Genomic DNA, 144,179 nt, shown 5'->3' with positions numbered 1-144,179 from the left:
GTTGAGCCTGTGCCTCGCAAGCTGTTGTGAGAAGTCAAACTGATTTTTTTATTTTTTATTTTATTTTTCTGGAAGTTGATCTCACAGAGCCCAAGTGAAACAGGAGCTGTGACCAGTGACTTTGAGAGATATGCCAAGTGTCGATGGTGAAGATGTGGCAGGTCGGTTACTCACAAGGCACATTTTGTACATTTGATTGTCTGGTTTTCGCATGATTTGTAAAGACTCGCACCGCTGGTGTGAGGACGCACGAGGCACATGGCTTTAGTCCAACCTCCCCACACACAGGCATCAAACACGCAACTGAATGCACCTCAACAATGAGAAGAAAAGGACTGTACACACTGAGATAGCATTTATACAGTAGCACTGGGCAAATATACATAAAATAAATTAGAATAAATTATCTCTCTCTCAAAAAAGCTAAAGGAAACTTTTCTTGTTAAGCGCAGGGAGTAGTTAATGAAAGACAGCAAAAAGCTTTGGACTGAAGACCAAAAAAAAAGTGTCATGGCTATCTGATTTGGCTCAGCGATCAGTGTTTGCAGGAAACGTTTAAATCAAAGACAAAAACCTGACAATCTGAAACACACTTACAGGCTGATGTTGAGTTAAAACTGCTTTGGAGAATGTTTAAAGAAAACCAAGTTTGCTTGTTCGGTGTTGAGTATGACATCAATCAAGATTAACTGGCATCAAGTGAGTGAGTTCTTGGCATCGTGTCCTCATTCAAAAAAAAGTTTTTAGCACAACGCAAGTGTCACAGAATTAACTACTCCCTGAAGAAAAAAAATGAATGAAGAAAAAATCTGACAGTGTCTTCAAAAATCTATATCATGAATCTGCAACAGACTGAGAAAATACAGCAAATGAGTCCTTTTAACTTCATATTTAAAGTCCTTAAAGACTTCATTGACGGAACAGTGGTTGCATTGCTGTAAAATGTGTCACTAAAGTAGCAGGTGTCAAGTGAGGATGTGTAGCGCTTGCCCTGCCCCCAGATGCGTCTCTCGAGCTACTAAAAATGGTTCTTAAACTGTACAGAAGCTGTTCCTACTAAGTGAAGCTGAATGTACCACTGACAGAGATATAATGCGTATTAGCACATCAGGTGCACCTGGAGTGAAATAAAATAAAAATGCATCTCTTTAACGTAACCCAAAAATGTTTCTGTAACAAAGAAGTTTGCAAAGCGGCATGTTCAGGGGAAGTCTGACTGCAAATACTGCTCATTATTGACAGCTGAAAACTTAAAGACGGTTACTGTGTCCACTGGCTTGAATATTGCTCACCCTTTAAAATACTCCCAAAGCGATGGAGCAAAGGGTAAAAACTCAGATTGTCAACCCAGCCAGAGAAATACAACCTGGAATCCTTTTTTTGGGGGGGAATGATGATTTTTTTTTCCCCAAAGCTTCTCCGCTGTCTGATTGTTTCCGTTTCCCTGATCGTAATCCCATGAGTGAGATTTGTTTGACTTTGTTTGTGCTCATTTGGTTTCGACACGCATCACAAACAGAAATCGTAATCACCGTCACTATGTCAGGTCTTGAAATATTTTCTAGTACACCTAAATTCAAGTATACATGCGTTACAAAAACAGTGTCTGAATCTCCACAGTTTTTGTCGTCACCTCCAGCTTGAGTGGTACTCAGGCGTGTAACGATACCGTTCTGCAAGTGTTCCTTCAGCATGAAAGTTCTTCGGTTTGGTGTGCTCTCTGATGTTTGTCTGCACACTTTTCAAGCAAGCTGCACTCAACGCTGCACTCCGTTTAGTCCAGTAGCTAAAGCATGCTAACACGGTTAGCCTTGAAATGAGCCAAGCACTGTGGCAATATTATTATGCAGGATTAATGTTGTGTTAACTCTCACTACATGTTGAGTTTGTGTTGCACAGCCAATCAACTGATGTCTTCTCAAATTCAATAGCTCTGTCAAATGAAATTGCACTGTTTCCTTTCATGATTTGTTTAAATGAATGACGATCAATCAATCTGTCTACAACACCAAGTTTCTGTGTACCGTTACGCCCCTCGTGGTACTCGAGATGCAGATGATGTCAGTGAAAGACAGGTTTTTATAGCATCCTATATCTACAAATTTGAATCTGAGCTGACCGACATCGCAGTGATAAATTGCCACAATGTCAAAACAACCTTTTTTTTTTTTTTTTAAATTAGCCGATGTGGAACACTAAAAGGATGAGAAGTTATTTTGGGAGGATAAACAAAAATGTGCCTTGAGTCCTCAAGGTTGAAAGTCAGTATCTTTAGCACACAGAAATGTCCACGTCCACAGTCTGTCACCATCATAGTGGCCTAATCTTAAATGTAATCATTTTTTTAATGATTTACTTGATGCAAAAGACTATGCGCTGTGGCAGGAGAGAATAAGGCATTCCCTGGACTGATGGAGGTCCTTCAAGACTTTAAACACCAAATAAAAGAGCTGTTTACTGTACAAAATAGGTAATCTTACAAATATTTCGAAAATATCTCTTCAAACAGAATGGCTTCTTCTCGGAGAGGCAAAAAACAAACAAACAAACAAAAGCAAGAAAAAAATTGATCAGTCTCCGTCCAGCGGTGACCAGTGTCTTCTTCATCTCATCGTTTTCTACTAGAAAACAAAAATCCAAACCCGTGTTCCATCTTACAGTGCCGTCCAGTCCAGTCCCTCATTTCCTGTTCGGAACGTAAGGGGCTGAGGTGAGGGCCAGGAAGAAGTCCCTTCATCTGTGCTCCCCTCTCAGATGGGGAATGACAGCCTCTCTTGGAAACAAAAAGCCAAACAGGGCCATGGTAAGGCGCATCCAAAAAGGCCGGTTTTGTCTGTGGTGCCTCATAAACTGCAAGGGGACAGACAAAAGAAAAGAAAAGACATGTTGTCAGCCTCAACAAGGTGTATAAAAGCTTCCTGTCATATCAGAATCACAACACTCGACAGTTGTGAAAGTCAATACACACACACACACTGATTTCAATTGAAAAGGTTTCTGAGGTAAAGCATTGTGAACTGTGGTAAACCCTGTGAGATGAAACCATATGACCGACTAGACTGGATGTTTCCACAACATTAGCTTGTGTCGAGAAAACCTGGCTGTCACACGCATACCAAAGTGCCTTCAATCCCCACCCCCCCAGGAAGTTTCATTCTCCTAACAGAAAATATTTATAATGATTTACTTGGTTTCAAGCGAAAAAGTTGATTGAAATATTAAAAGGTTTTAGCTCCCAGAATCTGACAATCATCCCAGCAGCATTACTTCATCTGCCTTTCAAAGATTTTAGTTGTCCCTCTAATTAAAGATTGCACTGCTGACTTCAATACAAGGAGCTCTAAGTGAAATGCTTTCAAAGAAAGCGTGGCTGCAGCTCAGCACAGCTCTCCTTTAATAGCGCAGTCAGCAAAAAAAATAAAAATGGAAGCAAATTATCAAAACAAAGCAAAGCAAAAATGAAACCGTTCCCTCATATTAAGCAACCGTCTCATTTTCTGTTGGGGTGCTCGTGCCTTGTGGGCTACAGACAGATGAAGGGGTTCTTGCTGCATCCTGAAATCTCCTGTCTCCACCTCCTCGTCTCTAATCCTGCACCGCTCCCTCTGGCATCCTGAACAGGCGCGCTCAGACCTTGCAGCCTGTTGCATAAGCATTCTTGTTGGGCAAACCCCCCACCCCCCCTGCACTCTCTTCACCAAGGTCTCTACCAGGCTAGCAATCAGAGCCAGCCACAGGCTATTTGATGCAGAACTAGCAGACTGAGCTGAACCAGCACTGCTAAATGTAACCCTAATTGTCCTTAATTGCCTTAATTTTACACTGCTGAGCTTATTTAAACACTACCCTTGTGTTTCACATGAAGCTCATCTTTATGCATTCACTCTCGTTGGTAGTGAGGAGTATTGTGTGTTTTGTTCGCCACTTTTAGGGACAATATCTGCGCTCACCTCCCCCGTTTCTTCAGTGTAACAAAGGGTTAATTTTTACCCCCTAAGTGACGCCTGAGCATTTAAGCAGCCAGCCACCAAAGTAGTCAAAATTGATGGACAAGACTCAAACCACAAACACAGCGTGTCTCACACTAACAAAAAACCCACACATTGGCCCACACTGGCAACTTCTGCTTGGAGAAGCAAGTGAAAAAGTCTAACAATAGCAGCAGAGATGGTACAGACAAGTGATTGGATATCATACAGGAGCACTTGTGATTATTCCCCCTTTGGAATATTCCTACAACAGCAGTATCTGATCCTGTATGATGAAACCATCTCCAGCGCAGACAGCAGACAGAAAAAGAAAAAAAAAGTCTCTTATCTCTCTGTCACAGAGTTACACACGCAAACCAAAACACACGGAGAAAACACACACGCCGAGGCAGGCAGCGGGACAACTGAGGTATTGTGGGTAGCCGTCATGTTACTGGCTGTGTCTATAAGTGTGTGAGTCAGACTCTATTTTTAGATGAGCATATAAACAGCCGACCGAGTCTACCCAGACACAGACTCGCTTCTAACTCCCATTTGTGACGGTCTCACCTGTCCTTTCTCAAACCTTACACCAAACTCAAAACCGTATACAGCTTTTCTTTTCATCAGAATGCTTCTCCAAATGCATTACCCACACCTTGCTGGCAAAGCAAATCCTCATGGCAGCAGATAAGAAACTTGCCTGTCCCAGTTTATTTGTACTTATTAACTAAGCCCATGAGCAGTCCACTAACTGCTTTGCAAATATTGATGCACAATTAAGTGCTTATCTTGAACTACATGACATGTGTTCACAGATGAGCTTTCCAACTTGAGCCTTGTGTTTGGGAATTTTTTTCCAGTATAAAGAACTTATTAGGAAATAAACCCTAAAGAGTCCTAGTTTCAGGTAACCTTACAAGCAACAAAGTTGATTCTCTTTTAGACAATAAAGAAATTTAGTCACTCCCGCATGAGGTTTCAGTGTTTCAGAAGACAGAGATGCCTCTGACCATAGACTAACAATAAACAAAAACACTGAAATGGGTTGTTTATATAGATATCTATTTATAATCTCCTTCTTGGTTTTGTTCCTTTCGTGAAGTTGCTAAATCACGGCTTAATAGTCATTTAAGAGTTTTCGTTTTCTCGAGAAAGTGTCTGAATGACTGTTCGGGCTATTTTTAGCCGATGTGGGCTGCAGTAATTTAAGCTGGCAAAACTTCTCCCTTTTACCCAAAGAGCGAGCCACAAATTGGCACAACTTAGCTGTAATTAGTGTCTCTAATCAAGGACACATGTATAAAATTTAAAAAAAAAAAAAAAAAGGTAACACAATATAGTCTGAGTTTTAGCAGCTGTTTAGAACTGCTGTTCCCTGCTGTCGCTAGATCTCACTGGCACGCACAAACTGTGGTTCAACAACCTAATTGAGCATTTAGATATTATTCACTTCTTCTTTTGTGTAATGTAAGTTAAATGATGTTCAGAGAGTCTCTACAAGTTATGCCTGGAAATGGATTTGAGTTGCCGGTGTTTGAAGGTAAGGGTTGCTATGGATCTGCTTCGCCACTCGGGAGCGAGGCTTACCAGTTCAACGTGATCCTGTTGGAACTTGTCTCCAATTTCCCGTAGTTTACGACCAACTTGCACCTCAACACTCAGCTCCTCGGGTCTCTCTGCCACGCTGTCAATGTCTTCCCCTCTGTCCTCTTCCTCCTCCTCTTCAATATCTCCCCGGTCTTCCATGGGCTCAAAGTGAACAGGAAAATGCAAACGCAATCCGGCGTAGCCTAAAAGGAAAACATCAAGCTTCTTAGCACTTCAGTTGTTGCTAGGTTTTTTAAAAATGGTGAGAAGTTGTGGTCAGTGTTACTGCCAAGATCCCTACATAAGTAATATAAGCAGTTTTTGATTTGAGTAGGTAGTAGTTTCAGTTCAGTAAAACTGCTAATGTTTTGCTTATGAAGTTAAACTAGGCAGTTAAAAAAAACGGGAAAAAAAGAAACCTTTTGAAACCGAGGTTTACTATCTTGTTTACTATTAGTGGCCTCAAACACAGTTGTGTCTGACTCGCCTACGCAAATATACAATATAAATATGATGCTATAATAGTCTGTAAAACTAAAACAGGTTTTTATCAGATCGTCTCATGACTGGGCAAATTACAAAGTACATGAAGTACAAGTGAAGAGTTCATAATCAAGAAAAGTGAGCAAGAGTGACGGCAGGTGGAAAACACCTTATTAAATCAACAAGATCCTCAGTGATCCGCCGCCTCTTTCTGGGTCGTGTCACTGAGTTTACTCACTGCCTGACAACACGTTTTCCTACAGTCGTGCCACTTGAAGAAAAACAATTTTTTTTAATGTTATCATGTGTGCAGAACGCTGTGACATTTCGCCCTAACAGAACAACGCAATATCTTTAAGAAACACTGTGTGGAGCGATGGCATAAAGCCAAGTGCATGACATCCATTACATTGAATGACAAGGTAATAACAGTCAGTGGTGTTTATGCATTGATGACTTTAAGGCGGAACAATAGGCACCTCTCAAGCACTGATACCGAGTCAACAAGCAAACAACATTCTACTTCAGCGTCTGTTTAATTCACTTATCATGATGTCATACTGATTTGATTAGATGTTGGAAAAAACTATTGGATTAAAACTGAGGCACATATTAACACTGGTATGTCGCTTTACGTGCTTTACAATTATTGTTGTCTATTTTTATCTTTTAAAGAAATGATCATTTAAGATCCAAAGTAAAACAAAACTGGATCTTCTGTAATAACCACTGATCAAATTCAGATTCATTTTTTTCTTCGCATTATGTCACAAGCATATGCCTAATACTGTACTGAAGACAGTTACATAGAGAGTTAGTCTTATGAATATTATAGCACAAAGGGATCTCACAGAACTGATTTCTAGGCTTATCTGTTTTGCAGTGGTATTTTTAAATAGCATTTTGTTTGTCTCATGCTCCAAGATTTGCATCTCCTCATACAGCACCCCTGACGAGAAACCCAAGAGATAAAATAAACTGCTTGTAGTCCAAAGTTAAACCGCATTGTTTCTAAAGCTACAAGCCCGCATAACCTTCAACAGGCTCACCCCCTCCTTACCGTGAAACGGTAGGCAAGGCTGCCGTTGTAAGCTGCAGGGCAGCGTGTTGACGCTGTTGTTGCTGTGGCTCTGCGACGTGGACATGGCGGCGGTGACGGCGGCGAGGGCCTGTCCGGCTGCGATCTGTGCGACTCGGTCTTCGTGTTTGACACCCCTAAAGGGAGTTCCCCACAGTTGCGAGATGGGCTGTGACATATCCTCCTCCTCATCATCCATCCGACGCCTCAGCGGTAAACTTCCTGCAGAGAAAGAAGAAAGGTACATCAAACTTTTCGAATGAGATCAACCGGCATTTGTGCGCACAAGTGTTTTGCTAGTGTAAATACAAAATGTTTCAGCAGGATTAGGTTTGATTCTTGGCTATGTTTACGAGCCATGGCGTGCAGGTAATTTGGGTGTGATTTGTTTTAAAACAAAAACAAAAATTGCCAAATGTCCCACTGCTGTCAGTGGCAACTTTGCCCTCTGGCAGATGGGCATGCATTGCACCCTATCTGTATTAAATGGAAATAAATCATTAGTCATTATAATCTGCATTAAGAGGCTTATGTTGCACGTGGTAATACTGAAAACAAACAAGCAGCGATGGCTCCGTCAGAAGAAAAGACCGATCTGTAAACGTATGTGTAAAAGAAAAATAAACATACAACCGCCAACTGTATAACCTTGTTTTTATTGCAGTGATGATTAATAAGAGGAAACAAATGTATGGAAACACCCTATATAGGGGGACCCAGTGGGCGGCTAAAGACGTTACACCAGAGCTGCTACCCTCCTGCAGCACATTTTGCCAAGCTGTTCCTCACAATATGCCAAATTGTAATTGAGTGCCAAAAGATCCACAGCAGAGGCTTCCCCCCACCCCTCTCCATCAGAATTACTTTAATCTGAAGAGTGTGCCTCACAGAAGAGCACTGTCAGGGAATTCAATTCTACTCCTCCATATTAAGACCTTTACTTCATGTTCCAGCTCACTCAACCACTGGATAGCCGCCTGTCCACACCGTTAACCTGCGCTGCACAGAGGGCAGAGTGTGAGGGGAGACCACAGTGAAACCACTGTTCAGGGTAGACTGTTTTGCGCCACATACAGTGAGTGAGATAACGAGTTTCACTCCATCCTCAAATATGCCTCCTGAACACATACGCTCACGCTCTCTTCCTTGTTGGCAACACGCCAGTCTGAACTACTGTTATATCATTTTGTCAAGGGTGGCTGTCTTTTCCCTTTGTTGTGTAAGTGGAGACAAACAGGCTGAGTTGTCGTATGCAAAAAGTTGAAACTGGATACACTGGTATTGTGTTTACTGAGCGAGGCGGCCGCAGCCATATAGCTCTCTTTGCATGATGTCATATCACATGGAGTCAAACAAGGAAACTGCATCTTTAACTGCAGTGGAAAAACACCGTCACTTTGTCTCATCCGATTGTTTACTGGCAGAGGAAAACAGAATTATTGACCAACAACACCCCCCCCCCCCCCCCCCCAAAAAAAAGGAAAAAAAAACATTTAATAGGGAAATTTGTCAATTCACTTGTGCTTTAATACAGCTACAAACTGCTCAACTCTGTGCCAACATCTCCTCCAGACCAGTTAAGCAGTACATTAATTAATGTTATGCAAGCAGCAAGTTTCACTGAGCTCAAATGTGCGCTTGTGTATCAACTGCATTGCAAGCCCTGTCTTGAATTTCCACTGGCAGTCATCATGAGGGCTGGCAGCATTACCATACTGTCAGACACATAAAAAAATAAAAACAAAACCCCAAACATAGACAGGGAAATACACAGACTAGAGGCAGACCCACACAAACACACACACAAACACACACTGCCTGGGGGCTGCAGGGAGGCCTGGCAGCCACCACAGTGCTGGTCAAAAGTCTCAAAGCTCCAGTAGAAAGTGGCTCCCTCTGCTGCACCATCTGTGCACGGGCTCTGCTCAATGCAAAGCTGGGACTTGGGGAGCACGAACACTGAACTCGACTGCTATGCGACCTGCTGCTTTCATGCAACTAGGAGTGCTGGATGCATGGTCTGGTTAAAATAAAACCTATTAAAATGGGAAAAAAAATAGGAAAAGAGTAGTCTGGTGTTTATTATTTTTTTATTTAATGACCTACTTTTTTCATTTTTTGCAGTTTTTCTGGTGATCTACGTTTGGTTTTGTCATGTGGAAGTTAACACCTGGGGTGCAAGTGCGATAAAACTGCACAAAAATAATCGACTTTAACCGACATTTACGTCAAGGAGGTTCAGCTCGACCACAAGGACTCGACAGAGGACCGCCGGCAATCTACTGCGATTTATCCACATCAGAAGGACCATATTCCGGGCAGCTCAGAGCGTAAACACGCCGAGCTCGAGCGCTTGCGTGTTTACGCATCTAGAAAACTCGCAACCATCGCATCTCCTACCTTAAGAAGCTTGACAAAACATCACGCACAAAACGACCATTGACAAACGCAGATAAAGTTGACTTTAGATCAATGCATTTTTGTTATGTAAATCAGTTAGAGACAACTTACTTTAGTCTTTGGTCTTACTTTACTTTAGTGTTAAAAAAAAAAAAAATAAATAAAACCGAAAACGCACGACAGCTAACTAGTTGTATTAAAGAATAAACCAGGACCGCGTTTATTTGTATTCCTACTATTGCTCCAATTATCCGGCGCTGACACGTCCTCCCGAGAAATAAAACCATTTAAAACAAACTTGAAAAGCGTCTAAAAAGACGCCAGTCACGTTGCCTTACACACAAAACCACTTACTTTTAGCGTCCGCAGTCATTCGCCGGTAATAAACCTTCGCTAAATTACATGTAATATGCGAACAATAACGCCTGTCGCTTGTCAAACACCGGGAGCAACCAGGAGCCCGGGACGTGGGGAAAGCACGCGCGAGAGGTGACAAATTCAACCCGTCACTGTCCCCTCTTCACCGAGTCCGTTAAAGAAAACAAGACAAGGAAGTCTGGCTAGCATAGAGAGACGGACAGAAACACATGTAGAAGCGCTCACTGCCACACGCCAGCCACCTGACAGGTCCGCTCCTCCCGTCGCTGCCCGGGCATGCCCGAGCTGCCCGCACATTTGTTGATAAACTCCCACAAACAGGCGGCACGCGACAGCTCAGCGCGCGCAGATAGACTCGTTCTCCAAATCAGAACAACCGGGCGTTACACTCACCGCCAATATACGCGTTTTCCGTTGTGATCGGTGGTATCTTGACAATTTGCTGTTATCTTGTTTCCTACAGATTGCTGTGATGAGCCTCGGTACCTTCCTCGCATTACAACTACTCATGAATGTTTGCTGACTAGAGTGAGGGGTTGTTTTTTTCTGTGTCAAAAAAAAAAAAAAAAAAAAAAAAAAGACGGGGAGAAGGGGCGGATCCGTCCCCCGGACCCGCCCCTTCTTAATAATGTGAAAGGACCAGAGTCAGCCTGTTTATGCAAACATAATACATCGAGAGGATATGCTTTAGATATCACTTTTTAGCGTGTGAGTAGTGGTAAAGAAGCATTACATTTTAATCAAGTCCAAGTAGTAACGGCAGCCTTTGAAAATATTCAAGTAAATTATTTATTTATTTTTTGTTGTTTGGTTTTCGATGTTATACCTGATACGGATTAGTGCATTTCTGACATAAACTCATATTATAAGCTATACGCAAAATCTCAGGAGGAAAAGGCACATGAATGAAGCCTTTTGAGTTACTTCAGTAATTATAAAAAAAAGCTATTTAGGTGCAAAGCTAATTTACATTTAGTTGTTTTTTTTTCTTTTGTTGCATGGTTTGTCGAAATGAATAATAATAATAATAATAACATAATAATAACCACAATAAAAGGTGACTGGCCCTTTAAGAGAACAGCCCCCTTGCTGAACACAAGCTGGTGACTAGCTGCAAACCAATCAGCGGGTTTGTTTTGGTCACGCCTTCTCCTCCGTGTATCTTGACACGTGGAGGGCAAAAAAAAGAAAAAAAAACCGCAAACCGAAATCCGACATGTGACTGCTTTCAGCGCTCTGCTCAGCTGATTGGGAGCTGCTGCTATAGAGTGGATGTACCCACCCAATTGCTGGGGTCCATATGACGATGAGCTGTGTACTGTCAAGGCAACAAACAGACTCGCAGATGGCACGTATGGATCTCAGTGAAATACAAAAATACAGTAGTATCAAATGTATGTCAGCCTCATATGATCTATCACATTGGAGTAGTTTTGTATTGAAATGTGTCATTTTTAAAGAGACACAAGTGTCTGCTTTATACCTTCTGCATATATCATAGTTACTTGTAACATGTTGATTTTACAGAATAGTCTGCATGATGACTTCTTTTGTACTTTTTACAACAGGATTCAAATGCCTCTAATGCCTTCCTTCCTTGACAACAATGGATTGAAATAACCATAGAGCCCTTTTCAGTCCATCCCCTGAAGGCACCCGTAGTGTCCTCCACTGATGAATGCACAGTGACACTGGTATAAACAGCAACAAGGACTGTTGACCCCCATTGCAGGGTGGGGGCATGCCTACGCATGGCATCACTCAAAAGATGAAGAGGGGAGAGAAAAAAAAGTACAGTGAAAACCAGTCTGCTAAAAGGGGTTGCTGAGTGCAAAACAGCTAAGCAAGAAAACCGAGACTTTTTGATCATCTTGTGAGTCAGATTTCCCCCCAAGAGACCATTTCTGGATGACAACAGATGCTGTGGCTTTTGCGTACAGTCCTGGTCAGCCTGTGCACAATGTTATGTTTTCACACTGTCCTGCCCCTTTGTTGTGCAGCTGCTAACGTGTGAATTTCTCAACTATTCACAAAATTCCCATGCAGACTTGCTGAGAAGAACGAGCAAACAACCGCGCCTCCGCCTTGTTTAAGCTGCAGTTTGACAACTCCCAACCCCCCACTCACACCAACTCCCTTTCACAAATCCTTGCAGTGAAAGGGACCCCACCCAAAATTTAAAGAAAAAAAAAAGAGCGAGATAAGATGGTGGTTGTTTTTGCTCTCTCTCTCTCTCCCTGTCTCTGAGTCCATGTTTTTTAACCTCAGTAAATCCCATCAGTTGTCAATCAGTGAACATTCAAGCAGACTGCAATGGCATAGATGATGATAACATCTGAACCATTTCTCTCCAAATCCCATCTCCTGACAGTTGTGAATTAAATCTGTACAAGGTCTTACAATACCAACCACATTGAGTTGTACAATTTAAATTGCATTAAAGTTTATTTCAGCGGCACAGAATAGTCTTTATGAATTCAATGACCCAACAAGGTCATGAAAATGAAAATAATTACTTATGAATGCTTAATTAGGGCACTGAAAAGTAAAAAAGTCACATCTCTCTCTCTCTCTCTCTTTTTTTACAGTTTGATGTGGGTGCAAAAATTTAGTATTTGAAAAACAAAGAAATCCAATCGCCCATAAGCACTTCATCACTCAGAAAAAAAAAATTACCCTCACGTTATCAACAACTAATTAGTGTTTCCAAACAATAGCTCCAAGATCTGTGCATTTCAGTCACAGTCAAATCTTTCTGCCAGAGGACTCTTGGGTATACGACAGCTTTTCATCAGTTAAACTGTGGTTTGGTTGGAGTCTTGTTGTTCTTTTGAACACAGAGCTGTTAACCACATTTGTTTTGCAAATCAGATTTTTTTTCTCTCTCCCTCTGTTTTGGCAGAGAACGTAACATGACGCGCTGTCAGTGCGACAGATTCAGAAACACAAACCTTGTGTATTGTGCAATCTCATCTACTGTTTTAAGTCATTTGCTTCTATTTTGCTTTCAAGTGCTCCGCATGAGACCCTTTTGAAGTGGGAAAACAGCCTTTGTGTCTGAGCTGAACTCAGAACTTGTCATCTAAACTCAAACTTCCACTGCCTCTAATGTGTCAGCTGCGGTGGCAGACGACGTGTCCCAGCCCATTTTTGTCAGAGCAATTTCTCCCTGCGAGGCAGTCAAAAATTCTCCACAGTGAGTTATTTCTGACTACGTGCTGCCAGCCGAGGTGATAAGACCGCTGAATGTTGAAATTTTTCAAAGTTCGCTGCATAATGATACAATTTGCTTTGTGGCTTTTTCGCTAATGGTACCTGGCATACAGACACTTTGTCTTCGATCTTCAATCCTTTCTGCGCCCAAACAACTCCATCATTGTTTGTGCTTGTACCAGTATGCACTTTCACATCCCAATTTCACGCTTTCGATCCCCTTGCTATTCAATTATCTGCTTAAACCCCTGTTTTTCACATAAATTGATTGTGAAACAAGCGAAAGAGATGCCAAGGTTTTTTTTGCATGTTATTGGAAAGCTTCACCCCCCCCACTCCGCCCTCATATTCCCTCCGCCTATTCTGTCAACACCTCTTGATTTTAACCGCAGGTACAGCAGGGGCCCAGTGAATGAATGCTGCTCTCTCAGGGTTCATCCAAAGGTAACACATTTGAAGCCCAGAACCGCCCGAGGGAAAAACACTTCCCTGACGATTATGTGGATTTTGACACGACTTTCATGTCCTGGAGTAAATGTAATCCTATACATAAGGACTACCTGGGAAGGCTTGAGGGTGAAAATGAACTGTTGCATTGTGTCTTTCAATTTGTCGTCCCGTACTCCAGCTGCAATGGCAAGTTTGTGGTTAATGAACACTTAATGATTACTGAGTGGCAGCAGCAGTCGCAGCTCAGGTGGTAAACAAACCATTTGTCAGGCAGAGTGGCAGAGCGATGACACCTGTGCAACATCCAAAACAATTCTTGCATCCAATTTGCAGGTGTCCCTGCACTAGTGCTCGGTAGCAGATTATTGCTGTCACGCTATTGTTGTGTGGTGTACTTATTGCTACCCACAATTTTTTTTAATGTTTTAATTCAACGGTGAACAAATTATGACACTCGTCAAAACACCTAGAAGTAGGTACCCCCAAAAAGTTGATTCTGTTCACTGGATGTAGCGTTTTCAGTGAGAGAAACATTTTGTCACTTATCCAAGGGACATCTTCATTCTCAGCTGACTGCAGGTTTCGCCAACCTTATAAACCACACATTTGCCTATTGACTGAAATTGAAAAACAATGGGCTGTGAGGTTAGTTTCTGTGATGTCGGAAACCTCAGCGTTTCTCCCACTGAAAACGCTACATCCAGATGAACTGAATTAAGGTTTTCGGATTTCCTTACTTCTATGATAGAGCATGCATCAAGACATTAGATGTAAGAAGTCAAAAAAAACTGGACTTATTATGTCTTGACCAATCAAGTGGAGGTCTAGCTGTGAACTAGATGTCTAGATATAGACATCATCTTTCCATCCACATGACCCAAAAAACTGTTATAAAACTACACCAGCTGGGGTGTGAGGTTTCTTTAGCAGTAAAAAGCTGCTAACTGAGTTTTGATTTACATGCAACTTTAAAGTGTCATGTATAGAAATGTAGGAAGTGTGTAACCTATTTTTGGACCTTGAAAAGATAACTTGTTGTATTTTGCAGGAGAATGAAGTGCATGCGCTTGCTGCTCTCCGCTTTAATTCTTGGAACTCTGTGCGCACTCAAGAGGCAATAATGGGATTTTGGGAAGTCCATGTCAGATGTGATGAGCTGCTTCCCGCAGCCCCCTGCGCAGAGGAGTTCAGGGGGTGGGGGAGATAACAAAGTGGTGAAAGAGATGTGTGAGCTGTTTTTTTTATAAGGTGGGGCACTCCGAGCTTTTCTGCAAGGCATTAATCTTGTTACCTCATTGGCATGCTTGACAAAAGTTCAGGTGTCACTGTACAAGCTGTACAGCGGCATTTGCTTCTGCAGCTCTTCGTCCCTGCTTTTATATGGATCCTCTTCAGAGATGTCCCACAGTTTTCTAAATACTTCACTGGCTGCTAAAGTGCTGGTAGGTAGGTGCTGTGCAGCGGATTAAAAAAAAGAAAGCAACGATAAATCATTGAAGGAAGGAGACATGGATGGAAATAGAGTTGGAGTTGGTCTTGTTTCTACGGTAACTGTCGACGGGGAGGTACCAGGGATGAAAGTGGAGAGAAAACAAACCTCCCCGCTCCGATGGCAACAGCACAGCAATTGGTTCGCGTTTCCTGCGAGGACAGGAAGAAAAAAAACATAACAAGGTCCCCTAGTAGCCCAGGAGACACAGTTCGATGTTGCATCAGAAAAGCAAGAGGCAGGGCAAAAAAGATGAACATGCGCTCGCAAACATGCACGCTCAACTTGTACACGCACACACACACTTTGCTCTCACACATAATCACATGCTCCACTTCACCCTGCAGCTGCCCCTCCCGCTACATATCTCCCACTCTCCCGCCAAAACATCTACAGCACGTGAAACCTGCCTAGAAACCGAGGGGAAACTTCCGCCTTGCCCTGATTGGCTGAGCTCCCTAGCAACCGCGTATGTCTAACCAGCCAGTCAGGCGCATTGTGAGAGGCACACTGACCCAATGAAACAGATTATTCAGAGGCGCGGGGCAGGCACAGTGACCTGGTAACAGTCAGGAGAAGAAGTCAGGGAGACGCTGGAGGGAGAGAAGAAAAGCTCTCTGCGATTGGCTCATAGATTTCCTCTTTGCTCCGATTGGTTTGCTGCTCTCCTCTTTGCAGTCATTCATACATTTTCTCTGCCTGCCTCAGCATTAGCACCCCTTTTCCCTCCGCCCTCAGCCAGTTCGTTCAACTTCCAGAGTGGCCACCCTGCCCTCAAGGAAATCCACTGCCGAAGGTCAATGCAAAGATTGTGCTGCTCAAATGGGATTGGTTCAGACAGGCAGGAGCAGAATGACATCCTAGTAACAAGTCTACCTCATCATGTCAGTGCCAGATTAAAGCTTGTGATCAACAACTTGTTAAACAACACAAGTGCTCTTGCTGTTGCCGCCGCTGATGAGCTTGTTATTGTCTTGCTTGTAATGGACATGGGCCAGTGAAAGGCATAATTAGCTTTTCACTTAATAATGCAGAATTTGACAGGGCTGTTCTCCAGGCAAGTAGCAAGACACAAATTAGCAAGTGGTTAGTTTGTTTTGAAAAACGAAGCTTTTGAAGGCATTCTGGACGAGGACTGCGAAAATCTTTTTAAACATTCCAAACTGCTTGTTCCAATGGTGTGGGGAATTAATGTCAATACCCTGCAGGATCAGGAGTTCACATTGAATAGTTAATGAGTTGGGGGAGAGCACGATTCAAATAGTTCTGCGAATTGAGCATGCCATGCATACAGCCTAATTTAACATAACTGCAGGCAAAAATTCACTCAGGCAGCAACATTATACCACCATGATTAGTAAAAACAACATTACCATCCAGCTTCGAAATAGCTCATAGCTCCATAACAAATTAGTTGACTGGGGTTGGAAGATAAACTAAATATATAATTGAAAAATTGTTCTTTGCTTGCAACAATAAATGCGTCACTGTGTTACTTATTCTACAGTGAATGTTTCACTTAAATTGCTGTTCAGAGCTAAAATGTTCTTTACCAATGGCACAATGCACTGAACCTACCAGAAAGGTTTTCAGTTCATAACAATGTAAAGTATCACTGCCTACATAAGTTTCAGAAGTCAAGATCCATCCACCCATCCATCGCTTATAAATAAACAGTTGTGGGAGGGTGGGGATAAAACCTATCCTAGCTATCACAGGGTAAGAGGTGCGGTAAACCGCTACTGGTCACCAGCCTGCGTCTCTACTTAGAGGTGAAGGTCAAATTTTTAGTGCAACTAAATGTTTTGTGAAGCTATAGCTTAAACTGTGTCAACACAAAAGCCCTGCTGTAAAAGCTTTCTTCGCACTTAGGGGAAATAAACATTCTGAGATTAGCGAAAAGCTAAGCTTATCACAAAGACAAACTCCTGCAAGAAATGCAGGAGCTTACATCTTACACGTGTCACTGTGCAGCTGGTGCACAGTGTTAACAGTTTGGAGACATTGAAAAGAATGGGTATAAATAGGATTGGAAAGCAGTGGTGGAAATATCAGTATTTTTTAACTTGCAGAAAGTAAGGCGAGAAAGACAATTTGGAAGTTTTTTATGGCATCCCGATGAAGTGTGTCAAAATTTAATTTTACCTTCTTTTTGGTTATGGTGTCCTTGATCCCATTAGAAGCCCAAACCACCAGTGGCCAATGTATGGTCAGTCATAATTATATACTTTGTTAGGTACACCTAATAATCAGTTGATCATTAACACAAATATCTAATCTAATGCTGGGTACCCAAAAAGATTTGGCATGTATGGTTAAGATCACTTGCTGAAGTTCAAACCAAGCATCAGAATGGGAAAGAAACCTGACTTAAGTGACATGGTTGTTGGTGACAGATGAGCCAGCAGAACATCATAAACTGCTGATCAACTAGGAGAAAAAGAGGAAGAGGAGGGGGAGAGGAGATTGGTCGCAAAAGAGAAAATACCAAATAACCTTCGTTCTCTTGCAGAAATGCCTTGTTGATATCAGAGGTCAGAGAAGAATAGCCAGAAAATCATTGTATGCAGAAGAGCATCTCTCAGTGCACAACATATGAAACCTTGAAGCAGTTGGGCTACAGCAGCAGAAGATCACACCAGGCTCCACATCTGTCAGCAACATAGAAGGTCAGTGAGAGAAGGATGTTAGCCAAGCTAATGTCTATTAAGGATAACAAACTTGTCACCCCCCACATGAGACGGTGGAGGCCCTGAACAGCTCCCTCAGCAGTAGACTGTTAGAGCCACAGTGTACGACTGAGCGCTATCACAGGTCCATCATCCCAACAACAGTTAGACAGTATAATACCTACACAGGATAAATAGTTTTTAAAAATACATGTTTATTAGTATCACTCCCACTGTACCATGTGTGCAAATAAAAAAGAAAAAAATCCTGGTGTATTTTACTTTATATAGTAACCACCTGTACATAGTATAGTTTTTGAGCTTTTTTGCACACTGTTGTTCTTTTTTTTCTTCTATTTTTATGTTTCTAATATGTCTCTGATTCGCATTTTCTCCCTGTCAAGTAAATTTAGTCAGAGTGGGATTAAATAAAGCCTATGTCTATGTCTAAGAACGAGAACTCGAGACTACAGTTCTCATGGTCTCACCAAAAATGGACAAGATTGAAAAAATGTTGCCTGCTCTGATTAGCTTCAATTCCCGTTAAAACCTTTGGATGGTAGGGTCAGATTCTGGCTTCATCAACATAAAAGCATGGATCTATCCTGCCTTGTATCAAAGGTTCAGGCTGGAGGCGGTGGTGTATTGGTGTGGGAGATATTTTCTTGGCACACTTTGGGCTCCTTAGCACCAAATGAGCATCGTTTAAGCACTGCAGCCTACCTGAGTATTGTTGCGGACCAAGTAAATCCCTGTGTGTCCACAGTGTACCCATTTTCTGATGGCTGCTTTCAGCAAGATAACGAATAATGTCACAAAGCTTAGATAATCTCAAACTGTGTTTTTGAACATGACAATGAGCTCATTGTATTCAAATGGCCTCCATAGTCACCAGATCTTAGTCCAAGAACATCTTTGGGATGTAGTGGAAGAGTGGACTCACATCATGGATGTGCAGCTGACACATGTGCAGCAGCTGTGTGATGCTATGATGTCAATATGAACAAAAATCTGTGAGGATGTTTTGAGCACCTTGTTGAATTAATGCCATTAAGCTCTAAAGGCAAAATGGGTTCTAACCCATAGCAAGTTGCACCTAAATATACATATTAGTAAGTTTATGTACCTCTACAATCATGTAATCTAACATGGTTACATTTTATTTGGACACAAGTTTTGTGCTGTTTGAAACTGCCATAAAGCAGATTAAAAAAGATGTTTCATCTTGTTTGTTGTTTGTCTAATAGCAACTCTTGCTGCTATGTGTGTTATGTGTTCATTCATTTATTAATTTATTAATTAATTTATTTATTTTTTTTGGGGGGGGGGGGGGTTTGAAGGTCATGTATAGTGAATAAAATCACACGCTGAAAATTCTAGCGCTAAATGAAATGGTGGCAGAAATGTAATGCGCTGTGTAGAAGATAGGAAGTGATTTCGGAAACAACTGGGGAAGTCACTGTTTTTTCCACTCCAGCTTTTGTACAGATAAAACCAATAGATATAACTAGGGTGTGATTTGTGATAAAAACAAAGGCTGGGACTGGGGGTCGGGACAGTCCCAGTGCAACTACTTTTCAGCAAGAAGAGATGAGTTGCAGAACTTGCCACTGTGGGAAATTCTGATGTACACAATCAGGCATGTTGTTGACAACATGCAGGAGTATTTCTAGTGTTTTTGGTGAGACTCCGGTAGAATATGACATTCTGAATCCTTTCCATTTCTCTTTTATTTAGTTAGCAGTAGTTTTCACTATGAAACAACTGTGTCTTTCGGCTTAATGAAAAGTTGAAACAGAACATAATCCAGGTTCCCTCTGCGCAGTTTCATCACTATTGTATCTCTACCTCTATTGGAATCAAATCAGCTTCTTATTTTATTGTTGTTTCCACTGTAGACTGTTACAAGCCTACCACCAACCTACCAATTTTGCAGAGGTGGAAAGATGTAGATAGACCGATATCTAAACCTTCCATTTATTTCAAAAATTCTTTAAAGAGTAGTTTCAAACAGTTAAATGATAATTTGCAAATGAATGTTTTATTAGAAGAGTTTCAATCAGGATACAGTGTATCATAGCACAAAACAACATCTCTGTACTTGTGTCCTGTACCTGTCAGATCTTAGCACAGCATTTGATATTGCTGACCACAGTATTTTACTACAGATAGTAGAACACACTGCTGGTATTAAATGAACTGGCACTGTTAGATAGATTCCAGTCTATGTATATAAATATGGATCCTTCCTACACACAAAAGTAAGTCTCTGAGTTCCACAGGGTTATGTTCAGGGACCAATAATTTTTTACATTATACATGCTTCCCTCAGGCAATACTATTAAAAACATTGCATATATATTCAATGCGATACAGATGAAGCCAGTATTATCTAACCAGATGACACACACTAATTAGTTAAATTACAGGAATTTCTAAAGACACTTCTAAATTCAGAAAAAAATAGATCATTGTAATTGAAACACAGTGTCTAACCAGATATTTACGTTAGATGACATTACTCTAATCTCCAGTAACACCATGAGTAACTTTGGAGTCATTTTTGATCAGGATATGTCCTTCAGTGTGAATATTGAACAAATGTATAGGATTGCAGTCTAGCATTTGTGCAATTTGTTTGGATTGCAAAGACAGATTTGACTGATTCTGGCGCTCTCCAAGAGCGTGTCTTTTGTCCTGTCTCTCTCTGCCCTTATCTCACTGCCCTCACCCCCAACCAGTCACAGCAGAGGGCTATCCCTCCCCGAGCCTGGTTCTGCTAAAGGTTTCTTCCTATTAAAAGGGAATTTTTCTGTCCCAATATTGCCAAGTGCTTTCTCACAGGGCCTTATGTGATTGTTGGGCTTCACTTCCAATATAAAGCACCTTGATGTGGCCACTATTGTGATTGTTACTGTGCTATATAAATAATTGAACGGAATTAAATTTTCAATTCTGCATGATATTTAGTCAAGGAAAAGTTTGAAGAGTTTCCTGATAAACTAGGATTATGTTGCACCACCTCTCCTGCTCTTTGCATTGTTTTTACAAATTCATTTAAGCTAGCATACTTTCTGTCCTGTATGATATAAGCTGACTGAGCCCCCAGAGATCTTGCTATCCCGAGGAAATATAAGATCTTATGGTGCTTAGCAATCAGAGAGTTTTTCATAGGGGAATATTCCTTTGTGAAATCTTAAATGTGAGGTCATGCACGTACCTGAAAGCTTAGCTGAGTCTTTAAGAAGTGTAAAGATTGAGATTAAAGGAAAACTAGCAAAGCAAACCAGTTGTTAAAGTCTTTACTTCCTGCCGAGAATTGTAATTTTTAAGTTGCTAAAAGTTGGCAATCTTAGTTTTCTCAGTTTTTGCGAAGGCCTTGTTAATGTCAGAGGGAATGACTTCAAAACAAATAATGCTTAAGGGTCTTTCCAAATGGTCTTGCTCATTGATGACTCACCCAGTTTAAAAGCTTTCATTTTAAAGAACCATAAATCCTCCCTGTCAATAATAAACTCCATCTTCAACTCAGGCACTCCTTATAGGCAAATAGGTGTCATAATTTTTAGATTTTATGTTTGGCATTACGTCACCCCTCAAAGCTACAGGGATTTACATATGCTTCAGTTTCTGCCAGGGATCAGCGGTACGCCATGCTCATCCGTGAAATGACCTATTCAACTTTTTTGTTTGGCCTGCAGAGGATCTTCTCTGCTGTCTCTGTGAAGCTAATTGGATACAGCAGAGCACCAAGCCATGTTTCACAGCCATGGGGAATCAGTCCAGGAAATAAAACATAAAGGTATTGTCTCCTTGAAAGCAGTGTGCATTCAGCATTTTAAGCACATCACTGTCTCCGGAAAGGACTGGCAGAGAGAGCCGGAAAAAATGAAAGATGTCGGACAGGTCTGTGAATAGACAGTGAAATTCGGTCTTTTTTCTTCCAAACACAGCCACACAAATGCACTGGATTCCACAGGATGTAGTATTTTCATGCAAATAATTACTTTAGGAGGAAATGGAAAGTAAGGGATAAATATGTCTATTCATATTAAAATAATTCTGTGATGTTTGGCCATATAATTCTTTCAAACACTGTTAGTACTTCATCCTATCATCTTGAGACGCTAACTGCACGGTTATTATTATGGTATAATTAAAAGCTGAGCATGCTGGAAGAGAATTTTTAATTATACAAATGTTGGGAACTTTGTAACTTTAATTGGTTCTCATTTATTTATTCAGCTCTGACCTACATAGAAACTTTCCCAAAGATCATTTATCAACCAAATCAATTATCACGTCTTGGATCAGGAGACATAAAAGACCCGCTAGACTTTCAGAGTTACAGCAAGTGAAATCAATGAAGCAGCCGCTCCTTACTTTGAAATCTATCACACTTGTGCAGCGTCCTGGGCAGCCGTGGTGTATCTCAGGGGGGTCAGCAGCACTGAAGGATTTCCACTGTGCTGCTAAAGACTGCCTGGAGGTGTGACAGCCGCCCTCTGATCTGTCAGCGCCTCTGAAGATCTAACGACAGTCTTTGCGCCCCTCACATTAAGTTGCAGCACTTAAACAAGCCACACAGACACACAGCCTGCCAGCGATTTCCACCATCTTCCTGAAAATAAAGAGCTAGGGAATACCTCCAAAGGAAATGAGGCAGTCCCAAGCATGTTTTGAATAATTTTAAGCTTGTCTTAATTAGACATTCATTATCCAATGGCACCACCATGCTTCACACCTCAAATGTTAGAATACACTGAATGCCATTTTGTACCCCTCAGCAGCAGCTTTGCTGAAATTTGTCAGTCAGTGTTAAGAAATGATCCAGTTACCACGCAGGAATTTTATGCTCGCAAAATTCTATTTTCTGGTCAATTTAGGAGAAGGCTGCATGACTGAGCTGCGAATTAATTTTACTGTCTTTGCACTGGCTTCCTTCCTCATTTCCCAAAGGCTTTGGGTGACTGAACCTGCTACACACAGCACATGGGCAGCAGATGTTACATTTGTACCAGGTTTGTATTGATATCATTATAGCACTTGCGTCATGCCAGCACACGAGGCTCTATTTCAGACAGACAGTTTTGGGAACGCACCTGTGGCCAAGGACGACCACCACATTCCTGTTGCTCGCAACCAGTGAAGAATAATGGGGCTGTTGTTAATTCACTGAGTGCATCCACATGTGTTGGGGAATGGGGGCGGGATGGGATAAAGGCAATAATTCGCAAGACTACCCAGCAAACATGGTTGACCTGACGTCATCTCCCTGGTCAAAACTGGATGCAATAGAACCGCACAATGTGATGGAGTTTTGTTGATGTTTCTACTTGGAATAAAGATCTAATTAGACCACAGTTCTCCTCTCCACATGCATATAATGGTACAGGTTGTACCAAAAAAAAAAAATGCACGTCATATCTCTATACGATAGTTAGACTCGTCCAATACTTTTGTGAGCATGTGTGGAGTTACTGCAGCCACTGCAGTTGTTATGCTACCTATCAGCAACCATGTAGAACTCTTTAATTCCCTCTTTCTAACAGTACGCAATCCAATCATTACCGGTGAATGGCAGATGAATTAAATGGCCTGGCCTGGCCTGTATTTGTATAGCGCTTTACTAGACCCTAAGGACCCCAAAGCGCTTTACACATCCAGTCATCCACCCACACATTCACACACTGGTGATGGCAAGCTACATTGTAGCCACAGCCACCTTGGTGCGCACTGACAGAGGCGAGGCTGCCGGACACTGGCGCCACCACCACCAGTAGGCAACGGGTGAAGTGTCTTGCCCAAGGACTCAACGACCGAGACTGTCCAAGCCGGAGCTCAAACCGGCAACCTTCCGATTACAAGGCAAACTCCCAACTCTTGAGCCACGATCGCCCTTATTAAAGCACTTTGAAATCACTTTAGAGCCATTTAGGTTTATCGACACCTAAATTCAGTGTCATTTGTTGCATGGTGAACTTAACATTTTAAACTGTTATAAGAATCGCCTCTGTCACTGATGTCAGCGTCATAAGCCTGGGGATGTCACCTCTTGAGTGTAAAAGTAGTTAGCTTAGTAAAAAAAATGAACAGTGTTAGGTTAGCTGCACATTCAAAACTGTGTAAAGGTGTGAACACTTATCTGTCACTATGTGTGAACAGATTAGTGACCTTCTCACTCTATGACACCTTGGGTGAGTTGCAGCACGTTCCTCCCTGAGCTGAAGAAGATGGATGGATTCAGGGTATGTGTTGCTTTCAAGAAATCGTGCCTCAAATAGTGGCGCCAGAGAAAATATACGGTTATCCAACGGGATTTCTCCCCTGAGACATTTCACAGCAATCCACCATTGGTACACACTTATAAAAGTTTAAGATCAGTGCCTAAAAATTAAGAGAAGATGTAATGCTGGGAGCATAAAATATGACAACTTAATGAGCAGAGCAGCAAGCCATATGAAATATTTAAAGATGTTTCCATGGCAGGGGTTTTTAATTGTGAGAGAATTCTGTTCTGTCTAGTTAATAATAGAGTTACTAGGTAGGCATGTGAATAGCAGCGACGGCTGGAGATAATGTCTTTCTGCTTAGAGCATTTTCATACGGATCATACAGCCACCATCCAGAGCTGTGACAGTCATGCATTAAACTGAGGAGTTCACAAAGGCGAATGTGTCTCTGCTGACTTGAGAGAGGATGTGCAGATTTTGGCATAGTGAATATGAGCTGCAGCTCGCTGGTCCATACATAGCCGGCAGTCACAGTCAGTCTCCTCATCTTCCCCCAGTAACCGTCCCAAGGGAAGCAGGAACTGACGTGCCGTTAAAGAGACTTTGAAGAGAGGCAACTGTCAGCATAATTGCTTCTGCTTTGTAGCAGTGCAGAAAGGAAGTGCAGATCTGGGTGGGATGAGGACAGAGTGTACAGCTGTGGAAATACATCTCTATGCAGAATGTAAAAGAAGGGATAGGTCGGGCTGTCACTAAGGCAAAAAACTGTTAAGGAATGTGCAGTTTTTTCCCCCCAGAAACATAACAAGAAAAACAAAATTGCGACTGTGACTGCTGATGTTTTACACTGAACTATCAGAGTAGATGCAATTAGCAGGAATATATTTAAAATATTTTAAGGAGTCACATTATAAATACTAATATTTGAGTACAGTAGCTGTATAAGTAGTGAAGTATAAGTTCATCTTTGACTTTAGTGATAATAACACACACGAGGGGGGGAACCAAGCGTGAAGAAACCTTCAGTGATCTCATGTGCTCGGCCATTGCTAAAATGACTCCGCAGAGGAGAAGACCTCATTTCCTGTGTGGCTGCAGTAAAAAGGGACTTTTGGGGACTTTTTCCTTTCTGCCTTAAAGTTGTTATTAAGATTAAAATTAGATCCCAAAACAGCAAGATTTATGTTCGTTTTCTATGAGATTGAATGTTTCTTTAAAGCAGACTCGGTTTCAGCATATAAAAGGTCTGAAAAAAATGTCAAAGCTGTGACATCGATACATGTTACAAATACATTTGCCTAAAAGCCTTTTTGTTCGATAAGCGCACACTCAAACACTTAGTTGCACAGTTCACAGCAATTTTCCACAGAAGCATTCACACTGAAATCTTCCTTGAATGATTCTTGTTATTGTCTATGAATAAGCGCGTGCCCCACCCTGGTAGCACAACTGGTGCAGGATCAAAAGACTCATGTAAACAACCCATGAAAAGGGTTATGTTACGGATGACACCATCACTTAATTACAGTGTCTTTTACACAAAGCAGATCTTGCTTGTAACTTCCTTCGATATACAGCCATGGCTCCAGATGATTCCTGCTTTTACTGGGATCCAGTTTATTTAATAGTGAACCCAATAACACTGTTGAAAAAAAGCAGTTTTACCCATGTAGTAAGCTGCTGTTTGTATTTTTGTAAATGTATTACTCTGCCTCAATATACAGTGGGGCAAAAAAGTATTTAGTCAGCCACCGATTGTGCAAGTTCCCCCACTTAAAATGATGACAGAGGTCAGTAATTTGCACCAGAGGTACACTTCAACTGTGAGAGACAGAATGTGGAAAAAAAAAATCCATGAATCCACATGGTAGGATTTGTAAAGAATTTATTCGTAAATCAGGGTGGAAAATAAGTATTTGGTCAATAACAAAAATACAACTCAATACTTTGTAACATAACCTTTGTTGGCAATAACAGAGGTCAAACGTTTACTATAGGTCTCTACCAGGTTTGCACACACAGTAGCTGGTATTTTGGCCCATTCCTCCATGCAGATCTTCTCGAGAGCAGTGATGTTTTGGGGCTGTCGCCGAGCAACACGGACTTTCAACTCCCGCCACAGATTTTCTATGGGGTTGAGGTCTGGAGACTGGCTAGGCCACTCCAGGACATTCAAATGCTTCTTACGGAGCCACTCCTTTGTTGCCCGGGCGGTGTGTTTTGGATCATTGTCATGTTGGAAGACCCAGCCTCGTTTCATCTTCAAAGTTCTCACTGATGGAAGGAGGTTTTGGCTCAAAATCTCACGATACATGGCCCCATTCATTCTGTCCTTAACACGGATCAGTCGTCCTGTCCCCTTGGCAGAAAAACAGCCCCATAGCATGATGTTTCCACCCCCATGCTTCACAGTAGGTATGGTGTTCTTGGGATGCAACTCAGTATTCTTCTTCCTCCAAACACGACGAGTTGAGTTTATACCAAAAAGTTCTACTTTGGTTTCATCTGACCACATGACATTCTCCCAATCCTCTGCTGTATCATCCATGTGCTCTCTGGCAAACTTCAGACGGGCCTGGACATGCACTGGCTTCAGCAGCGGAACACGTCTGGCACTGCGGGATTTGATTCCCTGCCGTTGTAGTGTGTTACTGATGGTGACCTTTGTTACTTTGGTCCCAGCTCTCTGCAGGTCATTCACCAGGTCCCCCCGTGTGGTTCTGGGATCTTTGCTCACCGTTCTCATGATCATTTTGACCCCACGGGATGAGATCTTGCGTGGAGCCCCAGATCGAGGGAGATTATCAGTGGTCTTGTATGTCTTCCATTTTCTGATGATTGCTCCCACAGTTGATTTTTTCACACCAAGCTGCTTGCCTATTGTAGATTCACTCTTCCCAGTCTGGTGCAGGTCTACAATACTTTTCCTGGTGTCCTTCGAAAGCTCTTTGGTCTTGGCCATGGCGGGGTTTGGAGTCTGACTGTTTGAGGCTGTGGACAGGTGTCTTTTATACAGATGATGAGTTCAAACAGGTGCCATTCATACAGGTAACGAGTGGGGGACAGAAAAGCGTCTTACAGGAGACGTTACAGGTCTGTGAGAGCCAGAGATTTTCCTTGTTTGAGGTGACCAAATACTTATTTTCCACCCTGATTTACGAATAAATTCTTTACAAATCCTACCATGTGAATTCATGGATTTCTTTTTCACATTCTGTCTCTCACAGTTGAAGTGTACCTCTGGTGCAAATTACTGACCTCTGTCATCATTTTAAGTGGGGGAACTTGCACAATCGGTGGCTGACTAAATACTTTTTTGCCCCACTGTAATTCAATTCAATTCAATTTTATTTATATAGCGCCAAATCACAACAATAGTCGCCTCCAGGCGCTTTATATTGTAAGGTAAACCCTACAATAAAACACAGAGAAATAAAACCAACAATCAAATGACCCCCTATGAGCAAGCACTTTGGCGACAGTGGGAAGGAAAAACTCACTTTTAACAGGAAGAAACCTCCAGCAGAACCAGGCTCAGGGAGGAGCGGCCATCTGCTGCGACAGTTCTCACATCCAGCTAGTGTCCCTCGCTACTCAGAAGCCATTTAACTTAAAAATTGTGAACCTATAAAGTATTTGCCTCCTTCCTGATTTTGATTTTTTTTTTTTTGTTATAATATGATAAAAAAAATATATATATATATACTGCATTCTGTATTTAATCAGTTTATTTTTTGTCTAATATTTGTTTGAAGATTTGAAACATGTAAGTGCTACAAATATGCCCAAAAAAATATATGGAAAAAATCTGGATGGGAGCAGTAGGTCCCATGTAATGCATGACCTTTGACATTATTTCTGCTGTTTTTCATTCATAGCACTTTTTTTCATTAATGCTTGAATGTTTTCAGTCCTTGAGATTTTAGGGTTTCTTTTTCCAAAAGTGTACCTTGTTTTCTTTCCAGACTAAATTACTGCCATAACATTCACATGCTGACTTCATTTTCCTGAGAAACCCTACAGTTCATGGATGTTTTTAGAGCCATCGCTTTGAAGTTCTCACCTGATTTAGACGAGGAAGTTCATGTTTGCTCGGGATTAAGTGAAGGGAGAGGCATGTGGGTTGGCAGAAATAGCTTCAAACACTTTCACCCATTTTTAGGTGGGTGGATGAGACTTTAGGGTCACCGCAAAGAAAAACAATGACATCAGACCCTACCCCTCCCCCACCCCACCATCACCACCACCACCCACACACTTCGCACTGGTCAGCCACGGCTTCTGTGATGAATGGGACATGGCCACCTAAAATGATGTCACCCCCTAAGCCGCTCTTTCGTTGTGTCCCTCTGGGACCCCTCTGGGACTCTCCAGGAGCATCTGCACCTGTGGTTCATAAACACCCACACACATATCAAGGGGAAGTTTCACAGAAAAGGCCACAACTCAGATGTTAATGTTGGGTGGCATCATGAATGGAAAGGGCCCAGACCAGTGCATCACAGCATTCCTTTTACATTAAGTCAGAGTTTTCAGGGGAACTCCACTTCAGGAATGTCAGTGACCTTAGTGGCTAAAAAAAACTTTGTCAATGAGTTTGAGACCTTTAAACATGATGACAGCCTTACAATTGTTTTTGCTCAAACTGATACTGTTTTGAACTGCTATTAATAACCTAATATTTCATAACTTAGAAAATAAGGACCAAAATCTGTACTTATACATACAAACACACAAAGGGCATGTTAGGAAACTCACTTCTTTGCTTTCTTGCCAGGAGTTTCATGGAAAGACTGGTTCCCTCTGATAACCCCATGGGACATTTGGGGCTGTTTTTACTTTGCCGGCAGAAACACTACAATAAGTCTGAGGACATTGTGATTAGACCCGAGTTTCTGCTGTGTCATAGGTTGCATGATAACAACAGAGCTGGAAAGGAGATGTATGACTTCAGGCTATGGGGTTGAAAGCACCCATTTATGTGCTCTTTTTATACAAAGGCACACTAAGCTTAGACACAGGCTTCCTCTGGCAGACTACAGCTCACAGCACTACTGATGAAAACCTCCAAAACCCCGAAGAACAAATCCTTTGTAGCTGCCTGCATATTCGCTTTGGTTGTTTTGGTCTTTTACTTTCTTGTATTCCTATTTAAGCCTCATCATTTTCTCTCTGCATTGCTTCCTTGTGTGTAGATAATTGCTTGTTTTTAAAATCATTTTGCTTTGCTGTTTTCAATAAAGGTTGAACTTCAGATGCCCATGTTTTAGTCCATTTTAGAGCTATCTACAGTTTACATGACTAAAGTCTTTTTCAAATCTCTGTTATGACTGTTTTTCACCACCTCGTGTTACAATACCTACATTCATTTTAGATTCAGATTTATACATTCTTTTTCCCCCCACCTTTATATGTTTGCTATTTCACTGAGTTTCTTCTTTAGTGTAACTTTTAAAATGACTGCAACACAGTCATTTATCAACTTTGAGGATAAATAAAGTATTTCCTATTTTTTTATTCTGGTTCCTTTTTTCATTCTGTTTGTTTTCCTCTTATTCTTATCAGTGTACACTTACATCACTCAAAGTTCCTTTTTTAGCACTTTCTTAAAATTTTTTATTAGGTAGGAAAACATTTAAAGCATTTATAATTTCTCCTTTAGCACATGCTAAAGTTGCTAATTGAGTAGCTATAAGTTTTAGACAGCACAACATGACAGCTTGGCTTTTTATTTCACAGGGGTAAGAGATGGACATCACCCACTGGTTTGCAACTTTTAAAGTTTTTATTATACCTTTATGAAACCAGAAAGTGGTATTTAGGGACAAGTAGGTAAAGTGCTAAGTCAAACTAGCTAGTTAGCATATTGCAACTCAGTATAATGACAGATACTTGCTAATTAATGCTAAGTTAATACAAATAAAATGCTAAAATTTAGTAGAACTTACCAAAACCGAGGCACAGACTTCATGGACAGGCTGTAGGAACATGAGCTATAACACCACAAGGTATGGAAGCTTGTTTCTGCCACCGGAGATTTAAAAAAACAAACAAGAAAAAAAAAAAAAAAAACACCATCAGAACAAAGGCAAAATTTAGAATTATTATCTCAAAATGTTAACTGTTTTGCAGAAACATCTGACTAAGTCATAATTTAAAGTTTTAGGACAGTAACCCATAATCTTGAGTAAAAAATAAATAAATCTGTGGTGGAAATAAGTTATGGATCCATAGAAAAGGGATCCAGTTCATGTAAATTAGCTAAGATGACATTCGGAAAAGCTGTTTTTGGTACTTGGGAGCTGGGTGTATTTTTTAGCCCTGAACACTGCCGCGTCACTTTAAAGGTGATCTGTGTGGGTTTTTTTTTTTTTTTTTATCATAATAGCCATATATGTCTTAATTCTTTGCTTTTTAACCATATATTAGTTTTTAGATGAGTAACAAACACTTTACAAAACCATAGCTGCTAGGGATATGCAAGAGACTGGTTATGTATTCAAAACGTCCCTGAAGCCTTTGCTCCATGTTCCTCAGTTTTGCCTGAATCCTGTCATATTGTTAGAGTTACAAATTTAAAAAAAAATACCTGGAAGTACAACCAAAACTGACTGGGAAGAATTTATTGGAAAATCAATAGGCATGTGTACTTCCTCCAGTACCATCCATATTTATGACATCTTTGATGTCTGTTTTCACATGTCTTCAAGTTAACTCTATATTTATTTATTAGAAGTATATGTATTTCCAACTGATGATATGATTACGTCATGTGTCCAGTCAGCAATGTTCTGAGATAATAAAAAAGTAATAGCTTGCTTAGTTTCTAAAGGGTCATCAAGGGGAATCAAAAAGCCAAAAAAAAAAAAAAAAGAACAACAAAAGAGGAAGAGAATTTAAAAGCTACACTGTTTGAAGCTGTGCACATCAGTAACTGATTAACTAAAGCCAGTAGCCTTATTAGACAGTGGCACAAATTTTCTGTCTTCACTTACTTGAACTGATTACCTAGAAAGTTCCCCCAGAAGCGTTGTACCTGTGCTGTGACTTATTAGCATAAAGTACAGGAAACCTGAGAGTGCTTATGTGACTCCTCAGGTGCTCCAGAATATCTATGCATCTTAATCAGCGCTCCTGCTATCCATCCAGCGTGGGGAAACTCTGCTGAAAACAGCTCAGGGGTGATAGAAACAAGCCCACTCCTTACAGACATTGATGCGTGTCTAATGAGTCCATCAGCCTGACAGTGCTACATCCCGGGGGACCCTCCGTTCATGATTACCACTGTGTCACATACCAATGTTCCTAGATTGAAAATGCCATCTGTCATTACATCTGACTATGTTTACCAAACAGGGGCGCGAGGTAATTCATGTGCAAGTGCACCTGTTTGTTGTTTTGGCAAATTAAAACAACCTCTCGTCACATGTCGCACCACTCTCATTTCCTCTATATTCTCCAAAAGTCAAATCCTGTAATTTTATAGACCCAAAGGAGTGCATAAATGTCACAAGCCACCAGACTATGAATGATTAACCAGTTTTACCTCAGGAGCACATGCTGTACATTAGTTTGAAAAAAAAAAAGTATCTGCATGCTGTTAGTCATCAGCACAATTTTCACACATAGCATGAGGCAATCATGCTGAAAATGATGTATATGTCAGAATTGAAACAGGATCCCTGGGGAGACACGGTGATGTGGAACCACTCATATAATATAAAAGGCTGTTGCACACCACACATCAAAAACCTCTTCATTTCACTTAATGCTGAAAGGTTTTAGCACTTTAGATTCCGTCAACACTCGAAAAAAGCAATTTCCTTTCGCTCTGAATACGGTAAATATTTTCACAGTGTCTCCTTTGCTATGAATCCTCCCCCCCAAGTCTGAAGAGGGAAAGCTTTTCTGGAAAGCTGAGACAACGGCAGCCACATAAAGAACGCTTTGCACATCGCCGTTCAGTAATTTACTTTTATCTCCCACCACGTACAGGTGCACTTCTCCTGGTGAGGTGAAAAAAAGCAAAACGAGGTCAAAAGAGGTGAGAAAGAGTATGTGCAAGAGTGGGTGGCTGTGTTTGATTTGGCGAACTGGATTTAACGTAGCACACTTAAGCTCTTTGAAAACATAATCGTCAACTTTTTGCTGCATAGGAAGTGAAGCCTGCAAACCTGCTATTACACATTAATTACCATGTCATTATCATGTCATATGATGATGTCAGTGTTGATGATGTAACAAATTTTATAATAAATGTTACATAAAAAGTCACAGCTGAAATGGTCAAGCAGCTATAAGGTAAGTCTTCCTTATTGTGTTGTTATTTACACACAAAAACTTGCTCACATGGCATTTAAATGTGAACATCTAAAAAGGAAGTGGGACTAAAAGCTTCAGAATTGAGAAACACATCATGAATTTCCACAGCTATACAGTGTGAGAAACAAAGTGGCGTGTGCTAGACTTCAGCAGTGTTTAGCTGCCATGCTGCCTTGTTATCGCTCATGTTCATATTCCACTCTCAACCGTGGACAGTTTTTGTCTTTCTGCAGTTTGTAACATGTGCTCCTGTTTCTGGTCGACTTCCTCTAGGTGTTAAGGGAAGCCTTCTGTGCCCCGTGATTCAAGTGTGTGACATACAAAAAGCAATCATATGATAAGACAGACGCTTATGGTTTCAGAAAGCTTTTTTTGCCCAGATACAGCCTGAGTGTGTGTGTGTGTGTGTGTGTGTGGCAGTGTAGGTGGGGGGTGGGAACTTGTTTACAGCTCACACACGCTGCTTAGAGTCCTCTCGACAGGGGAAGAAAGACGGCGTAGCAGAACTTGGCAGAGTGAAAGTGCAGTGCACTAGCGGTGAGTTTTCAGGGATAAAAATACTGCTGGTGAGCAGCCTCGAGCTCAGCGGTAAGACTAGAGGAGCAGCAGCCTCTGGGCTTTGAAGCATCACTTATCTATGGCAATCGGCCCAGTGTGCTCAGGCAGGTTCACCAAATCTCCATAAAAATGCAAATTGCCTGTAAGTCTTCAGATTAAACTTTCTGGAAGTAAAGTTGAGGGTTTTTTTTGTTTTGCTTTGCTTTTTTGTAGCACTGAATACAGCGATCACGCGTTACACCGGATGATAGATATTGATGTTTTGTTTTTCACGGGCATCTTGTTTTAGAATAAAACTCTCCCGCAGTGCACTTTATTTTTCTTCTTCTTTTTTTCTTTCTTTTTTTTGCAACCAGCACAGGGCTTTGGAGAGGATAAAACCACTTAAGCCATAGCTGCTCACTATAATACACCACATATTACATTTCTGGAGAAAAATGAGGGTTGTGTGAAGCCAGGGAAACCTTAAATGAGCAGATCCTAAGGGTGAGGAGCTCAGTGAAGGACCCATTGCCAACCAGCCCTGCAGCCTGGCAGCTCTGTGCTTGATTGGTCTCGGTGGGAAACCGGGATAGAGCGAGGGCAGAAATCTTCATCTTCATGCACGTGCATGCACACAGTCGGCATAGACATGCGAGTCTGTACCCATGCTGGCAGATGCACACATTAAAAGTGATGTGTAGGTTTTAACAACATAAACCACCACTCATATACAATCTGGCATCTTAAAAAAAAATCCCAAAGAGTGGGGAAAGAAAAAAAAGACAGGCATGTCCATATCAAAATCCAGACACACACACTCCCACATATTAAAACACATGACACCCACGTTCAAACACATGACACCCACACACATTAAGAGTCTCACACATCACAGCTACAAGCACAGCATGGGGGGTGGGTTCACATTGCCTCTTTTGCTCTGTGCCTATTCAAAAGCTAATTCTCCTGCACTGGGATTCAAAGAGCCTGGCCAGCCACCTGCACCGAGGATGGGGAGGGGAGGGGAGGGGAGGGAGGAGGCCAGGAGTGGAAGGAAAGCAGTAGGAGGAGGAGGCGGCAGTGGAAGAATGACATCACCTTTCCTGAAATGTCACCATTATCTCAAGCCTCAGCTTTAGCTGTCTACAGAGGTGACATCATCCTATTGGTGCCCCTCCCCCCTCTGTTCTCTCCATAGCTGTGTGGGGAGGGAGTGTGTTCATTTGCGTGCATGTCCAAGAAGCATTGTCGAGAGAGAGAAAGAGAGAGAGGAAAACATGAGAGGATGTTTGTCTGCGCTCCTTCTTTCACGCTTCATACCGACAAAAAAAGTAAAAACGCTCATCGCTGACAATTTAATGACTCTTTTCCTCGTCTGCTGTTGATGATATCACACTTACTTATGCTTGAAAAAAAAGAGTTCAGTTTCAGGAGATATGTTGCTTTTATTGTACATACAATGCGAGTGTACAAGAACAAGGGGAGTGACTGAATTTAGCATCAAATGCACAAGGACAGTGACTTAGCCATCATTGTGGTTTGCTTTGATTTCATTGCTAAGAGAAGAAACAACCTTACCCGTGCATATTCCAGGAAGTTAATGAGTATTTTCTTCAAACTACCTCTGGTAGTTCTGCAGGGAAGGATGATTTTAAGAAATTTAATTTTGCATGTTGAGTTCAAGCAGTCAGAAGGTTATCAAGTTGAAAGAATTTAAGTGCAAAGGTGGTCTGAAAAATCTGTTTTTATATTTTTGAAATTGCATCACCTTGACTTTAAGAAAACTAGACATTGCACTCACCAGACACTTTATTGGGTACACCTTGCTGAAAGTGGGTTGGAACCCTTTTTCCTTCAGAACTGCCACAGTTCTTCATGGCACAGATTCAACAAGGTACTGGAAACATTCCCCAGAGATTTTGGTCCACATTGGCACAATAGCATCATACAGTTACTGCAGATTTGTCAGCTGCACGTCCATGATGTGAATCTCCTCTTCCACCACATCTCATAGGCACTCAGTGAAATCTGGCGACTGTGGAGGCCATTTGAGTACAGTGGCAAACACTGATGATCTGAGCTTTATGACATGGTGTGTTATCCTACTGGAAGCAGCCATCAGAAGATGATTACACATAAAGAGATAGGTATGAACACCAATGATACTCAGGTAGGCTGTGGCATCAGTTGGTACCAAGCTCACTCAGAGACCATTCTCTGTAAACCCTAGAGATGGTTGCGTGGGAAAATCCCAGCAGATGGTCAGTTTCTAAAATAGTCAGACCAGTCCAAGTGGCACCAACAACCAAAAACATGCAGAACTACCTTTTCTCTCCATTGTCATGTTCAGTTTGAACTAAAGAGTTCTCTTGACAAGAAAGTCTGTCTACATGCCTAAATACACCGACTTGGCCGAGAGAGTATATTCACTTTTAAGTTGAGAAAAGATTAGCTGAGTGTTCACTGACAAGACTCCTAAAGACTATTGAGATTCATTTGAATCTGTCTCCCTCCCCTCACCCCAATTTGAGGCTGGTTCACCTGGAGGTTTTTCTTCTGTTAAAAGGGAGTTTTTCTTTCCCACCTCCTTCCCATATAAAGGGCCTTGAGGCCCTTAAATACAATTGAATCGAAATTGAATTAAATGTATATATTTAACTTCATAACTATATTACTCTCACCCATTAGGATGCGGGACCTGCCTTGGTCATATCTCTTGGTTTACCAGTGCAAGGATTGACCTCTGTCATGGTATTACACCATTCGATGCCCTCGGCAGCTGCCGCTACTAAAACACACCAAAGCATGCCAGTCATGCCATCACTCCCCTTTATACATGTCCCAACACTCCCTGAATATGCCCCCTCTGGATGACATCCCACAAATGCCTTTAGACCTCGTCAAAGCTGCAGCGAGGTGACAGGTAAATATGTCAAGTCGGTTCTCGTGTGCAGTTGAATCCGACTTTTTCATTGCTCTTTACAGCTCTTTTATTTGGCACCGAAGAAAGGTGGAGGAGGGTGGTGATTTTACATGCAACCAAAGGTTTTTTTACACCCAGAATAATTTAATATTTAATCCCTTCTAACACGTGTGTGTGACCAGGAATTATAGCAGTGAGTCATCTCACTAACATATTATGAGTCACAAAATCAGTGCCCCATTCATTCTGGCTGGACTCGGAGCAGTTCGGGTTTTATAGCTCAATGAAAGCAGTGATTAATATACACGTGTTGGAAACTTTGTGCTAATGCACGGATTTACATTAGTAATGGAACCAATGACTCCTTAAACGCTCTGCAGTAGGGCAGCTAAGCCAGTTGGTCAGGGGTTAAAAACTGAATAAAAAAGAGAGCGGCTAATTGCATTCATCAGATGGACTGAAACATGACTTCCAAATGAATGCTAGTGTTGCTACCTATCTGCTGGATGTGTTAACGGCATTAATGTGTCAATGTTTTTTTTTTCAGAGTAAAGTGCAACACTTTTGCATTTAAGCACGACGTCTTGGTCACACTGCCAGACTTACCAAAAACACTTATGTTTGTGGCTTGTTCGCTTGAAATACTTTTTTTTTTTTTTTTTTTTTGTAGAACAAGCCACATAAAATCCAACTAATCCTTATTTATGAGTCTGTGTGAAAATAAAAATAGTCTTTTTTGTGTGTTATCAGCCCATTCTAAGCCATATTTCTTCCTAGCCTAGCCTATCTTTAACACCCTGCTGTTTTTGGATGTTTTTATTATGGGGAACCTATAGCTATTTAACCTATTTAATCACCACTATGACCCTTACTCTCCTCCCCTGTAGGCTCTTAATTGTATATCATTTTTAAACAACAGGTCTCCATTCAGCACACTACTTTAAGGACATGCATGGGAGTGTTCTTGTGCAGTTTAACTTGTTTGCTAAAGCTGTTATGGAGGGGCCCCCCACTGCTTCTCACCTTTATTGTAATGCGGGGCCAGCTTTATAATCCAATCCTGGCCCAGGCCACTTCACACCTCAGTGAGAACTGTGACCCCATGCTGAGTTTGGATGGGATTCAATGACCAGTTCTGTACAGGGCACACATACTCCCACACACACATAAACACCCAGGACCTACACACCTGCTACCCAAATCAAACAACACCCCCTTTTTCTTTTTCTCCTCTGCTGTTCTCTTTGTCTTGCAGATGTTCACTCCATGAGTCAAAAGGTGAGCAAATAGAGAAATAGGGAGAAGCCAAAGCTGACCATTACTCAGAGCGGTGACATCAGGGGTCACAAGTGGTGGAATATGGGCTTGATGACCATCAAGGGAAAGATAAATATCTCAGACGTTATTAAACAGACAGAAGGTAGATTTAGTGTTTCTGCAAAGGGCCAGAAAGGGGGAGACCTGTAACATCAAAGCATTCTTTCTTAACCATATATATGCACAGCAAGCATTCAGGGTGGGGTCTGTGGTCATTAGAATGGGATGCTTGAACAGGAGTGGGAGTCATTAGAGCATTTATAACAGTTCATCTTTCATAAAAGAGCAGGCTCTAAAAATAGGGGCAAGTCAAACAAGTTCAGCCTGTGGAGAAATATTTGCTCTCCGGGCAGTCAGATGTTCTGGGCAAAAGTGTGAACGCTTTTAAATATAACTGCCTGTACTTCAGGAATCCTGTAATGTGTGTTATGAAACCCCGTGTGGATGGAAAAGTAACTGTAAGTAAAAAATAACACAACCGAGACTGCTGTGCTTCCCTTGTGTAGACCTCCAGTGTTGTCCAAAAACTCTATAAGACATTTCAGCGAGCATTGCTGATGTCCCCTCTTATGGCAATGCTTTTGCTCCCTATACAGCATTTTGAAAGCTGGCTGTGAGTAAAACTGGCTCAAAAAGTTGCTTCTCAAACACATTTTTAAATATCAACATTGTCACCAGCGTGAACGCTGAATGAACTTTCTTTAGGTTTCATTATATTTGACACAACGCTCATCCAATGGCGTGTCCAGCGGGGTGGCCTGGGGGGGCACAGGCCACCCCCCAAACCAGACTGGCCACCCCAGGTGCCACCCCAAAGGCAAAACAATAAAATTCAATCAAATATCAAATGTCCGATTATGTTTTCACGGTGACGCTCAGATATCCGAGTGTAAGTGAATGCAGCATCGCTTCTGCGCTATGCGCATCACGTTAGCAAAGGTAGGAGAGCCAAGCGCGAAAGATGGCGCTGCAGGAAACAATTTTTCGGTGAAAGAAAATGAGGACAGAATAAATGTCCCGGTAAGTAATATCAAGTTTGTTGAGTTTAGTAAACTTCGGTGAAATTAGAATACCAAGGAAAAAAATAACACTTAAAGAATTATTGCAGCTGTGGAATATTTCAGACAGTATGCTACTGAGGGCAGCTAACATAAGAGTTATGCGTTATAAGATATAATCTAAGTCGTAACATTGCTGTATGGAGCTGCAGATTTGGTTGCAGGTTAACATAGCTGGACTGGCCATCGGGCATACCGGGCATATCCCCAGTGACTTATTTTTTATTTTTTTTGTAATGGCATGAACAATGAGAGGTGGTGGATTGGCCAGATGCAGGTCGATGTGTAGAAATAACTCCGTTGTTTGGTGGTGACTATGACGGGGCTTCCACAGAGGCAACAGGTGGATGAGGGAAGGGGAGGCAGGAGGAGAGACCCGAAGCAGCCACCAGTCCGAGTGTCAGGTGAACTGAACTTCAGGTAAGAAGTTATGAGCTGCAGTCTATCTGGGTCAGATATAAACCAAGTTTAGGTGGAGTTTATTTTCATGTTGCTGACTTTTTACTGTCAGTTGCAATAACTCGTACTGCGTTCTAGCCAGTTTGACGGAGTTTTTATACAGCTGGGTGGGTGCTATGATGTTACTGATAGTGAACTTTATTTTATTCATAAGGTTAGTAGAGTTGCCAACGGCTCCTTAAAAAAATGGAATGGTCCCTCATTCAGAGAAAATATTACACGTTTCGTATTGAGCTGAGAAGAGACGCAGTTTGTCCCGGACTTTAGCTAGAATGGAAAAAAGACACAAAGCTGGATTTATTCTGTCTTTATGCTGCACAGCTGCCTCTTCTCTCATTCTCTCCCCCTCCTGTTGCTACTTCAATCATTAAACTGATCAATGATCAGCTGATCGGCTTTTCTCTCTTGTTTATCGCCCACTTTGCGCCAGAAAGAGGAAACCAGCAGATGTTGCGCTAAACAACAGCAGCACGTTTAAGCTTGATCGGCTGTTGTTAGAATGTATTTAATATTAATTTCTAGTATCAGCTGATGTTTGCTGGAGCCACAGCTGTAAAGCTGCTGGTCATGATGTCTGTTTAGATATGTGGTGAGAGGGAAACATGAAGATGAAACCAGGAGATGTCCTTACTGAACCATCAGAGCTGAACAGGTGATGGAGAAACAGGTTTACCTTTTAGGTGACATGAATGAGTTGAAGGGAAGTTATGAACTGTTTCTGAGAGACAAATAACACCAGGATCCTTTTTTATGTAGCAGACAGCTGGTAACTGTGCAGGGGCGGGTCTAGCAAAGTTTTGCCAGGGGGCCAGGTAGGGCATTAACAGGGAAAGGTGGGCACAAAGAAATACTTTTCTTTCTTATTCTCATTTAAAATACCTAGTTTTTATTAAATAATTATCTAAATCTTACAACCAAAGTTTTTATCTGACGTAAAATGTATAGAAATCATACATATACCAACAAGACTGTACATCACTGTCACAACAGGGTTTGTTTTCAGTCAAAGTCTTTATGGCTTTACTACCTGGTGGGCCGGTCTGTAGTAAAAATGCCCAATTTTTTTGTCCCAGTCCAGCCCTGCAGGTTAATACTGGCAGTGTCACCATGCCAGCTGACTGTATTTTATCATCAGCCAGTGTTGTTCTTTATCAATATTACCAAAGTTTACGATAAGGCAGCATAGAAAGTATTTACTTGCTTTCAGGTTTCATTCAAATGTTAGTCTTTTCAGTTGTTTCCCCACTTTTTTCCTGTTTCAAAATCAAACACCAGTTTGTGAGAAGATTATCTTCTTTTTTTAACAGGCAGATAAAGTTTTGCATTGGCATTGGCTAATTTGTCAATTGTTTGTTACAAATGTTCGTATTTTAATTTTCAAAAATGTTTTTGCCCAAAACATATGTGCACTATATGTCAGTAAAAATACTATGCAAATATTGTTGTCCTTGACTGCTGAGTAAGCACTGACAAAGCACTGATTGTATCTCTTGTACTTTATCAACGCAGTATCTAAAAACTTTGCACCGTAGTGGTTAAAATCTCATTCTAATAAGAGTTAAAAGTGCATTTGGTTATTAGGTTTATAGGATTATTGAATTATGGTTAAGGGTTGGTAGAATTTTTTTTTAAAACATTATCTGCCAATTAAATCTGCCACCCTTCTCCAAATCTGTGCCCCTACCTGGCCCCCCCAACAAAAATTTTCTAGACACGCCACTGCGCTCATCCTCACTGCTGCATATTTATCAAACATATATATTTTATCACTTGCCAGTGACATCTTTTATTCACCAAGCCCTCCCCCTTTTTTCTTCTTTGCTGTAGCATCCAGTCCTGTTTTTCTGTGCCTGAGGGTTTGGAATAGCTATGTGGAACAGTGACAGCTGTAAGGGAGTTCAAGTCTGGGGCAGAACGGGACCAAACCACACCCACTATCCAGCAGACTGGAACAGAGTCAAGGGCAAGAATCTCCAACAGGTGCCCATTAAGCTCAGATTTGTATGTATTCAGACAGTAGCAGCCACCGGTGGGCAGACAGGCAGTGGTAAGAGTCAGCAGTTACAATGGTTTGCGATCATTAACTCTGACTTTTTAAGATTCCCCGACTCCTGCCATGAAATCATTACCATCAAAGCTCCCGCTTCCTTTATTTGTGCCCTTGCTGGGTTGCCACCTCTCTGCATGGAACTGTGCCAGTATTTGGAAACAGAGAGCACACAGCTGGCTTTCTGACATGCAGAATAGCTTTTGCACAACTCCCTTGGGAGTCAGAGGTGTGAGGGGGAGAGTATCGTATATGTTTTGACAGTGCGCAGCAAAGGAGCTAATAATATGATTCCCTGTCCTAGTCAGTGTTTCTCTGTAAACATGTAATGTGATATTAGAATTACAAACCTTGTGCTATTTTTTTTTATTATGTATTAAAAAGCTGTATTTTGTTATACTGTAATGACAACTGAATAGGAAGTTAACCTTCATTATATATGTATGACATGTATGCGTACATATTTTTTATGCAGTGTCAACAAGCAGGAAGTTACTTTCAAAAACACATCACTCATGTATCTAAGTTAACTGGCCATTTCATTAGACATAACTGATCAACTGTTCATTAACTCAAATATCCACTCAGCCAATTATATTTAAAGCAAATCAATGTATTTAGGCATGTAGAAACGATTGAGGCAACTTGCTGAAGTTCAAATGGAGCATCACAATGAGGAAGAAAGGAGATTTAAGTGATTTTGAAGGTGGAGTGGTTGTTGGTGCCAGGTGGGCTGGTCTGAGTATTTCAGAAACTGCTGATCTGCTGGGATTTTCCACACAACCATCTCTAGAGTTTACAGAGGATGGTCTGAACAAGGGAAAATATCCAGTGAGAGGAAGTTCCCTGAGAGAAAATGCCTTGCTGATGTCAAAAGGCCAGAGGAGAATGGCCAGACTGCTTCTACAGAAGTTTAGTGCAATTGCCTTTAGCTACAACAATGGTGTGATCACTAGCCAAGCCATGCAGAAGACACACAAAGCATTGAACTTTGAAGGAGATACGCTACAGCAGCAAAAGATCACATCAGGTGGGACTCCTGTCAGCTAAGAACAGCAAACTGAGGCTACATCATATCTGGACAAAGACGGAAAAACATTGCCTGGTCTGAAGAGTTTTTATTTCTGTGTTAACACTCAGATAGAAGGGTCAGAAAGTAGCATAAAAAAGATGAAAGCACAGATTTAAAAACTGCCTTTTTTTCTACGGTACAGTGTGCTGCTTGTGTAATAGTGTGGGGCATATTTAACCACACCCTACCTGAATATAATTGCCAACCATGTCCACCCCTTTATGACCACAGTGTACCCAAGTGCAAAAGTAAAATGGCCGGTGAGTATATTTATTTAAATATAAATTGTATTTGCACTAATTTGTACAAGGATGGAACAATGTAACCATTTATAGATCGAGCAACCTTATAACGCCCGTCCCTAGATTGAATTACCTTTCCAAAGAAAATTATAGGTAAGTGGTAAACACTGTTGGCTCATTTGCCTCATTGCGGCTGGTTGGCTGGGACCTCTATGTGGAGCTTGCACGTGCTCTGGTTTCCTCCAGCAGTCCAACTGGGAGGAAATTAGTTAAATGGTGATTCTAAATTAGCCCTGTGTACCCTGGATAGGGGCCGGGATAGGCTCCAAACCCACCGCTATCCTGCTAAGAAAAGTGATGCTTTGGACTGTATGTATGCATTAACTAAATAAAGGGTTTAAAGGAGATAAACATCCTTCAAACCTGCATTATCCTAAAGACTGGCCTTCTGCTTATAATCAACGAAATCTAAAACCTCAACAGGAAAGTTCAGTGTAGATGAGTCCACTTTTTTATAACATGAGCTATATAAGGAAAAAATAATAGCTGATCTAAGGTCGCATGAGACAACTGCATTCAGGACTTGAGTTATATCTGCTTATACAAATAGTTGGAGGTTGCAGGTTGGCGCTTAACGTCAGCCCGATATTTTTGAGCGTACAGCGCCCTCTGGTGTTCAGAAGATTTAGCTACAACATAACACCAGTGAAGGTGACTTAACGTAGAGGAAAAAGTTTGTTAGACGGGAGAGAATAAATATAAGAATATTTCAGGACAGGGTTTGTGCAGATTTGATTTTAAAGAACTCGGTTTCTCTTTTTTGTATTATATTCCAAAAACCATTCCTGGGTCGTAAACAGTTCAAAACTGTTGGGGTTGGTGTTTATTTATCCCGGATCATGAAAGACTCCTGAAATAAGGAAGTGGACTCACCTTAGATCAGCACGCCAGAGGTGAGGGAGTGGCTACCTGCCCCTTCTGCTCGACTAACAGTGCGAGAGGCGAACTGACGTGCCCAGGGCTCTCCGGGAGGAATTGTACTCTCCATAAAGCTTTTATTCTCAGGGAAGTTCAATCAGAATCAGGTAAGACTCAAAGATTAACACGTGTTTATGTTTCTGTGAGCACAGGGGTTTCCAGATACTGCTGAACAAACCATTATGATTAATCCGAGTGTTTGCCATAGGCCCAAATGTACTGTACAAGTTAATAAAAGACTGATTGACCAACATTTATACGATCTCACAAGCATGCAAATCCAGAATTTGTTTTATTCATTTTCATTCTTTAAACTATCCACAAACGTGAGTTTTACAATATTTTCTTTGACTGATAGGAAAGAGAAAAAAATGTGAGGCTTGTGCAAGTGTGTTTTCAGGATAAGCAGCTGAGTGTCACGGCAGATTGTGGAGTCCTAGCTGCTGTTTTTTCACATAGAAAGAAAACTTTGTTCATTATCAAAGCATGTCTGTGCAGGTGAGGAGGCAGCCCGCCGCATTCCAGTGCCTGGGGTCATGACGTTGCAATATGCAGACCCTCAGCACAAATGTGTTTAGCGAGTAAGCCTGCCTGAGTGCCTGCCTGCACTGTGTTTCCACCAGGAACAGAGGTTACACAATAACTGCTGTAGTTTTATCATCTCTACAGGAGAGCAATTAACTTTTTTTTTACTGTCAGATATCAAGAGTAAGATTTGTTTCTAATATATATACACACACATAGTAAAAAAGGTAGGTAAGATAGGTAACATAATGACCGGTGAGAGTTTTCCGATACCAATTCCCAGAAACACCATGTGATGAGACTTGTCCAAGGAATGGATGTTACTGTCAAGTGTGCATGTCATGACAGATTTTGGGAAACACAGTGTCTTCCATATACACAGCTGTCTGGCTGCTGCTGCTGCTTTAGAAAGAAACCCGAGAGGCTGTCAGAGGACGTGCAAAATAGAAAGCCTAACTAATATCAATACTAGATTTTTTTATTTTATAACTTTTCACTTAGGCCCAAATAAATGTCAGTAAAAGTGAAGGATTCAGTCATTTGACTGAAAAACAAAATAACCCTATCAGAGAGTTGCAGAAATTTCAGGAGCGGGCAAATCAACAGCCTGGTACATTCTTAAAAAACAATGAATGCACTGGCCACCTCAGCAACACCAAAAGGCCTGCAAGTCCACAGAAGATGACTAATGTGTGTGATGACAGGATTATTTCCATGGTTAAGACAAACAACTTCACAACATCTAAAGAAGACAAGAACACACTCAGGGAGATAGGTGTATCATTGTCAGTATCTACCATGGAGGCGTCTGCATGAATGTAAATATAGAGAGTTTGCAACAAGGTGCAAACCGACAAGTTATTCAAGGCAGTGAAATGGGATATTCTGCAACGGGCAAGTCAGTCAACCGAGCATGCTTTTCATTTATTAAAAGAAAAGATGACAAGCATCTCTCAGCAGTAATTTAAAACATATGGTCATATCTTTAAATACATGTTTGCTTTAATGCAGGAGTCATTTAGATGGATGCTGAATAGGAAAGTTTACAGCTAAAAGGAGAGGTTGAATGTAGTGAACAAACTTTAAATTACTGCAAATTATACACTTGAAAACTTGAACTTTGTTCAAGAAAGGCAGTGACTAAACTCAAGATCGTGAAATAAAAGCATCAAATATTTCATATGAGGATTGATATCTGGGTGCTGCTCCCTGAGCCTGGTTCTGCTGAACGGTTCTTCCTGTTAAAAGGGAGTTTTTCCTCCCCACTGTCACTAACTGCTCGCTCAGACAGGCTTTTTTGATTGCTGTTTCCCCCCCCCTGTTTTTTTCAGGGTCTTTACTTTGCAGTATAACGTGCCTTGAGTTAACTGTCCCTGTGATTGGTGCAAAATAAATAACACTGAACCGAACAGCAACTACTGATATAATACTTACTAATGAACAATTAATTAAGGACTAAAAACCTACCATTATTTTTTCACAATTATATAAAACAGATCACTTCACAAGCTTGAACAAAGATGTTTAATCCTTAAAACAATGAAGAGAGACTGTTTTTATTTCAAGCAACTAACTGATTAATGAACTTGGAGTTGCAGCTTAAGTGTAACTGGTCTCACTCTGATGGGAGCTTTCCAAATAGAGTAAAGTTTTATATGCAAGCTTAAACTTAGCAAAAAGCCAGGTCATGGAAAAAAGTAAGTTTTCACATAATAAATAAAGGATAAAAAATAATCAAAAGAACCTTACAGTGTGTTAGACATTCCCCAGCTGCGTGTTGGTGGCCATTATTTCTCTGAGACCTACTGCATTGCAGAATCAGTTTAGCGTTTCTGTACACCCTCCCCTGTCCTCTAGGTGCAGCCTTGTTTAAAGTTTCTGCCTTGCCACTCATTTTCTTGTGGAATTTCCTTCTCATTTATCAGCATCCATACGCCCTCCTCAGTTGATGCTGTTTTCATTAGATCCCAGCAGAATAATAGCGGAGACATACAGCAGTAACTCCTCTAGATAATTGTCTGCGGTAATGAATATTTCCACTTATTGTCCCGCTGAGGCCTCTGTTGTGGATGAGTGTTGAAAGAGTTAGTTCACTCCAGCTCGCTCTCAGTTTGTGTTAAAAAAAAAAAACTCCCTGGAGAGAACAGTCGTTACCATAACAACTCAAGTGCCAGCATGACAGTGTGTGAGTGGCAACAACGCGTGTGCCTGGCAAGTGTCACTTTTGTTCACTTATGAACCAAAAAACTAAAAAAAACAGTGTTTTTACAGACAATCAGAAGAAAAGACTTCATGGTTGTCTGTGATTTTGTGATTTTACTTGGGGATTTTTAAAAAGTGTGTGTTTGTGTGTGTGTGTGTTGACTTTTTTTGAGAGCTCATTCTGCCTGACATTACTGTCCTTCTCTAGAATTGGATGGCTCTTTTCCTATAATCAAGAGAGCTCACTGCCATTAAAACACAGGACCTTACTTTGAGGTATCTGAACGTTATTTCTAAATGTATTAATTCATCATTGATATATTAATCTAATCTATCTGATTGTAAAATGAGCAAAGAAAGGCAACAAATCTAACCTGCCATTTTGTGGGAAATTATTTTTGTTAATGATTGAATTGAGACTTGTTTTCTTCATTACTTTCATCACAATAATTCAAAAACCTAAAAAAAGCATAGTTTTTTTTACCATCAGTCTGAAAGTCAGAAGGAAGTAATCTGCAGTTACGTAAGAGGAACTGAAATCATTAAAAAGCGATAAATTGGTCTATCTGAGTGACACAAGTGCTCAGTTGACTATATTTGTGTGTTGTCAGGTTTTTGTTTCTTTTTATTAATTGTGACTCACCGCCAACAAACAAAAGGTTTTTGTTAACGCTCGCCTCTTTCCAGAAATAGTTTGCTTGGCTTTTAAAGCCAGTCTTTATACTTGGTAAGAAGCCCAGTTTAAACAGGGACCTGTCCATGTCTGTGCCTCGTTGTTCCTGATTTGTGTGTTGAAGTGTTAAAAACTAAATCTAGTCTCACACGCTTGCCCAACAGCGTGTTTAAGACCTTACGACAACCAGTGGTCTTGTTTCGATGATTTTTTTTTCTGTCTTGTTGTTGCTGTTGTTGTGGTTGTTGTTGACCCTATGACGTCAAACCCTTCATGGTATACTGTGTAATAAGCCTTATGCAAATATTTTGTCACAAAGGATTTTGCAATGGTGTTTGGCCATTTGTAGCAGTATGTAAGGTTTAGGTTTACTGACAGCAATCAGTGGAATCCACATGTTCAGTCCATGGATGCTTTTTCTTGGAAGTAATTTTAAACTTCACTCTGTCTCCTGGAACCCCTCTTTCAGGCTGCCCACACCCAGGTGATGGTGTAACATGCTGCCTTTGCTTCACACTCCTCTTCTCTTTTTCTTTTCTACACATACACATACACACGCACACACACACATACACTCTTACACACAAACACACCCACTCAGCCCTGCTGGGGAATTCATGGCCTCAGGCTAACAAACACAGTCGAAAAGCAGCAGAAAGCCCTGAAAGAATTAACGCTGCTCGGCTCCCTCACGGACTAACAGCGTGGAGTTTCATTTGTACGGAAACACCTCATGACAGACAGAAGACACTTTTCCGATCGACAGTATTGTGAGGTACGCATGTTGCAGCTAGTTTCTTTTGCTCTGTTTGCTGAGCCTTCAGTTTCTGATTGGTCAGGCAGAATAAGACGGTAAGAGCTTCTGTGCATTTATTTATTTAGTTTTTGTTCACACGGTAATTCCTGCCTTTATCTGTGTCACGTAACCTGTTTGGTCACAGGGTGTACAGCACCCTTGCTTTTCAGAACAGTGAGCAAATTATCGTCTAATTCCAAAAGTGTTTTTATAGCTGTTATTTTATCACAGCCATAAGAACTGTTAAAATCTCAGATCACCAAATGGTCAGTGCAGAATCTCCTGTTGCTCGAATGCATTTAAAAATATTCCTATCTGCTCTTGGAGGATAGATAAATATTCCTACATGAAAAAGAAAGGATTTTATTTTATTTTTATCATTGCATGTGGTTTTAACAAACCATAATTTTAATTCAGGACAGCACAGCGGTGCAGTGTTTGGGACTGATGCCTCACACCAAGAAGGTCTCAGATTTGAATCCGCCGACCGGCTGGTACTTTTCTGTGTGCAGTTTACCTGTTCCTCTTGCTCTCTCAAGGTACACTGTGGATTTCTTCCAGTCCCAAAATGCTTGTTAGGTCAATTGGCGATCCTAGATTAAGGGGGAATATGAGCATGACTGGTTGTCTGTCTTGGTGTGTTAGTCATGTGACAGCTGAAAAAAGCTGCAGTGGCTTCAAAACCATTAAAATTGGTTTAAGAAAAAAACACTAAAAAATGAATTAAGATTTAGTTAAATGTTATGTATATAGTCTATGCCAATCTCGTGAGCAAATCATAGTATGAGACTTAAAGCCCTTACTAGATTTAAACAAACATATATAAAACATTAACAATTATTATGAAGGAGGGGTCTTTATTGATTTTTAGTATTTTGGATTTAGAATGACAGGTCTGTATGCTCAACGTAATGCTGAACCAGGAGGCAGTTAGCATATCTTATCAGTTTTGGTGGTAGGCAGATTTTGAGTCATTGTACCAAACAGAGCATCACTGGTGCTGGGTTTTTGGGTCTGAATCTGACACCTTTGAGTCTGTGCCACCATCTATTCAGCTGAGATGTGTGCTATGCTAAATGTGCTGCAGAAAATGCACATTATAGAGTCTGGCCTGCTGTGTCAGACAACTGCAATATTTCCAAATTACTACAAGTATTTGTGATGTAAAAGGTTTTTACATCTGAAATCAAAAGACAACTTATACGGCAAAACTGATAGTTTTGTGACAGGCCAATATATAGCTCTAAAGGTAAGCTAACTGCCTGCTAGCTATAGCATACTGGACATAAATGAGAAGAAACAGAATTCCTAGAATTTCAAATGACTAAGTTATCCTTTAATAAAACTCAAAGAAGCCAGTTTCTTATACTTAAAAACGACTCAACAGTCGCTCCATTACTGAAGTACTATGTCAGACCTCCTTTTGCCTTCAGAATTGCCTTAATTCTTCATGGTATAGATTCAGCAAAATTCTGGAAATGTTCTTCAGAGATTTTGGTCCATGTTGACAGAATAGCATCACACAGCAGCTACATATATTATTTTTTTGTCTAAAGAGTATACCAATGTATGCATACCAAGCTTATGCATAACCTTGGTATTCATACCAACAGTTGTGTTAAAAACATTGCTACATTCCCCCGGTGAGCTAGTAGTCTCTGCAGTTGGACCGCAAATGGCATTTAACACCAAATTAATAGAAAGTTTAACTACAAAGTTTATAATGACCATAAACACGAGATTAAAAATGTATGTTTGAACAAAGCAACATGAATTATGTTATTCTTTTGCCTGACAGATTTTCTGTGTAGGTTCTCAGTGATCCAGGTCATGGTTAGCCTAAGGACCTTGGAAAGAAAGCAACTGGACCTCTAACTTTCGTGACAGTGTTTCACCTGTCTTACTTTGATATACTCTTTGAACTCTTATCCAAAAGACGGCTCATTCAGCTCTGAAACCAAATGGTCAGGAGCTCCAGGTATTTAAACCCTTAAGAGGGTCCAAGCTCCATAAGAGGGTTGTTGACCCACTATGAATCATGTGCGTCATCACATGAGGCAATGTATGAAAAAACATGTGGGTTATTACCACCAGAGGTTTCACATGAAATCGCTCTGAGACCTCGCCTTACTCTATCACGCGACCTATTGAGGTCACCTGACACAAGATGTGAGTTGGGGTTTTAAGCTTCTGGGAAGTCATTTTAAAACTGCATTGTAGGTGGCTGAGAGGTGTCGTAAGCAACCTCCTCTTTTCAGTCATGGTCGTTCATGGTGGGTTGTGGTGTGTTCCCCACAAGGGGAGCTAGGATGTTGGCAAGGAGCTTGGAAATGTTGTAGGTGGTTGAGTTTATACTGCTAACTAACTTTATACTTCTAAAAATGTCCTCTTAAGGGACTCTCCACTATTTTGGTTTTAGAACTTCCACAGCATGTCTTTTATCCTGTCTTCCTTCTCTCACCCCAACCGGTCGCGCCAGATGGCCACTCCTCCCTGAGCCTGGTTCTTCTGGAGGTTTCTTCCTGTTAAAAGGGAGTTTTTCCTTCCCACTGTCGCCAAAGTGCTTGCTCATAGGGGGTCATATGATTGTTGGATTTTTCTCTGTATGTGTCTACTTTAGAATATAAAGCGCATTGAGGCGACTGTTGTTGTGATTTGGTGCTGTATAAATGGAATTGAATTGAATTCAATTGAATTGAACTGAGGCAGCCTCTTGGATGAAAGGTCAAATGTCTCCACAAAGTCGAAGAAATCCAGTCACTTGGATGAACTGGTAGTTAACAGGTGGCAAAAGGAATGCTGTTAATAGAGAAACAGCGTTTAGTAGCAAAATATTATGGAGATGAAAATGCAAAGAATTCAATATTTCATTGTACATTTTTGTTGCATGTTTGTGAATGGCTGCTCTCAAAACGGTTTGAGAGCAGCGATTAGTTTTACTCCAAAACCTTGCAGGTCCTCACTTGAAATCTGGTTGAGAAAGAATGTAATCTGGATATCTCAGAAAAAATGATATGAATCATAGCAGCCACATGGCAAAAGATCACAGCTTCAAAGTGAAGCATCGCACGACTGTAGTAGTATAATGAAGCAACTCACAGAACAGTGTGTCCTTTTCTTTTGAAGAAATTATTATCACTCAGTTCTTCCAGTTAAACCTTTTGTTTACCCAGATGTCCCATCTAAAATAAAAAAGCACCATGCATATAAAGTATCGTTTTTCTTTTCTCTGTTTAAAGGATGATTTTGATGTGATGATGCCAACCCAGCTTTGACAATGTATGAGGTGATGTCCGGTGACACCCTGTCCTGGAAGGTGCCCAGTCCACGACAAAATGAAACAGAGGCTGGCCCTGAAGAACAATTCTCTGGGGATGGTGGACCTGTCAAAATCCTTAAAGTGTGCTTCAGCACCAACAACAACCTGGGCAAGAATTTCAAGCTGGTGAAATGTGACAACTCCTGGCAAATTAGGGTGAGAATGTAGCCCAGAAAATATGGGGAAGAGAATTTCATTGTCAAAAAAGATGAAAAGGGAAGTGCCAAATCGTGTTTCCGCCACTTAATGTTATAATTTTATCGCTATTACATATTTAAACGAGTTTAAACCAGAAATTTCAATAAATTGAAGGATGACCAAAAATCTTTTCAAAAAGTATTTTTTAAACTTCTTTTTTTCTCCTTCAGGCTATCATTCGTTCAATTCTGGTCAGCGGGCGTTTAGGGCCAAACGTTCAACACGCAGGATGCTATGGCCTCATGCTAAAGCACCTGAAGTCAGAAGAACTTCACTGGCTCCATCCAGACCTGACTGTCGGAGAGGTGGAGAAGCGCTATGAGAGCAATCATCTGGAAGCCGAGTGGAGGTACTGATGGACTATTAGGATATTAATCTTGTAATTAACATATGTACTTTTTGTAAGCTTTATTGTATTGAGTTTTATTTGTAAGCTGATATCTATATTTTCCTTTCGAGCACAGATATGACCTTCGTATCAGATACATTCCTGTGAATTTTGTGGAAAAATTCAAAGATGACAGATCGACCTTTGTGTATTTTTACCAACAGGTAACTGTATTTGTTATCCTGTCATAAAAGCTTCCTGCCTCTATTGTACTTGTTGTTGTTTAACTGATATCCTGTGCATCATTTTAGCAAATCTCGTGTAGAGTGTGTTACTTTAGTTGCTTAAGCCTAGCCAAATTTGCTGCTGCCTTTGCAAGTCGCTTTGCAACCTAACTCTACTAAAGAAGCCTGTTGTCATTGATGACAGATTGGGTTGGTGCTGCAAAGTCAAGTAAAAATCACTCTAGGTGGAAATGGTTTTCTTTTGATTTAAAGAGTCCTGACTGACTTTGTTTGAAGTTCTATTTAGAATTTTATTGTTGGTATTCGCATAAAACTCAAATTTTTGACATGTTATTATAGGTGCGTAGTGATTACATGCAGTATCATGCCAGTAAAGTCAGTGACGGGATGGCATTGCAGCTTGGTTGTTTGGAGATCAGGTGAGTCACTGCATTCCTTACCTCGCTGTGAGTGTGAGGTGACTGAACTGGGTGTATTTACTGTACACTTTCCAATTGTCTCCCTCTTGCAGGCTCTTTCATAACTTAACCCGTGTTGCTGTGCTTTGTATTTAATAGAATGATCAAAAGCTATAGAATACTTAAACTGCTATTTTTATTAATCATTTTGTATCTTTATTCTCACTCTGTTTTCACAGGCGGTTCTACAAAGACATGAATGCAAAAGGTCTTGAAAAGAAATCTAACTTTGAGCTGCTAGAGTAAGTTTTTACTTTCTGTACACTACAAAGAGTTATCGCTCTAATATTACATTAAGGGCTTTTAGATCCAGTTTAACTGGTGTTGTTTAATTACGTTACCCTAAAAGTGACACTTCATGGGTTGTGAACCCTCAGCTTCAAAACATGATTAAAAATGCCTTGAATTAAACTAAAAGACCATTTTTTAAATATTAAATCAGAATCAGAATACCTCATTAATCCCTAGGGAAATTATGTAATACTAAGCAAAAGACAAAGAAAAAACGTCACAGCATGAAGGAAAATCAGGACCAATTCAAACAGGCTGCATACCGGTTGATGCAAGCTCAATATAAAATTTAAATGACATGATGATGATTTAAAAAGCCGATACATTATTATATATTACATTTATTTATTTCTTTGAGACACCCTAAATATGTGTAGCTATTTATTGTTCCTTACCAAAAAGCTTTAACCGAAATTTTTATTTATATTTATTGGCCATTATAAATGCCAGTACCAACAGTTTGACAAACAGCTAACATCAGCAATAGATTGCCTTTCAAGCTCTAGAGTATGTTTTTAATTCTGAATATTCTTCTAAGGTTTTTTGTTTGTTTTACCAATTTAGAAAAGAAGTTGGCCTGGACCTTTTCTTTCCACAGCAACTGATTAACAGCATGAAGGTAAATTTCTCTAAACGTGACTTAGTGTGTCCTACCTAAACAGGCACCCACAATTTATGAGACTTCCTTTGCAAATTAATATTGAGTCACTATTGTGCAAAAGTGCAAGTTTTACCATTTTCAAATCTCTGTGGCTGTGATCCAGCCTAGGCCCCTGCGGAAGATGATTCAGCAAACATTTCAGCAATTTGCAACACTCAAGGAGGATGACTGCATGATCAAGTTTTTTGAGACGCTTAAAGATTTCGTCAGCTACGATGAAGAGGCCTTCCCTTGTGAACTCGTGGTGAGCAGGAACATGATGTTCATCTGGAGCAATGAATCATGTCTTATTCATAAATAACAAAATAGACCTCGTTAAGCTTGTCCAGAACTCCAAGATCTGTAGATTTACTGTTTGAGGTATTAATGTTTCAAATGTTTTTATTTGTGAATAGCAAGGCTGGAGTCTGTCTGTGGAGCTGGTCGTCGGTGGGAGAGGAATTCGCCAACGCACACAGAAGGATTCAGCTGTAAGCGTGATTAAGATTTTGTTAATCTTGCACACAGGTTTAACTTCATAATTTAATCATTGCATTCATTCCTTTTGTGTGGCAGGCTGTGTTTTTAGCTGACTTCAAACAAATTAAGAAAGTACAATGCATATCGCAGAACGATGGCAAGGCTCTCCTAAATCTTGACATAGAGGGCGCGAAGCAAGTAAGTGTAATATTCCTCCCTATAGTTTGAAATATTAGGGAATGTCACTCAATAGCTTCCTTTGTTAGGTACACCTCGTTGGTATTTGATTGGACTGTCTTTTCTCTTCAGCACTCCCTCGAGTCTTTGTGGCACAGATTTGGGAAGGTGCTGGAAACATTGCTCAGAGATTTTGATCCATATTAACATCACAAAGTTAATGCAGATTTGTCGGGTGCACATTCATGATGTGAATCTCGCATTTCACTGCTCTAGTGGATTAAGATCTGAGGCCATTTAGTACAGTGAACTCATTGCTATGTTTAAGAAAGCAGTGAGCTTTGTGACATGTTGTGTTTCATCAGAAGATGGGTACACTGTGGTCAGAAAGGCATGGGCATGGTTAGCAAATGTGTTGGGTGTTGAAACTATGTTCAGCTGGTGCTAGATCAACATGTACCAAGAAAAGTTTCCCCCACACAATTACAGCATCACCAGCAGCATGAACAAGGCAGGATACATTTATGCTTTTATGTGTTTTAGACCGAATTCTGACCCCCACTAAGCAAATGTTGCAGCAACATTAAAGATTCATTAAACAAGTATTTTTTCCTATCTTATGTTGTCCAGTTTTGGTGAGCTTGTGTGAATTGTAGCCTCAGCACATAGTGTGGTCTCCTGCTGTTGTAGCCCATCTGCTTTAAGGTTCGATGTCTTGTGCATTCAACACCTACTTGTGCCGTTCTATCAACTCGAACTCTGGTGATTTCCTTCTGACTTCTAGCGTCAACCAGGCATTTTCGTCCAGAGAACTGCTGCTCATTGGATATTTTCTCTGTTTGGACCACTCTCTGTAAAGTTCAGTGTGTAAAATACTCAGACCAGCACACTGAGCACCAACAGCCATGTTGGTTGGCTGATGAGTTATTGGTATTTTCTAAACTGGCCATTCAGTCTATGTATTTTTGTGACATGCCATTGTGTCCTCATTGATAGCGTCTGACCATCAATGTGGCCACGGTCGCTACGGCTGAGAACATGATTGATCTTATTGACGGGTACTGCCGCTTGGAAAACAACACAGATGAAAGTGTTATCCACCGACCAAATAGAGGTGTGTAAGATTTATCTATTAAATAAAGGGCAACATATTGTTTTTAAAGATTGACCATTGTCTTAAAAGCTGTTTGAAATATATTCTTAAAAGTCAATCTGGATTCTCATTACTACTTCCTATCCTAGATGCCAATGCAAGAACCTCCCTACCTGAAATTCCTACTGGGTAAGTGGCTGTTTTACTGACTTATGCAGTCAGTGCTCTAATTTGAACATTTCTGACTTTGGCTTTCCCCCATTTTGTCTTTTCCTTGGAGCAGCAGAGAGACGAGCTCGCTCAGACACAGTATGGGTGAGCTCAGAATTTTAACAACCTATGCTGTACACTTTTTAATAGTTAAAAACCAAATTCCTTTTAATAGTGACGTTATTATGAAGACAATAAAAATGAGATCTTTTGCATTTTTAGGTTCAGATATCTACTGTGAGATTGATGAAAGGCCAAAATCAGGTTCGGAAAAGTCTATATTCAATTCTGTTACAGGATCATACCTGTGAAAACTCACTTTTTAATGTTCACTGTTACTGTTGCTCTGCAGTTGTGAAATACGGCATCGACCGAAATGACATTGTTCTCGGCCGAATCCTCGGCGAGGGTTTTTTTGGGGAAGTCTACGACGGAGTATACAAAAAAGCTGTAAGTTTAAAGGGTTTAAGCGCGGTGTGTTACAGAGCATCTATAAAATACATGATTGCATTAGAAATAAATGGCAGCACGCAAAGTGAATGTGCAGTAACATGTGTTTAATTGGACAGAATGGTGAAAGAGTTAATGTGGCAGTGAAAACCTGCAAAGACTGTTCACCTGACGTGATGGAAAAATTCATGAGTGAAGCAGGTACGCAGAGAAAAAGATTTCTAAAACAGCTGCTACGTTCACCACAACTGTGCCAGCAGTAACTGACAGAGTTGTCCTGATAAGTTGTGATGTTTGTGTTTGTCAGTAATCATGAAGAACCTCGACCATCCCCACATCGTCAGACTGATTGGAATCATAGAGGAGAATCCCGTGTGGATTGTCATGGAGCTTTATCAGTATGGGGAGGTTAGTCCTCATTTCCTGATTGGTTATAGAAAATATGCATTTAATATATGTTCTTTTTTCTTTTTAAACTAGTGTAGCTTCTGGATGCCACAGCAGATGTCGCACATGTGAATTCCTGACTGATTAAACGCATTATTGACTTTCTTGCAGCTGGGACACTACCTGGTTCAAAACAAAGAAAAGCTGACAAATACAACCTTAGTGCTGTTCAGCCTGCAGATCTGCAAAGCTCTCGTCTACCTCGGAGGGGTTAACATGGTACACAGGTACATTTTTTTCTCTTCTTAATTAAAAAATGAATGCTTTTATTCAACAGAAAGGTTACAGTGTTATAAGCTCTGCCTCCTTTGAGCATAAATGATCATGGTCTGACATAAAAGTAGCACCAGCTTAGGCGGGTATTTCAGATATCCTTGTCCCCAGCATCACTTTCCAGTTCCTCCTGGGGAATCCCGAGGAGTTTCCAGTCCAGGAGGGATTATATATCTCGACTCTCGACAGTCGAGATATATAATCCCTCCTGTGGCTTCTGGGTCTACTCGAGGGTCTGCTTCTAAAATGTAATCCACACTTTCAGCTTAAGAATTACAGCCATTTTTACACATAGTCCTCCATTTCCAGAGGTTCAAGTAGTGACAAGCAGTTTGATGGCCAGGTGAGGCATGCTTCTTTGTTAATTCATGGCAAACAAAGCGGACATAATATCTCAAGTTGATTCAAAGAGTTGGATTTGTATTGTTGGGTTTTCTCCCTCAAGGCATCCTACTCAGTCGCCTTTTGATTGAAAGTGGGTGCCACGCAGGCAACACAGTTGGTCTGCAACTATTTGCAATCGGTCCACCAGCTAAAAAATTGAATGCAGCCTTTTTTCCTAGTTGCAAGGAGAGGAGCCTACCGTCGTATTTTAACTCTAGTGTGACTGAGTGATGAAGTCGTCACATTTTGGAAAAACTTTTTATTTAATCTTAAAACATTGAAATGAGGAAAGTTGTACTGAAACAGCAGAACACCATGTTCCATTGAGTTGTGTCTGCAGACTGTTTAAGTGCACAATTTCAGGTTTTAACATGCATTATTTACATTTCCCCTGAATCTTGCCTACATTATCCACCTGTACCAACATAAATATCAACCTTTCCTCCAATCCTGTCCGCTCACAGAGACATAGCAGTTCGGAATATATTAGTCGCCAGTCCGGACTGTGTGAAGCTTGGAGACTTTGGTCTATCGAGGTACATAGAGGATGAAGAATACTACAAAGGTAAAAGAGACACTCATGAACTAACACAAATGTTTCATGCAATAAACATAAAATATCAGCTAGATTTATAAAATACTTTAACTGTAAACGCTTCTGTTATGTTTTTCCTACATTTTGATCTTGTTCACATTATTGTTTTAAGTCATGTACGTAATAATTTTGACCACAATTTTAGATTAAAGGATCTACACAGTTAAACCACAGTCTGTTATGTCTCCTTGTCAATAGAAAAATAAAAGAATATTTAAAACAAATACACAAATTAATCAACTTATTTGGAAAAATCTTTAAAAACCATGGCTTTGACTATCTTGACTATAATGCAGTGTGCTAATTTCTTTGCAGCATCTGTGACCCGATTACCAATCAAGTGGATGGCCCCAGAATCCATTAATTTCAGGCGTTTTACCTCAGCTAGTGATGTGTGGATGTTTGGTGAGCTTGTTACGCATTTACCTTCAACAGCACGGTGACATTTTGAGGGTTTGGTGCACAAGAGACTAAGAAACACTCACACATAGAAAAAGGTCAGGTTACTGGTTAATAATCAACCGAAACAAGGGCTACACAGTTTTATGACGAGGCAGGGATTATTTAAGATGATATGGCTCTACATTACAGATAACGTGCACACAAACACACATAACAGTGGACTGTTATTCTTCCTTTCTTTGTTTTGCTTTTTTAGCTCAAACACTGATGGTTTACATGGGGGAATTTTAAGCCTCAGAAGGCTCAATATCCCAACCTAACAGCCTTTCATGTGTATTTACTCCTAGTGCTTTTACAAAAGTACTGAAACACTGGCATCCTCTGACCTTTGAGGCCTAAGAGAGTGAGGAATTACCTTTATGATGCCTGACTATTTGATATCATCCCCTAAGGTAAATCAGTTTTTCTAAAACATAAACAAACACAAGGCCCAGGCCTTGTGACCCTGAATAAGCCTGACAAAGACTCCAATCTGGCCCACTGGACGACTTTGGAAAATGTGAAGCTGATAAATTTTAGCCTTTTCCTTCCTACTGATAAAGACCATGACCATTCACACTAAACCAATGCAAATAAGTAATAGAGTTCCTGCTTTTTCATTATATGCTATAAAATTTATGATTTTTACAGCTCGTCCCCGGAAAAAAAAAAGATATATCCTGTTAATTGATTTTAAAAAAGTTACGTTTTCCAATTCCAGGTCAGTCTGTGCAGTTTTCTGTAATTTTCACATTTATCTCTTACAATTTAAGCCCAAAGCAGCCATATAATGACTAAAAACTGATAGGTGCTGTTGAAATTGCACTTCTTTTTCATGATTAAATATATTAGAGATTAAATGTGTAGTTAAATATCTTTACAATGACAGAAAAGGGAGTTTCTCTCATCCGGCCCACTTAAGATCAAACTGGGCTGTATGTGGCCAACAATGTAAAATGAATTTGTTCTGCACTGTGTGTTTTCATGCACTGAATTCAACCATACTTATGATTTCCATTATGAATTTTTAAGCATGAACTAAACACTATTATTGACCCAGATCTGTAATATTTTCTCACAAAATACATCTTATTTAGTTCATGTATTTCTTTTTGCAACAGTGACTGATACAACTGTGGACATAAAGTGGACTGAAGGCTGATATAGCTAAAATAAAGCTATAGGATATGCATTAAAAACATGAGATATATTACCATACCATAATTTATTTATATATCACTTTATTATAGCACTATATTAGGTAGATTCTGACCCAACAGCTGCTTCCTGTCGGAGAGCCATGGATTGTTTTTAAGTACAAGAATGAAATATTCTATTTTACACGGCTTATTGTAAAATAAAGCAAAATAAAGCTTTTTGAGCTTCATCTGGTGGAAAAATAACTTTTTTGAAAACTGCAATTAATGAAAATAATCAAAAACATGAATAATGAATAGTTATAATTATTACTAACTCCATTACCAAGCACCACAATGACTGCTTCAGGTGGCATTTGTTTGTCTTTGTTTGCTATTGTCAATGCGTTTAATTTCATCCTTATTGCCTGATATTTTCTATTTGTAGTCTATTACACAATCTGAAAATGAATAATGAACTGGAGGGTGAACATTCCCAAGCTTATTTTTGTTTCTGTGTTGTTTTCTAGCTGTGTGTATGTGGGAGATAATGAGTGGTGGACAGCAGCCGTTTTTCTGGCTTGAGAACAGAGCTGTGATCAACCAGCTGGAGCAAGGCATCAGACTGCCCAAACCAGATAACTGCCCTCCTGCCCTCTACTCACTCATGACCCGCTGCTGGTCCTACGACCCCAGTGAAAGACCCAGTTTCACTGAGTTGGTTATGAAGATCAGGTAATTCTTTATGCATTATTAAAAGAAGTGATTATGAAGAATACAAATGGATTGAGATCCTTTAATTAAGGCTTGGTCAGTGGGCCCAATCTTTCTCAGTTGAAGTTTGTGATTATCTGCATAAGCAGATATTGGCCTCATAGTGCTATGTTAAAAAAAAGGTTTATTTTACTCATTTCTAGTTTCATATTTCTATTCTTGACTCCACTAGAGAAGTTTTTTTTTTTTTTTAATTTTATATTCTTGTAGCCCATCACTTTAGCCATTAACTGAAGCAATCATTGGCTTCTGATTGGCTACAAGTTTGTAGTAGTCTGAATCTTGAGCAATTGGCTCATAGGGATTACATGATGATGACATCATGATTAATATGAGAATATATCCTGTCTATATACATGTGATGGAAAATAAGGAAAACCATCAACCCTTTACTGTGTAGTTAGGTTCATAATCTGTTAGACAAAGACACCATCATACTTCTGAATTTTCAACAACAGTAAAACTGTTAAAATCCAAAGTTGTTGGATTTTAAATCAGACATAATTATTTCCATGGGTAAAAAAACAACTTTACATCATCTAACCAAGTCAAGAACACTGTTAGGGACGTGGGTGTATCACTGTCCCAGTCAAGAGACGTAGACCTCAGTGGAAATAGACAAGGTGCAAACCACTGGTTACACACATCTGTTTCCATGACTAGAACCACATCATAATCCAAAGCCTCACAACAGCTGTCAAACATGGTGGAGACAATGTTCTGGCATGGGCATCTGTGGTGGCCAGTGGAGCTCAGTCACTAGTGTTTATTAATGATATGACTGTCGATAGAAGAAGCAGGATGAACTGTGAAGTGTACAGACCTCAGATTCAGCCAAATGCTGCAAAACTAATCAGTAGGCAAATGGATTATGACCCAAAGCATATGTTGGGTCTGTGTTTCCACAGGCCCCACTAGTTTAGAGACTTATTCCTCATGAAGAACACAAGACAAAACAGAACATCTTCAACCGGTCTTTAACTCGCTAACGAGGAAAGGCTTTGGTCAGAACCAGGCTATGGAGCTTAATGCTCCTCACCTATCTCTAGCCCAAGTCCTTCAAAGAGTAGCTTCCCTCGCAGCTATTTATTCCCATGATAGTTACAGTTTACACAATACAACACAACACAAGCACCTCCCACCGTAAAACCCCCCCAATGGTTCTAAGATAAGGCACTGTGTGTGTGTGTGTGTGTGTGTGTGTGTGTGTGACCTCCTGCTCACCAGAAGGATCATAAAAGCAGGAAGCTTACAACACAAGAAACAGATCTTCCAGATAGAATGTATCTACAATAAAACCTCAGAGTGGCTGGAGAGGTGGTCAGGATCAGAGGAATCTCTTTGATCCTACTGCTTGAACTAAGACTTTACAAATTTAAGAAACACAGTGACAACATTCAACAATTTGACTTAACAGCATACTACAAAAACAACCCAAGTATTTCTCAAAACAAAAAGATTGGATATATTTTGTCTGTGGCCAAGTCAGTCAAAAGAGCATATTTTCAGTTACTGGAGATAAAAGTGAATACATAGCATCTCAAAGTAGGTTAAATAGCATTTTTTGATGTCCATGGGTTCTAAACTTCAGGCACTGACTGCAAAGGATTTTTACACAGCCCTTAAAAACATTATCTTTAACTTAGATAAAACAGTCCGATTATTTTTGAGTCTCTGAAAATAGAGGACACCGGATGAAATTGGCCGTAATTCTCAAAAGGGTCATGTAAAATCTGTGTAAAACTCTTTGAGTTAAAAGCTGAAAGTCTAGACTTAAATGCCAACTTGATGGTTTGATGTAAAACAATAACTGGGGTGGTGCATAAAAGGAAAATGACAAAAAATGTATCTTTGTCTCGCAAATTATGGACTTAGTTCTAATAATTCACTGGGTTTTCAGAGCTGGCTTGACACAAATAAAGTTGCTACATTATTTAGTGACTAACTGAAACTACACGTTAAGTTTTTGTGAACGCATTACAAAGGCATGATGTAAAATGTGTCTCAAATTTAACAGTGATGTCCACAAGATGGAGAAGGAGCAGGAAGCGGAGAGAGAGAGAGACAGAGTGCGTTCCACCAAATTTTTCGAGTCCAAGTTCAACATTGACCCCCCGCCTAAGGTATAAATTATTTTTAAGTTTACCTACTGCTCAGTCTTAAAATTTGGTTGTAACAAATGACATTTTTATAATCTTTTACATTTCCTGAAGCCTTCAAGAATGAAACCAGCCCGGTTTGGGAACACACTCAGTATTGGTCTGCACATTCAGGTACTTTTAAGCAACCTCTAGACACATCCTTTGAGGTAGCTTTAATTTTTTTCCATATATAAGTGTGTGTCTGTTTGTATCTGTGCAGCTCAATGAGGCTCTGTGTGCCAGCTCACCTGACCTAGCCAGCCCATGTGACTATCAGTCTCCTGTCGACTCCAGCAACACTCTCGCACTACCTGCCAAGTCGCCCCGGCGCCGCAGCATGGGGGTAAGAGACACTAAGCACTTCCTTTAAAGGTTTAGCTGCACAACCTACTAAAGCACTGTATTATACTGTGTCGAACGAGGATACTCATGCGATTGTTTTAGTAACATTGTAATTACACTTCTCCATCGTTGTACTTGTAGGAGAACGAGTTTTTCAGAGTGGAACGCAACACCGAGGAAGACGCCCAGCTCCTGTGGCAGAGGGAGAAACACCAGATACATGAAACGCTCCGCAAGCAGAAAGAGCAGATGATGGAGGATAAAAAGTGGCTGAAAAAGGAGGAGAGACTGCTGGTGGGGAACAGAGCATCCTTTACTTTTGTCAAACCCCTCTCTGTGTCTCTGTCCTCCTCTGGGTCCGAATGCAGTGTAGCTGTGAAGGCTACATGGAATGAGGCACCATTAAATAATACCAACCTACTTGTCCATCCAAAAAGCCCCACTAGTCTTAAATTGAATGTGCCCTTGATAACAGTTCCAAAGAGAGGGTCTATATCTCTGTTGTATGAAATGAACCTGCCTGTTTCTTTTCAGGACCCCATGGGACTAGAAGATACTGCCAATCCAGAGGTAGGTGTGCTCCTGTACAGAGTGTAATTTTAATTACAGGCAGTTTAGTGAATCAGTTTAGTTACAATGGAGACATAATTTTTTTCAGATACCTAAAATACAAACAAAGTAAATTAAATGTAAAGTAAAGTAAATGTTTGGGGTTTTTTTTTTTTACATTGTTGTCAGTCCAGTTGTGACTGTTTGTGATCACTGAAAAATGAGCTTCGTCATAGGTCACACTTCCTGCAGGGATCAGTATAAACCACTATTAGTCAACTTAGTTTAAATCTTTTATTAGATATTTTATTAAATAGACTTCAGGTGCATAAGTTTCTATCTATCATGCCATTGTCTGATGTACGGTGGCCCTGTGAGGCCAAACGGACTGTAAGAAAACACCAGCAATAAGAAAAGTGCTGCAAAACCACACAAAACACCCACGGAAATAGGAAAAACGGAAACGAAAAAACAGATTTCCAAAAGCACAAGGGAAGGTTTTCTGGGGAGACAATAACCCGACAGACCAGTTGCAGAAACCAAAATATGCTAGTGTGTTTTAATCTCATGATTAATGTATGGATTTTTAGGCTAATAATTAGGCTAACACACTTACCGCTCACCTTTTCTTTGCGATAGATCCTCCACTTCTTTTAAGAGTCTCCCAGCACAAATCTTAGCATAGTTTGGTTCCTGCAACTGGTCCGTCGGGTTATTGTCTCCCCAGAAAACCTTCCCTTGTGCGTTTGGAAATCAGTTTTTGCCTATTTATGTTTTCGTGTTTTCTATTTCTGTTTTCTTTTTCCTATTTCTGCTTTTTCTATTTCCGTTGTGTTTTGTGTGCTTTTGCAGCGTTTTTCTTATTGCTGGTGTTTTGCAGTCCATTCTGTTAGGTATGCTGGATTACACAGATGGATTACGTGGCAGAAACACACACGGACGCAAAAAAGTTTGTGATGCAAGCTTTATATACACGAGTGGGGGGAATATTTACAAGGGAAGGGGCTATATACAGTGATGGATAAAAATGTGCCAGGAGATAAACACCGAGGAGATGAGACGGATAACACATTTGGCCTCACAGGGCCACTGTACTAAACTACTATACTACAACTAAAGCTTTACTACATATTTGTCTCACCAAAACTACTATAAAGGTCCAGAGCCGCATAAAATAAACACATGATATACGTTATTACATTTTTAATTATTATATATTTAATATTAATAAAATATTTATATATAAAGTGTTATTATAACCCTAGAAAATAATGTATGTTTGTGTCATTTGACTGTTATTTTCTTTGATGAGGCATCCACATGATATATCCTGCAAAGCCTTTCCCCTTTTTCTTAATTTGAAATATACATTTATGACAGGAAGTGTGTTATTTAAGAGTATTGTCACTTTAATTAAGCATTTAAAGTTTAACAGTATTAAAAGGCTAATTTATCAAGTCTAGATGATGTGCAGTGTTTAACAAATTAATTAGATGACCTGTCATAAAGAAAACATGCAAATATTTTAGAAATCTGTCAAAAAATTGTTAAAGCTGAAAGTGACATTCTATGTGCAAGTTTGAGGCAGCATACTGGACTTCCCTGAGGAGTCAAATTAATCAGGCATAACATTCAACCACTAAAATGAATTTTCCTGTTCATGAATAACTGACATCTTAATCAAAGAATAATAATGTCCCTTTAGAAACGAGCACCTCCCTGCTTTTTATGAAACAGTACATTTAAAAATTAATGGATAACGAGAATCATTTAATTTTAGCATTAAAAATATCAATTTGATTAAACACCTTGTTCACACTGGTGTAATAATCAATACAGAAACACAAAAAATGATTTTGGTAATTACCAATACCGTTAATTTAGGGCAGCAGGGGCATAAACCTAATACTGGGTTTTTAAGCGCTTTTCTCTGCTTAAACTAACCAGCTGATTGGTCTCATATAACTATCAGCAGCATCAATTATTATGATTACTTTTGTGCGTTGTTGTCAATACATAATGCGAGCTGTTGATTAGAAAGTGTAGAATTGTAAAAATTCCTCATCTCGTCCTCATGAGATCCTTCTTTTGTTCTTTTAGCCGGCTAACATCGAGATTGGTAAGCACTCAAAGCAATTCACAGATTCACATCTAAAATGATCTAAAGATGTTCCTTCGCTCCTTATGTATTTGATCTGCTATTTCTCCTCATCTGTCATATTTTTCATCTTTCTGCCATACAGCAGTGCCTGAGAAGCCGCCACGACTCACAGCAAAGGTAAGCAGATTTAGTTTTCTTAAAATTATTTTTAGGCCATAGAAAAACATCATTTAATTTAATAGCTTTGATTTTTGGATGAAAAATTATTCATAATTTGTCCTTTTTTTTGAACGGGCATCGATGCCACTGTTTTATCTAAGTAAGTGTCTTGTGATGTTATTTAGTATTTCAGTTCTTAAAACCTATTTACTCCTTTTTCAGCCTGCGCCCACAGCTGAGCTTGACCGCACAGATGACAAAGTATATCACTGCGTAATGGACTTGGTCAAAGTAGTCGTCCAGCTCAAGAATGACATCGCTGGGCTGCAGCCAGAGCAATGCATTACCCATATCAAGGTACACTGAGACAAATGAACTGCTTTGCACTTCAGTGTTACAGTTTGTTGCTGCTTTAATGCCACATTTTGAAATGCAAAGACAAAGCTCCTGAGTCATTTCTGTATTGATTTCTGCCCACAGTCTGTTGGGATGGCATTAAGAGATTTAATTAGCAGTGTGGATGAGATACTGCCCACGTTACACGGGTCTGTGAGGACTGAGGTACAGTATGACAGCATTATTTTATTATTTCATTTCCTTTCTGTGCATTTTTATCCCTTTAAACACAAACAAAGCAAAAACTATACAACTATCCCTTTAAATCCCGAACCATGAAAAAATTGCCAGAAAATTCAATTTTCTTTTTAAAAATAGTGTTCGGTGAACCTCCTGACATAACAAAGAACATTAAATATGATTTTAAATATATGCATTTTGATTTATATAATATTTGCTACAAAACATTTTTTTCAGTTTATTTCTTGAAACTTTTTACTTTAAAAAAATCGCACTGATGTAGAAGTCACAAAAACTCATCAAATATGATACACTTGCCTTTAAAGTTTACATTTTTGGAGGGGGACACCCAGAATCCATATTTTTGCATCACAAAAGTACTGACGCAACGCCAGATTTCCTCAGCCGAAGAGCTGGCAAAACATAAAACTCAGTCATCAAAGCGCCAATCTAAACGACTGATCCATTGGTCTTCTGTAATATCGCAGATCGAAGGCACCCAGAAGCTGCTGAACCATGACATGGGGGAGCTGATCAGCAAAATGCGGTTGGCTCAGCAGAATGCCATAACCTCTCTAAAGGAGGAGTGTAAGAAACAGATGCTGGCTGCCGCACACACTCTGGCTATGGACAGCAAGAACATGTTGGATGCTGTGGATCAAGCAAGAGTCAGGGCCAATTTAGCAAAGCCGGCTCCCCCCTAAAAGACATTAGATTTTTTTTTTTCAGTTTCACATCAAACTAAATAGGGACTTCTTTTTTTTTTCTTAATATGTGAAAGTCAAAAATAACATTTGTGCATTGTAAAGCATGCATTTTTAGTTGGATCACATCGATCAATCAGTGAAATGAATCCTGCAGCATCACCGGTACTTTGGATAGCCACTGTCACGTTAATGAGAGTTTAGTTTAAATGTGATGCTACATATGGATGCATGTGTATTTTTAGGTAATGCAATAATACAGAAATGTGTCATTTTCCTTTTGCGGTCCCCTTGCATCATGTTTAGGATGTCAGTTATGCTAAATTTTAAATGATAACTGTACCTGTGTGTGATTGGTGAAGTGTTGACTCAGATATTTGCTTTGAAAGTTGTATTTGTAAATATAAAATGTGTTGCATGGGAAATGTTTCATGCAAAAAAGAAAACACATGTGAACAGTTTACTTTTGTCAGTAGTGAAATGTAAATATAGCATCAATGGCGTTTTGTTGTCGTCTTTGGTTGGCTGTATCGCACAAAGTCATGGGAATTAAAATCCACCGACCAGTGAAGGAAGCTCCCAAAAATCATATCCACGACAGATCGACCTGGTTTCACTTAAATCCAACCAAGATTGTAGGATAAGTAGCGAATTTTGTGAACGCTGAAAACTGCCTTTAAAATGACAAACACGACGTGGAGCTTAAGCACAGTTTGGCTGAAGAGTCATTAGGTGATCAAATTACTGCAAATTCTGAGCCATACTCTAGAAGGATGAGTGATTCTAGTGAACTGTAGAGGGAGGAGTGGATGTGTGCCTTGGCTGGATGAGATAAAAATGACCATATTAAAAGGTTAGTTGGCCATTTAAGTGGCATGACTCACACTAAACCAATGAACTAAAGAGCACAGTATTATCCTCACAAAGACCCAGCAATTCATTGTTGTCCTCTGTTAGGGACATGAGTCTGAGACCTCTGCATCAACTACAATTTATGCATCTGAGTCATACTGTAGTGTCAAGAGGACATACTGGGATTTCTATTGGTGGCACATATGTCGGGGTTGGGTTAACAGAGCGCATGGACTTTCTTTTCAAAATGATGGGCATTGCAGCTCCAGATTTATTTAAGGGAGATTAAATGATACGATATATACACACACATATAATTCTTTGATTTAGTTGGATTTCATAATTTTAACACTTTCAAAACAGAACTTTCATTCCCAGTCCTTTGTAGTGGACAGTAGGACTTACCAACTTCCATTTATAAGTGAGACGAAGAGAATTTTACCCAGAATTGTAGACAGGGTCTCAGGCGCATAGCTGTCTGGGGATGAAGTGTAGGAGGGCCAGGTATTAAAGCAGAAAGGTGAAAGTTCAAAGCACCTACCAGCATTCGAGAAGCGTCACTGTCCAGTTTTACATCGCCACAGACTGAGGTTGCCAACCAAAGAAGAATCAACAGATATATTTCAAGACAAAGATTAAACTATTTGGCCACAAAAGCAAGAGGTATTTTTGGAGGCATCAAGGTGAGGCTTTTCAAACCTAACGACACTGCATCAACTGTCAAGCATGGTGGTGGTAGTATCATGCTCTGTAGCTGTTTTGTTGCCAGTGGTACTGGTGTGTTGCACAAAATGGATAGCCAAATGAAGGGGGATTACCTCAAAATTCATTAATCCGCTAGACCAGTGGTTCTTAACCTGGGTTCGATTGAACCCTAGGGGTTCGGTGAGTCAGTCTCAGGGGTTCGGCAGAGCCTCCGCCGTGACATGCATGGCTCATTTTGTGCACCAGTAAAAAACATATCTATGTCTTGAATTTCAAAAAAAATATCATATTTTATTTTTCACTAAAGAGGGGTTCAGTTAATGCGCATATGAAACTGGTGGGGTTCGGTACCTCCAACAAGGTTAAGAACCACTGCGCTAGACGGTTAAACTTGGACACAGTTGAGTGTTTCAGCAAGACTGGTTGTGGAATAGGTAATGCAGGCTAACACTGAGCTTCTGGAATAGCTTTCCCAAAGCCCCAACCTCATCAACTGAAAATTTGTGGATTATGCTTAGAAGCCGCGTCTATGCAAGGAAACCAACCAATTCAAATGGCTTCTGTCGGTTCTGCAAGGAAGAGTGTTCAAGTATTCAGTCACAATTACGCCAGAAACTTGTTGATGGCTATCAAAAGTGTCTGATGTGCAACTCTCTAAGGGACATTTCACCAATTATTAGTGGAAGTGCATATATATTTAAACCTGTATGTATATTTTTGACTGTGGATTAGAGAAAACATGAAATAAATTCAAAGATCTGCACCCAATTCTTGTTTTTTAAAGTCATGAAAGATGTATGCTGTATAACCCCCCCACCCATCCCGGAAGAAGAACAATTAAAAAAAAAAAAAATCATTAGAAGCCAGCATTACCTTGAAATTCATGCCCATGATGACTGTATGTAAACTTCTAAATACCACTGTATAATTATCTACATAATGAGGTCATCTTAAAGCACAAGGAGATAGGAACATTTACATATATTTCAAGTCTTTACTGATGATCATTAAGTGTAGTTTCAGAGTCAGTTCTTTTATAAAAGAATACAAAAAATACTGTATAAGAAATTGTTTTTTTTTTTCAAAGGTCAGTAAACAGCGTGCAGACAAATTTTCAAATTTGTTTCATGGGTTTTTATTGTATAGTACGCTCAATCAAAAATACTACAATTGTTGCAGCATCGCCAGAAGGAAAAAACCTGTGCTGATGCATTTTTTGTCTAAACCAAATCACCCCAACGTGTATCCAACATAGTCTATAATAATGGGTGTTCATCCCACCATACACAAAGAGAACAGTGTCATCAACAACTTCTAATCTGATAAAAAGCAACCCAGATGGCATTGTTTACATATTTAATTCTCCCTATTTTTTTAAACGTTCACTGGTTTACCAGTATCATGGCACCTTGAACGGATTGTGATAAATTTACATGCATTTGTTGGCTCCAGTGGATGATAATAAATCTTGCAACGCAGACTAAGTTCTTCATTTTTCAGTTCATGACTGGAAACCTTAAAAAGTAGCAAATGAATTCAAAACTTCATGAAGCAGTTTTGAGCATCACTACTGACCAATGGTGGCAAATTAAATGGAAAATGATTATATTTAGTCATTTGTCCAAGATCCCCTTTGGAGCAGCCAGTCCAGTTACCCCTGCTAAAATCAGACTAGGGATGCACTGAGGAGTATATCACATTTGAATGCCCATTTCTTGAAGGATTATTCACCACCATCCAGAATATGTGGTGAAAGAAAACTTTGCTTAGAATCAAAGAGAACAGATTCATGACAAATATTGTTAAAATACAATTCAAATGTAGAATAGGCTCTAGTACTTAGTTTACAGGTGACAGCCTTCAGTGGCGTTAAGGTCAGGAAGGTGAATTTGTACATGTGGTTTAGCAGTCCACACTCTTGTATTGCTAATGTTTGCTGATGCATTTTCTGGACATATCAATGGTCAGACAAAAAGACAGACAGATAACCATGAAGTAAAGAGCATGAAAATAAGACGAATTTAAAACAAGCTTGTTTTCTTAATGTTTTAATCTCCATCCTTGAGCCTTTTACAACAAGCTAACATTGGGATGATAAACTGAGTTTGATTCAGAGTTTGACTTCTGCTAAGACAGTAAGATGACAAACAGCTTTCACTGATCCCCCTGCTATCAGTGAATGCAATGTTATTAAGTTGTTGAGTTTTAAGCTGCAATCCCTGAAACTATAGGAAAGAAAAATATGATCACTGTGACACCCTACTAAGACAGCCGTTGGCACTATATATTTAACTAGCATGTTATGCTAACATGCTAAAAAGTGATTAACATTTGCACATTAAAATACCAACATTAGCACAGTTTTCAACAGCCATGTTAACTTTAGTGAATGTTAACATGCAAATGTTTGCATTCAGGTCAAAAACAACCTGAGAAATGTTACAGATGATGCTGAAGGAGTAAACCTGAGGCTGACAAAGTGCATCTGAGATGAAACTTGAGCCAAGACTTTATAGCTAACAGTAGGTTACTGAGTCTGATCTTCCCTTAAAAATGTAGATTGTAGTTGATTTTTATCCAACTGGGAATAAGAATCTGAAAATAGCAGAGTTGTCTCCACTATTCATAAGTTATATTTGGTGACGTGTAAAGAGCACAACGGCCTTTTGAGGACACCTGGGTTGCACCGAGTTACACAAAGTTGAGTCAGATTACCCGACTTGAAGAAGAGTTCAGCCACACTTTAAAGTATCTTTCAAGAGGAGGTGACTGTGAATTCAACCCTTTCCCAGAAGCCTTAAATCATGCCGGCTAGCCACGGTGGCAAGAACAGACCAATTGTCCCAAGCAGGCAGACAATAATGAACATCCACAGGAAGATACGGTCAATCACCATAGCAACATACTTCCAGTCCTCTTTCACCTGTGCAGAAAGAAGTAACAGAGAAGGTGGGGAGAACAAGAACAGAAATAATATCATGAATTTAAATAATAATTCACATCATGGGTGGTATTGTTTGCTATGAAAAATATGGTTCATAAGAAAAACTACTCATCACACAAGCTATGTCATATATTCATGCACATTTCTGCACACTTTTGCTGACCTGTTCCTTCTATTTTCTTCAGTCAATGCGATTTGCTACAACCTGTCTGTAACCAATCAAACTTTTAAACAGTTCTTTCTTAGCTGCTCCCAACAGTAATTTCAGTGTGATGTTAGGCATATAATGGGATTATATGCATTACTGCTCCATGTATCTGCCCTTGAAGTTTAATATCTGTCTCCAGAAAAGCTCTCTTCAGTCACTCAGCTGCCAAAGCCAGTTTTTATACCTCTTCAGTAACTTCCTATATATGACAATAAAAAGAAAAGTTGTATTTTTTTTTATTTAAAAGTTACTTTTCTAGGGCAGAATGGTGCCTCACAGCAAGAAGATCCTGAGTTTGAAATAATAATTTCCCCTACGGATCAATAAAGTATTCTGATTCTGATTGAGGCTGAGGGCCTTCTGTGTGGAGTTTGCATGCTCTGCTGTGTTTGTGTGGGTTCTCTCCGGGTACTCCAGTTGCCTCCCACAGTCCAAAGATATGCAGTAAGTGGGATTATGTTCACTCTATTATTCAAATTTGCCCAGAAGTGCGATCTTATCCCTGTGTCAGATGGTGACATATCCAAGGTGTGCCCCGCCTCTTGCACTATACTAGCTGGGATAGGTTTGAAGGATAAGAAAAAGTATGCTAAATTTCTTATGCTTGCTATTTTGTCCATGAATACTCTGCAGGCTTTCTGCCCTCCTGTCTGGTTTTTCAAATGCAGTAAGAGGCGCAATATTGATAAAAATCTGAATAATATTTTTTAACAACCAAAGGGAAGATGTTCAAGTTGTTTTGGCAGGACAAAGTCTTACTGAGAGACTACGGACTGAGACACTAAAAGACTGAGTTATCAAACTTCAGTATATACTGCTTATTTTGGTTCTTATTGTCAGGTGTCATGGTAAACTGAGAGCTTAAGAATTTTTTATTTTTTTTTACATGTTCTGGGTATCAGTATACAGTTAGGTCGGACGACACAAATGCAGCTTTGCTTTTGCAAACCATCTCAGTGGATTTTAAATCAAAGAATCAAGATGAGATCAAGGTGCACACTTTAACTTATGGGGTTTTACAAAAGTATTGCCCTAACCTTTTAGGAATTATCTACATTTTTATTCACAGTACCCCAGTTGCAGTGGCTCAAAAATAAATGGACAAACTCATAATTAAAAATATAAAGATTATTTTCATTCTTGGATGATTCTCATCTGGAGACTCTCTGTTAGGCCTCTACTGAATCTTGTGAAAAACCTGAAGTTAAAACTGAGATTTTATTTTCAAAATAAGTTGTGTTTCTCTTTTAATACAAAGAAGCGGCTCGTTGCTGCAACATTCTTGCCTGTGCTGGATTATGGTGATATTCTATATATGAATGCTTCTGCTCAATGTCTTCGAATGGTTGATTCTGTGTATCATGCTTCTCTGAGGTTCATCACTAACCGTAAATTTCTGACTCACCACTGTGAGTTAAACTCTCAGGTAGGATGGCCTGCTTTGGTAAGTCGGAGGAACTCTCATTTATACAGTTTTATATATAAGGCGATACTTGGGTTGCTGCCTTCTTATATATGTTCCCTGCTTCTAATGAAACATGCTGGTCGGTATTCTCTTCGTCCGCATGGCTACTTGTTGCTTTCTGTTCCATTTGCCCGAACTGAACTTTGTAAAAGAGCTTTTGTCCATTTAGCACCCTCGGCTTGGAACAAACTGCAGAAGGAATGGAAAATGACTGAATTCATTTCATTAAGTGCTTTTAAATCTAAACTACGAATCCTTGAGGCCAAGTCCATAACATGCAACTGTTTCAATTAGACTGATTGTCATTTTAACTGACTTTTTTATTTTTATTTGAATTTTATTGAATTTTATTTTCTTTTATTTGTATTCTTTCACTTATTGTTGCATGTGTGTTGTTGCTGCCTGTGTTTGAGTAATTTCTGTAACTGTGAGACATCTGCTGCTGCCTATCTTGGCCAGGTCTCCCTTGAAAGAGAGGTTTTTAATCTCAATGGGATCTTCCTGGTTAAATAAAGGTTAATAAATAAAATAAATACTGCAGCCACCTTCAGTAGCTGCTTGTTTGTGAGTCATTCAGTTTTATCTTCAGCTACAGGCTCTACTGCAGTGACTCCAAAAGTGTAGGATGGGTCCCCCTGTGGGCTGTGAAGGTATTGCAGGCCTTAGTATTAAAAGAAATTGCGTTTGAAATAGAACTATGTACAGTTACGTATTTATATAAATGCATTTATTTATGTAAAAAGTGAACTTCTGTACAGAGCAAATGGAAACATCTGTATCAAACCAATTTAACAAACATGCAAAGGACTATCGCTGATATTAAGAGCTGGGTCTCCAGCTATGGCCCGGAAACTAAGCAGCATTGTTCAGTGAAAGAATCCTGAAGGATGGCCATAAAGTCCATAAGGTCACGGGTGCACTCTAAATCCTGGTTTGCCATTTTTCAACATTCACAGGATTGTGAATTGTTGCATGTACCATCGACAGGCCATGCCCTAACACTGCTCACTAACCACCCTGCTTACTAAACTCAGTTCCATGCAACTTCTTTCTCTTTCCTAAAATGAAATTCAAGATGGAGCCTATTTTTTACACACGAACAATATTCAGCACTCACTGAACAGCAGGCGGTCAGGACAAAATTTCCAGGGTGCATTTCAAACAAGTGTATGGCAGCCAAATTTAACTCACGTATGATTTTTAATTTATATAGAATAGTAGGAATTGTGATTGCGCCTTGCACAGGTATTATCTAATCAACATGCCCAGAGTATGATTTTGTATCAAAACTGAGATAAATGTAAATTGGAATACCATCAGTAATACAAATGACCAAAATGCCATTCTGCTTTTATATTAGATGCATTATTTCCTTGATACTCACACTGAAGTCAGCATCCTCAGCCCTCAGGTGGTCTGCAATGTAGTGCACCCCTTCTAATGCACGCATGACACTTGGTGAAAGCAGGAAAGCTGACTGTGACACTTTATTGTCAACTTTAGCCGGCCGAGGAGTGGAATTGCCTCTGGTTCCAGTTAAGTGCCTGTTCCCCCCTGCCACCACCTCTTGTCGGCTCTGGCTGTTCTGTGGGGTTTTTTGTTGTGGTGGAGGAGTTGACCCTGGAGGTCTGGGAGAAGGAGGACGGAAGGAGAAATAGGATGTCAGTGTTCCCAGCTCCAAGTCCTCATAACAGCTTCTCTCGGGGTCTTCCAATGTGGTCCCATCTCTTAACCAGTTAGCTGAGGTGCTAATACAGTTGCCCGATTTATACCCGGCTATTCGGAGCTGGCGCCGCTCTGCCACCGCTTCCTGTTGAAGGAGCAGCAGCCTGCGACGGCGGCCATCCGGTGCGGGCCGTCTCATGAACAACCAACGTGGAATCAAGTCCAGGAACACAGAGTGAACCCAGTGGGGCATCTTGTGAGTGCTGGGAGAGCGGTGGTGGACGTTGAGGACAAAGACAGTGATAACGATGGACAGGGTGACAAAAATCATGGTGAAGAGGAGATACTCGCCGATGAGAGGGATAACGAGGGATGTGGACGGTATGATCTCTGTGATGAGTAGCAGGAAGACAGTGAGGGATAACAACACGGAGATACACAGGGTGATCTTCTCACCGCAGTCTGACGGTAGATAGAAAACCAAAACCGTGAGGCATGAGATAAGCAGACAGGGGATGATGAGGTTGATTGTGTAAAATAAGGGAAGACGTCGGATGATGAAGAAGTAGGTGATGTCTGGGTAAATCTCATGGCAGCAGTCATATTTCTTTGTATTATACGTTCCCACGGCATTGATGATGGCCCATTCGCCGCTCTCCCAGTAGTTGCTGAGATCCACAGTATTTTCAATCTGCTCCAAGTCAATTTTGGCTTTGTCGTAAGTCCAGGAGCCAAATTTCATTTTACAGTTTTGTTGATCGAAGGGGAAGAAGGTGACATCAATGCTGCAAGAGCTCTTGTAAATAGCAGGAGGCACCCAGCGAATTTTGCCCGTGTAGAATAGGTGAGCTTTTGTCATGTGGGTCACAGCAAATTCGCCATCAGCACTGCAGAAGGAGAAGTTTGTCATATAAGTCATGGAAACACACAAAAGACCTCATCTTAGAGTGAAGGCTACATCAGATAAGAAATCATAACCTTCACTGTGATCAATTCTATTCCCCTTCTTCTTTCCTGAGATTTTATTTCCTTTTTTTTTTTCATTTTGGAAACTATGTAGTGAAAAACTGTCTGCAATCTCCCCTCCATTCACCACTTTAATGGCAACACTAGCTTCAGCAGAAGACGTAATCATACGTCCTTATCATTTAATCAGTCTCACCTCTTTTAATTTCACATACGGACTGTGATTACACGAGCGCGCTGGAGCAGAAACCTATCATCAGCGTGCTCGGTTTAATCTCCAGGAGGTGAATTTAGGTGACGGGAGAGGTTTCTCAAAAGTGGTTTTTGCAATCAGTTTCCCACTGGAGCGATAGACATGTAAAGGCTGCCTTCAGTTCGATGAAACGAAATGCACTCCACCAATTTTTACTAACAGACGTGCAAAATTTAAAATGGAGTATCTTTTTCATTTTGCTAAATGAAACAGATAATAAAGAGCTGTGTTTACATCAGCGTGTAAACTATACCGCACATATCTCAGAAGGTACAAATAAAACCAGCCACCCAATCAGGACTGGAAGAAACATGAGAAAGCGGAGCAAACCATTGTTTTCACAGACCACTAGATGGTGCCATCTTCTTACACATACTGTTAAGGCAACAGGCGTGAGTTTGGACTCCTTTGTCATGCTACAATAAGAGCATAGCTGTTAGACAGCCCTAAATCTGCCATTACAATCCTCTGAAGCATTTTGGCAAACCTTGAAGTGTTCAGCAGCGTCTCAGTACGGTAGAGAGAAATAACTGTGATTGGTTATGTAGTTCAGAACTGAATAGACTCAGAATCAATTGTTTGACAGTATATTAATCCGAATAAAAGATTAATGAGTTTAGTGAGTTTGCTAAAAAAAAATGCAACAAATATCAGAGTAAAGCTGTTTAACTGAATGTCAGATATTCGTTTCTTGAACAATTATAGTTATTTTACTCTCATACGCTCATTTGCACAACTGAGCTTTACTGTAGGCCTGAGTGTTTAATAAAGAGTTAATTAGATAATCAAGAAAAGAAATGCAGTAACCATTACATTTTATCTCAGACTCACTTGTTATAGAGGACGATATCTGGTACCCATATGAGCTCTGACGGCACTCTTATGGATGTCACGTTGTCATAGTCAGACGGTCTCCAGCGAAGCTTGTAGTCATTCCACTCCTGCGAGACACAAACAACACGAATCAGTCTGGAGGGCCGTGGCCCCATTTGTATTCATCATATGAGTCGTTCACTTCAACAATGCAAATGCTTTTTTGCATTCCTAACATTTCATGTCAGCATATCCCCTCCTGAATATAAAAAAAATAAAATAAAATCGAAATAATAAATCAACACTGACACTAGATTTCCTAACCTGTTTAAGCCACACGTTGGTTGTCATCATTTGGTTCTTTTCATCCTGAAAGACAGACAGATAGAGAGCGAGAATGATGGAAATATTGTTAAAGTTGTCAACCGGGGGTTCAGACCAGAGAAATATGTCTGTGTTTCTTGGTGTTTTGTCAAAGGAAAACTCAAATATAACTTTCTGCTACTTTAATGACTTTATGGAAATCATATACACAGCTTCCTTCATAGCTGTGGGATGTAGTGTACCCATGAACAGGCCTATACTGACCTTGAAACCAAAGTTTGAGTATATGCTGTACAGGCATCACTGTATTTAGTCAATGCACAGAAATATCATAACCCTATCATCACCGATCATGAGGGTTTTGGTGATGAAGACATCTGAACATTGTTGTTGTTGTTCCTTGAGTATTTAAAAGTAGGATGGGAGGGAGAGCCTTCAGTTTTCAGGCCCCTCTTCTGTGGAACCAGCTTCCAGTTTGGATTTGAGAGACAGACACTATCTCTACTTTTAAGATAAGGCTTCAAACTTTCCTTTTTGCTAAAGCATATTTGGGGCTGAATCAGTTGAGCCTGAATCCTCCCTTAGTTATGCTGCAATAGGCGTAGGCTGCTGGGGGATTCCCATGATGCATTGAGTGTTACTTCTTCAGTCACCTTTCTCAATCACTGTGTTAATAGACCCCTCTGCATACTTGTTATTAATCTCTAACTCTCTCTTCCACAGCATGTCTTTGGCCGCCCCTCCCTGAGCCTGGTTCTGCTGGAGGTTTCTTCCTGTTAAAAGGGAGTTTTTCCTTCCCACTGTCGCCAAAGTGCTTGCTCATAGGGGTCACATGATTGTTGGGTTTTTCTCTGTATGTATTATTGTAGGGTCTACCTTACAATATAAAGCGCCTTGAGGCAACTGTTGTTGCGATTTGGTGCTGTATAAATCTAATTGAATGGAATCGAACAATCATTTATTTTTTCTGAATGACACTAGAGCAGGGGTAGGCAACTCCAGGCCTCGAGTGCCGGTGTCCTGCTGGTTTTAGATGTGTCCTTGATCCAACACAGCTGATTTAAAGGGCCACCTCCTCAACATGTCTTGAAGTTCTCCAGAGGCCTGGTAATGAACTAATCATTTGATTCAGATGTGTTTAATCAGGGTGAGATCCAAAACCTGCAGGACACTGGCACTTGAGCCCTGGATCATCATCATATGTCACATCACTAGCTCTTTGTGGCAAACGCAAGGCAAACACTCACCACATCAATAAGCTGGGCTATGGAGAGTCCAAACTTGACAATGACGACGTCGGAGATGTTTGGCACAGGTCTCGACCACTTGTTGTACCCAGCGAACAGGGTCTTGAAAAGGTCATCTTCAGCATGTGAGTGGGTCTTCTCGTCACAGAGGGCTGTGGATACATTACTGGTGTAGTTAGCCATTTATAGAAGACAAATGCAATAAGTGAAGTGGGTAATTTAGGAATTTGTAATATTTCTATTCTCTTGTTCGTTAATAAATTTATTCATCTCTCTTGGATCTGCATCATAGAGTTTGTTAACATTTAAATAAGCTAACATGGGGCTGTTAAAACTACAGGTGTATGTGATAAAGACCTCGCCTGTATCTTGACACTAAATGCATTTGCACTTTTTTAATGCATTAATATTATTGGTGAATATTTAATGGTATGGCATTCTAAGACTGAAACGGGATGAAAGAAGCGGAAGCTGAATGGTATATGTTGGGATCACATCCATGTTCTGTCATCTGTGTCTCTCCTAATCTTCACTTAACAAATACTAGTAAATCTGGCTGGCATCTGGGTTGCTTTTGGGAGCAAGAGAGAACTGCGAACATGTCGTGCTTCATCACAGAAGCCTACTCTAAACATCTAAGACTTTTCTTTGTAAAGTCTTATCGACTTTTCACATCTTAGCAAATCTTTTGATCTCTTGATCTCGGCTCCCCTTGAGGGCTGCCTGCTAGAATCTCTCAAGCTGAGAAGGTGGAGACAAAGGAAGCGTCTCTCCTCCCCTCGACAGTAATACCATTTCAGCTATACAATCTCTAAAGTCTTATTATTATGTATGTAAGGCCTCGCAGTGAGAGGCGGCTTGATTAAATTGATTCTGAATATGCACTCTAGTCAGATTTGTGTACAAGCTGGAAATAGACAGGAATCCCGTCCCTTGGGGATTACTGCTTCCACCTTCATCAGTGTAGTCAGAGTCAATTACACACATCATTACTCGCTACTGTTAAGTGGAGGTGAGCTAATTTCTCACCAGTGAAGGGTGTTTATTGTTGAGCTGTCTGTCACTCTGTGTTACGTCTGATGCATGAAACAATTAACTGATGCTTCTGATTTGGAGTGGAGGCTAACGGTTGGGTATATTTGTCTAATTTTTTTTTCACATACTGATGCTGGGAGATTAGGCATATATATAGATTAGGCATCAAATCCGATTTTTTTTTGTCTGGTTGTTCACTCTACAAATAACATGTGACAGCAAACGCGTTAGTGTGAACAGTTCACGGCCCTCAAAGCGGCCCGCATGCGCAAAAGAAGACATCACACACAACGTGCTCTGTTTACGGAAGTAAAAACAGCGGCTACAGAGCTAGTAGGTGTTGTTGCAGCAGTCTATCAATTTCTGCACAGTCGTAACCAACAGAATTTTGATAAATTAATTAGAGAAAAAATGACACTGAGAAAAAAGAGAGCCCGTGCTTTAACGATGGCCGCCATGCTTTCTCGTTTGTCTTCTCCGGCGCTGATAATTGGCGTCTGTCTTGTGTCAGTGACGTAAAAGGCGGATTTAATGCGACATGACCATTCAAACAGCAGTCGCTTTCTAAAACATCAGATATGTATCGGATTCAGTACCACATGCGAAAGTGACCCAGGTCGGATTTGAAAATATCGGATTTGTGCTGTTCACACTGTCATACCATGATCGGATATGGGTCGCATAGGGTCAAAAAAGTCGGATTTTATGCGCTTTTGCCTGCAGTGTGAACGTAGCCTAAGACTCATATCGACACCAATATTTGGTTATTTTTGAAAAACACAAATTTCTTTCTTTTAGAAAGGTAGCAGTGGCTGGAGCCCATCCCAGCTGTCATAGTGCGAGAGGCACGGTACATCCTGGACAGGTCACCAGTCTAATGCAGGGCTAATACAGAGAGACAGACAGACAACCAGTCTCACTTACATTCACACCTATGGGTAATTTAGAATCATCAATCTACACTAATTGCATGTCTTTGGACTGTGCGACAAAACTGGAGCGAACCCGCACAGACACAACCCCTTTAATCAGGGCCAGTTGGTTGATTTGAACTCAGACCCTTTCTGCTTTGAGGCAACCTTGCTAACCACCGCACCACCGTGCAGTTAAAGTTCCCTTATATTTATTATGTGTGGTTGTTTATTTAGTCATTCACGATTCGTGTGACTGCGCTCGGATCAGCTGGTTGTTGTGTTTATGGCATGCCAAACATGTGTTGCTAACAGGGAAGTTGTAGAGCGCCCTCTGGTGGACAAAGTATTCAACATCAACACTCACAATATAGTTCGAAGTTGCTTCTCTCACCTCTACTTATTAAAATTAAACTTATCAGCCTGTGTAAATGTCAATACTAATAAATCTGCAAAATCTGCAAATAGCTAATATTTGTCAATAATACTGGCTTTCTGATGCATCTTGCATCTAACTTGTATTGAGTGTGTTTTATATTTGCTATTACTGTACATCTACCTGCCTAGGTACTGGCACAATGCACCTCTTAAACTGTCACTTTAATGTTTGCGATGTAGCTGCACTCATTCGGTCCAATAATGCCAACTAACGGCTTAAAAATATATTGTTTTGTTCATGCTAAACTACCCACTATAAAGTCTTTACAGAATGGCAGATTATAACTTTTAGATGGTTTTTGTATGGTTCTCATTTAGAATTCAGTAACAAAGAAAATGCGTGTGTGTTCAATAATGTCAAAATATTTAATGATGTGGCATTTTTGTTTACTGATATATTGCCTTATTGATCAATTAATCAAAGCAGAAAAAAATTAATTGTATCAAAATAAAATAAAATAAAAAACTCAATTAAGATGTGATTACATCTACATGTCACTAATACACCAATGTTTCTGGAGCTCTGTTTGTTAGCATAGGTTATAATAGGGTGCACTCAAGTGTGCTACCATCAAGGGACCTTCAAATGAAACCTTGGACCACCTTCATCTGGCAGCAGTCATGATTGCTTAGCCAAGGACACATCACTATCTGTCTATGGGTGAGTTGTGGCTCTGTTGACAGAATTACCATGTATTTACAACCTGTAACTGTAGGACAGGCCACTAGACGATGACCACTTGATGGACTTACATGTTGCACAGAGCTAATCCAAGCAAAGCATGCAAAACTGCTTCAGTGAGATTTATTGCCTGTGCTAACTGAATGGCTTGGTTTGGTTTGGCTTTACCAACAAAAGGCTGCAAAGAATGCAAAATTTGGCAAGGTCCTTCTTCTCGTTGATGCAGTAGTTTGTAGAAAATATACATTAGAGGTGGTAATCAATATGTGAATTCACTTTCAATTTGCCTAAGGTACACCTGGGCTCATGTCTTGTTATCATGAACTAATTTCAATCTGGCAAACAAGCAGGCACTAGAGAATTCCTATCTGCTATCTTGACAGTCGGGGCAGTGCGTATTCATCTGTCCGTGCATCTGGGAAAGACCAGATGTGGCGCTGGAAAAAAGCCTCTTGGGTACCACATATCAAACCTCGTGCCAGGGGAGAGTTGAAATGAGGCGACACCTTCAACATCCGGCACACTGGGCCCAGTATATTTGGACCTTAGCCAAGTCACTTGGCAAGGTGTTTAAAACACTGACCAGTTTGGATCATCGAGTCAGCAGCTTCTCTGGCCAGAGGTGCTTTTCATGAAATTGGGCTGTCAAATAATTACAGTAAAAATTTTACTAAAAGAATGCTGCAGATCTTTTCTTTGTGTGTGTATGAAAAACTGCAGGGTTTAAGTCAGAAAGCTGAAATCTATCTATGTCATACCAATAAGCATATGATTATGTAGTCTACCTACACATTTGATAACTGAAGCATACAGAGACAGAGTATATTTGGTGCTTTGAAACCCTTTTCAACAAGAACTCATTTTATCCTCGATCTCTGTATGGGAATGCTTTTTGTCTGCACATAAGTTGTGACTGCAACTGATAATTTGTGATTGCAAATTCTGACATCCATGTCAAAACTGGACTTCCAGAGTAGCTAACTGGGCTTCAGTGTCAATCTTGAATGAATCAAACCCTGTTTCCACAGAAGTATGCACTAGACCGTAAGAAATTGTAGCTTAAATCATTTCACAACAAAAGCAACAAATTGAGGCACGATCTGGCATCGACTGCTCCAGTCGTCTCTCAGTTTCTTCCTTTAAAGATGTTTCCTTCTCTGGTCCCTTTGTAGCTTTTTTGAAACAAGATTAACTTCCTCTGAAAATGTAGCAGCATGACTATCAGTTGTTGCACCAATTTGTGTGGCTCATTTTTCACACTGTTATGTTGTCCGCTGTACTGCTTTTGTACAGAAAGAAGCAAATGCCTTCATTCATTTCTTACATTTCTTCTATTTATCTTTCTAACAACAACTTATTTTCTCATAAGCTAAATAGCTGCTTCTCTGGAGGTGAATGTGTTAAATGAAGAGGTAGTTCCCAATGCATGAAACAGACATCCAGCTAAATGTGAAAATAGGACCGTGAGCCTTTTAAGTAGTCATGTGTGAGACTGCAAATTTCTGATACCAAGCAAATACTGGGTTAATATTGCAGATACTGATACAAATACTTTTAACATAGAAAGGTATTTATTTATAAACTGCCTTTTTTCTCCTTTTTTATAATGCATGTTTGAGGTATATTTTTCCATAAAAAACAGATAAATAATTTATTTAACACAATTCAGTGGGCTACACACTAAACTTAAAGGAAGGAAACAAACTATCGAACGTATCGCGCTAGTATCGATCCAATACCGATACTAGCAATGACATCAATACTATCCCTGTTTGGATCCATCGATCACCTTTAATTTTGAAAAGTGCCGAGCATAACTGAACAGTAAGGTTAGAATATATTTTTCCAGTCTGTGACTTACTTCTTTGCACTTGCTCAGTTGCTCATCTCTCAGAACCTCCATGGTTCAAACACACCTGCTATTATTGCTGTCATTAACATTAGCCCACTAGAAAACATAGTTGTAAAAGTACTTACCGGCCGGACTCAAGAGTAGCGCCCAAATAAAAGCCGTCCCGGCGGAGAACAGGTGGTTGGATCCCATTTCGTCCTCTTGACAGCAAAGAAAACTTCACAAGAAAGCACGGAGCAGCTTCCGTCCACTGTCGAAACGCTATGTGGAAAAGTGTGAGCAACATCTGTCATCTTCGCAGCTGAGAAGCACGTCAGGACCACATCACAGCTACTGTCACGATAACCGCTTTCAAGTCTGTAGGCGGGGAATGACAGTGACAGCGCTCTGACTGACTTACTTTAGATCTCAGCATAGATAAGTCTCCGTCTCTGCTCACTGTCAGCGCTGTTTGGACCGGAGGAGAGCGAGTACCGTGCCATCAGTTTCCGCGCAATGAGCGCTATCCATCACTGGGTGCTGAATCAGGGAGCGGCACTATAACACTGTGTGTCCCAGCTTTGCTGTAATTGCTCATACCAGCTCATAAAAGTAGCTCTATAAATCTGTTTTCAGGAAATCAATTCACGGAAAGTAGTCGGATTTTCTTCTGCGTAGAGAGAATCCAAACAAATGCGCCTGTTACGCAGGGTGCCAAGAATTTGGCGTCCAATGCGTCCAATCCTGTGAGTGTGTTCTGTTTTAAAATTCAAAGTAGTAGTTTTCCATGACTGGCAGCTGGACAGTGTAATAAGTGTAATATGTAAGGTTGCCGAAATAACAGGAGGAGATGCAGGGCACGTCTGAGCATTTGCCTCTTTATTTGGCACCTAAAGCGACTCGCTCTCGCTCCCTCTCTCCGTGTGTGTGTGTGTGTGTTTAAGAGACACACATACACAGAACCCGTGTGTTTAAATGCTGACCAGCTATTCAAGAAACCAAGTTAAAAATGCATTTAAAAAAGTTATGAGCCTCGACTTTAATACAGTAATTATTCTTTGAAAGATCCAAAGAATGAGTGACGAGTGACGTGAAGCTGAACACGGCACAACAATATATTTGGAAAACAGCTAGAGGGCAGACCGGGTGAGTGAAGTTTGTACCCCAAACTAACTAGGAGCTGTGAAAACACCATAATGAATATTTTTGTTTAAAAAAAATGTAAGTGTAAAAAACATCAAACAACAAGGTGCTTTATTTATGTAAAATTTTGCCGTTTATAGGATTGAACATAAATCTATTTTCTAAACTCGTAATAATATAATGCTACATATTTTATTTTAAAAAATGAAAAGGCATCCCCCTCCAGGAAGTCCTACCGGGATTAAAGAGAAACCTTGTTTAAATAAGTTGCTTAAGCCAGGAAACTGTGCAAACATATCATGCATAGACAGTTTATCCCCCCCCCCCTCTAATCATAGGATCTGTCTTAATATTTATATAGAAACTTATCCCCCTGGATATTTCTCTTAAGAAAACAAACCCTTTATTAGTTGTTCCAGTCCCCTCCCTCACTTATTGTTGCAGAAACAAAATCTCTGTTACCACATAGTCATTATAAGTATATCCCAGACTCCACCCTTACCCTGGAACCAGATGGCCAACCCATAGCTTCCCCTGGAGAAGAGTAACAGAGTCATTATGTTTTGTTCTCCGAAGGCCCATCTATTTTGATCCATAAACACGGAGCTTAGCTCAAAGCTGCACTGCATGCTGTTCCCATATTTGACCTCACAAAAATTCCACGAATAATGCGTGGATGGAAAATCGTATGTCATCCGTCGTGGAGATATTCAGTGAAAGGGAGGTGTCAACAATCCATCTTCGTTGACTGCTTCAGTTGATGTGAAGTTTAACCTTAACACACTGTTGCATCCCAGAACTGCTCAGCACATGTACATAAAAATACAATTATAAAATGGCGAGAGGGTATATTTCTTGAATTTGGGACCTCACGGAATGCCAAACATCATTCACAAGTTCAAGGATGATGCGCAAACACTTTTCAAAACACTTTTCAATGCTTTCTCAGCGATGGATTTTCACAATGTCTTTCATTTGCTTGGTGAATGAAGCGTGCAGGGCCTGTGCTGAGCTCTCCAGCCTGCTGGCGATGTCCGCTGCAGCACGAAGCATGTCTTCAAAGGCCAAGGACTCCTCTCTGATTCTGCTCCGAAGGACCAACAGTCCAGGTGGCCGGCCGAGTGAGTGATGACAAGGAGAAAGCACCGGACACAAGAAGAAACAACAGCAGAGGGTAAGAAAAAGAAAATGCGAGGGCATGAAAATATAACGGGGGGTCACATGTGCTCAAGAAACTATCACTTATATGCCATCGGGTCTCTATGTGATACTTTTTGTTCTTTGTTCTTCTCCTGCCCTTGTTATTGTCTGATTGAGTTCATCTTTGCCTTGTTACCATAGTTCCCTTGTGTGTATTTAGTCCTCAATCTTTTTCATTTCAGTGCATTTTTCCCTGTGTCACCTGCTGATTATCCAGAGATGTATTTCTTCTAATTGCGGGGTGTTTAAGTACTTCCAAAAAAACCCACCTGTTACTCTGTTTCTCTTTTATATTAGAAATAGTTTTTTTACACAGTGCGTCAGCTTCAGATACCTAAAATGAGTCTCAGTTTGGTAAACAATTACTATTTTATTATTAATGATTAATGTAGTTTAATCTAGTTTTGCTTTTTGTTTACATGGGTAGTGTTTTAATTTATGATTGATGGAAATGATGAAAAATGGTTATCAAATTTTTCCAACGCTTGTATTTATCAATTAAAAATTCCAAACCTCAAACAAAGCCCATTTAACATAAATCATAAATCTAAGAGAGGAAAAATATTCAGAATTTCACATTTCAATAACCAGCAACTGCCTGGTGATAGACTTAAGTCAACCTACATCTTTTCTTTTTTACATCGTCTTTCCCCACAATATCTTCAGTATATGTGCTACCACAGTTAATTAATCTTAACAACAGAAACAAACAGCAGGTTCTTTTTCTTTTTCTTTTTAACTGTCGTCTTTACATTTCAGCTGTTAACTTTATGACGTTTGGCACAAACACATTTGATTTACTGCACTCACTTGTGGATCCCAGAGAAGGAGTCCGGTACATCTCCCTCCAGCTGCTTTTTTAGATCCTCTTCTGCTTTTTCTACCACCTCGTGCCAGCTCTTTTGGTCCTCTTGAATGCCAATGACATTTTCCTTGATCACATCTTCATAGCGCTGATCTCCCAGCTCATTCCCTACAAATTGCACCAAGTTTTCCATCACTGCCTTGTTCCCATGCTGTATGGCCTGCAGGTAGGCCAGCTCCTCTCTCTGGGCCTTCAGCCTTCGAGCTGAAGCAGTGTTGGTGCTGAAGTGGACCGAGCACCTGTCCGGCTGGGGCTCGTGGTGGAGCACAGGTGTAGGTGACGGTGAGGATGCTGCCGATGTGGTCCAGTCGTGGCTGTTTTTGACCTTCGCAGGCTCATCACCAACAGCCTGCAATGTGTTATTGGTGGCCATTATCACAGAGTAGATGTCAAAGCCTGAACCCCAGTCCCCATCTCCACTTTGGCACAGTGCTAGGGTTTCCATGGATACCAAAGCCAAGATGACGTTTGTCCAACAATATCGCATGGTAACCTGAAAAGAGGTAGAAGTGTGTGACTGTGAACTTGGCCAGCTGGTGAAGATAATAAAACTGAGTGAGATAAATATGCAAGTGGGCTGGTTTACTTCACTTACATACTTAATTAATAAAAAAGCTGGGGTACTCTTCATGTTGTAAATTAGAATTCATAACATACAATGCATGCATGTAATTTGTATAAATGGCACAAACACCATGTATTCAGTGCTGAAGTTGAGCTTATTTACATCCTATTTACATTTAAGATATTTTTATGGTCTCACGTTTGGCGGAAACATTTCTAAATATGCAGCTGCGATAAGCAAAAATGAGTTTAAAGCAACACTCTGCAGGAATCTGGAAACTGAAGACTTCATTTTAAACGTGCTGCGCCTGCTCTGTTGAATTTTTAATTTCACAGTGTGCCAGATGTTTTCATTGTGTGAAAGACTGCACTAATTTGGTCAATCAACCGTTGTGAACAGGCAGACACGCCACATACGTGGACTAGTATAACTTCTAAGTATTTTTTATAAATGTAAATTTGGTCTCATTTGTTGTTGCTGTTGAACTTAACGTGCCTGGGCGGTCTCAGATGCAACGCCTCTGCCCCACAATGTTTTACACTTGACGTGTTAACAGCTAACTCAGTTAAGCTACAGGTCAACAGCTCAGGTTCGCTGCGTTCTCACCCTCGTCTGAAGTGAGAATGTTTTCTTTCATTTTGTTCTAGTCGATAAAAAATGATGTCTTCCTTTGCGAGAAGGCCAAACAAGGACATCCAGGTGATGCTGAAAAATTATCTCCAGCAGATAACGAGTTTAACAAGTTGGAACTGTTTTTCTAACTAAGAGTTAACAGCAAGAAAAGCCAGGTGGTTATTCAAAATGTTATTCAAAATGTTCAAAATGTTCGAAATGTTTGCTGCGTCATGCCATGTGCACTCATGTCCCCCGATTACTGATGCTGATCAAACTGGATAATCCCTTTTATCTGTAGCCCAGAGGATGATTTCCAAACAGAATTGAAAATTTTTCTTTCAGACCCCAAAAACAGTTTGAACAGTTTTTCATGTTACCTCAGTCCTTAAACAAGCAGAGAGTTTGTGGATCTTGGCCATGTATGAGTGTGCTTTGCATGGCATAGTTTTGACTTGTGGATGCAGTGATGACGATGGTTTGGGGAAGTGTTCCCGAGCTCATGCAGTGATTCTACTCCAGCAGTGTCTCCAGCTATTGGCTTACAGCCTCGTCTCTTACATACAGAGATTAGCTGTAGATGATCCCACCATTTCTGATACTGATCATCTATTTGCCCACACGATTTTTCACAGAATGGGAAAGCCATCCTCATCATTCCATCTGGAAGACTCTGCTTCTTTGGATGCTCCTTTAACTGTACGTCCATTGGCCGACATTTGTTGTGATTCCTTCTGTCACGCTCAGTCTGACAAAGTCTGTCAAATTCAGTGGTGGAAACTAGATGCATCCTCTCAGATGTTCAAGTTTTTAATTTTAATGCTCAGATTGCACAACATTTTTTTGTTGTTTGTGTACTTTTTTGTAATGAATAAATAAATAATAAATACTTTTAGTCCCTCAAATGTTTTTTGATTATTTCAGCTTTGCCTGTGCCTTTAAAGGGAAAATGTTCAATTCAAATGTGATGGGTTAAACCAAACAAACCCTTTCCATGCTCTGTAAATGCTGTAAAAAAGTATAAATAGGGGAACATTTTATGTGGCTTGGGTTGTGGTTATTTACTAGAGCGTGCTTTACATTCTGTGGTTGAGCCACGGCATGGAGTTTTGTCACGCTAGGGTTGTAAGAGCTGACAATAGTACCCTTGCAGCAGGGTGTGTGTGGTTTCTGGTAACCAGCGGTTGTCTTGGGATCTTTCATGACATCTATTCACCTTGTAAACACAAGAGTAAAGGCTTGTTATCCCAAGCTCAACACATGAGAAGCTCTTCCTTCCCATGTGTTGCAGTTTTCAGTGAAACAGCTGCATTGTCACTTTATCATGTCCCATTTAAGGTTCTGTCTTCTCCATCTGGAAATATATATATATGGTTGTTGTTTTTTTCAAACCGAGTCTGGTCTGAGGTTGAGGCATTGCAGACCTTTTTCTGCTGTCAGAGCACATTTGGTTTACTTTCACAGCAGCCTTGAAAGTATTTTAGCTCCCAACAGCTGAACTAGAAATCAGAGTTGCTTGACTTCCACCTATTACTCTGTTACAAATGTCCACTCCTGCCAGCTGCACACTGTAAACACTGTCTCCTTTTTTTCTCTCTCTTTTTTTAAAAGATGAGCTGTTGCAGGGCAAAAGCCCATCAAACGACCAACTGTTGTCTCCTTCTGTTTGTGATTAGTTTAAATGGTGACCTCACACACTGCTTGCTGTGGCTGCTGTAAGACAAGTAGCCAACAGAAACCTTGAGGCACAGACACAGAGCCTGACGTCATTATGTTAGAGTAAGGAGAAAGCTTTCTTTTGACTGACAAGCGCATTGTAACAGAATTTTGATCAGGAAAAATCTCATGCTGTACAAATGGGGTTTATTATTTTGACTATTTTAGTCCTTGCAAACAGCTGTGCGATAATGTAGATATCCTCCAATGTTGTCCTCAAACTAATTGGTTGTATATTAGAAAAAGCCCTGCATAAGTCTACACTTTGTGTTTAACTTCTGTGTAAGCTGACTCACTCCAGCAGATTAGATTAACAAGCCAGAGAAACTAGTGGGTGAATTCAATGTGAAACCTGTGATAAGCGGAGAGCACTCGTTCAAAGACATTTAATGCCCTGCAAGTGTGGAGATGCAGCATATCCAAAACTTTTTATCACCGTGAACTTCCACTGCACTCGTTTGGATGTTAATAAATCCAAACCTTATGGCCAAGAGTGACAACTTTCAGCCTAATGACATAATACAGCCAAATGGAAATGCAATTAATCTTGAAAAATGTTATTGTCTCTGCGTTCAGTTCCCGCCGCAGCAGTCACGGACGTGCTGAAATGACGTTTAGAGGCATTATTTCATTCTATTAAAAACCCCGCTGACCAGAGGCACATGTGCTCCCGTCTACATCACAGAGTGGCGGCAGCAGTTACCTTTGTCTTTGGAAAATGTCTGAACAGTTTCCACGCTGGCGTCTTACGGTTTTGAAACAGGGTTTGTGTTCGACTCTCTGTGGCCCATAGTGACCTTTTTTTGGCTTCAGTGGAAGGCTCTGTTTTTATAGGCTGACTTTTCTTTTGGCTTAAAATAGAAGAAGCTTGTCTGCAGAGGGAAAGCAGCCATAAGCTCAAACACCAGCATTAGGACACTTTAGCTGTTTGTTCTATGCATTAAGCAGAGTTTTTGTTATGCTGTTCTGCTGATTTAAAAACTGATTTTAATTCAGTAAACCCTTTCAGTTACCCTCATAATCAACTGGTCATCACTCTTTTCTGAAGTGCATGTCGGCATCTTTAAATTGTCTTTTTATAGAATAAAATGTAGCAAATCTACATGAAATAGCAGGGAAAAAAGGACAAACAGATTATTGAAATTTGAATTGCTGGAATCAAAGTGAAAATGATGTAACTTGCAGAAATGCATTTCCAATCAAATCTCTAAATGTGGCCGTGCTCTCTTCCATGTCTGTGGGTTAAAGCAAACCTGTGTTTTTGGTGTCCCTATAATTCAGTCTTGTTGCCCCCCCGCCCCTCTTCTTAAAGCCTGAACAGGTGGGCTTCACAAATGTCACAACACACAGACTTGCTACAGTGTTAGTGGGACAAGGAGTCGTAACAGTGAGGTAGCAGAGCAGAGACTGTAGTGTTAAAGCCTGGAAGTTAGAGATGTTTTTGTTAGTATAGTCATAAAAAGTGGAGACATTTTTGCATGCACACAACTACGCAATATATGAATACTATGATGTGACCTTTTTATATGCATATGCTTTTTTTCCTGACAGTGAAAAAAACAAACAAAAAACATCTCTTTAAATTTCCGTTCAACTCAAAAGCAGCCGTCCACACCAACAGCAGCTCTTTCACACAAAACTTTATACAAGTGCCATGAATTCAAATTTATCTACTTCTGCCAGGGGGAGTACACAGTGAGAAAGCAGCGCTTTCCCATTAATACTGTACACTAAACTCAGATTTTCATAAATCCAATCACCAAACTTACCTGCGTCCGGGAATTTATTCGGATAGAAAAATGCTAGATTCTGCCACTTCCACTCTTTCAGTTACGCAAATCAACTCAAAAGCTCCAGGACTACGATTTCCAAGTGGAGCGCATAAATACTTGCTCTGCTCCCCTTCTTCATGTCAAGGGGAAAAAATGCAGACACACGCACACACAATTAGGGTTTGGCTAGAGAGTGTGGTCGTCTGTGTGCCCCTGCCTGCTGTTGGGAGGGGTTGGTAGGGGAAGGGAAGAGGGGTAGGGGGGCTGGGGGGGGTATGTTTTCAAAAAAGGCCAAAACTGAATGATTTCTTTCTTTGCAGTGGAAAGAGGAGCTGGCAGAAGGAGAGGAAGTGAAGGGAGTGTGATCTATTTCACATCTGGGGGCTCTGCATAGGGGTTCCTCAGTGTGGGGGGAATGTCTTTTACGACCATGCAAGATGCACATTTCTTATTTATTAAAGTACGGACTATACTTTTAATATGTAATAAAGTCAGGTCTTGCACTGCTGTGACGTTATTGTAGCTTACAATGCCAAAGAAGCAGCAGCGAAAGATGGAGGGTTGAAAACATGGAGACAAGTTTGTTGTATTTTTAGGGGAAAACAATTAAAATCAGAATATGATAAATAGCATTTACTTTAAAATGATATCTTCAGCATAGAAGCTCTGCCCCAAGGAGTCCCTAGCATCAAATAACAGAGCAAAAAAAAAACCCCAAACATTTTAATTAATCATGAAAGAAATATACCGGCTGTTAAATGAAACATTAGATATGCATTCAAAAGGCAAATATTTAACTCATATTGCAAGCTTTCTGCTTTATAAACGACAAACAAATGAATTCCAGACAGACATGAATATTTTATGGTTATGCAGCCCATTAGTTCAAAGAAAGTCTATGATTATTTTAATTAGAACAGTGTGGTTACAAGACTGAAGCACATGCTAGTTTGGATGTTTTAGATGGGAATGATCTGTCCCCGAAGAAGCAAAATTAAATGTATCCAAACAAAGGTCATGAAATCTTTAATTGAATAAAACTGTAGTTTTATTGTCACTGTTATTTAAATTAAATGTAAAAACTTCCTTGTACCACAGGTAAAAGTGACAGGTTACTAAAGAAATCAGTTTTTATGACCTCATGAAAAGGTATTCAGTAAACAGGTCTATTAGGATTTGCATATTTAGTTTTTATGTTGTTAAAAGTGAGCGGTAGTGTTAATTGTGAGTGTTTAACATCAGTTGCAACAGCTGTAACACAATCTAAAATGTCCAGCTATCTATAATGCGATTAAAAAAGTGATAACAGAGAGTTGCAAGGGGTTGCCACATTTCAGCACAGCACCTAAATCAACTAAATGTTAATCTGATATGTCATAAAATTATAAACAGTCATCCTCTTTCAAGACCCTGTTTGGTGATTTTGAATAAAGTCATGTTTCAGGAAGTCAGCTTTTTCCCCTTTTTGTGCTCTTGCTACATCACAGACAATATTGATCCTTACCCTGGACATTGAAATGTGGCTTCAGATGAGCTGGAGCAAAGATGGACGTTCATTTTTAGACACCCGAGGAGATTTGGTGTGACTGTGATCTTTCCCTTATTTAAACCAGGGGATGCATTCAGCTAATTAGCATGAAGGTTCAGAGAGTTGCATGAATAAAAGTCACTGACTTCTTGTAAAGTTACCGTCGTCTCCCGGGTTTGTTATAAGGTTACCGCAATAATGAAATGGGTACTCACTCCCGGCTTGTCACTCATGGATGCTTGTAAAGGATCGCTATAAAATACATTGGCTAAGGATAAATTGCAGGGTAAATATTGTGAGTAGATGTATCAAACGCATATTTTCCTAAACTTAACCAAGTAGTTTTTAATGCCCAGATCTAGTGAGTGAGTGAACAACTGGAACAAAGTGAAAAACAGAAAACTGCTAAAGTAAGGTCACAAACAGAGGTCCCCCGCTCTACAAATTTGTGTTACAATCAACAGACAACTCCTGAACCTCCAAATGCAGACTTTATCACTCTTTAAAAGAAGATCCCTTGGCATCCAATAGTGCCTTGGCAGTTGCATCAATGAACCTTTTCCAAGGGATATCTCTGCGTGTCTCTGCTACACCAGTATCAGCGTTTGATGCTCTTTCATGTGACAATGTTGGTTCCTGGGAAATTTTTAATTAGTCACTTTGTGGTTTAAGAGAATTTATATCTGGTAAAAACTAGTGTAAAGAATCTATTATGTAGTGAATGAATAGGACAATCAGCAGATATTGAAGCCAAATACGTGAACAATGTTGGATTCTGGTCATAGTACTTGACTTCTTTCACGTGTCAAAGGATAAGCATCAAAACACTGAACCTCCAGCCTCCCCACCCCCGCCGTACCTTTCAACAGCTTCTGGACTGCTGGTGTTAGTTCAGTCAGCTCATCTTACTCTTGCTCCCTCAGGGCTGCTGATCCTGTGTTCCTGCTGCTGATGAACTTTCCATTGTCTGCGGACCTTGTTTGAGGGGTTTCATAGCTGCACAGTACAGCTTGAAAAACTGACATAGTTTTTGATCACTCTCACAAAAAGAGTCATAAAAGATTTTTACTTCTTAAAGTAACACAAGTTGAAAATGATGCAGTTAGTGATCAAACCATTTGTGTCAGGTTGCTGATGCTGGCAATGCTGACAGAGTGCATTTTAACACCAGGTATCAATGATTATGTGCTCTCGCCCTAACTTTACTGAACTTCTTGTGTCTTAAATGCAGATTAGGCAACAAATTTTTAAAAAAGAAAAGAAAAATCTTTCTGGAATGATTAAAAAGTGAATAAGAGCAGGTGGATTCACTGACAGAAATATCAATCTTGGAAGTACGACTAAATCTGTGACAGCCGCTGATGGCAACAAATAATCCGAATCCGTTATGGTTTCTGTGATTCATGATAACTACTGCAGCACAGTTTTTGACTCAAGGGCAAAATTTAAAAGGGCAAGAAAGAGATCTATGATTTTTATCTACATCTAAACTCCAACCATGATGTAACTACATTGACAGCTCCCTGATCTTAACATTTTAACTCACCTCCAGGAAAAGATAAACACATTTTTAATCAAAGATAATCAGATATTTACTTCTGGTTTGTGTCATGTCACAGTTTCAACACAGTTTTGGTGAAAGGACGTAATTATGTTTGACCTTTTTAATAACATAAAACACACATATTGCTATTTAATTGTGCTTTTTCAGTACTGTGATATTAAACTGTATTTTATGGATGTATTTTTTTCCTCTCTTAACAGCGTATTTAATTTTATTTCAGTTTTGTAGTAAATTTGATTTGGACAGAGGGAAGGACACAATGTTGCACACTGCACACTGATGCCACGATGACAAACTTTATTCTGTATATTACAACACCTCGTGGTTATTTCAGTGCATCAGTTTGAGGTGTGGACTTTGACTGAGCCATTGCCACACCATAATTCTTTTCTTTTTCAGCCATCCTGTTGTAGATTTGCTGCTATTTGGAGTCACTGTCTGTATACAGAGGAATTCAGTGAGCACAAGGTGCTCAGGTCCTGTGGCTGTAAAAACAAACAAAAAAAACCAAAACAAATTATGACCCCTCCACCTCCGTGCTTGACAGTTGATATGACGTGGCGTGATTGTGCTGATATGCTGTGTTTAGCATGGGACTGTGCATATAGACAAAGGACGTTCCAGAAATCTTGTGGTTCATTCGTACAAAACTTTGCAAACCAAATCTTTTCATGTTTGTTTGTTTGTTTGTTTGGGTTGAATTTGCATGGCATGTCCATTCATGGGAAGATTCACAACCATCCTGAATATTTTCCACTCCACTGGTACTCACCCTGAGTTTCATTGTTTGTTTCTTTGTTTTATAACAAAGCATTTTCATTTCAGTTTCATTTTTGTTTGAAAAGAAATAGGGACACAGTGAAATTTTTCAGGTCTTGTTGTTCATTTGAAGTTGTAATATATTATTTTAATTATGTTCTGATATTGAGAAACTTGTATTTCAATGTTTTTGGCACAAAGTTATAACCCTAACCTCCTTAGTGTTTGCTGATCCTTGGAACTCAGCATTTGGGCAAAAGAAGAAATTAAACATTTGGCTTTCAGTGCTTAAATTATATCTGCAGTGTCACACAGTACCGTGCTTTTCAGATGCTGTTTTTTCTGAAGCCATGACCATATGCATATTTGGTTGAATCAACCAGCCAACGAGTATTTTAAACAAACCAAAATCATATATAATGCTGCAGAAGTATTCTAAAATCACAAATTCATATAGCTCTACACTCATCACTAAAATGAACAATCTACAATCTTTCATAAAAATTATAGTTTTTACTTTTTTATCTGCCTACTCCTTACAACACTTTCAAGAACCTTGAAGAGGTTTGGAAAAACAACAGCACACGTGTTAGCCCTGATACTGCACAAATGCAGATGGTCTTTGTCAAACGTAAAAGCCTTTAGCCATGTTTAAACATGCATGCAGCATGTCAGGGATGATCTGTATTTTCTACAAAGGTCAGGCAGGAAACATATGTATATATATATATATATATATATATATATATATATATATATATATATATATATATATATATATATCGCCCGAGCGAGCCCCAGGCTCCAGGCCCCGATAAGCGGCCACCAAGGAGTGAGCCGGTGTGTACCTGGACGCCCATCCCCGGACACAAAGAACCACCAACGCACCGATGTCTGAGGGGGTCCGCCACTGGCAGGGGAAGTGGTGGTAGGGGGAGATAGGCCTCCAAACCTTGGAGGGCCTGAGATGTCCCCAGAGAGGTGGCGCCTGACACCCAACCTGACATATAGACACAGACATACAGGCACACACAGATACAAACATCCATTCCCACCCTCATGCTCTCATATGCACTTACTCCACACTCAACCAACGTGGAGACAGACATAAAGAGACGTTGTACACACGATCACACTCCCCAAGCGTACTCTACAAACCGGGTCTAGGTGCCCTTGCCCCTGGAGGGGGGAACTGCACCCAGACCCAGGTGGTGTTTCCCTTTTCCCTGCGGTGGGGGGAGGCAGACCGCCCCGACTCCGCAGCAGCAGGAAGGCTCCACACTCCAGACCGCAGTCGGACGGCCAACTCCTCCTCCTAGTCCTAGCCCCCCTGCTCCAGCAGGTCGCAGAGAATGGGGGTGAGAGAAGACTCCAAACCTCCCTCCACCCGCTCATTGTAATGTTGATGCATGTGTGTTCTAAGGTGCATTTAAAACCCAGGAGGGCTTGGAGCTACCTGATTATTTTCACCAAGTTCCGCTCCCTGTCCTTCAATTAATCTCACACAGGCAACGCCTGGATATTCTAAAACAACAACCCAAAATGAGCTTTTTGCAGTTCACACAGGTTCTCAGTTTATGCAGGGTAACACGTGTTGGAAATGGTAACATCCCTGACAATGGATAAAACCATCAGTCAGTAGGCTTATTGCGCATATTTGGGAATAAGGTTGGAAAAAGAGAATTTTAATTAAGGAAATACTAGATCGTGGTTGTTGCAATTCATATATTATGCATTATATTTGACCTGTTGTCTGATTACACTATACACACTTATAGTTTTCAAAGGATATCCAGGACACAGACATTGCATTACAGAAACATTTTAGCTGTTATTGACAAAGTCCCTAATGCCACAGGGTCACAGGTCGAGAATATCCAAAGTGTCATCATAGCTTCTTAAAGCTGCACCTCATTTCACAAAAACGGAAATCTACACCCTCAGCCGTGTTTAAGTGGATACTAAGAGGGTGTAAGTTGCAGCGGTGTGCACTGAAAAGACACTTGACTATGCACAAGCTGTCTTTGCTACGTTATGTGTTTCACAACAGATGCCACCCTTGAAAAAGAAAACCCAGACCTTCATCCAGACCTCATTATAAAAGTCAACCAGCAGGAAATGAGGCAGCCTAAGGATATTGTGAATCCTGATCAATCAGGCTGACAGTGATTTGGACCAATGGAAATGGAAGTGTCTGCACATGTCAGAGGCAGTGTGCTTAACATCCCATTTTCTCTTAGCTTATATTTAATGTAATTAAATGTCCCCACATAAATATATGACAAATGGTTAGAAGGAAAGCCAAAATGTAATAAGACAAACATAATTAGCCAGTTTGTATGCTTCCTGGAGACTGAGAGGACACAATAGATGACTGCATAATGGAAATCATTGGCTGATGCCATCCTCTTACAGCTATGCTGCCATTTACAGGAAAGCTTGTGAAACAAAATTACATGGAAATTAAATGATACTATAAATAGTATATTAAAGTAAGGTATAACCAATACATACATTTATACAAATATTGTCTTTGTATTAAATCTGGTTTACATTACTGTTATTACCATTCTTATTATTGCTATTAGGCAAAGTTCACATTTGCACACACAAACATTTTCAGACTAATGTCTTGTGAAACATTCATTCTGGACAAGGTGTTCTTCTTCTTAAATGTAAACTATGTCTAAATCCTTGACACCTCCAATGAATGTTACATGGTGTGGCAGTGAGGTGAAGCAGCTTCCCTTACACGGGAAAATGTTTTAGAGATAGCTTTTTAAAATGTGTATGGCAGGCAGAAAATCCAGTCATCCATAACTGGGATTTTTAGGGGAGAAAGTAGAATTTTACACACTGTCTTTTAATATTCTTCCTTTTTCTCTGTAAGCAGATACACAATAACATGGGCTGTAATATTATATGTAACAAAAACAAATAGGTCTTTTTTTAATCACTCTTCATTCTCCTTTTGCTTTTCTCCCTCTTCAGTTTAACCCACACGTTAAGATCACCCAATAAGAATTTAATTTCAAGTGAAAGTACAACGTGAATCCACTGGAGTGTTTGCAAAATACATAGTAGATTAGACTGTGACCGTGAATACATCGACCAAGAAACTGTTTCAGCATTTTCTAATTGACCAGCACCCCGTGTGCCCCGAGGGCTGTTATTGACCAAGGCCAAGGACTCGGTGCTCTCTGCAGTCACTTATCCACAGCAGTTTGCAACCAATGAGTGCCACTGTGTGCTGGTGCTGATAAACTCTGCTAATCCACTCTGGGACCCAGATGCAGTTCAAGCTTTTCTTAGTGCTCAAGCCCAGCATGCTCTGCCACTTTGTCCATGTTTCTTTTTACAGCACAGATTTGGAAGCTTTGGAAGTACCAGGCGGGGATTCGTGATAATGTTCGCTTTTTCATTTTATGAAGGCTGTTTTCTGTAACAGTTGCACTTTTTGAGGTTCCTGACACAACACTTACCTTAAATAACAGCAATGAAGGCTCATTAGTGAGTGACATTCACATATGCTTGCACTTACTGGCACGTCATGCAATATCTGTGTACCTCCATAAAAGGCAATGCATGAGGAATAGATGAGTACAGATATATATATATATATTCTATACATATTCTATACATATATATATATATATATATTCTATATATTCTATACATATATATTCTATATATTCTATACATATACATATATATATATTCTATACATATACACATATATATATATATATATATATATATATACACACACACATATATATATATATATATATATATATATATATATATATATATATATATATATATATATATATATATATATATGTATATTGAACAAAGTTACCGTTGTCTCCCGGGTTTGTTATAAGGTTACCACAATAATGAAATGGGTACTCACTCCCGGCTTGTCACTCATGGATGCTTGTAAAGGATCGCTATAAAATACATTGGCTAAGGATAAATTGCAGGGTAAATATTGTGAGTAGATGTATCAAACGCATATTTTCCTAAATTTAACCAAGTAGTTTTTAATGCCCAGATCTAGTGAGTGAGTGAACAACTGGAACAAAGTGAAAAACAGAAAACTGCTAAAGTAAGGTCACAAACAGAGGTCCCCCGCTCTACAAATTTGTGTTACAATCAACAGACAACTCCTGAACCTCCAAATGCAGACTTTATCACTCTTTAAAAGAAGATCCCTTGGCATCCAATAGTGCCTTGGCAGTTGCATCAATGAACCTTTTCCAAGGGATATCTCTGCGTGTCTCTGCTACACCAGTATCAGCGTTTGATGCTCTTTCATGTGACAATGTTGGTTCCTGGGAAATTTTTAATTAGTCACTTTGTGGTTTAAGAGAATTTATATCTGGTAAAAACTAGTGTAAAGAATCTATTATGTAGTGAATGAATAGCTTTGCACAACTTTTTTCTAACTGACTGTTTAACTGCAGTATCTTTAAGAGCTTGGGCATCTTCCACAGTGTAGCTCACGATAATTAAATTCAAGGGAGATAATGCACTGTTGACTCCTTGCTCTCGCAATATTCCTGTGGTTCGTTTTATTGATTTGTGTGGCTTAGGCGAGACGTGTTGTTCCAGCAGAGGGGTGTACACTGCTTGAGAGAAACCAGAAGACACTTTGATCACCTCCACGAGACTGAGAGGTGTTAAGTAAACGGGGTGTCAGATGTTACTGATAATAAATTTTAAAGCAACTTGTTTTTTTATGTCACGGAATCCTTAAATGCTTAAGCTTGCTGATCTACCTCAGGATCAACAGAAGGGAAGGTGTTCACTAAATATTTTTTCCTCACATTTTTGTTTAGTCCAGCATTAATTAAAAGTCTGACCCATTTAAAAATATATCCATGAATTTGAGATTAGCTCATTAGATTTGAAAAAAGAACTTTTACAAGGAAAGAGACTTCCTGCCCACCTTGCAATCTGCTTTTAGAGAAAAATAAATGACCTTTGAAACAAAAAACATTACATCTACATTGTGAATAATTTCTTGCAAAGACTATGCAGGCCCACAGCTGCACATTCATTGCATATTCATTTTTTTTTTCCTGCCACTACTGCCGGAAGCAAGATGCGTGCATGAACCAACGAAAATTACAAATATTGTAGCACTGTAACAACATAATGCAATCCAATAAAAAATGTGCACCATGCAATATCACCTAAACAAAATATATTATATGATAATTGCCAAACCCATACACCGGGGTGTCATATACCAGTGTACTCCTACTGCCTGTCCCTAGCCCAGATAAATGAAGATGCTAAAATTGTATCTGAGCGTGACCAGGATGTACATGATTAAAAAATGAGTATATCAGAGGGACATCTCAGGTTGAAGGATTTGAAGATAAAGTTAGCAAGGAAAGGATGGGATGATTGGGACATGTGCAGGAGAATGAGTGGTTATATTGGACAAATGTTGAATATGACATGAGGACAAGAGAAAGACCACAGTGTAGTGGACAAAGTGAAGAACGAAGGATTGGTGAGACAGAGGCAGATGATCCACTGTGGTGACTAGCTCAGTAACAGAATACGTTTGATTTAGGAAGGCTACTTAGGTAGGCTACGTTCACACTGCAGGCGGAAGCGCATCAAATCAGACTTTTTTGACCCTATTCGACCCATATCCGATCATGGTATGACAGTTTGAACAGCAAAAATTCAATATTTTGAAATCTGACCTGGGTCACTTTCGTATGTGGTACTGAATCTGATTCATATCTGATGTTTTAGAAAGCGACTGCTGTTTGAATGGTCATGTTGCATTAAATCCATCTTTTACGTCACTGACACAAGACAGACGCCAATTATCAGCGCCGGAGAAGACAAACGAGAAAGCATGGCGGCCATCGTTAAAGCACGGGCTCTCTTTTCTCTAATTAATTTATCAAAATTAATCTTTTGCACATGCGAGCCGCTTTGAGGGCCGTGAACCGTTCACACTAGCACGCGTTTGCTGTCACATTTTATTTGTAGTGTGAACAACCACACAAAAAAAAATTGGATTTGAGGAAAAAGTCGGAATTCAGCACTAAGACCTGCAGTGTGAACGTAGCCATAGACTCATCTCATCTTAGACTCCTGCCATGAACCAATAACATGAGCTATGATGAGTCAATATCGCTGCATGTAAAAGTGCGTTCTGTAAAAGGCCAAAAATCAGGAATCTGCTGTTTCCTGTCTGGCAATAGATGCATTGTTTTTTTGTATGTAATTTGTATAGTATATTTTTTTTTCTCTCATTTCTTTTCTAAATGTACTTGTATATTGTTCACATGTTGAAATAAATTACCAATCAATCAATCAATCAATCAATCAAATTCTTTGCAGAGCACTGGTTCCTTTCATATTCATATTTTTGTGCTTTTTCAATTAAAAAGTTCAATGTCTTCTTCTTTGAAAGAAAAAAAAACATAGCTGACTTAAAGTTGGCCTCTAAAGCCGCATCACTCTTTCGACTCTATATTTCAGTTTGTCCTTGAAAGCCCCGTTCTAACAAGTTGCACATGTACATTTGCCTTACATGCTGGAAGTAGACAAAAAAGCATAGGGCAAAGACCCCAATAAGGACAAGTTTTGTGCAAAGATTGTGTTAATGTGACTGAAAATTCTTCCTTTCAGTGAACAGTAACCAAACGCATCATGGCTAGAACACAGCAGCCTCTTCCTCTCAAACTGCTGCATCATCACTGAGTCATATCCAAACACCAGGCGTTTGGCACAGAAGTGCTGGTGTAAAAGTAAAGAAGTAAAGAGTTAACAAATACATAACCTAAGACAAGAAAGGTGCTAAAATGTGAATAGAAGGGAAAAAATCGCTATTAACTATTCAGACAGTGAATCCAAATAAAGCAAAAATGAACTCAATACGACAGTTTTGCTGATCCCTAAATATGAACTAGTTTTGCTAAAGGTCTCCTTCACAGTGAAAGTCCTTCTATTTTACTGAATATCTTGTTTGGAGTCGTTGTGCACACTCTGTGTCCCACCCACTGGCAGCTTTAGTGCACGCTGCTATTGTCTGACCTCTTGACGAGGTCATTTGTTGTCTAATGTAACAGTGTCAGTAGCACAGGCCCTTGGCCACTTAGTTTTCTGTGGCTTTTGAAGTAAGTGGGAGTAATCAGAGTAACATAGGAAGTAACTCTGAGGTAAGCAACCTTTAAGTGGCGGTTCACAACTGTCAATTCTCAAACTGTTCAGCAGCAGCAAGTTCAGTGTTCACATGTCAAGTAGATTTTTTCCCCTTATTTTTCTTTCTCAGTTTTTCCGCTGCACTTTAGTCCCAATTTTTTCACCCTTTTAAGCATTTTTTTTCTGTTCAATCTTTCCCTAGCAAATATCCATGAAGTTAAGAATATTGTTGGAAAAATTATAAGAGACCTTCGGGCAAAGATTTACTCAGTATGGCGTGTGAAAAAACTTACTCTGTTATGCTTTACAAGCCACAGCTGGAGAGTCTGATTAAGGCTCGACACACTGATCATTTTTTAAGATTGTGTTATTTTACATCGTAGAAGACCCTTACTGTGAGAGACAGTACAATATAGATGTCTTTGATTTACTCTGTAAAAAATAATATAATTCTTAATTTATGATTCAAAGGTTTATCAGCGGGAGATGAAGAGTGAACTCTTTCCACTGGTGCTCAGCCTTTCTGGCTTTTGACCCCTTAATGCAATATGTGTTTTTGGCCGTTTATCACAGGTTCTGGGTTTGGTGTGGACATAACTCGTGTGTGGGTTTACCTCTCAGAAGGATCTTTGAGGCCAGAAGAGTTTGAATTTTTATTTGTTATCAAAACGTATTGTTATTGTGTAACTGCAATTGTATGAATACACACTGCAATGACAAAGTATTTGACCCTTCCTGATTTCTTATTTTTACATATATTTGTCACACGTACAAGGTAAAAATTACACAAACCGAGTAAAAACAGAATGCAGTTTTTAAATGGTGATTTATTAAGGGGGAAAAAAAGCTATCCAAACCTACCAGGCCCTGTCTGAAAAAGTAATTCTACCTAAACCTGATAACTGGCTATTCCACCCCTGGTAGCAAGAACTGCAATCAAGAATTGGTGATAACTGGCAATGAGTTTTTCACAGCACTGTGGAAGAATTTTGGCCCACTCTTCTTTGCAGACACACTGGATGGTTTTTGAGTATGAACAGCCTGTTTACGGACATGCCAAAGCATCTCAACCTAATTTAGGTCTAGACTTTGACTAGGCCTCTCCAAAACCTACATTTTTGTTTGTTTGTTTGTTGGATCCATTCAGAGGTGGACTTCTTGGTCAGACATTTTCCTTCTGGATTTTCTGGTAGAGAACAGAATTTATGGTTCTATCAGTTACAGCAAGCCATCCAGAGCCTGAAGCAGCACTACCACCATCACGTTCTGCTGTTGGTATGTTCTTTTTATGAAATGCAAGTTTTATACCAGACTCAAACCTTCCACAAAGTTTTGGGGATCATCAAGATGGTTTTTGCAAATGTAAGACAAGCCTTTGTGTTCTTTTTGGTCAGCAGTGGTTTTTTCCTTAGAACTCTCCCATAAGTACCATTTTTGCCCAGTCTGTTTCGTACCATTCAATCATGAACCCTTAACCTTAACTGACGCAAGTGAGGCCTGCAGTTCTTTAGATGTTTTTCTGGGTTCTTTTTTGACTTCCTGCATGAAACTCCACTGTTCCACGTTTTCTCCGTTTGTGGATAATGGCTCTCGCTGTGGTTTACTGGAGTCTCAAAGCCTTAGAAATGGATCTCTAACCTTTTCCAGACTGTTAGATTACGCGACTCGTTTCTCAGATGTCTCCTTGGCATGATGGCTTTTTTTTTTTTGGGTGGGGGGAGATCTTTTAGCCTATGTAGCTTTGTCAAACTGTTTAAGTGATTTCTTGATTCAGCAGGTCTGACAAGCCTGAGCGTGGTTAGTAAAGCTTTACTCAGTTTTCCAAAAAATGTGGTTAATCCAGTTCATTCATAAATTAATAAGGGTTGCCAATTAATTTTTCACACAGGGCCAGGTTTGGATAACTTTATCCCTTAATGAATAAAATAATCATTTAAAAACTGCATTTTTTAAAATTTACTTTGGTTATCTTTCTCTAATTTAGAAATTAGAAATAGGGTCGGGTCAAATACTTTTTCACAACACTGTACCGCTTGAAACCTAGAATTTATTTCCACAGGTATAAAAAAGCAGTAACTTCAAGAATTCCTTTGAAATTATTTGTCATGTATTCAAAGGAGAAAGAAGAAAATTGTTTGCCGCTGCATTGTCTGTCCCTTTGCCCGTCTCCGGTGGATAACGAAAGAAGGTCAGCATGAGCATAGTGAGAATCAAGACCCCAGCTGTGTTCCCATCCAAGCAGGAACTCTTAATCAATACCAAGCAGCCAAAAAAGGCATGCTGAGAATAGTGAGGGTCAGGGTCACAAATATCTAGCCAGTCTTGTGTGCCAAATTGAACACTGGGATTCCAGGGGTGCAGAAGGTGTTAAGGCACTGACCTATGTGAGTGATGACGAAGAATAGAAAGAATTTATTTTATTTCTACCCCGTATCTTCCCTGCTATGATTTGGTTTGACTTTTCAGCAGAAAGAAGTTATCAAAGTTTTTATCTTTTACTGTCTCCTGATGCAACTAAAGTCAAACGCAGACACAAAGGTAATAAAAAAAAAGAAATAAAATAAAATTACACGCAATTCAAAGCTTCCTTCATCCTTTCTTGATGCTGCTTTCTTACTAAGCACACTGAGCTACTGCCTGCCATTGGCATTCAGATCACACCTGTGCCAAATGCACTTGAGATAGCTCTCTGAAGGAATCAGGCTGTCTGTCCTTCAGGCTCTCGTCAAAGTCTGCTTTAATAATGGGATTTCCACACATTACATACAAATTCACTGGCCTCTAATGTGGGAGAATAATATTTCCAGGAAAGGGTGCACTTCAGACCCAAATTGAATTTAAAACATTTCATTGGCTTTAAAAAGGAGCTCTGGCACATGTAATGCCCAGGAAATAATACTTTGCTCCACTGAGCAGCCAAACACCAGGCAGAGGATTAAATGATGGGTGCTGCTCTGGATTTGCCACACACTGGGGCAGTCTTAGTACGGTTCAGACGTTAACACTGATTTCAGCAGATCTGCTTACTGTAAATGGGTTGTAGTTGAACCCTTATAGTGCTAATATCCAGAAACACGCTGGGTCTGGAATTTCTTTTGTTTTGACTGCTTGCTCCTCATTTCCTTCGTCCGTTCTCTTCTCTCGCCTTTACACAAATATGCACAGCTACACAGACTCTCACGCAGTCAGACACATTATTAGATTAAGTTTGACAGTGGCTGAATTTGCTTAATGATCACATTAACACATGGACATTACCTGTCCACAAAGCTCTGTCTGAAGCATCAAATGTGTCGCATTTTAATGAGACGCCCTCGTCTCTCTATCTGAAAGGAAGCTACTTCCGGGATTGATGACTGTGAAATGAATCAGCATGCATATTGCTTAATCCAAATCATAAAGCATCTGCCTTTTGTCCTGGAAAAATATTCAGGAGCAATTTCTTGAAGCAGTTTTTTATTTTTGCTCCATTGTTTTATGATTATGGACAGTGTCACTCGCTCACTCACTACTTGTGAATTCCAGCACAGTTTTCTTTCAAGATCAAACATTTTTTTAGCCAGATTAGTCATTCCCGGTTAACTAAAACCAGGCTTAAATAATCTGACAATGTGTACATAACTAGCCTGAAAGGTCAGTTGTTGAAAAGATACAATGTAACAACACCTCTGATCTAAGTTTTACTTTACTATCTTTTCTTATGAATAAGGTTCAGATCACATATACATTACAAGACAGTAGCTATAGGTTAGATAAAATCAGACTGTCAAAATTATATCTACAGAACCTAAAGTTTCCTAGCAGTAGATTTAATTGTAACGAGATGATCAAAGTTAGTCACAGCACTTGTCAGTAGTTTAACGTTGAAGATGATCCGTTGCTACTTTAAGGTGGTGGAATCACAGCTCAGCTTGCGTAAAGCCTTCGTGACTAATGTGTGATTTCTTCTTGTGTAGAAAACATTTTGTGTTTCATGCAGGTGTTTGTTCCTTCTGATTTAACAGCTACCTTTTACTTGGTGCTAGCATATCTTGGGCTCTTGATACAAAGTTTATATAGTCACAGAAATCCGAGATGGAAGACCAAATGTAAAACATTGGAGTTGCATCAAATTTTTTTATCATTCAACATGTCAATATTCACCTTGCTCCAGGATATGTCTGGAAGTATATTCATATTTATAATACTGACTAAATCATCACTTATTGGCATTGAAAGTCAGAAACTTAGTATCAACAAGAAGTTGGAGATCAAAAATCTGGAGAAAGATCTAAGTATAATTTATAACATAATATATATGATATATGGAGCAGTCATGGTTTGCCCTTTATATCGTCACAGTTTGAACAAAATGAAATAAAACAAAAGCACAGAAACCTTTATAAATGTTTCAGGCTTTTTTTTTTTTAAATCAGTTTGATTTTCAAAAAAGTTTGGCATATTTTTTTAAATTCTAAATTCAGTTTGTTTGTCTATTTTTTACACTGTCTGTCTTAAAAAATGTAATAAAACGTAATAAAATCATTGTGAGGAATAAAATTCCTCACAGTGGGACTATAATACCATCCTACAAGCATAGCAACCAGAAATGTCAGCACTACACATATTTTCCTTTTTAGTATTTTCTTGTGGTTTCAGAATAAGTCAGAGCAAAAGAAAAACAATTCATCATGCTCTTCCATTTGACATTTCGTGGCTCAGGCGTGCCAAAACAAAGCAAGTACTGGTGGCGCAAGATATCCTTGTCATGGCACACAGCTTGACAGTGATGACAATGGCCTGAGTCACACCCATGGCACTGATTGGTTAGTCATTACCCCCTCACAAGGCAGTAATTGGATCGATTGCTTATTCAACAGAGAAACTGCTGTTTCATTCAGTATGCCAGATGAATCAGTCAACGTGGTGGGTTGGACAGATTCAAATTCGGACGAGGACCATCCTGCTTTCTAGATTGGAAGAAGAGAAGAGAGTGATGTAAGATCATAGACTATGTGTGCATTTAAATACACATAGACTATGTGTATTTAAATGCTTTAAATACACACATAAGTCATTCTAAGTACTCTGGCAGCACATTTTAGAAACAGTTTAGAACATGGGTGGGCAATTCCAGGCCTCGAGGGCCGGTGTCCTGCAGGTTTTAGATCTCACCTTGGGTCAACACACCTGAATCACATGATTAGTTTGTTACCAGGCCTCTGGAGAACTTCAGGACATGTTGAGGAGCTAATTTAGCCATTTAAATTAGCTTTGTTGGTTCAAGGACACAGCTAAAACCTTCAGGGACACCGGCCCTCGAGGCCTGGAGTTGCCCACCCCTGGTTTAGAACATTTTGAGGTAGATAAAACAGGAAACTATTGCAACATTTAATGGCACTTAGAGTAGTAGCCTTACTGTGAGAAAGTGCATTCATCACCACCAACACTGAACTAAAAATTTTTTTTAAAAGCACGATAAATTGTGCATCTGTTCATTTGTTGTTTAAAACTGTTTTGTTGTAAACCAGTGAAAACCCAGCGGCTAGATTGAAGCTTGTCACTTATGGACTTCCCCAGCATGTAGCCATCTATCTCATCTTCTACCAGGTCATATGTTAATCCTGGGTGTTTTTCAAACTCATTGGTAGTCACTTCAATCACTCACCTGGAAGTTGAGATAACTTTCAGACTCGGTCCCTCACACTTTCTGTCCCCATGGTTATTTCACCCGTAGTCACTGGAAGCCATTGAAAGTGATTAACTTTCTATGGTTTCTGGTCACCGAATCGCTGAAAATCACTTACAGTGTGTACACAGCTTTAGTTCTACCACCATATTCAGAATCACTTTCGTTCATCTTTAATAATTTTAGGTCAAATTCTGATTATAAGTTAAATATATATATATATACATATATATATATATATATATATATATATATATATATATATATATACCAATAACCTGCCTCAGTACTACATGGAAGCTCCTGTCAGGCATCATATCGGCTAAGATGAACAGGCACATGGGTCAATACATGAGCGGGACACAGAAAGGAATTGGCAAGAATACCAGAGGTGCAAAACACCAGCTACTGGTAGACAGAACAATCAGCCGAGACTGCAAGACCAGACTGACCAACCTGTGCACTGCCTGGATTGATTACAAGAAGGCCTATGACTCAATGCCCCACAGCTGGATACTGGAATGCCTAGAATTGTACAAGATCAATGGGACCCTAAGAGCCTTCATCAGGAACTCAATGGGGATGTGGCGTACAACACTAGAGGCCAACTCCAAGCCCATAGCACAAGTCACCATCAAGTGCGGGATCTACCAAGGAGATGCTCTGTCCCCACTGCTGTTCTGCATAGGCCTGAACCCCCTCAGTGAGATCATTAACAAGACTGGCTACGGATACCGACTACGGAACGGAGCAGTTGTCAGCCACCTCCTGTACATGGATGACATCAAGCTGTATGCCAAGAGTGAACGAGACATCGATTCACTGATCCACACTACCAGGCTATACAGCAATGACATTGGAATGTCGTTCGGACTGGAGAAGTGTAGTCGGATGGTATCAAAGAGAGGGAAGGTAGTCAGAACTGAGGGGATTGAACTACCAGAAGGCAACATTGCAGACATAGAGGACAGTTACAAGTACTTGGGGATCCCGCAGGCGAATGGGAACCATGAAGAGGCCGCAAGAAAAGCTGCAACCACCAAGTACCTGCAGAGGGTCAGGCAAGTCCTGAGGAGTCAGCTGAATGGTAAGAACAAGATCCGGGCCATCAACACGTACGCCCTGCCCGTGATCAGGTACCCTGCTGGGGTAATAGGCTGGCCAAAGGAGGAGATAGAAGCCACTGACATCAAGACAAGAAAGCTCCTTACCATGCATGGAGGGTTTCACCCCAAGTCCAGCACCCTGAGGCTGTACGCTAAGCGGAAGGAAGGGGGCCGGGGACTGGTGAGTGTCAGCACCACAGTCCAGGATGAGACAACGAACATCCAAGAATACATTGGGAAGATGGCCCCAACTGACCGAGTGCTCAGTGAATACCTCAGGCAGCAGAAACCCAAGAAAGAGGAGGGAGACGAGGAACCATCATGGAAGGACAGAGCCCTGCACGGTATGTACCACCGGCAGATAGAGGAGGTGGCTGATATCCAGAAATCCTACCAGTGGCTGGACAAAGCTGGACTGAAAGACAGCACAGAGGCACTAATCATGGCAGCACAAGAACAAGCTCTGAGCACAAGATCCATAGAGGCTGGGGTCTATCACACCAGGCAAGACCCCAGGTGCAGGCTGTGTAAAGATGCCCCAGAGACAATCCAGCACATAACAGCAGGGTGCAAGATGCTAGCAGGCAAGGCATACATGGAACGCCATAACCAAGTGGTCGGCATAGTGTACAGGAACATCTGTGCCGAGTATAACCTGGAAGTCCCGAGGTCAAAATGGGAGATGCCCCCAAGGGTGGTGGAGAATGACCGAGCTAAGATCCTGTGGGACTTCCAGATACAGACGGACAAAATGGTGGTGGCTAACCAACCGGACATAGTGGTGGTAGACAAACAGAAGAAGACGGCCGTAGTGATCGATGTAGCGGTTCCGAATGACAGCAATATCAGGAAGAAGGAACACGAGAAGCTGGAGAAATACCAAGGGCTCAGAGAAGAGCTCGAGAGGATGTGGAGGGTGAAGGTAACGGTGGTCCCCGTGGTAATCGGAGCACTAGGTGCGGTGACTCCCAAGATAGGCGAGTGGCTCCAGCAGATCCCGGGAACAACATCGGAGATCTCTGTCCAGAAGAGCGCAGTCCTGGGAACAGCTAAGATACTGCGCAGGACCCTCAAGCTCCCAGGCCTCTGGTAGAGGACCCGAGCTTGAAGGATAAACCGCCCGCAGGGGCGTGCTGGGTGTTTTTTTTATATATATATATATATAATTCTTAACACATGATCTAACTTCCTTGTTTTTTTCCTTCCTTGAGAGTCTCACAATAGGTTTGCCACATCGGCCTGAACTTGACTATATGAACAACTTTGGATTAGATTTCCATTAAAAAACAGGCACATTCATTGATAAATCCATCCATCCATCTTCTTCCACTTATCCGGGGCCGGGTCATGGGGGCAGCAGAGAAGCCCAGACCTCCTTCTCCCCAGTCACCTCCTCCAGCTCGTCCAGGGGATAAATCCTAACTATTCTTTTTCTCATCCCAAATTGATCGTTTTGGCTTTTGGTGAAATGTCTCAAAAAAAAAAAAAAAGTAGATGAAGAGTTTTCATCTGGCACCATCATCAGGTCAGAATTTTGATTCATACAGTAGTTTGATTTATGTTTGAACACCTGCAAAACTAAAACAGCTGAGTGTTCTGGGTTCTGCGAGTTACTTTTTTTCTATCCAAGATCAAAGAAGAATATTTTAATGTGACTTGAAGTAGTTGTTTGCTTTGTTTAGGACTTTTGTATTGGGTATTGTTAAAATCACAACCTGCATTGGTTGCCTTGACGTCTAATCTCATGTTGCATGGTCTGACACCACGTAGAAGCAGTGTATGGTATGAAACAGTTTCCATCTGCCTCTGCCACTCTTTCTCCCAAGGTTAACTGCCTTTCTTTGGCCTTGTGTAAAACCAACCTTGAACACTGAACCCGTTTTATGGTATATATAATTACCAAGTCGAAGCAGTGAAGCTGCACAGTTAATTGAACTCATGATTTAGTGTAAGAGTGTAAAGACACATGGTGTGCCTCAAGAGGTGAACCACATTGTAGAAACTTGACAGGTCAGCCTTGTCACGGTTAGTCTTTTCCATGTGAAGGTTTTCAGATTGAATGGGATGTACCCATGTGTAATATCACATCGGCCAATATCTCATCAAAGCTGACAAAGACGTGTAGTTGACAGGGTGCTCTCTCTTGAACTTTGATTTGATTCGTACAGACTAGATATTTTTCTATAGCTGTCACAGCAAAGCAACGAAAGTAAGTGTCAAAAGAAGGTTTGTGCAAATATATGTTTTCTAAATCAATGACTATGTTTCCTATTCCTATTCAGACTCATTGTTTCTGTTTCTCCTCATGCGTCTCTCCAATGACAGTTGCACAATGCAAACAGCGTGGTCTGTCCGCGTATGCTGTCCTGGGGCAAGGGCTCAGTTCAGTTCGGGACAGTGCTGCCTTGTTCCTCTCACATTACTGTGCTTAGTTACAAAACAAGCTGATGGCATGGCTTTAGTCAGGGTCAAACACTGTTGTCCATCTCTATATATCAAATTCCATGTTGGCAGCAGAGAACTATGATTTAGCTCTCATAATAGCTCTGTGCTGGTGGGGGATGCATGTACAGTACAAGGCACTTTTCCAAAAATGCTTAACAGTCAGTGACCGTCATTTTATGGCTTTGAATTTCTGCCATCATGTGTTTTTTTCTGGGTTCCTGCCCCACTTCCATTATCAGAAGCACAGCTATGGCGTGACAAATAAGTTCACATATGACAGATAATGACAATGAAAGAGTAAATCAATGTATCAGTGTCAGGCTGTAGTTATTACATTTGCATGGAAATGCTTGTTGGTATGGTAAGAGTTAATGAGCAATGTTTTGATAACCGTGAGAGCTTTCCATTTACATTCCCCATACTAGCAGATTATAACCAGTAATGGGTCCTCCTGGACAATCCCTGAGACACACCCTCTATTAGAGCAATTATTGTGCCCTGGTGTACTGAAAGGCTTTGCTTTTTGGTAGTTCTGATCAATTCTGATTTGTTATACTGGTCCCTTTACAAATTGTTCTCTATTCTAAAAGTAGAAGAGCTTTCATATTGAGTTTCTTGGTCATATGATGTAATACTGTTAGATCAGATAAGCAAAGTATAATGACTTTATATATTTCCACATTTGAAAACACTACTCCATTCTACTAAAAATAGGTCAAGTAGAAAAATGAACTCACAACTGTTCAACGTGGGCACAGACAGGAAATTTAATGAACCCAGTTGTTAGAAACCAGTCAATACAAATGCACCACTGCAAAACAAGCAGTGTTTGCAAATGACTCCATCTCAGTTTATGTTTAGATATTTGGCTGATTGGTGTTAACATTGCCAAGGTTACTCTACTTTGCTCCAATGTCATTTCTGTTTAAAAAATATTTTTTCATTGCTATGAGCCCTGAGTTGGAGCCTCAGAAAATGTTCCAATTATGCAAAGAGGGCACAAGCTTATTAGTTTTGAAGGGTATGAACTGGGCTTGTTTTGTATAATGTCAAATGCTCAGACAGTGTTGTTTTAAGAGGACCAGAAGTTTGTCAACAATTAGTTATACTTTAAAAATGAAAATGGGCGATCCCTTTTAAGGGTTGACTAAATCTTATCATTATAGTTTCTACCTACCCAGTCCATATATTTTTATGAGTTCATGTCTGGTTTTGGTGTTGAGAATGATTTATGTTTGATTTCATTTCTTTTGTAATACTTATTAATTTAGTTGGTTTTCTATTTGTTTAATCATTGGTTTAGTTTAATTCCTTGTCTATATGTCCTTTTTCTGTGGCCCTTTATGGTTTTTGCTTTGTTGTATTGCTATTTGCTATTATTATTGTTATTATTTTTATTATTATGCTTTTACTTAATTCCTTATTTGTGTTCCTTTCTGTTCTAGTCTTACATTTATCCTTTGCCTTTCTTTGCTCATCCCACTGTTCAGCAATGTCTCACTTCCTGTTTTATTTTGGCGGCTGTTGCATTCTGTGCATGTGTTGAGTTCCACTTCCATTGTCATGTACAAATAAAACCTCAAAGACAGTCAGGTATTGCGTGGCTTCCTAGGGCACACATATGTCTGTGAAGGTTCTCAGTCATCCAGGTCATCGTAGTCAAAGGAGCTTGCAAAGAAAAGCGTCTGGACTTCTTTAAGTTGCTTAAGTTGTTTCACCTCTCATCGCCTCAGATGAGAGGTGAAACGTCTTCAAGCAACTTAAATTCAATTCAATTCAATTCAATTCAATTTTATTTATATAGCGCCAAATCACAACATAAGTCGCCTCAAGGCGCTTCAAAGAAGAAGTCCAGACGCTTTTCTTTGCAAGCTCCTTTGACTAGGGCACACATAGGCACAAGAATAGGCGAGTGCCTAGAGGAAGACAGAGAAAAGACCCACACATGCACACACACTAACAGAAAGAGAGAAAACAACAAAGAGAAACAAAATTTTAAAAAAGCAGGCCAGCGTGAGATACTCCGGGACATCCCCCCATCTGTGTTGCCCCCTATGTTACCTCTCTTCTTGTTATCTTGTGTATACATCACCTGAGTCTCCCTTTGTCTTTTGTTGTGTTGTCTGCATTTCTGTGGGTTTCCTTTGTGTTCCCTGAGATTTCTGGTACTTGGAGTCCCTGACGCTGTTCTGTAAATGTCTGGAAATCTTTTGCATATATCTTCATATCTTTTAACTAAGCTTAAAAAGCAGATTTTTGAGTCTAACTGTTGCATTAGTTAGACAGAAAAATATAACATTTAGATTTTGTATCCAAAGATCATACTTTCTATTCCCTACGATTCTAGTCCATATTTTAAAGCCTTAGTTACTTATTAATTCACATATAAATTGTATTGTTATAGACTAAGCTACCCAGCAACACATAATTAAAATCAACTGCAGCTGCAACATTAGTGAAGCCATAATTATGATCATGTATTTGAACAAATGTCATTCTACATAATGAGCATGTGTACTTTCTGTACCTTAAATACACCGAACAGACATAACATTATGATTACTGAAAGGTAAAGTTAATAGCACTGATTATCGCTTCATCGTGGTTAGGGGGTGGGATATATTAGAGAGCAAGAGAAATGTTGTCCTCAAAGTTGTATGTATTAGAAGCAGGAAATATGAGTAGCTGTTAGGATTTAAACAAATTTGCCAGAGGCTAAATTTTAATGGCTAGAAGACTGGGCTGGAGCGTCTTCAAAACTGCAGCTCTTGTGGGGTGTTCCCAAGTCTGCAGTGGTCAGTATCTATCTAAAGGTGATCCTATGAAGGGACAGCAGTGACCCAGGGACAGGATCATGGGTGGCCAAGGCTCACTGATACACATGGGGAACAAAGACAGGTCTGTGTGGCCAGATACAACACACGAGCTATAGCTCAAACTGCCAAAAAAGTTAATGCTGGTTCTGATAGAAAGGTGTCAGAATACAAAGGTCATTGCAGTTTGGGGATGCATATCTGCAGGCCAGTCAGGATGCTTATGCTGACCCCTGTCCACTGCCCAAAGCACCAACAGTAGCTAAGAGTACATCAGAACTGGACTGCAGTGCAAAGGAAGAAGCTGGACTGATGAATGATGTTTTGTTTTACATTATGTGGCCGAGTGCATGTGCGTTGCTTACATCGGGAACCATGATGCACTATGGGAAGAAGGCAAGCCGGTGGAGACACAGTTTGGGCAATGTTCTACTGGAAAACTTGGAGTCCATGCCTTGACAGGCCAGGGCTCTTTTGGCAGCAAAAGAAGGACCAATATGATATCATAATGTAATAACAGTCTACAGACATACATTTTAGACTAATTAGTGACTCTAAATTGGCTGTCGGTTTCAATATGAGCATGAATGGTTGTCTATCTCTGTGTCAGTCCTATTCAGACTGGTAGCCTGTCCTGTGTATACCGCGTCTCTCACTGCATGACAGCTGGGATAAGCTCCAGTACCTCTATGATCCTGAATTTGATAAGCAGAAGAAAATGGACGGATGAATTTAAGAAAAGGCAGAAGAAATGAACTGGTAAGAGTTATTATTTTACACATTTTACTGTGCCTAAGTTAAAACTAGAACCATAACTATCAGAGCCATAACAAAAGCATCCATCTGCAGGTATATCGCCTTGACAGTGGCTCACAAATCAAATGAGATAAGGTTTGTGTCTCAGTTTAATTTTTTGTTGTTGTTGTTGTTGTTTATTTGGCAGTCTTTCAAAGAAGACCTTCGGGTAGCACTCTGTGGAGTTCCTTAATTTACTTTCGTCTCAGTAAGTGAACCTGAGAAGACATTTGAGTCCCTTAAAGGGGACACCAATTAAATCATTCTTGATGGTTTATTGTTTACTACAAAATCTTTTTTTTAATTATTATTTTACAGTTGACATCAGTGGTACAGCTTCCTCAATTATGTCTGTAGGTTTTAACGTCAAATTTAAAAATATAAATTTGTAATTCTTTTTCATAAAACATAATCTGATAATCTCAGGCAAAGTAAAGAACTGAATCAAATCAAAATACAGAAAGTGCGACACTTGCCTAAAGTGGGTTAGATAATTGAGGTGCTTGTGGTAAATGTTCTAAATGTTTGTTACTATTATTCATAGTTGAAACAATAAAAAAAATAGTTAAGTAAGTTGTAGTAAGTTTATACTGAAATAGATGTTTGGTTTATGGCCACTTATGTACTTTCTTGCGTTTGCCAGATCGGTCTTTGGAAATTTTCAGTAAATCAATATCTAAATATAAATACACAGCATCACTTTTCAAAGTACAAGATTTTTAGTAGCGCCTTCTGACATCCGTTCATCCTCTAAGGCTTTTCGACCAATCATATTTCAGCAGACTTTGCTTGCATGCAGGTAAACATTTCACTTGGAGAGTTTTAGCCAAAATTCAGTTTCAGAACCTCTGGCTATTGTCTGATGAGTATTTTGCATTTCTTTTTTTCTTTATTTAAATTTATCTGCATTAAAAACATTAACTGGAGTTGAAGATATTCACTGGTTACATCAGAAACATAAAAATACTGGTCACTGTCCCCAGAGGCTAAGCCATCAGACCGGTCGATGTATCCATCTACAGTCTCACCACTGCTGGTGTGTCCTCCAATGTCACAATGGCATTAATTAGTGCAGAAGCACAAGCTCACAAAGAAAACTTTCCTTTTTGGTGGCAGGCATGATTAGGCCACAATTTGTCAACTACTTGTTATGCTTTTTTATGTAATATATAGCCTGCACAAATGCACACCCATGCCATAATGTTGTTTTAAATAGCTACTTTGCTATTGATAATTCATCATTCTACTAAATCACAGCAAAAAATGTAAATGACAAAAAGCAACAACTGTTATTTGGAAGCAGATTAATTGCAGTCCATTAAAGGCCTCCATGCTCGAGTAGGGTGACAAATGGACCTATTAGGCACTAATTAGGCTTAGATTAAGTCAAAGGGAAGTTGTGACAGAGTGATGGTTGCACTTCTACTGTGAGAAGAAACAAAGTGCATAACTAGTTATGTATGTATATGTATATTTTCAGGCCTCAGTGCTTGTTTTATGTCCATCATAAATACAAATGTTTCCAAACATACCAGGGAGGTCACATGATAACACTAAGCTCCACCACAATCACTGATATGTTTTTCTGTGCCTTGGTTGAACCTTGTTCATTTCACAAGTTGAATAACTACGCGGACGTGTGAAGGGTGTACTACGAAGCAAGATTAATGGGTTAGTGGGCTACGTTGAGCTTGAAATAGCAGTTTTTTGAGTAGTGAAAGTGACTCTTTTTTATGTAAATCAATATGGTAACTTATGCTGAACACAAAACCTGGTCATTAGCAAAGTAATGATCAGAGTTTCAGCTTAAAATCATCTAGAGCATCGTGCTTTCACTCACTTTTATTTACAGTGTGCTTTAAGTGAAATAATCCTATAGATTATGCAGAGGGCAAATCTGTTTTATATTTGCAAGTAGTTAAACCGGCTACAAGATGAATAAAGCCCAGCTGTAAAGTTACAGAGGCACAAACTGTGCATGGCATTGTCACTGGCATTTACACCTATTCATTTGGTAATGGAGAAAACGTAAACCAATTTTATACTAGAAAGGTGGTTTTTGCACTTAAATCTAGAAGCTTTAAATTTTTAGGGAACATAAAAAGCAAATAAATAAATAGAATAAAATTGTTATTTACCTTACTTGCTCTTTGAATTCATGGCTAACTCTTTTTTTAAAATGTAAATCCCCACATGCCCTACATCCCTTTTTTTTTAACTCAAGGTAAAAAAGTAGTGCTGACAATTAAGATTATTTATTTATTCTAAAGTTATTTAATGAAAGCATAGAAGAGTTTTTCTGGAATATACAACTGATGTTTTTACTTCTAATTTGGTTTTACCCTGACAGGATGATTCGGAACACTTTTGAAGTGTGGAAAAATGATCTTTTCTATTGCAGTACCTATGCCAAATGAGACTATTTAGAAATGTTTCTGCTGCTGAAGTGGTGCAGCTGTGCAGTGTGGTAAAGTGGCGTTGCCTTCAATGAGACTGCCTGCAGGAATTCATTATCTTGAAAGCTAGCGTGGCAAAGACCATGGGCAGGTGGTATGGGTAATTTCACATTTCTCCTGTGCCCTGTGAAGATGCCACTTTGTGTTACCTCTCTGCAGTGGAAGAGCACATTGGCAAGGTCTATCCAACTGTCCGTACATCTGAAATGAGCCAGTGTTGATAGCCATCTGATTAGACGAGGAGCTGAAGTCCACTGCAGTAATCAATCTTCACTTTTTAACTGTAACTCAGACCACAACCTTGTTACACCAACCACTTTACTGTTGGCTCTCTGGCTTTATAAAGAATTAAGATCACAAACTTGCAAACACAGTAAGACATGTGGTTGAAGGTATTACAATCACCTTTAATTTATAATCTCATGCTGCAGTTCCAACAGGCATCTGGAAAACATGTGGAGTGGTCTGAGCCATATTGATCTCATTTCTCAGCACTCGAACCATCTAACTGGGGTCACTGGACGCTAACCAGAAAGGACGCTCTTTTAACACTTTGTGTGTGAACTGATGTAAAAGAAACAGAAACTCAGAGCACTGGGTTGTGAAGAGTTACCCAGATGTAGAGCACTTAAAAATAGCTTAAATCTGCCATAGATCGTTATCTGAACCTTTATTTTACTTTATTTTCAAATATAGATATATTTTTGGGGTACTTGGTTGGTAGTATGTATTCATTATAAACTTTGGGTGAAAGCAGTGGAAGACTTTTGAGCATTCAGATGTTGCTTTTCACAAAATCAAAAAATACAGAATAGCATTCGCCTTAACATCCATCACAATGAAACCATATGACAGAAGCATTGTGACTCTTCCTTTTAAGTCAGTATAATAATCTTTATTTAATTTTACTAAGCCTGACTTTACATAGTTACATCTACTTTTACTGTATTTTAGTTTGCATTTTTATTGTGTTGTGTTTTGTTACAGATTGTGACTTTTTTTTAGGGGGGGGGGGCCTTCATCAGGCAAAACATGTAAAAAATGTTGTAACAGGGGAGGTTAAAGATTCAAACAGACACCCACTCAAACCTCTCACAACTAATTAGCTACTTTGATAACATGACTGGGTAACAAAAAGAGCACCCAGAGAGTCTGAGTCATGAGGGGAAACAATAGCATTTCCTAATGTAAAATTGGAAATAATTTGGGAAATTGATCATGCAGGATACATAATTATCATTATAAGATTGAGGTAATGGGAAATATCACTGTACACAAGGGATAACGCTGAAAAACAATACTCGATTGCTGTGATCTTCAGCCCCTGAGGCAGCATTCATCAAAAACAGACACAGTTGTGTAGAGAAGACCATTGGCTCAGCAGGACTTTTTAGTATTTACAGTTTGTTGCTATATTCATAAAAGAGTTAAAACGTTATCATCCAAAGAAGACTCGTATAAAAGATCCAGGTATAAGGTGGACTGAGGCAACATGGAAAACCCTTGCCTGTCATCTGGGAAATCAAAATTTGAATTTTACTTGGAAATCATGGATGGCACATGATCACAGCTAAGCAGGACAATGATTATCTGCCTTTTTATCAGCACACTGGTAAAACCCTAGCATCCAGGATGTGGCTGCATTAGTACTTATTACATGCCAAGACCCCTGTAAACCTGAATGATACATTTAGGTTTTGGAGCAACCTGCGCTACCATCCAGTCTTTTACATTAATGGCCTTGTGCACAGCAACAGTCAATAAAAGTAAGCTACAAGTAAAGCTTATTATACTTTAACTACGTGATGGACTGCATCCCTGTGGAAACGGGAAATGTGGTTCTTGCTTTTTTTGGCTGTCCATAAAATGGATTTCACAGCAGAGACACTCACAGTTTTCCTTAAATGGTAACCTAAACATCATGTCAACCGTACAGTCATGTTAGATGAACTCAATCAATCCCACTCAAGCCCCTCCCCATCTCATCCAAAGAAAGTCTTCTTTGTGGATTTGTTGCACTTTTCCTGTATTTATTTCTGATTGTACCCAGGTGCGGCATACAGTAGAGTGTGCTCTGAACACCAACCATCTGTGCCACAGAGGAGTCACTAATTTGCCCTTAATGGGGAATTTAATTTCATATAAATTGAATTATTTATATTGCCTCTCACACATACAACAATATGAAGGTTTTGCAGAGCACAGCAGTGCTTTACTGGTACCGAGATAAAGTTAAATGTTCTGTTGACTGCAGTTTTATTTGTGTTCTGCTTTTATATCTTGTACAAATCAGCAGATGCAAAAACAAGATTAATGAAATTAACGGTTGTAAAACACTGCCCTGCCAACAACAGATATGAGACAGCAAAGTAAACTCACACAGACCAGTGTTAGAGTAAGGTAAACTACGAGCAGATTTTTCACAGTCAAATAAAAAAAAATGAATTTTAGTCATGACTTAAAAAAATAATTTAACACAAGAAAAATGTATTCACTGTATATATATTTCTAGTGAAACTCAGCCAGTTAAAATCTAACCTCAAGCAGTGAAATGGAAAATGGCAAGCTCAGTTTCTCATTAGCAAGGTGTCCTTTCCGTACTTAATGGATATGTAAATAAGGAGCGGTGTGGAGGAAGAGCGTTAAAATAAAAATAAAATGATAACAATCAGAGCGAGCAACAGAAATTGTTTTCTCAGTGCTGTGTCACTGTTTGTTATAGCGTAATACTGCAGGCTGTAATTGAAAACTTTATAACATGCAACGACAGGTCACAGTCTCATCAGCTGTAGCTTTTAAAGTTAGGTCCAGTAAAATGTACTTCATGTATATTTTTTCTGCAACTATGTGTTATTTTTCTAGTGAATATTCACATACATTTGGGGATATAGATTCAAGAAAAAAACAGTGACTAGTTACTTGTATACATAATTATCAAAATGATTTTTTCAAATATTCTACCATCTTGAAATCAATACAAGCTGCTGATAAAGAGCCTCTTTCAAACCTGCATGCTTCTTTTCCTTGGATTAGTGGATCTGATTTGTGCAGCCTATGTATTCCTTCTAAAACAAGGTCAGTTGTTCTTGACTGATCAATAAGGATCGTCAATAGAAGAAATAGCAGCATAACCCATAAGACAAGAAATGATATGTTGACTAAAATTGATAATAATTGGTTTCTGAGGTCTGGTAAAGAATAAATTAAGCAAGGTGTTATGGGTATAGTGTTGGGATCTGTGCCATATAAAACGCTGAGCCTTTAGGGGAAGTCCAGCATATTAAATATGGGAAAAGCATGAATAAATGCTGTGGAGTATTTAATGTAAACAACTTAATAGCAGGTAAGAAGTATCTAAATCATGTGTCCTGATAACCCCAAGTGAGTGTTAGGGGTCAAAGAGTAAGCACTGGCCTGTGTGTTTGTGGATTTCCAGTAAACTGCAATGTTCTGTTCTCCTCAATGAGCACAGCACCATCCAGGAATAGCAGTCCAGCTTCCTTTGTATCCTCCCTGGTGAACTTGATGCGTTTGTCCACAGAGTAGATGTGTTAGTGGAAAGCCTCTACTTCTTGGGTTTTGATTTTGGCCCAGCATAGCCAATGGATCAGGTACATGGATGACAGCTGGGTCAAATAAAAACCTGAGAAGAAATCCTAATAGCCCATGGCTCAGTTATGGTGACAGAATAGGTCAGAACCAACAGCCATAAACAGTATAAAAGATGGACGTAGCTTCCACCGCCAGGAGATGACACCTGTGCCTGGGTCTTCTGATCCTGTGGCAGTCAGTGGAAACAGATTTTAAGTTTAAGCCCGCAAAGAAGATACATTAAGGGGTAAACAGTGACCTTTATATCTTGTTTCCATGTATGAAAAAAGAGGCAACAAGGAAGGCTTTGATGAATATTATCTACTTCAAGCAAATCAGCAGTTAAATAATCAAAGTTGTTTGGCAGAGTACAGTTCAAATTTGTGATGTGTGTGCCGAGTAATATTCAAGGCAATTAAAAAGGCCATACTTTCCACTCATATGGCTAAATGGCATTTCCCAATTGGTTTTATGACTGCAGTCAACACTGAGGACTAGCCATTATTCTGAATGCCACATTTGTCGGGCATGGAGGTTATAACAGCTCTGATCAAGTGGACTTCTCACTTAAACAGACTGCAGAATGTTGCTTGCAACCATAAATCTTGCCATTAATCAATAACGGATTTATTTTGCATCTCAAACAAGGACATAATGTCAGCAGACGCTCACTTGCCAAAAACTACTCGTCACATTAAAACAACTGTGCTGTTGTGATTGCAAAGGACGCTTGTTTATGCTTACTTAATGAAACACTGTTAGTGAGAGAGAGCGAGAGCAAAAGGTCAAAGGGCAGAGTACATGCTTGGAAAGTTTCCCATCTACTTGAGGGTTGTCTTATTGCCATTAACAAGGTAGACTGAAATGGCATTTTAGATAGAGGTGAGTGTCTTTCTGAAAAGCCTTGCACCTTCTTTGAGGACTGGCACTGTCTCAGGGACAGAAGGGCATGTTGCCTGTTGTTGCATGTGCAGAGTAATGCCCGTCTTCCAATCTCTCAGGACTGCAAACTACTGAGAGGCTATCTCCCGTAAAGTAGGGGCATGACGGGCAGGCCTGTAAATGCCTGTGAATCACTCCATCATAAATCTCTGAACTTCACAGGAGCGAAAGAAGATGAGGCACTATCTCATGAGTGACATGTCAATTATCCCACCCTCCCACCTCCACCTGTTTTATATGTGGCCACTAGTCATAAACACTGCCGACCAGCTCCTATCTCAGACATCTTGAGTTTGGGACTAAATCCTTTTTCAGCAGCAGGCGGAGACATGATTGATGTACAGTCCACCCCTCCTCATCACCTGGGACAGGATCACTCTTCATGTGAATGATATAGCCAATCTGTTTGTAATATTCATCACTTTAGCGTTGAAGCTGGATATTCTGTTAAATTGGTAAACCTGGGAGTTGCCTGCCACTTGCTTTTCCTCAACTTACAGACGGCCGTGTTCAATTAAAGGTCATTTTTAAACATTTACAGTTTTTTTTAACACGCATAGAGGCCAGACACGTTTATAATGACCATGAAGGCAGCATCACGGTCGGTCAGCAACACGCCACCGCATCAAAACTGCACCCATCTAAAGGATGTTTTAAAAAATTGCTGCTGTTTGCAGTTTGCTGTTGGTATATGAGATGCTTAGCTGTCATTTTGTTTGCAATGCTGACAAGGGAAATGAAATTCACCAAGGGGAAATTTAGTGACTCAGCCTTGCCAAACAAAACTCGTGGTGTTCATTTCTGGTGCAGTTTATGAGCGGCACCACCCAACCTGTTTAAGAGAAGTGGAATTTGGCACCTATTTGTGATGTGTCACTTCCAACAAAGAGTTCTTGTTAGAGGTAAGAAAAAAGAATATTAGGAAGAGTAAATCTTCACTTTATGTCTGGTAAAAGAATGTCTAGTTAATATTAATGACCTCAGAAGCAGCTGTTTGATGTTATTGATTGACATTGTGTGATGTCCTGTGGCTGTGACATGACTTACTGCTAGGAGGAGGAGGTAGAAGAGGAAGTATAATTAATATGTGGATGATCGTATATTTTATCCATGGATGTATGTTCCAGCTGAGACAGTAATCAATGGCTTAGGCAGAGGCGTCATATATTATAGGGCAATCGATATCCTGATTCAGTCACTATCAGATGTAGATATTGTCAAGAGATGGATTCACAAGCATACAGATACCATTGGACTGCATATTTTATCAATGTTTCTTTTTATTACATGATCCAGGAAATACCATTTCCTAACCTGTCATTCATTTAACGGATGCACAGCATCCAGCCCGATATCCTAAACACCCAGGCATAGTCAGGCTATAGTCAGCATTAGTCACAGGCCCAGGTTGACAGAGAAAGAAGTCATCTGTATTCCCAAATGCTTTTACGAGAGTGAAATTTAATACCAAGACACTGGAGCACCTATAACCTTGTCACTGGGATACAAATATGTCGTAAAGTTTGATAAGAGGCTTTCTGAAGTCTGTCAAATGTAATTGCAGGATATGGGAGCACATTTACGCAGAGTAGAAAAGAGATAAATAATCCTATTAACTTTTAGACATCGACTGTCTCTTTTTGGAGGGTTTGAATATTACTGCATTATCCATTATGTTTGTATTTGTTGCTCTTTCATTTGATAGTAATAGTATATAAAAAAAACTTTGGATACTTTGGAGAATTAGTTGGACAAGTAAGAGATTTCTAGGTTGAAAAATAGGTGCCATGACCTGTTTTTCACACATCGCACACGACACACAAACAACACGTCATATCAGTAATGCCAGGATGACACGTACAGAAGATCACTGCTTAGCCCCAAGGTCAGGCCTTAGCCTTGAGTCACCTCACCTGCCTCACCCCCCAACTATCGACTTTAATTCTTCTGCCATGAACCCTGATTGGAGACCAAACTGTCACCGCATTTTACTCCAACCCACAATTCAGGAAATTGCCAGAAACGGTTATGACCACAGATGATGCTGACCCACTGTCTGTAATCTTGGGACTGTCCATACTGTGGGTTTAGAAAATATTGAATTTTTACTAAATTGAAGGAAAAACAGGATTTTCTGTATATGCAACTGCATGAATTATTCTGAGGAAATGTTTTCTTTCTGTTCTACAAGAAATGCACTGAGATAATGATGCTGAAAACGGCATGTCGGAAGCTGAACAGGCATGCTTGCTTTTTCTTTCCTCGGTGTGCATGGTTACTTTTCAAAGAACATGGGGTCACCACTTAAGTCCTGTGACCTGCATGTCTGAGAACATCTAGGAAGACAAATGAACAACTGCGTAACCCTGACATCAGTCAGTTAACATTTGTTAGTGTCGTTGATCCCACATTCATTGATTAAATCACATCGTCTCTTCAGGGACCCTCTGAACATCAGCCACTTACTTCAAGAGTTGTGGTTAGAAAAACGTCCCCTCCCTTGCATTTATCCCCATATCTATCTATGTTTCTGTTTGTTGTCTTTACGTTTTTTCTTCCATGATTCGTTTGGTATTAAATTTGGCTTGTTATCAGAGGTTAAAGTGGGATGTGGCACATGGGGGAACCAGAACATGTAACAGTGCAATGTGGGGGAAAAGATTTACTTAGAAAAAAGTCACATATTAATTTGTTAGAAGCTACATGGCTGATGTATAAAGCCTAGACACTATAAAGCAAGTGTAAAAGGTAGAATTCGGTGAGTTAAAAAAAATGGGGGACTGTGTATGAAAATGGATGTAATTCCATTTTCATACTGCTTTTGTTAAATTTATAGCTGAGGTGTGGTCGTGTACAGAGGCAAACCAATAAAAACATGTATGCCCACATACATACAACAGTGCTTTCATTATTGAGGTATAAGCTCCCTTCTTCCCTTATACATGCTTATTTTGAGGTTTGTTATATGAAATTAAGGTTCAAGCTCTTATGTCAGTGTTGGTGAATATTAGATTTAGTTTCATATAATATGTTAGAGAAAAGAAAGTGGAAAAACAGCAGAAATATAAAAAAAATGTAGAAATGTAGAAATTCAGGTAGTTAATTTAATCAGCACCATTACCTGCTATGCCTAATGTGACCTAACATCGAGCATGAAGACCACATCCGATCCAACAGAGTGCATAAGGCAAACTTCACCACAGCACGGCAAGCTAACTGTTTTAGCCCGCATTAAGCTGTAACACACTTTCTTCTGCAGTATTTTCATGCAACCTCTAAATACCACAAAATTAGTATCCTTGAATTTGTTTTACAACACATTTTACAAAAACATAACAACACACAATATGTGGACCCAACATTGTATTTAAAAACCTACAATGAGTTAGACTAAGTAGGACTTAAATTTCCAGTTTCCCGTCTCCTTCATTTCATGACGATTCACATGCTGAACAGTCCTTACCTTTGAAAATAAACTCTCCTCACTTTCTTAAGTCTTTCTCCATCTCTGAGTGAGGCACATTAGCATACTGTACATTTAGCTAGCAGACACATTTTGTAATAAGCTGTACAGAAACTGTTTGTCTGTTTGTTAAACCGCTTAAAACGTTATTACTGAAATTACATGACCCTAAAAAACTAAAAAAACAAAACCCTACCTTACTGAGTTTATGTTTACTTCAGTTCTGTAATGCTAGCTAGATGCTGAAGTAGCTAGCTAGATGCTGAAGTAGCTAGCTAACGGCAACTTTTTTTTTTACATCTTGAAGAAAATATAATCTGATCAAACATTATTCAGCTTTAAATATTGTTCAGCTTTAAAGTTACTGTGCAACTGTGTAATAAAAATGTGCTCACAACTTTGGCCTTGAGAGCGATAAGAAGCGATCGCCTCATCCTGCAGGTGCAAGATATCTGCAAGCGAAGAGACTAGAACACCCAAGGCCGATTTCCTTTTATGGAGTTGTTTTTCTGCTAATGCAGCACTTTCCTCACAACCCCCTCCTGTAAGTTTTAGAGAATATATACCCATCCTCACAGCAAATCTTGGGAATCTCCTGATGTGAGCTGTGTTGAGAGGTTGTCTCTGTCTCAATAAAAGTTCACTGATTCCCCATCTGCCGCAGGTGTCCGGTTGTCTTCATTCTCCGCCAGCCTGGTTAAGTCAATTCCTCCTTAACATCTAAAAGAACCTATTTAATGAAGGAAGACGGGTTCACTTTGTGTTTAATATTATTCTATTGCTGTTGTTGTTTTTTTTGTATCCTTCAATTGGCGTCACGAACAGGATCCGCTCCAGGTCAACTGGAACGGATGGGAGGACTTCGGCCGTGGTCTGAGTGAACGGAGTTTGGACAAAAGCTGTGTGCACACAAAAACAAGGTAAGCAGACCTTTTATTTCTGCTATATTGAACATTATAAAAATACTTAGTGTCCAAACTCCTAGTAATTCATAACCAAAATTGTCTGGCTTACTTAAGGCTTGTTGAGAATCAGACAAGTGAATAAGAAATAAGTGAATAAGAGATAAGTGAATAAGAAATAAGTGAATAAGTGAATAAAGATAAGAGTGAACTGAGGTCTGACCACGGTTGCAGCCGACGGGTTGCTCTCCGGTGTCGGATACATACCTCAGTGCAGGTCTGGGACCTTGAAAGGGTTTATTAGTAACGCCTTTCTAAACAAATTAAAAGGTTAAAGGCCTTGAGAATATTTTTTAGTAATATTCTCTAAACTACAGAAGGGTTAGGAAGGCCCAGAGGACTTTATTAGAAAAGATCCTCTAAAACTTAAAAAGGAGAAGTACTGGTTGGAGTCCAAAGGAGGGGTCCCTTTGATCAATAGGAGAAAACGGATCTCTTCTTAAAACCCCGATGATTTTAGTGTTTTAAATGTTTTGATGTTCTGTTTGATATTGGACACACATAAATACACGCTGAATGCTTGCTGTGGAACACTGGGCAGGACAGTTTGGTTCTCCGTTGTTCACAGATTACACAATTAAAGGAACTAGGTTCCTCTTTTGGTTAAAATAATACACCACACATAGAATTTTTTTTTTTACACATTTATTACATACATAAGGAGGGTAATGAGTGACTGCAGGTAATGTATGAAGTGTGAATGAGACGTGTGAACAAGGTGACAACCAACTAGCACCCCTATCAGGAAGCTCTAGGCAAGGTTACCCGCCAGACTCCGGTTTGGTAGAAGCTTGGTAACACCTGAAGGGATATTTCAGTGCTGACTCACCTTTAAAGCAGCGCCCCAGCTGTTAGTGCCTAACAGAGGCAGAAACCCAGCTGGCCCAAATTCTCCTTTAAAATCAATAAAAGAACACTCCTCCATTGACAGTAAAATGGATGGAGAATTAGATCGAGAAACTAATGATGATGGTTGGGGTCCCGGTGTTATTCTTAGCACATTGGGAGAACAATTAACATGTGTTGAGACAGTCATCAACTCCACACACCAGCCTAAAGAAGCAAAAAAGCAGAAAGAGTCATTGAGGAAAACAGCTGAAAGGTTAATGAAAGAAAAGGGAAAGGACGAGGGGAGTAGTGGTAACTGGGGAATAATTTGGCAGAATAAGGCTATGCAGGCAAAAGAGAAAGAGGAAGAAGCCAACTCAGCAGCAGCAGGTGCAGGTGTGATGAGCGGGGTGAGACACAGAAAGGAAGCAGATAAGCACGCAGGCCGCAAAGCTAAATTTAATCACTGGGTGTGTTTATGGGAAACTGCAAAACCACACATGAAGAAAAATAGGTCTCAGCCACCTCCCTATTCTGCCTCAACTCCTCCCTCAGCAGGCATATATCCGGTACTTAATATCTCTGGTGGAATAATGACTATTGGAGAAGAACCGCCCGTAGCTCCAACTCCCATAGATACCAAGCATTTTTGCCCAGGAAGCTCCTCTCTGTCGGCGACATCCTCAGCTAGTAGTAGAGCCCCCTCTTCTATGTCCCATTGTTTTGGAACCGGATCTGAGGGCCTAACTGACCCCCCTGCGAGCGCACCATTTGCGGTTCGAATGAACAGACAGGAACCCACTGAACAACAATTAACTGATCAAGAAGCAGCATTACGCAGCTGCTTAAATGAACATAGGTCAGTGGTCCAGGTGAATAATCGTGTTGCGTCAGCCCCTCTTTCCCGGTCCAACCCCTTTGCCAGCACTCCTGTCGCTGTTAAAGGAGATCTGACCGCTACTGCAAAAACTGAGCCTGGCACTTCACCAAATGTCACAGTTACCATGTCTTTGGTGGGCCGTCAGGATCCGGAAACACAGATGAGTTTAGCCCACGTTTTTGCTGACACTGCTACCCCACCAGGCGGGGAAGAAACTGAGGATACTGATGATGAACTCAGTGACCTTAACAATACACCCCCCTCTACCCCTCCCAGTTTAGGATATCAGACTAGATCTAAGGGCCCTGTGCCTCAGCCTCCAGGCATATTTCCCCTGGTCCAGACTAAAGCGCAACGTAGACCAGTGTATCAACCTTATTCATTCGGAGATGTCCAGGCCCTAGTGGACAAACTCCCTGACATAACGGAGGGAGGGAATGCCTGGTTGGCTGGTTTGGATAAATACACAGCTGGACAGGACCTCGCACTGGGAGATTTTAGAGCTATTATAACTAGGTGCACATCCCGATCTCAGGCAGCGGACCTGGAACAAAATGCGGGTACTACCATGCATGAGAACGAGGTGCCACTAATGCAGGCCTTGAGGTTTATTGGACCGGCCCTGCGCAAACAATTCCCACCCAAAAATCAAGGCACCTTACAGAAATTTAAATGGGAGGGAAAGCAAAATCCCACCCATTATCTAAATCAGGCTGTTGAAGACTGGGTGAACCATACAGGTCATCACCCCAGTAGGACTTGTTCACAGAGCATGTGGTTTAGAAGGGCGGTGCTGAGGGGCATTCCGGAGTCAGTAAGCCAGAAAATGGAGGATAATCCTGATTTGCAGGACTGTGACTTTGCAATCTGGAAGAAACATTTGATTTTTAATCTTAACAAAGTGCAGATTAAGTCTGATGATAAAGCGGAGAGCGTCGAAGATTTACAGTTGCAACTGTTGAAGGTTCAGCTGCAGAAAGCTAAAAACGACCTGGGTGGAAAAGGTGACAAGCCTAAAAAGCAGCTTGTGGCCGCTGCGGCTCCCCCTCCTGGTCCAGTTGCCCCTGATTTGTATCCGAACCCATGGGCAGCTGATCCACAGCCCCCCCAGTATGGTGCTTATCACTCCCCGGCCCCTTATGGGCAGAGAGGTTCCCCATTTGGAGGAAACAGAGGTGGTTTCAGGGGAAGGGGTCAGATGGGAGGTGGTAGGGGAGGCCAGATGTATGTTTGTTTCCGGTGTGGACAACCTGGACACTGGGCTAAAGCGTGCCCTTTGAACCCGGCTGCTGGAAGAGGCAGGGGAGCCCGTGGTGGGCCCTATCAGCATCCTGGCCACAGAGGTGGACCTCGTGGTGCTGTAGTTGGAGTGCCCCCGGCCCCACAGATGCCTGTGATGGGGTGGGAGTACTACGAGGGTGGTCCCCAGCTATAGGACACCCCACAGACTGCCCAGGACGGTGAAGGGACAACGGCGGACCCTATGCTGTCCATAACTGTAGATAGAAGAAGAAGCAGCTTTTTAGTGGACACTGGAGCTACGTACTCCACCATTAAGGATGTTGCTCGTGAAAGACTTACTGACAGAGTGATTACAGTGGTGGGCATATCTGGGGAACCTAAAACTCTGCCTTACACCGTGCCCCTCCCCACAACGGTTGGAGATCAGACCTTGTTACACAGCTATGTTTGTTCAAAACAGGCGCCTGTGAATTTACTGGGAAGAGACTTGTTGATTAAATTAGGAGCCACAATACTCTGCTCTTCACAAGGCCTAACTGTGACTCTCCCTACTGGGGTTGTACTTCCCTGCTCTGATGGGCCAGAGGGAGGTGGTCAGTTTCTGCTGCAACCCTCCTCCTGTTTGGCGGACTCTGCTGACATCTACTGGGCATTATTGGAAGTTGAAACACCTGCTGAACCAGGAGTTTGGACTGCTTTTCAGCAATGGCGGCCGTGGCTCTCACTCCTACATCCTTATGTCCCTCCCCCTGACCCACCTCATGTTACACTGTTTTATGACAGGCATGACACCACCTGGTACCAGCACATGTTCCAAAAGCAGTGTGAGGGGCGGGCTTGGTCTCTGAACATGTCGTGCATTTTTGCGGCACCGGAGGGAGTGGCAGCAGCGGTTACTTTTACAACAGATCAATTACAGTGGTACATGATGTCTGATGAGGCAGCTCCCCATGTGTCACTGGCCTTACATCCTGGACACCAGGCTAAGGAGCTGGGTGGAATGGTTAAACGTTCCCTTGCGGCCACTGACTGGACACCTACAAAACTCCCACAGGTTTTGTTTTCTCCATCTACCAAGACATACCAAATTTTAAATGACTGCTTTAATTCCTCAACACTGCAACATGGAGTGGTCAGCGGGTCACATGGAAGAGAACACACAGACCACTGTGATGCTGCGCCTTTACTCGACTCTCTTCCAGATTGTTTGTGGTCCCTTGGACCCACAGATGTAGGTTTAGTTGATGTGGAGCCAGTCTCTTTTCAACTGTCATCTGCTACCCCTTTGTGGCAGCCTCAGTACCCACACAGACCGGAGGCTGAGGCTGGGATTGCAGAAACAATTTCTGGTTTGGTCACTGCCGGTGTCTTGGAGCCCTCCTGCTCTAAGTGGAACACGCCCATCCTACCCGTTGAGAAAAAAGGCACGGGGAAGTTCAGAATGGCACATGATTTGAGAAGGATTAATGCCTTACTTGGCACTCCTACTTTGCCTGTGCCTAATCCTTATGTTGCCTTGACCAACCTCCCACCATCTCATGCCTGGTTCACCTGCATTGACTTGGCTAATGCCTTTTTCTGCCTCCCACTTCGTGAGTCACTGCGTGACATTTTCTCATTTACATTTAGAGGCCGACAATGGCGTTACACTCGCTTACCACAGGGATTTGCCCTCTCCCCAGGACTGTTTAATCAGTGTTTGAAAGAACTTTTACAAACCAGCCCACTACCATCTGACTGTATGTTAATACAATATGTGGATGACCTTTTGCTGTCTGCCCCCACGGCTGACATCTGTTTGGAGGCCACCAGAGTGGTACTTCACCACCTGGCCAACACAGGTTTTAAAGTGAGCAAAAACAAACTACAGATTGCAAGAAAACAGGTTTCTTTTCTAGGCCGCATGGTCTCACAGTCCGGTATTTCCTTGTCCCCAGAACACAGGAACTCCATTTTGCACCATCCAAAACCTCTAACTGTAAAAGACATGTTGTCATTTTTGGGCCTGACTGGTTACAGCAGGACCTATGTCCCAGACTATGTTGGCCTTACTTCCCCTTTGCGCGTTTTGGTAAATGAACAAGGCATAAGAAACCTCTCTGCTCCCCTCTCATGGACTACAGAAACAGAACAGGCGTTTATAAAGTTAAAACAACAGCTTTCTGTCGCCTCTGACCTTGCTGTGCCAGATTATGCTTTGCCTTTTCATCTTGATGTTTCTGGAACTGGAACCCATATCAATGGTATCCTGTTCCAGAAAAAAGGGGGAGAGAGAAAAGTGTTGACATATGTAAGCGTAATGCTTGACAACACTGAAAAACGCCACCCACCGTGCACACAACACGTTTCTGGACTTGCAAAAATCATTCAGAAAACAGCACACATAGTGATGAACCACCCACTAAAAATTTTGACATCACACAGTGTGGTGGCCTACGTCTCCTCACAGGCCTTCACACTCACTTCACTCAGGCAGAGACGCCTCAGTACCATTTTGGAAGCACCACACATCACCTACTCACATGAAGGCATAAACATGGCTGATCACATGGGATCAGGGGAACCACATATGTGTGAAGAGGTTGTGCAGGTACAGGAGAAAATCAGGCCAGATTTGCAGGCAGAACCTCTAATGGATGCAGAAAAAGATTGGTTCACAGATGGATGTTGTTTCAGAACTGAAAGTGGAATGTTGAAGGCTGCATGGGCAATAGTGGAACAGACAGACATGAGATGGAAAACAGTGAAAGCAGAGCAGTTGACAGGACAACAGTCTGCACAGAGAGCTGAACTGAGAGCGGTGATTGAAGCCTTAAGGATGGGAAAGGGACAGAAAGTGAATATATACAGTGATTCAGCTTATGCTGTGGGAGCAGTGCATGTGGAGCTCAAGCAGTGGCTAAGAGCTGGTTTTTTGACAGCCAGCGGAAAGCCTATTAAACATGAGATAGAAATGAGGGAATTAGCGGAAGCACTGTTGTTACCTGTTAAGGTGGCAGTGGTAAAATGCAAAGGACACAGTGCCGGATTGGACTTAGTGGCATTAGGTAACAAACAGGCCGACTTAGTAGCTAAGCAGACAGCTGGTTACTTACCCTCCCTGATTATGGTAATGGACCCAGAAGCCACACCCCCTCCAGAAAGACCACCCATACAACTAGGCCTAGCCACAATCAGAGAGTTACAGGACAAAGCCAGCCCCCAGGAAAAATCATTATGGGTAACAAGAGGGGCCACAAACACAGATGTTTGGCGTGGCCCAGATGGAAGGCCCATTCTACCGCCAGGGGTCAGACAGACAGCAATGGAAGAGGCACATGGAGTGGGGCATGTGGGACCTGCACAAATGATGAGGAACTTAGCCGCCTGGTGGCACCCTTATCTAAAAGACATGACAAAATACATGGTTAAAACCTGTAAGGAGTGCAACCAATTTGGAATCAAGCCCGCCTTCAAGCCAATAGCAGGGTACTTCCCCATCCCACTTTGCCCAGGGAAAGAAATAATCATTGATTACACAGACATGGTGGACAGAGTAGGTAGTTACAGGTACCTGCTGGTGGCTGTGGATGCATTTTCAGGTTGGCCAGAAGCCTGGCCGACAGCAAGTGAAAACAGTAGAACTGTGGTGAAGTGTCTGATTAATCATTATATACCACAGCATGGGTTTCCCGAGGTCATAAGGTCGGACAATGGTTCACATTTCAGGAACCACGATCTGCAGAGGGTTGAAGCCGCATTAGGTTTGAAACATAAGTTTGGCTCAGTTTACCACCCCCAATCCCAGGGGAAAGTGGAAAGGATGAATCAAACTCTAAAAACTAAATTGGCTAAAATCTGTGCACAGACCAAATTAGATTGGGTTAAGGCATTGCCTCTTGCATTAATGTCCATAAGATGCTCAGTAAATCAAACCTCTGGTTACACTCCATTTGAGTTGGAGCATGGCAGGCCTTTTCCTGGCCCCTCCTCTCGCCTGTTAATGTCGGATGAAGCTGATTCAGACCTCGATCCGAGGACATATTATAACATGCTCCGCAGTTTTGTTGCCCAGTATTCCTCACAGGTCGCTGAAAGAAACCAGCAAGAGCTGAAAGAGGCGGCTACACCTGGAATGGACTACGTCCTCCTGAAAGTCACAAAGAGAAAGTGGGCTGAGCCTCGCTGGACAGGCCCTTACCGCATAACAGAGCGGACCTCCCACGCTGTCAGGCTCGAAGGGAAAGGTGACACCTGGTTTCATTACACACAGTGCGCTGCTGCCACCGAACCAGGAAGAACCTTGAGAGAGGTGCAGAAGGACCTGTCAGAAGGAGCTGCAACAGCATCACCAACCACTTGAGGGAGCCAAAACTCAACCTACAAGCCGGCTGGTTACAAAAGGGGGTGTTCTTCATACTGAACTAAACATTTTTATTTTTCTATTTTTAACATCTTTTATGACTTTGCTTTTATATTGGCTTGAGTTTTTAAGATTTACATTTTACATTGCAATAGTTTTAACCGCTGAAAGCTCATTTAAAGTTGTGTCACTGATACTTTTTGTTGCTCTTTAACTCCTAGAACACGCCCTTGGCGAGGTGGGGGGAACTGGACCACCTTTCTGTGCCCCATCATCCTCTATTAGAAGACATCCAAGCTAAGTAAACATGTCTTGGCCCTTTCCCCCTGAAATGACAGGCAGGCAAAGATGTTGCGTCTTTGTTTGCTTCCTGGCCCTGGGTCTCATTCCCATTGGCATAATCCTGATCTGTGAAGGGCCCCCGACACTTCTGACACCTTCAAGTTCAAAAGCTTCGCCCCCTTCTGACAGTCCCAATCTGACAAATGTAGCCCCTAGGGTCTTGCCCACCACTTCCTCTCCAGTTTTGCCCACGCCCGATCCATTTAGAAAGAAACGAGACACGGTTACCTCCTGTACCCCAAGTACGACTAGAATGATTACTCTCTGTGTCCCCAACAATAAAAGTTGGGTAGTCGAAATAGATTTCGCTAGCTTCCCAGTCACTCCCGTCACCAAAGACCAAGGGGGGGATCTTTTTAACCTTGCAGTACATCTCTCCTCCTCAGTGTGGTATATAACCCTGGGAGGTTGGCATCAGTGGAAGTGGTCCAGTTTAGTGTCAGAAACGGACCTCGATTGGTCCAAGCACTCTAGGGGTCAGGCTTTGCACTGGAGAAACCAAAATATGCTCAGAATAGCAAAAAAACCGGATCTTTCAGGCTTAATTTTTACCCTAAAGGATCTGGCCTTGACCTCCTGTCAACAATTTATACTTGCCCCTTGGACTGATCGCACCGCCCTGTATTGGCAAATGGAAATATGCCCTAGCGTTGGTGCAGCTCCAAGCTCTGTAGTTAAAGATGATAACCCCACCTTTAATGGCCCTCCGGTGACATATACAAACGGGGGAAGAAACGGCCGAATACGCATTGTAGACACAAATAAAATGTCTAAAGATGACCTCTTCCAAATTCTAACCGGTATTTCTGGAGCAACAAACAACTGGTTACTACTAGCTGAACAAGCTGCTGACAAGACGGCTTCCGACTGCATAGTGTGTATGGGAGCCCGCCCCACTTTAAGAGTGGTACCGGCGCCAGTCAATAGTGCATGCCTCCTGCATCTTATGAACAATACAAAACGAGGTCATTGCTCATATCTGGAAAACCACTTTCCTAAAACTCAACGCTCGGTCTCTAATAAACCACCTTTCTTTTCTTCAGATGTAGCTGTGAACAATTTCACTTGTATTAACCTGACTGGCAATGCAGTAAAACTAGGTAGCTTGAACTCTTCTTGGTGCACTGAGATGACGGTTATGAAACCAAACTTCCGACCTACGGCTAGGGCTGATTTGTGGTGGTGGTGTGGCAACAACAAGTTATATGATGGTTTCCCTCGGGATGCGTCAGGTCTTTGCGCTCTCATAACTCTTATTTTACCTGTTTTAGTCACTCCAGTAGATCTCTCTATAGAAGTACACGAAGTTGGCCTCCCATCCTCCTCTGAACGCCGCTCTAAACGTTCTCTAATCCCAGGTTCAGCTCATAATCCAACCTATATTGATGCTGTAGGTATACCCCGTGGGGTCCCCGATGAATATAAACTGCGAGACCAGGTTAAAGCAGGATGGGCCTCGATACTTTGGATGGTTGAAATAAATGCGAATGTAGACAGAATTAACTACATTCACTTTAATGTGCAACTGTTGGCTAATTACACTCGAGATGGTTTTGAAGCTGTGCATGCACAGTTATCTGCCACTTCCCTAATGGCTTTCCAAAACAGGGTCGCAACGGATTTTCTCCTCGCAGAAAGAGGCGGAGTCTGCAGCCTTTTTGGTCAGGAGTGCTGTACCTATATCCCCAATAACACAGCTCCTGATGGTTCCCTCACTAAAGCTATTACTGGTCTCACAGCTCTTACTGTTAAAATGAAGGAACACTCAGGCGTTGATACTGCCATGTGGGACTCTTGGCTTACCATGTTTGGCAAATATAAGGCCCTTGTAGCTTCCATCCTAGTTTCCATCTCAGTTTTTGTTGCTGTCCTAGTCACCTGCGGTTGCTGTTGTATTCCATGCATTCGATCCCTCTTCCAGAGACTGATTGTTACAGCTCTCACTCCTGAGGATAAGGATCTCGCCCGGCAGATGCCTTTATTGGCTGGTCAACTTCCCACCTCCTCGCCAACGGATGATGAAAACTCTGATCGTGAGGGTGACGAACATTATCGTCTTTCTCTTGTTTAAATGCTTCTAGAATGGTTGTTTCTCTGTGGTGTTTTGTATTAGGCTTGTTATTAATTGTTTCCCTCACCCACTTCCTCTTGAAGGATATATCTGGTTGAACTGTGTCTGGTCGGGTTGTGAGGGTTAAGCGATGTTCTCAGGGTCTCCGGACTTAAGCCTGAGCGAATGTGTACTCCCACCACTGGATATAAATTGTTTTTTTCCACACCCCTTCCTCACGTTTTACCATATTCACTTTTGAATGTCCTTAGCAGTTACCGTTCTGGGTTTATTTTACGGTTGATTTATTCTTTCACATTTTCACGTTTATATCTCTCATTATTATAGTATACTCTGTACTCTCCACATTTTTATTATTACTTATGCTTTTTGGTTGCTGGGTTACAGGAACTGTTAATTTTGTGTCACTACCCTGGTTGCACTGACTCGTTGTATCCTTGGGTGCAGGACAGCTGTTACTGCTTTCGTCGGGAACCGAGACTGCTTGCAGCCGACCCCTGGGCAGGGTGGTGCCTGGACTCTTTTCTCCTCATCTGCAATGACAGATAAAGACAAATGATAAGACCCGAGGAGTTTTTCGAGCCAGGCTTCGACACGTCTCTGTGTTCCTTTGAATGTTACTTATTTTTGTGTGTTGACCCATTTAAGATGGGTCAAAAGGGGGATTTGAAGAAAATATAATCTGATCAAACATTATTCAGCTTTAAATATTGTTCAGCTTTAAAGTTACTGTGCAACTGTGTAATAAAAATGTGCTCACAACTTTGGCCTTGAGAGCGATAAGAAGCGATCGCCTCATCCTGCAGGTGCAAGATATCTGCAAGCGAAGAGACTAGAACACCCAAGGCCGATTTCCTTTTATGGAGTTGTTTTTCTGCTAATGCAGCACTTTCCTCACAACCCCCTCCTGTAAGTTTTAGAGAATATATACCCATCCTCACAGCAAATCTTGGGAATCTCCTGATGTGAGCTGTGTTGAGAGGTTGTCTCTGTCTCAATAAAAGTTCACTGATTCCCCATCTGCCGCAGGTGTCCGGTTGTCTTCATTCTCCGCCAGCCTGGTTAAGTCAATTCCTCCTTAACATCTAAAAGAACCTATTTAATGAAGGAAGACGGGTTCACTTTGTGTTTAATATTATTCTATTGCTGTTGTTGTTTTTTTTGTATCCTTCAATCTACACCTTGAATGTATCACAGGGATGAGAAGAATAGGGGATGCGCTGATGACACAGGCCATCGGGTACCTATTTTCATGATACTGAGCAAGTATCTCCATCCCATGACTGGAAATAATGAAAGATTCATTTAAATGAACTTATTCAACCTTAATACGTGTTAGCCTTTCTTTCTAGTCTTTCAGATTTAACTTTTCGCTCTTTCACTGTCTGCTAACTTTGTCTGCTTGTTATTTGTTCTGGTCAAGTAGCATGCAGTCCAAGCAGCAGAACTGGGATTTGGAGTGAGGTTGATGAGAATGGCAAACATTATGCACGGTGGCATGGTGGTTAGCACTATTGCCTCACAGCAAGAGTTTAATTCCAGCATCAGGCCGGGGTCTTTCTGTGTGGAGTTTGCATGTTCTCCTCGTGTTTGCTTGGGTTCTTTCCAGGTACTCTGGCTTCCTCCCACAGTCCAACGACATACAATTAGTGGGGATAGGTTAATTGGTAACTCTAAATTGCCCATTGGTGTGAATCTGAGTGTGAATGGTTGTCTGTGTCTATGTGTTAGCCCTGCGACAGGCTGGCGACCTGTCCAGGGTGTACCCTGCTTCTCGCCCTAAGACAGCTGGGGTAGGCTCCAGCCCCCCGCAACCCTGAAAAGGATAAGCAGAAGAGAATGGATGGATAGACTTTATCAATACTTCTTATCAGCCCAAGTTTTCAGGTTTCTAGCTAACAGGATTGTTTTATTATCATTTAAATACTTGGATTTGACAAGTGTGCAAAAGCTCTACTGGTAGTTTGAGTTCATTGTTATGTAATGTGCAGCAACAGGAAAAACATGCCAACAGTGGTAAAAAGAACTGACAAGTTTGGGGCATCCAGTTCTGATGGACAGGACAACTGGTACTAGACTCAATTGCACCCAATTCATATTCATACTGAGCTCACTGCATGGAGCTGACAAGCCGGTGATAATAAAACTGATTATTACATTTTAAAAACTTAAAAAAAAAAAAAGAAAGAAAGAAAAAACTTAAAAAAGACTGCAAATCATTTGCAGGAGGCAAACGTAATCTCCTTTTTTCCTGGGTGTAATAAAGTCACATTTAATGACAGCTATCTCTGCATTCACAGTCCTAAATTTATCATTTCCAGTCACTGATTACTGAGTGTGATCAATAATTGCCCCCAGCTCAGTAGCTTCTTTTTTTTTTTTTTTTTTTTTTTTTTTTTTTTCTAAATGACATCAGAAACAGCAGTATGCGACATTACGTGATGGCAGAGCTTCAGTTCATCCTTTGTCTTTTTTTTTTTTTTTTTTTTTTTAATAAATAGGACAGGGGGAATGAATGAGAGAGAGCTCAGTAGCTTCTAACAGACTGACTGCACCTGAATAAAACTGGAAGGCAAGGTTCCACATCAATAGCTGATCTTGTTGTCCCTCTCACTTTATGGATTCCCTCCACCCTCCCACACACATCCATGCACTCTCTTACTCAAGCAGGAGACACCATGCTGAGTCATTTGACACGGCAATCTTTCCTGAAGTATATCAGGACTGCCAAGCAGACAATGTCATATTGGGGAAGTCTGTTCCACTCATTCAATCATTTAACAGTTTCACATTTTTCTATTTTCTATTTACGCTTGTTGCTGCAGAATGTGTGCTTTTTCAAATTAAATTATTTATTATTTATTTACTTATTTTATTTACTGTCTGGTAAAAAATGAAAATGCATATTTGATTAACATTTCTGGATGAAACAAAGAAGTTTTTACTGAATTTACAATGTGTGAGATTATTATATTATCTTATGCCACATTATACCCCTAATTAAAGATTGTGAAATCATTATGTAGTTTTAGTTTGCATTATTCTCCTGACCTAGAAGAAGGTGATAGCTATTACATTTATTAAACTGATTTGTATTACATTAGACTGCTGATTTATTGTGAATGAATGATATTGTTTTATGATGCATGTTACTGCTGTTATAAGAAATATTGTTTTCAGAGAATCATGTCCTTATTTGTCTGATTAGAAAAGAACAGAACATACTGAACAGGAAGCCAAGGTCATAACTTAGGCTCACTGAAAGAGAGAAAGAATGTGGATGTTTAGGTTTTATGACTTTGGAGGGGGGCTGAAGCTATAAGAATGTGAGCAACGCTCAGACACGTCGAGATCAGGCGGACACCCTCCCGCGCTCATCTCCCCTCCGGATGGTTAATGCGCAAAAGTGTTGTATGGAATAATGAGAATTGTATGGAATAAAATGATTGTTGATTGAGCATTTATACACCGAGTGTTGTCCTTCCTTCAGCCCAAAGATGAAAGAATTGGGAGAATTCAACAAATGACAAAACCTTTTTAGATTATGAGAAACAACCTTTAGAAAGATAACACAAGTTCACCGTTATGACCTAGGTCATGGTGCCATCAGCTTAAGAACACAGTCTGAACAAAGCATAATAGAGGAAAAAAATCCTTTAATTACTTAATAATACCTAGAACTCGTCATTAAGAATCAGTGCCTAGAACTGATCACTGATAATTTATTTGTATAATATATCCCTTTAGGGCTTTTTGGATTTAAATTTGCAACTTTCAGTATTTGGGTTTTGCCACATTTTGAATTTAGAAGACAGAGTTGCTTTTTAGGGTGGGTGACAAAGATAAGGCCCGTGGGCCAGATTTGAGTCCAGTTAAGAAGACTGGAAAACAGTTAAGTTCCTGTTTTTTTTTTTTAAATTATTATTCCACAGTAAATAAAAAATTCCAAAAACTGTATAATTTATAATTACAGGAAAGTCTATGCAAAGTCTATGAACTATCATTCATATCATTTTTCTGTAATTTTGCACATTTTTCATGTAGTTTCACCAGTCCGGTCCACTTAAGATCAAAGTGGGTTGCATATGTGGCCCTCCGTCTGTGGTTTAGGTTCCTCCTGTATTTTGATTATAGTTTAGATGTTTGAGTGAAGGTGTTTCATTTTATTCCACAGTGAATTTGATTCTTTTGTTATATTTTTAAAGCTTTGGTTTCTGTATTTCAGAGCAGATCAGTCTTAGGTTTATTAATCAAACTTCTCCCAGGTTCGTTCTGCATCATGTTGCGGTGTGAGTTCCTTTGAGTTTTGCGTTCTAGTTTGTGATTGGGTACGATTCTGTATTCATAGTTTTTCTTCATTCTTTATTACTTGATGGTTTATTTGTATGTAACTAGTATTGGTGCCATTATGCAGTTGATTTGTAACTGAGTGTTGCTTAAGGTTTCTGCGGTTTATTGGTGTTTAGATTCCTCCGTATTCCTTCAGGCCAGTGTAGTTTGTCTCTGTGCTTACGAGTTATCCTTTAAGCTGGTTCGTGTTTTATTATGGTAGTCAGTCTTCCTTCCTTTCCTGTGAATGTCTTGATTCTTTGCATTCATGTCTTGCTCTCCACAGCTGTCCCCACTTCCCTGATTACCCCATGGGCATAAATAGTCCTGCCTTCCCCTCACTCTTTGTCACAGCATCTGTTATTCTTCCCAGATTGTTTCTCCTCCATGTACCCCTGTGACGGTTTCGATTGTGGTTTGGACTTTTGCATCACCTTAATAAATGTCTGGCCTTTTGTTAACCCAGTCTGCTTTCCATCTCCTGGATTTCATGACAGAATGTCACTGTTCTCACTGTAAAAAGACAGTGCAACAGACAAGTTTTTTAGTTTAGAGCTTATGATGTGCAGGAAATGCTAACCACATAATAGTGGCCAAAGAACGGTACAATTGATGATTAGACTGGTTCCCTTTAAGCCTTACTTTTATTAAACAGTTCTGTTTCCCAGTGGAAAAAGAAAGCTAGATAAAGGGCTTTGTTTTCCCTGTGACTATTATTTTTCCTTCAAGTTTACAGTCTTTGCTACAGCACCTCAAATGGGGCAGAAATAGATACAAAAACTTATTTTGCAATATGAATACAAAATACTAATAGATTAAATCATAATTTTATTTTACAAATATGTAGTATCCAGTATAATTTGAAATATTGTCAGTATATGCATTTAATGATATCATAGATCTAATAAGAAAATGGAAAAGGAATCTTTCAGTTGGCGGTGTTGAAAGCTGCTCAATACTAGCTCATTAAGCAACAGTGGACAGTAGGCAGACTTGACCTCCACTTTCCTCTGAAAGCTTAATACCCAATCACGATCCTTCATCATCGTAGCACCATTCTGCTAGGATTTAACATTATTAATTTCTACAAAGTGAAGTGTTTTTTAACATGCTGATGATTTAAGACTCAGTTTTGAGTAAGGAATACACTGTCAGCGCAGAATTTTTGGATACAGTTATCTGAGGGTATTTGATGAGTGACTATAAATACTTATGATATAAAAAATTTTTAAAAAAACAATGAAACTACCTTGTTTTGTTTGTGCCTGAGTGAGAACTGGGTCAGAAATAATGACTGGATATGAATTTATTGCTGTTTCTTGTGATTAAACTACATTTTATTTTATTTTTTTTTTAATTTCTATTTTAAAATTTTTTTTTCACAAATCATGGTCACAATACATAATGAATGCCATTATACAAAAAAAAAAAGAGAAACCCCCCCTCCCTCCCCACCCGAGGCTCATGTAAAGAGAAACAGAACAAAACAAACAAAAAATGTATGTCACACATCTGGAAAATACGCTTTTATATAGTCAATAAATGGGTTCCAAGTCGCACGTTCCAAAGCACCTCCTTTAACCATATGAAGGAGCCTTATCAGACTTCCAGTGGAATAGAATAAGTCTATGGGCAAGCAATGTAGCAAACGCTATGGCATTTTCCTGAGATTTACTAATTTTGTATTGAGATGGCATAACTCCAAAAATGCCAATGCGGAAATCAAGCACTAAATTCTGCGCACTGATATGAGATAATGCTTTAAATATATTTCCCCAGTAATTATCCAGGTTCGGACAAGACCACATCATGTGACCCTCATTTGCTGGATTATGTCCACACCTGGGACAGGCAGGATCGGCTTCTGGGAAAAATTTTGAAAGCCTTTCTCTTGTATAATGAAGACGATGAAGAATTTTAAACTGAATTAAACCATGGCGAATGCAAAGGGAGGAAGTATGTATACGATTCAAACAAGATCTCCACTCATCATCAGATAAATCCACCCCAATGTCTTTTTCCCAATTATTTTTAGTTTTTTCCCAAGTAATAGGCCTTAAGCTCTGTATCAGTTTGTATATGACGGAGATTCTCCTTTTGCCAAAAGGATCCATTTCCAAAATGGTATCCACTTGATTTTTAGGAGGTAGGTAGGGGAAAGAAGGAAACAATGTTTTTGCAAAACTTCGTATTTGCAGGTATCTAAACATATGTGAGGTTGGTATATTGTAATCTCTCATCAGAGCGTCAAAGGTGTTAAAAGTTTCTCCTGAAAATAAATTGTAAAAAAACTTCAAACCATTATTATGCCAAATTTGGAATGCTATATCTGAAATGGATGGCAAAAAAAAGGGTTAAAAGCAACAGGGAAAAAATTACTAACCTGTTGCAAACAGAAGTGCCTTCTGAATTGAAGCCATATTTTAATAGATGTTCTTACAACTGGATTTGTTATTTTCTGTTTTTGATTTAGAGCTAGGGATGAGGTTAGGAGGGGAAGTGGATTAGACATCAGTTCCATTTTTACCCAAGCCTCACCCTCGCTGTTCTCATAAACATATTTCCAGTGCAATAATTTGGTGATATTAGCCGCCCAGTAGTAAAAGATAAAATTTGGCAACCCTAGCCCACCAGACTCTTTTTGTACTTCCAAATATGTTTTTGCTATTCTATAAACTACATTTTAAAAAATATTTATTTGAGTTGGTACATAATTGCTGATTGCAGACCTGGTGACTTTTTTTTTACAATAACTTTATTATCACCTTAGAAAGTCACCATCAGTGTATTTTGTTTTCTTGTACACTTTTTAGACAAAAGTAGGAGTAAAGCTTTCAATAAACCTAAAACACTATTTTGCATATAGTACTGCGTTCTGTGAGAAGCAGGAAAAAATCAACCGAAAAAAAGCACAGTACCTCCAGCCACCATACTTGTTGATGGTTCATTCCCCGTCTGTTTTCCAAAGTATTTGTATCAGAGAATCAATTTGAACCTGGTGACTTCCTTAAAATGAGAAAAAATACACATATTCAAAGTAACAACCTAGCTGCCTGTGCCCGAGAGAGGCAGAGGCTCTGGTTGGATTGAATTTGTGACCGGGAAATGAGACCGGCACGCAAACAGCAGAGGCGCCTGATTGGACGACAGATGGAATTAAGCCTTTTTCCCTGTCCTTTCTGAAGCTGTTTCTTTACTTCTCAGCTCAATACAACAAAGAATCAGTTCACCTCACCTACCTTTGTCCCATTTTTTGATTAAAAAAAATAAAATGAAGCGATGATTACAAAGCATGTGTGATGAGAAGCATCATTAAGAATACTTTCGTTTTGTCCTTCGTATGTCCTCTGTAACATACAATAAAAATAGCGTGACCTTGAAATTTGTCACTCAGTTTAGTGTTTCTGGAGAGAATCTATCTATTGATCCCTCTTCTACTTGATGAACATTGTAAATCTATATGTGGGTGTTGAAGGTCAGTAATGACATTTGACTGAATGACTATTTAATCTTTCACCTGCCTTCAGAATCATTTGGTCAGGCTACAATAAGACAGGCCATAAGTGTTTCAGTGACCTGCACTGTAGACTGATAGGAATCACAAAACCAGGTTTCATGTATAGCTTATCTCAACAAGGTCAATAAATTGTATGAAGGCTTTGTGGATTTTGTTTCGATTGCCTCTTAGAGAATCAGATGTTAGTTAATTGCCACAAAAGTATTTTTATAAGTTCATGCCATAATATACTTTCTCCTGTTGCAATCTAGAACAACACATTTGTCCAAATGACTCATGACAGATTACCTGTGAAATACCTTGAATTAAAGGTCCAAGCATGCTTTTTAATCATTTAGTGTTTGTTTGATTTAAAATCCAGTGTGGTGCTTTACATAGTCAAAACTAAATAACTGAATCAGTGACATGAGTCACAAAACCAGTTTTTTTGTAGCGTTTAACTGAACAAGGTCAATAAATCCTAACAAGACAATGCAGAGTATGCTTGGATTTTCTCTTGGGACGGTTTGTGATCAATTTTATATTTGATTTATTTTTCACAACATTATTTTCTAAGCTCGTGCTATAATTTACTCTCAACTTAAAATCTGCAATAATAACCGAAATGATTCATGGCAGGTTTCAGAATTATATTCCTAAGAGACCGCTGGATAAAGGTATTATTGCTACAGCTGCTAGCTTGACTTTATTATTTGTTGATGGTCTCTGACAACTAGATTGCTATTCCCATGAAAAGCTACTGAGTTGTTAAGTGAATATAGTGTCAATATCTCAAATAAATTATGTGATATCGTCTTCCCTCCCTTAAACGAGCTGTTACGTAAATGCGCAGGAGACCGCTAAACAAACAAAACCAAACCAGAAATTCTCCAGACTTCGTGCCACTTAACTTTGCTCATCAGAGTACGCTTGTAGCTCACATTCATAAAGCCAGGATGGTTTGCCACTTCATTTTACCCGTTAAAGTATGCTTGTAGGTCACATTCACAAAGGTAGCATGGTTTGGCACGTAATTTTACCCGTCAGAGTATGTTTCTAGCTCTTATTAACAAAGGTAAGATGATTTGCCACTGAATTCTAGCTGTAAAATTATGCTTCTAGCTCATATTCAGAAAGGTAGGATGGTTCGCCACTTAATTTTAGCTGTTAAAGTATGCTTCTAGCTCATATTAACAAAGGTAGGACGATTTGCCACTTAATTTTAGCTGTTAAAGTATGCTTGTACGTCACATTTACAAAGGTAGGATGGTTTGGCACTTAATTTTACCCGTCAGAGTATGTTTTTTAGCTTATATTCACAAAGGTAGGAAGATTCGCCACTGAATTTCTTCTGCTTTCCTAACGATATGGTCAACAACCTGAAGGAGAGAATTCTTCAAATTGCAGATGAATATCCAACTGTGACAAACATTGTTCTGCATACAGGGTCAAACGATGTGTCCAAACAACAGTCGGAGGTTCTGAAACGGGACTTTACTGGATTATTAAATACTGTAAACTCTCTGAATGCAGCTGTATTCATCAGCGGA

The 144,179-nt window shown here is 40.3% G+C and overlaps 6 protein-coding genes across 11 annotated transcripts in view; 3 read left to right on the top strand and 3 right to left on the bottom strand.

Moving 5' to 3' along the window:
* LOC146691772 (uncharacterized) overlaps positions 1 to 10,437 on the bottom strand; it is an 11,719-nt gene extending 1,282 nt beyond the window's left edge. The window contains exons 1-4 of one of the 3 annotated variants that reach the window (XM_085431746.1): positions 10,291 to 10,437; positions 7,102 to 7,341; positions 5,559 to 5,761; positions 1 to 2,850 (exon numbers count right to left, since the gene is read on the bottom strand). The exon at positions 1 to 2,850 is cut by the window's left edge and continues 1,282 nt beyond it. In XM_085431746.1, coding sequence (XP_085287872.1) covers positions 2,734 to 2,850; positions 5,559 to 5,761; positions 7,102 to 7,318 — 537 coding nt within the window. In that variant the 5' untranslated portion in view covers positions 7,319 to 7,341; positions 10,291 to 10,437 and the 3' untranslated portion in view covers positions 1 to 2,733. Of the gene's footprint in view, positions 2,851 to 5,558; positions 5,762 to 7,101; positions 7,382 to 10,122; positions 10,182 to 10,290 lie in introns of those variants that run through there. The other 2 variants (XM_085431747.1, XM_085431745.1) reach the window with 2 other exon arrangements.
* A 32,435-nt stretch (positions 10,438 to 42,872) lies between these two features.
* On the top strand, positions 42,873 to 67,936 carry ptk2bb (protein tyrosine kinase 2 beta, b). Of its 3 annotated transcripts, XM_085431740.1 has the most exons (31): positions 42,875 to 43,016; positions 50,345 to 50,580; positions 50,793 to 50,971; positions 51,087 to 51,174; positions 51,535 to 51,614; positions 51,833 to 51,895; positions 52,509 to 52,563; positions 52,709 to 52,849; positions 53,001 to 53,075; positions 53,161 to 53,262; positions 54,238 to 54,355; positions 54,484 to 54,523; positions 54,618 to 54,649; positions 54,767 to 54,808; positions 54,897 to 54,994; positions 55,114 to 55,195; positions 55,302 to 55,402; positions 55,553 to 55,668; positions 56,563 to 56,663; positions 57,009 to 57,098; positions 58,801 to 59,005; positions 61,062 to 61,167; positions 61,258 to 61,317; positions 61,406 to 61,528; positions 61,669 to 61,821; positions 62,062 to 62,097; positions 64,177 to 64,195; positions 64,320 to 64,354; positions 64,559 to 64,693; positions 64,817 to 64,897; positions 65,401 to 67,936. In XM_085431740.1, exons 2-31 carry the CDS (start codon positions 50,383 to 50,385, stop codon positions 65,614 to 65,616), a joined length of 2,970 nt encoding a protein of 989 aa, XP_085287866.1. In that variant the 5' UTR covers positions 42,875 to 43,016; positions 50,345 to 50,382; the 3' UTR covers positions 65,617 to 67,936. The 3 variants fall into 3 exon arrangements, with proteins under 3 accessions (XP_085287864.1, XP_085287866.1, XP_085287865.1); XM_085431738.1 differs by having other exon boundaries at positions 42,873 to 43,016; positions 61,669 to 62,097; XM_085431739.1 differs by lacking the exon at positions 42,875 to 43,016 and adding an exon at positions 46,925 to 47,084 and having other exon boundaries at positions 61,669 to 62,097.
* A 268-nt stretch (positions 67,937 to 68,204) lies between these two features.
* On the bottom strand, positions 68,205 to 82,830 carry chrna2b (cholinergic receptor, nicotinic, alpha 2b (neuronal)). Its single transcript, XM_085431741.1, has 6 exons — positions 82,102 to 82,830; positions 77,059 to 77,210; positions 75,812 to 75,856; positions 75,506 to 75,615; positions 73,175 to 74,342; positions 68,205 to 70,096 (listed from the first exon to the last, which is right to left on the bottom strand). The coding sequence occupies exons 1-6, from the start codon at positions 82,166 to 82,168 to the stop codon at positions 69,971 to 69,973; spliced, it is 1,668 nt and encodes a 555-aa protein (XP_085287867.1). The 5' UTR covers positions 82,169 to 82,830; the 3' UTR covers positions 68,205 to 69,970.
* Positions 82,831 to 83,192: 362 nt separating this feature from the next.
* LOC146691769 (uncharacterized) lies at positions 83,193 to 89,994 on the bottom strand. 2 transcript variants are annotated; one of them, XM_085431743.1, is made up of 3 exons: positions 89,826 to 89,994; positions 85,109 to 85,656; positions 83,193 to 84,182 (listed from the first exon to the last, which is right to left on the bottom strand). In XM_085431743.1, exons 2-3 carry the CDS (start codon positions 85,648 to 85,650, stop codon positions 84,044 to 84,046), a joined length of 681 nt encoding a protein of 226 aa, XP_085287869.1. In that variant the 5' UTR covers positions 85,651 to 85,656; positions 89,826 to 89,994; the 3' UTR covers positions 83,193 to 84,043. The 2 variants fall into 2 exon arrangements, with proteins under 2 accessions (XP_085287869.1, XP_085287870.1); XM_085431744.1 differs by lacking the exon at positions 89,826 to 89,994 and having other exon boundaries at positions 85,109 to 85,661.
* Positions 89,995 to 125,050: 35,056 nt separating this feature from the next.
* Positions 125,051 to 128,493, top strand: LOC146691768 (uncharacterized). The gene has a single exon (XM_085431736.1). The coding sequence runs from the start codon at positions 126,035 to 126,037 to the stop codon at positions 128,240 to 128,242; it is 2,208 nt and encodes a 735-aa protein (XP_085287862.1). The 5' UTR covers positions 125,051 to 126,034; the 3' UTR covers positions 128,243 to 128,493.
* A 3,918-nt stretch (positions 128,494 to 132,411) lies between these two features.
* On the top strand, positions 132,412 to 135,258 carry LOC146691767 (uncharacterized). Its single transcript, XM_085431737.1, has one exon. The coding sequence runs from the start codon at positions 132,699 to 132,701 to the stop codon at positions 134,802 to 134,804; it is 2,106 nt and encodes a 701-aa protein (XP_085287863.1). The 5' UTR covers positions 132,412 to 132,698; the 3' UTR covers positions 134,805 to 135,258.
* Positions 135,259 to 144,179: the final 8,921 nt, after the last annotated feature.

Source organism: Copadichromis virginalis, linkage group LG15, assembly GCF_057382275.1.
Source record: "Copadichromis virginalis isolate Kocher_CV1m ecotype Utaka linkage group LG15, C_Virginalis_male_GT1.1, whole genome shotgun sequence".
Classification (NCBI taxonomy): domain Eukaryota; kingdom Metazoa; phylum Chordata; class Actinopteri; order Cichliformes; family Cichlidae; genus Copadichromis; species Copadichromis virginalis.
The sequence above is the reverse complement of the archived record's forward strand: the minus strand, read 5'-3'. Positions and strand labels throughout refer to the sequence as shown.

Bases quoted from the DNA above. Each gene is read 5' to 3' on its own strand.
- LOC146691768 (XM_085431736.1), top strand. From the start codon at position 126,035: ATGGATGGAGAATTAGATCGAGAAACTAATGATGATGGTTGGGGTCCC.
- ptk2bb (XM_085431738.1), top strand. From the start codon at position 50,383: ATGTATGAGGTGATGTCCGGTGACACCCTGTCCTGGAAGGTGCCCAGT. The intron at 54,524-54,617 runs GTAAGTGGCTGT...TCCTTGGAGCAG, and splicing joins CTACCTGAAATTCCTACTGG to CAGAGAGACGAGCTCGCTCA. The intron at 54,995-55,113 runs GTAAGTTTAAAG...TTAATTGGACAG, and splicing joins ACGGAGTATACAAAAAAGCT to AATGGTGAAAGAGTTAATGT.
- LOC146691767 (XM_085431737.1), top strand. From the start codon at position 132,699: ATGTCTTGGCCCTTTCCCCCTGAAATGACAGGCAGGCAAAGATGTTGC.
- chrna2b (XM_085431741.1), bottom strand. From the start codon at position 82,168: ATGGGATCCAACCACCTGTTCTCCGCCGGGACGGCTTTTATTTGGGCG. The intron at 75,616-75,811 runs GTTAGGAAATCT...TGTGTCTCGCAG, and splicing joins CCAACGTGTGGCTTAAACAG to GAGTGGAATGACTACAAGCT. The intron at 70,097-73,174 runs GTGAGTATCAAG...CTTTCTGCACAG, and splicing joins CTGAGGATGCTGACTTCAGT to GTGAAAGAGGACTGGAAGTA.
- LOC146691769 (XM_085431743.1), bottom strand. From the start codon at position 85,650: ATGCGATATTGTTGGACAAACGTCATCTTGGCTTTGGTATCCATGGAA. The intron at 84,183-85,108 runs GTGAGTGCAGTA...CCTTCGGAGCAG, and splicing joins TCCTTCTCTGGGATCCACAA to AATCAGAGAGGAGTCCTTGG.